General features: G+C 45.4%; 5 protein-coding genes and 4 long non-coding RNA genes across 12 annotated transcripts in view; 4 read left to right on the forward strand and 5 right to left on the reverse strand.

The window, feature by feature from the left end:
• Positions 1-254: 254 nt before the first annotated feature.
• Positions 255-7202, reverse strand: LOC135281871 (uncharacterized). Its single transcript, XR_010348320.1, has 4 exons — positions 4723-7202; positions 3081-4487; positions 2731-2875; positions 255-1430 (listed from the first exon to the last, which is right to left on the reverse strand). It is a non-coding gene; the product is annotated as an uncharacterized LOC135281871 (long non-coding RNA).
• Positions 7203-7307: 105 nt separating this feature from the next.
• Positions 7308-65816, forward strand: ITCH (itchy E3 ubiquitin protein ligase). 2 transcript variants are annotated; one of them, XM_064391156.1, is made up of 25 exons: positions 7308-7443; positions 32620-32710; positions 35134-35272; positions 37136-37260; positions 38440-38577; positions 40655-40697; positions 42725-42894; positions 44011-44245; positions 45420-45515; positions 47444-47618; positions 48469-48535; positions 50013-50097; positions 51604-51732; positions 52382-52454; positions 53835-53906; positions 54552-54640; positions 55257-55416; positions 55699-55832; positions 57979-58119; positions 59828-59948; positions 60912-61016; positions 61242-61338; positions 61695-61767; positions 62424-62562; positions 63401-65816. In XM_064391156.1, exons 2-24 carry the CDS (start codon positions 32641-32643, stop codon positions 62521-62523), a joined length of 2637 nt encoding a protein of 878 aa, XP_064247226.1. In that variant the 5' UTR covers positions 7308-7443; positions 32620-32640; the 3' UTR covers positions 62524-62562; positions 63401-65816. The 2 variants fall into 2 exon arrangements, with proteins under 2 accessions (XP_064247226.1, XP_064247225.1); XM_064391155.1 differs by having other exon boundaries at positions 62424-65816.
• On the reverse strand, positions 8039-10913 carry LOC135282333 (uncharacterized). The gene is made up of 3 exons (XR_010348558.1): positions 10664-10913; positions 9110-9174; positions 8039-8172 (listed from the first exon to the last, which is right to left on the reverse strand). It is a non-coding gene; the product is annotated as an uncharacterized LOC135282333 (long non-coding RNA).
• A 2689-nt stretch (positions 65817-68505) lies between the features above and the next one.
• On the forward strand, positions 68506-74433 carry DYNLRB1 (dynein light chain roadblock-type 1). The gene is made up of 4 exons (XM_064391953.1): positions 68506-68706; positions 71117-71192; positions 72697-72864; positions 73930-74433. The coding sequence occupies exons 1-4, from the start codon at positions 68536-68538 to the stop codon at positions 73971-73973; spliced, it is 459 nt and encodes a 152-aa protein (XP_064248023.1). The 5' UTR covers positions 68506-68535; the 3' UTR covers positions 73974-74433.
• A 5136-nt stretch (positions 74434-79569) lies between these two features.
• Positions 79570-97183, forward strand: MAP1LC3A (microtubule associated protein 1 light chain 3 alpha). Its single transcript, XM_064391954.1, has 4 exons — positions 79570-79716; positions 89419-89474; positions 95338-95444; positions 95976-97183. Exons 1-4 carry the CDS (start codon positions 79599-79601, stop codon positions 96136-96138), a joined length of 444 nt encoding a protein of 147 aa, XP_064248024.1. The 5' UTR covers positions 79570-79598; the 3' UTR covers positions 96139-97183.
• Positions 97184-106302: 9119 nt separating this feature from the next.
• On the reverse strand, positions 106303-111121 carry LOC135282321 (uncharacterized). Its single transcript, XR_010348553.1, has 2 exons — positions 110605-111121; positions 106303-106543 (listed from the first exon to the last, which is right to left on the reverse strand). It is a non-coding gene; the product is annotated as an uncharacterized LOC135282321 (long non-coding RNA).
• On the forward strand, positions 110613-112884 carry LOC135282320 (uncharacterized). Its single transcript, XR_010348552.1, has 2 exons — positions 110613-110950; positions 112393-112884. It is a non-coding gene; the product is annotated as an uncharacterized LOC135282320 (long non-coding RNA).
• On the reverse strand, positions 111580-115540 carry LOC135282317 (uncharacterized). 2 transcript variants are annotated; one of them, XM_064391951.1, is made up of 5 exons: positions 115323-115540; positions 115067-115198; positions 114059-114220; positions 113629-113715; positions 111580-113335 (listed from the first exon to the last, which is right to left on the reverse strand). In XM_064391951.1, the coding sequence occupies exons 2-5, from the start codon at positions 115151-115153 to the stop codon at positions 112064-112066; spliced, it is 1608 nt and encodes a 535-aa protein (XP_064248021.1). In that variant the 5' UTR covers positions 115154-115198; positions 115323-115540; the 3' UTR covers positions 111580-112063. The 2 variants fall into 2 exon arrangements, with proteins under 2 accessions (XP_064248021.1, XP_064248022.1); XM_064391952.1 differs by having other exon boundaries at positions 115304-115540.
• Positions 115541-121669: 6129 nt separating this feature from the next.
• LOC135281964 (centrosome-associated protein CEP250-like) overlaps positions 121670-139745 on the reverse strand; it is a 28055-nt gene continuing 9979 nt past the window's right edge. Inside the window, exons 15-31 of one of the 2 annotated variants that reach the window (XM_064391349.1) lie at positions 139222-139415; positions 138731-138858; positions 138387-138556; positions 137468-137647; positions 136724-136858; positions 136305-136448; positions 135562-135842; positions 132466-132625; positions 131590-131902; positions 131129-131256; positions 130745-130865; positions 129978-130132; positions 126518-129028; positions 124717-124872; positions 124212-124325; positions 123997-124047; positions 121670-122994 (exon numbers count right to left, since the gene is read on the reverse strand). In XM_064391349.1, coding sequence (XP_064247419.1) covers positions 122704-122994; positions 123997-124047; positions 124212-124325; positions 124717-124872; positions 126518-129028; positions 129978-130132; positions 130745-130865; positions 131129-131256; positions 131590-131902; positions 132466-132625; positions 135562-135842; positions 136305-136448; positions 136724-136858; positions 137468-137647; positions 138387-138556; positions 138731-138858; positions 139222-139415 — 5232 coding nt within the window. In that variant the 3' untranslated portion in view covers positions 121670-122703. The remainder of the gene's footprint in view (positions 122995-123996; positions 124048-124211; positions 124326-124716; positions 124873-126517; positions 129029-129977; positions 130133-130744; positions 130866-131128; positions 131257-131589; positions 131903-132465; positions 132626-135561; positions 135843-136304; positions 136449-136723; positions 136859-137467; positions 137648-138386; positions 138557-138730; positions 138859-139221; positions 139416-139745) is intronic. The other variant, XM_064391350.1, reaches the window with a different exon arrangement.

A 139745-nucleotide genomic window follows, 5' to 3' on the forward strand; every position in this document is an offset into this window, starting at 1 on the left:
ATGAGCAACATTCAAAATTGGGTATGATTGAGCTGATGCCTTTTGGGAGGAGCATAGTTAGTCCAAGGGTTAAAAGGTGGCTGTGTTTTTGTTTCAAGAACACTAACATGCTGTGTGTACACCACTGCAGGCAGAAACTGAAGCAAGACCCAGAAGACAACAAATGAACTGATGCGAAGGGAAGCTTTGACTAATTTTATTACCTCTTGCCTCTTATTTTCCTTCAACACCGGAACAATTTTCCTTCAATACCGTCAACAAGAGGAAAACCAGAACATTTTGTTCCTTATGAGAATCCTGGAGCCAGCCTGTTACACAAGAGGCTGGTTCAGTCCCTGAGAGCCCCAGGCTCTAGGCTGGTGGTAAGTCAAGTACATCATCTTCTCCTCCCTCTCCAGTCGTGACAAGCATGCGCAGAACATCGGCTGAGGACCAAACCCTGGGCCTTGCAGAGCAAGTTCAACCAAGTAAATTCTCCCCTGATCCAGTCTGGGAAATCATGAGCACTGCACCTGGTATGTTAATAGCATGTGATGGGACTGGTACAGCAACCTTCCTGCCCCTGCTGTTACTCACCCTCAGATTGCAATCCAGTGCCCAGTTACTCACTGCACACTGAGCATAAGAAAGGCTGGATGAAAGAAATCGAGTGAATGAGAATGATTTCTGCTCAGCCAGGGATCTCCCAAACCTGGACTGTCAGTCCAAGACCAGAGGCTTTGTTCAGAGTTCACAAGTGTAATGCTGCAGCTCCAAGGGACAGAGGGATGTAGTGAAATAACTCCACCTCACACTCATCAGAATTGATAGCTTGTGTGGGGTTTTAATTTTTAGCAAAGAACATTCCGGCATCATGTTACAAGGTGCTACATAAGGTAAAGTACAGACCCCTAAAGTTGATAAGGACTATTAAAGAGTTATTAATGGAAACCAGTTCATTAGCTTTATTTGGCTTTGGATCAAGCTCCAGGTAGTTAAATCATACCTCCTCCCTTTGTATTAGTTTTGATGTTACATGGCTTTTTTTCAGTAACTGTTCTGCTCTGAAACACGAGCTGATTTATACCAGAGCAATTTGCAAGGAGGCAAACCACTCAGGAGATGAGTCAGCCTTTCAGATGTAGATAATTCACAACTGTATAAATGAGGGAGGTGATCTGGGTGGGACTAAATAAACCTGGGTCTAAACAAAATGTTCTGTCTCTACAAACATCTGTATGTCAAAAACTCTTCTCAAAGAGCTGCCAGAAGCAGGCATCCAATTCACACTGACACTGAGCACCTGCTCCCATGGTGGGTCTTCAGTGCATCATCCAGAGGGCAAAGCTGTAACTGGGATCCACGTGGTGCCTGTGGACACTGCAGAGCTGCTGTGGTGCCTCCCACGGGCCCAGCCGACCCTGCTTGCAAGGCCCCTGTGGAGACAAGAGCTGGACACAGCCACCAGTTAAGCACTGCCTGGTGTGTTTTACCTTTCCCAGCACCAGCATCTCATGTTTGCTTCTGAAAACCCCACAGCACATTTACAGTGTCATGTTCTTCACTCCCAGGGAAAAATAATCTTCAGTCTTTTGCGTGGGTAAGAGAGGTTCAATTTTCCCAGTAGCTTCTCCTTCCTTTAAAACATCTGCATATCTTGGTTGTGTCATTTCCGTTCTCAAGACACCTAATCACTCCCTCCCACTTCTCTGATTATGCACTGTAGAGCAATTGAGTAATAAAACAATTAAATAGCCGCATGTCTTTTTTTATACCCTTTAATTAGATTACTTGGAAATAATAATAGTTTCTCGCCAACCTGAAGGGTTCATTAATTCCTTCTGCAGATAACAGGAAGTAATCTATATTTTCCTACTGGTATTTTTTTAAATTCTAAATCAAATTAATCAATTCTGATTTTAAAGTAAATTAGAAATAGATACACTCTGACACTACACCATTATCTTCATGAATGAAATGAATTCAGACTCTCCTTACAAGGCAGCTCAACAAAGTTCCTCCTTCTAGGGATGACAATTTCAAGACAAGAAGTCAGATTTTAAAAGATAAAGCACTTCCTGGGATAATTACCCAACTAACAAAATGCTCTAGAAAAATAAGATTGACATCATAGTACTTACAAAGTGCTTTAACACCAGTACAGAAAAATTATGTGAAAACAAAGTACTCCTGCATTTATAAATCACCAACTTTACACAACCTTAAGTCAGACAGCAGCGTTAAGCCATAGTTAAAGACTGACAATTGCTTAGGCGCTAATTTGTGCTGATGACACCTGATGACTGTTCCACAGTCATTGTTGGATACTTGCTTGGGGCTGTGTCTATCCCAAAACAGGTAAACATCCACACTACCAAAACTGCCTCCATGGAGACATGGTCACTGTGGTGTCCCCAGTACAAGCAGCAGCTTCATGTTTTCAAGTTAATCAGAAATAGGGACTGAGATCCTACAGTACAGGAAGGTGGAAAAAACCCTCAGGAAACTCAGCGAAGACAAATGCCGGTGGTCAAAGATAGTTCTGGGTCTGGGAGGGAGTAACTCAAATTCAGCAGGACATGGGGGTGCTGCCTTGAAAGCAATTTGGTGGAAGAGGTGCTGTGGTCCCAATAGGCTGAGTAGGACCCCAGCTGAGCGCCCTGTGACAAAGGACATTCAGGACTGTGTCACCAAGAGTGCAGCCAGCAGGGTGAGGAACTCACCTTTTACTCTGCAGTGATAAGAACTCACCTGTGAGTGCTGGGACCAGCCCAAGCTCCCTGGTGCCTTTCCTATCTAGGCACGTGGGAACCAGAGTCTAGAGGAGGCCACCAAGCTATCAGGGACGGAGCACAGGACACATGAGCAGCTGCTGAGAGAGCTGAATCTGTTCAGCCTGGAGAAGAGAAGGCGAAGGGGCACCTTACTGCTGCCTAAAACTGCTTGCTGGGGAGGTGTAAGGAGGACAAGCTATACTCCTTGCAGAGTTGTGAAATCACAAAAAAATATAAGGAAGTAAAGTGGACTAAGGGGCATCAAACACTGGACTAGGGCACAAAGGGGCTGTGCAGTCTCCAGCAGTGAGGGTATTTATCTCTTACCTATGCTGCATTATCTAAGTTGGTTCTGGTTCAAGCATGGGGTGGACCTAGAGGTCTCCAGAGGTTCCTTCCTACCTGAATTATTTTGTATTTAAGTGATTCTGTCAGGATTTTTGTGTGCCTCACACAAAAACCAAACCAAATGCCAAAACAACAACAACAAAAACCCCCACACCACTAAACTAAAAAATCATTAAACACTTGTCAAGGAGCTAAGAAACCCAGCCCTATTTCCAGGTTTGACAAGAGACTTGCTGTGCAATCTTTAGGAAATTATGTAATGTTGGAAAGAAGAGGTTTGTCTTGTGTGAGGTCTTTGGAGTTGGTTGAGAATGGAAAAACCGAGGGAATGAAGACGGGGTCTATTTCAGGAGAGGGAATCCCATGCTCTAGGGATAGGAGGATAATAAGTGTTCAGTTCTTCTGCCACACAGTCTTGTCCCAGCCCTTTAGCTGAGGGAACCCAGGGCCCAGAGGTATCAGAGAGCAATGTCCATTTGCAGACTTATGCTCAAAAATCAAACAGAATCCCAACAGTTTAATGAACTTTCAGAATTATTTTTATTACCACAAGAAAGGTTCAAACATGGAAATCATTTACATCACTCTGCCACACAGACCCTTATGCTCAGTGGCTTCCCAGTCAACTCTCAGCACCAACAGCACTCACTGATTGTGGCAGTTGTTACAACAGGATAAGCTTCCATTAGGGATGTGAATATTATTACTTACAATAGCCCAAGCGAGAATAAATGCTACACATATTTTGCCACAAGCACAAATCCCACTGACCAGTCTGGATTGGACTGAGAAATAAAACAAAAATATTATGAAAATTATTAAATATTATTTCTCAGAAATTATCTCCCAGAAGCACAGCATCACCATATCAAACCCAGAAAATGTGGAAAGCTACCAAAGCATTCAGTTTTCCTGAAAAGTTTTTGACAAGGTCAGCCTGCACTGTTGTGGGAAGGTTTCCTATCTGTTGGGGTTTGTACTCATCAAAACAAAGCTATGACAGGGAATAGCAAGAAAATTCCATCCTGCCTGAGTATCTTGTAGTTATAAAAAGCATAGGGGAAAAAAAGACAATAATTAAGCATTCCACTCCTCTCCCCAAAGGTAAAATCTTGGATACATAGTTCTTCTGCCACTCAATTATATTCATCTTCACTCATCATGTATTCTGTGTTAATTATTTATTTGTTCTTCCAATTCACTGACAGGCCGTGATTTTTACCAGGGGAAATGATATCTGAAAGTGTGAATGTGAGGATTGTTCTGCGTTCCTCCTGGCCTGGCAAGCACAAACTGATAAGCAGTCTGCACCTGGAATACATTCTTTTTATCGTGAATTTTACAGAGCAGATGGAACAAATGGAACTTGACTGGAGGCATCAGAAGCTGGAAAACAAAGAGATTAGGGCTGTTGATTTTGAAAAAAAAAGCACTTTGCCAGAAATGCCAGTTGGAAAAAGGAGGGGGAAGACTAACTCAGAGGACAACTGATGTGATGTTCTCAAAAAGAGACACTGAGTGTTATTCACATCTGCTTTAGCAACCTTTACCTACCAAAACCCAGTACGATAAAAAGAGACTGCAAATGGCCACACTGCCCTAGGGATGGACGTAGGCTCACCTGGGGATTCCACAGGGGCTACAGGGATGTGTCCTTGGGGCAGCATCCGGCTTCTTCCTGCAAACACTCAGCTCTGCTAAAGGTGAGATTCACCCAGGCGGCGGTAGAGAAGGGTACAGTGCAGTGTTCCCACCGCTGGGAGTCCAGCCACAGGCAATCTGCAGAAGCAAACAGTGTTATGTGCCAGCTGGGAGGTGAAATCAATGGGCAGGAGATCTTTCTCCTTTTTAATGCCTTTATTAAGAAGAATCAGCTCAGGTGGGGAGAAATCGACGGGTCGCGCCCACGCCGCCATTGCTCCCAGGAGTGGCACGGAGGAGGAGGGTGATGCGGCTTTGTCCGCAGATCTGCAGGCAGAGCTGGGGATTCCGTCCTCACGGGAGATTAGGAGATTCTGTCTTTTTGGTCCAACACCTCGGGTCGTCTCTCTAGTCAACATTTTTTCAGGTTAGGGTGAGAATCAAAAAGGATCCAAGCAGTCACTGGACTACGCTCCCATCCTTAGACATCACTTAGGTCACTTGTTGGCTCGTAATTTTAGGGGTTTTCCTGGGAAAAACTGTAAAAATTCGGGGCGCAATGCATTTCTCATCTGCATACTAGCTCTGATGTCACTGCTATTCTCTTCACCTGGAGGGTCTGTCCTGGTGTCCCTCCCTGGCAAGCGGCCAGCATCAGGGGGACAATGGTTAATTGTCCATTAACAGGTAATTGAAGAACTCTTCTTTGGCAGGGAAACTAACTTACAGCAACTGGTCTGACTTGTTTTTAACTCTGCAACCAAAAAAATAGCTTTCTGTTCATAAGAGGAGACAACAAACCCAGCGCAAAGGATGCCCAGCTGGGCAGATGTGCAGCTCCTGCTGCAGTCAGCCAGAGCCTCACTGGGCAGGGCAGGAACTGGACGAGACACCGCTGTTTATGTAGGTGATGCATGAGACAGAAATCTCTGTTAAGCAAGGCTTGTAGGACTCATTTTTATCATTACTGGTTTGAATAGAATATTAACTATGGAACTTCATGTGTACATGGTCAAATATCTCTAAAGGAACATAAAGACTTAAAGGGGCATAGAAAAGTTTTAGAGAAAATAAAAAACCCTCCAGACCTTATTTTAGCTGATCAATTTGCTTGTCCTTACACTGGGCTGTAACCTTGGCTCCAAACTTGCTTCCCATGAATTCCCACCTCTCTGACAAAGCTGCATGCTCCTGATTTTTCCATACTCAGCCTCTAGCTGAGCAGCACACATTGTTCTGTGCTGGAATTAAAGTGATTTCTGTGCCTGAAGTGATGTGCACATGTACCTTGGTCAGTCAGAACCACAGATGGCTGATTGGCATCGAAACGTGTGTGTTGGTCTGTCAGGGAAACAGCTGGAGCTGCTTTCTTGCTTAGGCCTTATCAACAGAAACAGTCACTTAATTGTGGCTGTGAGATCTTATTGGAGTTTATGCATGGAAGACAGGAAGGATTTCCACATCCCTACCAGTTGTAAGAAAATGCTAAACTTTGCACTTGCAAAGTGTATCATTTTTCTGATATATATATATATATATATGCTGTGGATATTCTCCTACTCTCTCAATATTGGGTATTCTTTCCTCTGATTTCAGAGCGTAGACTCTCTCATTCCTCACTCTCAAAAGAGGAAGTGTATTGTAATTTCTGTGCATTCACTTATGCAACAGTGCGTTCAGGTTAAGAAAAAATACACTTGAAACAAGAAAGATTTTATGTAAAAGTTAAATAATATCACTGGCTTGAGCACCTGCAACAGATTCTTTAAAATCACAGAAGTTATTTTATTTTCAAAGGGTTTTATTTTGTGTCCCAAAGCGCACAGTGACAGCAGCGATGTCCTAGCTGCTTGACTGGTACAGACTCACGTTAGCCAGAAGTTCCTTTGTGCTCTCAGAGATTTGCTGTTCCTGGTGTCACTGCAGTAACCTGGGGCCAGGGATGGCCGCGGCTTCCTCAGGTGATCTTCTGCCAGCTGAGCCCTCGGGGGTGCTTTGATTATCCAAGATTTCTACTGTAGTGTGTGTATACACACACTTACGTATATACTCTGTTTACAGAATCACAGATTCATGGAATGATTTGGGCTGGAAGGAACCTTAAAGATCTCATTCCACCCCCTGCCATGGCAGGGACACATCCCATTGTCCCAGGCTGTTCCAAGCCCTGTCCAACCTTGCCTTGGACACTTCCAGGGATCCAGGGGCAGCCCCAGCTGCTCTGGGCACCCTGTGCCAGGGCCTCAGCTCCCTCACAGGGAAGCATTTCTTGTCAATATTCCATCTAACCCTGCCCTCTGGCAGTGGGAAGCCATTGCCCCTTGTCCTGTCATTCCAGGCCCTTGTTCAAAGTCCCTCTCCAGCTCCCTCGGAGCCTCTTTAGGCACTGGAAGGCGCTCCAAGTTGTACTTGGAGCCTCCTCTTCCCCGTATGAAGGCCCCCAGCGCTGCAAGCCCGGCTCCAGAGCACACGGCACTCTGCCGCTCACCGCGGCCCTCACGGCCCCCCCGTCCGCGACCCCTCGGCCCGCGCCGAGCATGCGCAGTGCCTGGCGCGGGGCACGGTGGGAGCTGTAGTCCTTGTTCGGCAGCCGTGGGACTCGGCGCCTGCGCACGTCGCGCCCGACTTTGCTAAGTCGCTGCCGGAGGCCGGGCGGGCCGCGCTGCCATCTTGGACCTGAGGGACGGGGGAGCCGCGGCCGGTGAGCGGAGCGGGGGCACGGCGGTAGCGCCGGGGATGGGACCCCGAGGGCGGCGGGGAGACACGGGAGGCGCGGGAATCCCGCGGTCGGGCCCGGGTCCGGAGGGACTGGCTGAGGGCGGACCCGCCGCTCTGTAGCCCCGGGCCCCGCGGGGCAGCTCCCGGAGCGGGGCAGCGCCGCTCCCTCCCCGGGGCGCGGGCGGCGGTCCCGAGACCCCCGCGCTGTCCGGCCCCGCCGCCCCTCCGCGGCTGCCGGGGCCACCTGCCCGCAGCCCGGTGCCTCCAGCTCCGAGTCCTTTCCTCAGCCGTCCCCGGCAGTGTTGCGCCCCTGCCCGGCCCGACCCCGCCAGCCTCTCCCTGTTCGTGCTCGCCAGGATCTGCCCCTAAACCTTCGCCCTCCCGGAGGCACGCTCCCCTCAGGGCTGTGCTTTCCGCAGCCCTTCCAGCGCTGCCTCCTTCTCCCGTGGGTGTCCCCCCTGTCCCGGGGCTCCTTCCAGGTGTGCGGGGTTCTGTGTCTTTATCTGGGCCGGGTGCAGCCGGACACTGAAGGAATGTGTCCTAGCGATACAGCGTGACTACAGCCAGAGGTTTATCCCGAACTGTGTTCCCTCTTGTAAACACGGCAGAATGGCAACGTTGGTGCCACCGCTCTATTTTGGAAACACGGACAAGTTCTGGCTGTTAACTCTTCCTCTCCCACGCCGGTTGTCTTTGACCTTGTGTGCCAATGCTGTCGAGATAAAAGCAGACAAAGGTGTTCGAGGATGGGTGTCTCTAATTTGCTCTAATATTCGAGAATTCAGCTTGTTTTAACTGCTGTAGTTTGTGATGTTAAATTGTCAGAAGACCTGATCTGTGCGTGATGCAGAGAAAGGGGCAGGTATGGTGTTTGGGGTACGGGTGTACCTGTGTTGTGGCAGCCTTACCCTTGATGCTTCAGGAAATATCCCCAGCAAAACTTACCTTTTTAGCTTAGTTAGAATTGAAGAAGTCAGAAACCAGGGTATTTTATACTGTCTTTTCTCAATATATTGCTGCTTATTGTCATGAGTTTCTCATTGTTTTGCTTGGTCTCTCCTACCCTGCCTGTCAACCTTTTCAAAGAGAAGTGAGGAGAAATCTGGACTGGTATTTGAGAGAAGGCATTCTGTGGTGAGGGAGTGACAACAATTGCTTGTATTTACCTGCAAAAAGGCACAGACATTTAAGAGTGAAACATGAATCACAGGCCATCTTTGATTCTGAGGATTTTAGTGCTTAAAAATGTATTGTTTCAGAAAGCAGTAAATTCTTTTCTGTTTTCTTGAAGTGAAAGTCCAAAGCAGTTGTAATTTAATTACAATTACCTTGCTATTCACTACAACTGTTTAAATGTGGACTGTGTCTAGTGTGCATTCTTAGTTGTGATTTAGCTGACATTTAATCACTGCACTGAATGCATTCACCTCCAAATGATCTTTGGAATAATATGTATCATTCAGACCCGAAGTGAGTTTTCTTGTCTTTAAAGCAACAACAGTAGATATGAGAGGTAATTTTGGAGTGGAAAATAACTGAGACTTCTGAGTGCTAACTTTGAAAGCTTCTTACAGATTAAAGTTATTTTGGAGCTTAAGAGAGATTGAGAGAAGATTATTTATATGAATTTATTAGTTAAGCAGCATTACCTCTTTTTCTTCCCTCTATTTTCTGTCTCTTCTTAAAGTTCTGTTTCTTCTGTTGTGAAACAGACCTGAAACATGAGTTATCTTATTTCTTTAAGTTTTGAAATTGTTTGGGGGAAACTACAGCATAAGGTAACAGGAAGAAAGGCAGTAAAGTATCAGGGTTTTTGTCTTGAGGAGATTAAATTTATAATTTTTTTAAGAGAGCTTGTTGTAGACTGCTTGAAAAATGTTTCATTTTACAAAGTGATTTTATTCTATTTTACAACATGTGAAAGAGTTAAGATGCTTGTCAGCAGCATTATCAGTATCAGTTAATGATAGCATCTAAATAAACATCTTTTGTAAGTTTAAGCTGTTTAAACAAAGTGATAAATATATTCAGCCATAGTGAAGTACTTTTCATGCAATAAAACCAATTTGATTTCTTCTTAAAAGCAAGGAAAAGAGTCTGCAGGGTGAGAGTAGAAGGAAAACCCTTTGCACATGGTAACGATGAAGCTTCTGGGAGTTTATTTTTAAGCTTTTCTGTTTGGGTGTCCAGTTATGTCAATGTAATGCTCTAGTTTTTGTCATTCTGCTACACTTAGGTGTAATTGCAGGAACTTCTTTGTGCCCTCACAGCGGGGGAAAGTGAAGGTGTGAGCATAACCCAGGAGAGCGCTGGCCACAGCTCCTTACTACTGCAACTGCACTTTGCCCAGCTGCAGAAGCGTTTTGAAGTGAGTGCTTGCCTCAGAAGAGGAAGTAGACAAGCCATGATTATAGTCTAGCTTGGGAGTATTCTAGATATTTAGTTTTACTGTCTCATAACTTGAGTCCTTTTAAAGGCTGTAGGCAGTCCTTCTTGGTCTTGGTTGGACTGTTAGCTGAGCTAATTCTGTGTGCACATTTTGGTGAGACAAAAGGTTCTTCATCCTTCTCTCAGAAGACTAAAGCAATAGAGGCTTGGTCAGTTTCTCTAAATGACTGACGCTCAGGTTTTACTGTAGTGCAGAGTTGCTGGAACTGAAGGATTGATATTTTTCTTAATAAGAATTGCAAATTGCACATAATAGAAATGAAAGTATTGCAACAAACTGGGAAAGAGTGTTTTGAAGAAGCCAAGGCCCTGTTTCATATGACCAGCTCTCAAGTTATGCCTGGAATTTCTGCTTTTACTATACCAAAGCACAGCAGGTTTTTTTCTCCTCTCTGAGGAAACACGATACCACATCTTGTTGCACTAGTTATTCAAATAGTTTTTCAAACTTGGCAGTATGGTTTTTGGTGGTTTTTTTGAGTTTTCTTTTAGTCCTCTTGTTTAATAACCAATAATTCCTGCCTTCCACCCACCTGCCCAAGCTATTCTCAACTCTGCTGCTGGGAGAGGCCTGTTGTTTCAGTCAGGCACAGAACTCCTGTCACGTTTGCATTTCCATCATTGGTTCTGAAGCTGGAGCTCAGACTCAAATGGTGTTGTTGCTCAGCAAGAAAAGGCCAGTTCTCTTCAGGGGGACTGTTCCAATTCGATTGTGTGGAACCTTGTTTCTGATCAGGAAGTGAAAGGTGACTTACCTTTCTTTACCTGAAACGTGCAGCTCTCAGGTTCTGGATTTGTTAGCCCATGATACGGATGCTGCAGCTTTTTGGAGGATTGTGTTGCTATCAGCCAGTATAAAATCTTCATGTTCTCTGTTTTCTATTCTTTATAGGTCTGTTTTTCTTTCAATGGTAGCCTTTACACACATTTTTTCTTTCTAAGTATTAACTGGGTACCTAGTAATCTTTTTGAAGTTTATTACTAAGGAAAAGAAAGATCAGGTGAAAGATTAAGATGATCTTGAAACAGAAAAAGACATGGTAAGACAGGTCTGCAATATGCTTCTGATTTATTTATTAATTCATCAAATAAATAGCCATTTGCAATGAAATATCTATTAGGAATATCAAATTTGTGACTGGAAGCATGTTAATTTTCAGGAAAATAAAATAGGCTCTTTGATCCCTTCAGTTTCGTGTGATTGGGATGGAACTTTTGCCTGGGCAAGTTATGCATAACTTACTACCCTTTTTAGCTTTGCCTCATTCAGTGGAAAAAGTGAAGGAAAGCTCAATGCTGAGCAAGCTGAAGAGATGGACTGAGACACAGAAGAGTGGATTGTGTTAATTTTTAACATGCTTTTGATCAGTATCCATGCTTAGTGCCTCCCCAGTCCCCAGTGCTAGCTAACTTTTAATTATGTATTAGTAATCACTAGTCTTGCTTAACAGTTAGAATGCTCAGATATCCAGATTTTTATTTTATTCACTGCTGGCTTCATAAACACTTCAGTGCATTAAGACTTGTTGCTCTGAATACTCTTCTACTTTTGTGACACCCCGAGGTTTTTGCTCTGTCAGTGCTGCTCTTTTCATCTATTTGCAGAGCAGATAGATGGAGCAAGTTTGTTCCGTGTAAGGATTCCTCATCTTTAAAGTATCTTTAAAGTAGTTTTTTTGTTTTTTGGTTTTTTGTTTTTTTTTTACTTTGGCTTGTCAGAGCCTGAATTAAGTGATCTGTGGATCACTCTGATTAATTCCTCTTAATAAGGCTTGTCTCTACAAGTGTATGTGCCTTGTATATATACATGTGTATTTCCTACTGCTGTAAGTATATAATTTCAGCGACTGGATAAGAAATGTATTGACCAATATATAAAAATGTTCATAAAATGGTAATGTATTTGGCCTAATCTTGAACCAGGCTTGCTAACTTCTGTGAAAGTGGTGAGCTGCATATTTTCACCAGATTTTACCTCAACACCCTTTCCTGTCTATTCAGATTAAAACTTCCTGGGTGATCCTGCATGTGAAAGGCACTTTTTAAAGGAAATGAGAGAAAAGATAATTTGTGGGCTTAGAAGATAAAAAGTGAGACTTGTGACGACGCTGACTTGCTTTTTGTATCAGGATCACAGCATGGTTTGGGTTGGAAGGAACATTAAGGACACCAGTTCAAAGATCATAAAGCTGCTTTGGTTCTTAAATGTCTGTGATTGACCCAGTGCATGGCACGTCTCCAATGATGAAGCCTTCAGAGCAGTTTCTTGTTCCAGCTGTTTGAAGGGGAATAATGTGCATAATGGTAATGGGAAAGGGGAGGGCAATGCTGAAGGAAGACACTTTGATCACCTCGCTCTACCTGGAAGAATTTTCCATAGCTGCCCAAACGAAACAGCTCTCACCTGTGTTTTCAGGTGGATACTCACCACGTGTAACATTTCTAATTCCGTTTCAGTGCTCATCACCTAAAGGTACAGAGGAAAACTTAGGATCCACGGGCAGTAATCCTGCCTGTAATTGGCAAGTTCCGCTTTGTGCATGTTAAATTGAGTTTACCAGTAAGATTTTAGAATATCTTTTTTTGGCCTTATACCAATGAGGCATTTGTGAATATTAAAAAGACCAATTTCCAGAGCAACGCTGCATTTATTAAACATTTGTCTGAACCAAATTGAGTTCAGGTCAATCAAAAAGCTATCGTGAGCCAGCAGTGTTCTCATTGTTCTTCTGTGTACCCATTGAATCAGGCTGTTTAACTCCTGTTCTGAAATCTGGTCTGGGCAGGTGGATTTGGTCTGTGTGGAGACCTGTTGACATTGCTGGTGGTTTATTTGATATTCTCCATGGTTTAAAGGTCTTAAACTTTAAACAGCCTGTGAGGCGTGGCGTATCATGGCTTTTTTCTGCTTTCCTTTCTTTTCCACTCATGAGGCTCTCAGAACTACAAGACTTAAGGCACTAGTGAGAGCTTGAGTTATTAAAGAAAAAAAATAACATTTAAGCAACATCTTGCTTTCACATCTGTGATGTGAACAAAGTAATAGTGTCCTGAGGGGGATATTAGAGGTGAAAATATTTTCAGACTAATGCCTGTTCATTTCAAGGCTGGAAGCTGCCCAGTGCACTCCCTGAGTGGAGAAGACACCAATGAAGTGAAGTTCATAGTTATGGGTGGCTGATGTGGGAGGTGAGAGAGGAGGGGACTTACAGACAGTAATGATAGGGATGAGATTTATTCTAAGAGAGTCTGTGTCACAGCTGGGATTTCTTTGCTTTTTGGAATTACACTTCCTGTTTTAAAAATAGTAAACTCTATACTTCATATTCTGTGTTTCTGCCTTCATGACTTCTGATCTCACGCACAGTAATGCAAACTAGGTAGTGTCTGAACAGAATTTAGAAGAAAATTGTCCAAACTCCTCACATGTTCAGACTCAAGGTTTGTATCTGTAAGGATGTTTTGTTGATCGAGGTGGTCATTGCACAGTGTTATGTGGGCCTGTTCTTCTGCTCCAGTTTGTGGGCTTCATTTTGATGTTCCACATAATGTGTTGCCAGGGAAGCCATGAAGGGGTGGGTATATGGTATAGAGTGTTCATAAATTACTCTCCTTGCATAGAATATTTTGCCAGGGCATGCAAAGTGTGCCTGTTTTGTTTTTAAAAAAGGCACAGTTTCACAGTTATCAGGGGCCCTGGGCTTTTTTTTTTTCCTGAAGATTTCCTGGATTAAACAGGTCCTTGAATGTCAGTTTATGACTAGAATTGGCCTGAAGGTAGGGAAGGACTGTGAGACAGGGGAGTGTCAAGGGGAAGGGGGCCCATTCCTTGGGCAGTATCCAGCTGCACGAGGATAATTGCCCATCTGCACTGCTCTGTAGCTGCATTACTGATGCTTGTGGTGGTGCAGTTACCTCTGGTTCACTTGCAAGTTTTGGTTTAGGAGCCAGTCCTGCGCTTCTTCACCAACCTGTGGGCTTCCAGTTGTATCCCAGCAGTAAGGCAAGTCCCTTGAAATGGAAGGATACAGTCAGTGTTTGTGTTAGAAGATGATCTTGTTCTTTTGGTTTTATTTAATGTGCAGTTGTCAGTTTTTCACACAAAAGATCTAGGATGTAAAGACTGAAACTTTTGTTGAAGGAATTTACTTATTACCTTAGTTGGAAGAATTAAGATTTCTGACATCTGTTTTATCTTTTTATAAAGGTCAAAGGAGTCTTAGGGCAGCCTCAGAAAACCCAAGTTTAATGGAAGTGTTGAGAATATTGGAATAGTGGTACAATTCTAGGCCACCTTTCTCCTGTAGTTTGTTTTATTTTACAGAGAGGCATAAGCTGGAATGTAGCCAGAAGTCAGATTTTGCAGGGTTGGGATGGCTTTGTTGTCCACCCATGGCTGTACTTTGGTGTTGCCGTCTGGTCACTTGTAAAAAATTCCTAGGAAGCAGGTAATGGACTTGTGTTGAAATTAGAAAACATGAAGACAACTCCTCTGGAACTGAAGGTTTTGCTTGCGGCAGTTTTCAGTTTTGGAAAAGACAGTGACCTGTAGCAGACTTTTAGATACCTCAGGGTTGACTTAAATCATCTCAATACTTTATCCCCTCCCTGAAATTGTAATTTCGATTTCATTTTTTGGATTTACTTTAGTAATAAATAATTTAGCTTGGAAAAAAAAATGCAACATTTATTTTCAGCTGACACTGAATTTTCCACACAGCAATATTATTTTTTGTTCCACATACTGTCTTTCCACTTCTAATTTCTTTGATTCTACTGTTTAAGAATACTCAGAGAAGCAGCTTATTTTTCTTAGGGGGCAGTGTATGTGTAGTCTAACCTTACCTGTCAGAATTTCAGTGAGTTGTCTATAGCAGTTCTTGTTCCCACAGTGAGTCAATCAACAGGAACTGTGTTACATCATCTACTTTGCTGAAGCAGGTACAAGCAGCAAGCGACAAAGAGCTTTCTTTTTCAAGAGATTTGAAGTCATCAGCACATTTCAGATATGTGGTTGTTGCTGGTAGTAGGGAATGATTCATCATTTCTTTGATGAGCCTTGCCAGGCTGAATTGCAGAGCTGTGCAGTCTGTTTCGATTTCGTTTATTGCTCAGGTACGTACAGTGATGATCTGTTTAGCAAGTTTTTATAGGCAATGGCTCCTGAAAGCTCCACAGGCCTTTTCATCTATGTTCTTGGGAGCAAAGGAGTGGAGTTGTGTCTGTGGCTCTCTTCATTGCCATACCCACAGAGGGAGGTACTTTTGTGCTCATTGAACCTTTGCTGGTGCTGTCGGACACTTAAAACAAGGTGCATTGTGTATTGGACAGTCCTGCACAGAACATCTTGAGGTTCATGTAGACACCAGCATTGCACTTTTGGAATTGTATCTGCTCCATTTGAGGCTTCCAGGTGAGATGATCAGGGTTGACATTTTGCTGGTAGACAACAGTCATTCCAGAAGCTACTTTAAAAAACATTACAGCTGTACAATTTAAAAACCGTATAAACATGTACAACAGCTCTAATGGCTGCTGAAGTTGTCATTCTTAGTAAAGACCACAGGTAACTGAATGGTCAAGCTTTCTGGTGTTTTTCATTCCCCAGAGTTAAAAGCTTTTTGCAGGTTTGTTTAGGTGTGTGTCCGAACCATTGATAATGAAATGTAGCTCTGAGAAAGGAATGGGGAAATAACGTGAAGCAAGCACTGAGCTGTAAATAAGAAGTAAAACTAATGGCCGGAGATTATGAAATCCTCTGTAGGTGCTGCCCTCTGTTAATAACTGAATGTGTAACTGCTTCTGAAAGGACTTGTTCCGAAGCTGCAAGGTGGGTGGTGAAACAGAAGGTGGTGGCCTCATATTTTGTTTTACTTTGCTATTTTACAGCAGAGAAAATGTTTCTTATTGACACTTTGATGTGCTTAGGGCTGAGCAGCATGTCTTAGCCAGAGTTGACTTAAAAGATGAACCCTGGGCATTATGTGACTAACACCATCAGTATTATTTAGCTAAAAATAAATGACACAGATGCTTATGCTAGCTCTGTATAACCTTGTGTAGTTATTTGCAAGAAATGTATCATTTTAAGAAATTTTCCCAACTGACATGAATAGGGGTTTGTTTGTAGGGTGTTTTAGGGGAAAACCCTCCCAGCCAAGGCCTAGGCTCTGGCCAGGCTCTGGCCCCTGCTGGTTTAGAAGTGTGCCATCAGATGGAGGAGTTTCTGTGCTAAAAATATTATTAGGTCACTTTGACTTGCTCATTTGGACCTATAAAAGCTGGACCCATTTTCAGGGAATTTGGAGACTTTATCTGTGGGTAGATGCATCATATGGGATCTTCCCAATTGCCAGGAAGGTTTCTCCAGGTCCTCCCTGCAAAACAGGGCTCCCCAGTGACTGTGGGCTCTGGTTGATGGTGGAGTATTTAGGCAGTTGGTGATATATCTTTCTCAGTCATTATCCTGTCTCTCATATAGCAATTATTGGGTGCATTACCTTGTTTGCTAAAGCCAAGCATGTAGTTTTATTGAAAGTATTATGTTACTTTTGTGTTGCCTTAATATTCATAGTCAAATAAGACCATTCTTTCCATTGGTGTCCATCCTTTAAATTGCCCCCATCAATTTGAACACACTTCAAAAGTAATGCCCTTGAAGTACTTTTAAAAATAGCTGAAATACACACACCATGGATTTTTGTCTGATGACAAGTCACGAAATAATGTGTCGAATTAGTTAAAGTTCAAGTGGTTCTCTTAACATATCCAGTGATACCAGTCTTTTATCTCTTCCCATAAGTATCAAATTAAGTTCTGCAGTTTCTGAGATTTGCTCGTGAAGATTGACTCTTTCCACCTTTTTAGTTGAAAAATGACTTAAAGCAGTAGTGTGAGCTGTGATGCTGTGTGGGTATGTCTGTACTAATGAGATGGGGATGAAAAATGTAGACACTGGGAAATGAAAGTCAGTGGGTATGTGAAAATCATCAGGCTAAAGTAGTAGAAGAACACGTGGATGAGAAAGGCAGCTGTGTTATGCTGTGCAGCTATATTCTACCTCCAAAATCCAGTTACCTGTGTAGACATTGTGGGGATTTTTGACAGCATCATGTTTGTCTAGCTTTGGTATCATAAGTGAAACTTCAGTGCCAATCTTTCCCACTGAGGTTTGGACTAATTTATATAGACTCTTAGGAGAAGCTTTTAGAAACTGTTAGAGGATCCTTTAAGCAAATCTCTAGCCTAATTTTGTCACAGATGGGATATTTTTTAGGTAAAAGAGAGTAATTAGTTTGATTGAAAGTACCAGGACAGTGGCTTTAAAGAAGCATGAGAGAGATGGAACAACATACAGGTAACTGTCCAGATTTGCTTGTGTAAATAATAACCATGTAAGTTAATACAAAGGAAATATGTGAAAACATCAACAAATTTTGATATCTTTTTGAATAAACAGAGTGTCCCCCATGATATTTAACGACTTTCTCATCTCTTATGTTGTTTTTATAACAATGGGATACCACAGGTTCCAAGGCAGTGATATGTGAATTTTTTGTGAGGTTTCTTATTAGGGCAAAAGAAAATGAAAATAAACCAGGAAACCAGTGGGCATTGGAAGTGTCCAGTAACAGCTTTATGTTGGGACAGTTGAAGCAGTAGACTTTTGTATGTTTTTCAGTTTCATGTAACCTGATTGTCATTAATTGGAGCTAGCCAACACGTGGGTCTGTGTAGTGCTGGGCTTGTAGGAAATTCACTCAAGCTGTATTGCTCTGTGCATTATAATACACAGCAGCAATAAGGGAAATGGAAGTAGTTGTTAAAAGTGAGAAGAAATACCTGGTGCAGACTTGTGCACTGAATTTTAGTGTAGGACATAGGAAAAACTGTAGAAATGAAAATCTTGATGTTCAAGATGAACATTACTGAACCTGAAGAAAGTGCAATACTGATTTATGCAATCTTTGCCTTTCTATTCAAACTAGTAAAACTTAAGCTATATTAATAACTGAACACTGAAAGGGATCCTTGGTTTGAAAAAAAAATAGCCTCTATAACCAGCTTGATAGATGTCTTTTCAGAGGAGGAATCTGCTACAGGACAGAGACTCAAAAAGAGAAACAGGACAGGTACAACAGGAATTACTGAGGTTGTTTTAGGAAACTCAAAGAATCCCAGAATACACAGAATACCTGAAATTGGAGGAGACTTTTGGACATGGCCTGATCCAAATTCATCTTTTTAGAGCAAGACTAGTTACAGTGGTCAGTAATGTGTTCACTCGGGTTTGGAATGGTTCTGAGAATGGTGATTTAACCTCTCTTGACAAGTTCTCTGCTCTTCAACCACCGCACAGAAAAATAAATGCCTCCATCCCCTGTTTTTAAGTTGAATTTCCACTATTTTAATTTGTGCCTGCTGGCTATTGTCCCATCCCTCAGTACTGCTAGGGAGAGTCTGCCTTAAGCCTTTTAACCTTTGAGTATATATACACACTGGTAATATCCTCCTGATCATTCCCCTTTCCAGGCTTAACAATCTCAGCCTTCTCAGCCACTTCCCAATCACTTTATTGTCTCTATAGCCCTTTGCTGGTGTCACATCAGTCCATCTGTGTCACTCTTGAGTTGGGGAGCCAAATTCTAATTCTAGAATTAGAATGAAAGAGAAGGATCACCTTTCTCATGCTGCAAGTGATGCTTTTTCCTAATCCAGGATGCTGCCAACCCTTTTATTTGTTGTTACTGTGAGGAAGCATTGCTAGTTCATGTACAACAGCACCAGTGTCTTCTGCAGAGCTGTTTTCTGTCCAGCTGCCCCCCAGCCTTTACTGGTGCATGGGTTTAACTTTGCACTTCCACTTGTGGAATTTTTGTTCCATCAGCATATTTGCTGAGGATGAGCTGAGTCCAGGTCATAAATGGGGAACTTAAACAGTGCTGGTCAAGTCTGTACCCCTGGGCTATACAGCACTGCTGCCTGGGTTCTAATTGGGCAGTGCACCTCTGATCGCAGCCCCAGGAACCTCGCCCTTCATCCAGGCTTGCAGTCTGCCCCCTAGTTGTGCCTGGCCCCTGCTTCATCCCCTTGTGTGAGGGTGTTGTAGGTCATAGTGTTGTCCCAGCTACTAAGTCATCTTCTCAAAGAATGCTGTCAGGTCTGTCACACATCATTATTTCCTCTTTATATACCCATGCTGACTAATACAAATCACTTTTTTGTCCATATTATGTTTGGAAATGGTTCCTACGAGAATCTGCTCCCTGACCTCCCTGAGGTTGAGATGACAGTGCACAGTCTGTAGCTTCTTGGATTATCCTTCTTGCTTTTTCAAAGAAAGGAGTGTCATTTTCTTTTCAGTACCAGGAATGTGGAGAGTCACAGGAGTTGGACTTTTCACTTCAGTGTGGCATGGAGTGGGCTTCACTGATTTTCTCTAATGTGTAAAATGAACAGGAAAATAAACTTCAGTTTTTCACCATGTTTGTAGATGCCTAATATTCTGGAAATTTATACTCTTTGTGATAAAAAACATTTTTGCTTACACAGATAGTGGTACTCAGTGGCTGCTCCTCCTTCCATATGAAGCAAGCAGTTCTGTGGTCTGGCTCATCACTTAGGCCTCAGGGAGACCATCTGTTACCTTGTTTGATGATACAAAGATGTTGTGCTTTATGACAGACTTTTTTTTTTACCTACATCATTCAATTAAATAGACATATAGTCTAAATGTAATCTTAATCTATTTGACTAAAAATACTGGTTTTTTCTTAAACCAGGGCAGTTAAAACTTCCTAGTAGTTTTGTAGAAGCCATTTTCTAGCCTTGATTTTGCACAGAAGAAGAGAAAAGGCATACCTGTCCCACTGATGGAGAGTGAGAAACTTTGGGATTCCATTTTTATAATTTTATAAAGGAAAATATTCTGAAAAAAAAGTCTTCTCTGAAACTGTCAGAATGGAACGAAATGTGGCATCAGAAACAAAGTGGCCCAGCAAGGTCACACATGAAAATACGCTTGTCCGTGTGCAGGGAATTAGAGGAGAACAGAAGTAATGCAAAAAGAGTGAACTTGAGTCAGTGAATGTGAGAGACCTGTGGAGGTTTTCCTCATGGCCAGAATGCATAGCAGAGAGAACAGGAAAAGAAACAGTCTTCATTAGTGGTTTAATTGTTTTAATTTGGACAAGGAGTGCACTTTGGAAATTAATCCACTGAATGTTCTCATAGTCTGTTCTTTATTTGACTTGTGAAATCAGCTTGGATCAAGGAAGCTGAGTTGCTTTTGGATGAAACTAAACTGGAAGCTGTGGTCCTGCTCGTGTTGGACTGTGGGATCCCAGTGGAGCTATTCCAAACTAAAACTCCAAGGACATATTCCATGTGGGTTTCAGGTCTGCAGACCTTCCTGCCTGGTCCCATTGCTGCTTGTGGGTGTGGGCACAGCAAATCCTCATGGGGCAGTTCAGAGACCATCACTGGAGAAGGCTGTGCCATTGTGGAAGGGGCTGCAGCAGAAAAGATACACGTTGACTACAGTAATTCTGAAAGGTGTGGGCACAGAGTTTTTAGGAAGATTACAGTACAGGAGGTGAAAATAGGTCTGTAAGAAAATAGGGATCTGTTTTGGCAAGTAATTCCCACAGTGAAGCTTAGAAGCCATATAGAAGACAATGCAATTAGCTGGACTAAGCTGAAGTAGTCTAAGTCTTAAATACAGGTTTTATTATTCTTTTAATTTTCTCTGAATGTGTACTATATGAACAAGTTTTGAAAATGAAGCAGCAGTGAAAGTCTTCAAGAAGAAACAAACAAAAAAACACCTAAATTGAGAACAAGTGAAGCATTTATATAGACTGTTATTGATAAAAGGTGCAGGTAAATACACATCCTAAGGTGTTAAAGAAGTAGCTGAAAAACTGAGCAGGAGAATCCTTCCAAAGGAGTTAGCTTGGAAACTTCTCAGTCTTTCAGTTGAAAGCCACCTGAAATGAACGTACAAGCGTACACTGAAAAAATTATTGCACTTTTAAGAATTAACAAAATAAATCTTGTCATCTACAATGTTTGGGTTTTTTGTTTTAACTGTTAGATTTTTCCTGTGGTTTTTAGTGAAGCTGTTTGATTTGTGGTATGAAGTTCTGACAGAAATGAGCAATCTTGACTGTGAGTAATCTCTTGCCATATTATTGCCAATATCAAGAGGAATAAAATTTCCAAGGAATGCATCTTTTTGTAATTTTATTTTTACTGTGTTTTAGTTTCCTTGGTAGGTTTCAGCAGCAGTGTGGCAGGGAGATGTGAAAGGCTGGCATGTTAAGGATTATGGCAAGGCATTATGCACATTTATGCACTCCATGCTCAAGTAAAATGGCATGTGTTTGTCTAAAGCCTCAGAGCCACTCACTCTGTTCTCATTGTATCTGCAAGCATGAGTATCTGTTAAGATGCCTTTATTGTAACTTGTATTTTGGTCGTAGTTGAGTGTAGGGAACATTTCTACAAGTCGATTGAATAGCTTGAGTTAACACTGATGTTCCTTGTTTTGGAGGGTTGACCTCTCCTGTTGGAGAGGATGACCCCCAGAAACCATTTCCAGCCCAAATTATTGTTTGTTTCTGTTAAAAAAAAAAGGAAGAAATTGAAAGCAATTTCTAGAAATGTGTTCTTAAGATATCCTCGTATGCTCTTTTAGTAATGCATTTTCATTTATGTTATTTTCAGATCATTCTTAGATTGTGTTTTGCTTAAGTGCAAAACATAGGGAAGAGCAGAAATACATGAAAGGGTCTGAGAGGTAAAGATATAAATGTAGTTTGGCACTTGCTAAGACTGTTTTCAGAAATCTCCAAGAGTTAAACCTAGCATGCTTTTCTCTTAGTGAAAATTTTCACAAGATTAGGTACCCTGACTTCAAAGTCAGTGACTATTCTGTGTATTTTGTCTCCTTGTCCTTAATTTTCTGGGTGCTTCATAACAGGCAATTTTTTTTTTCTGGTGTCTTTTCATCTTTTCAGGTTTTGTTCATGTGTTACATGTTTCATGGTTTTAATCCATGAATGCCTTTGTTTTAAATACATAAGTGTTAATTCATGTTTTTCTGTACTGCTTCTACTAACTTATTAGATTGCAGGGAAACTGTTGAGGCAGTCATTATTTAATAGATTATAAGTAAGAAAATTGCCTAAAGGAGGGGAAATAATGTAAAATTTTGACTTAATGTTTTTCCTCTGAGTGATCACATTAAGATTATTTCATTGCCCTAATCAAAAATTAATTAAGTAACATTAATAAGTAGCTTATAGCTTGTGGATTTATGTGACTATCTCTTCTCACTGCTGTGTCATGCAGCTGAAGCAGTAATAAGCAGGGGCCTCCAGATAAATTCTTTCCTTCTCCTTCCCATAGCAACAGGCAGGAGGGGAGTTTGGGTAAAGTTCTTCAGAAGATTCCTTTGCATGCTGTCATGGTAAGGTCTGAAATAACCTGTTGGGAACAGCACCATGAATATTTGTCTCAGATGCTCAAGATTGGGATTTTTGCTTTGTGGGAGCCTCTCTGCCTCTGAGCCAACCGAAGCTAAACATGGCTATGGGGCTAAATAAGCTTTGACAGGGCAGATGAAACAAAACATTATTTGGGTAACTATTTTGTTAACTACCTCGTGGTACTTCTCTTCAGTGCTTCTTTGGGCTCCAAGTCATCCTTTCTGATAAAATGTGAATTGGGAAACCTGATCTCTGAATTACAAAACAGAAAGATGTATTCCTACAGACAGGGTGGGATGTTACTTTGGTGAGCCATGACTGAGGCTGTGTGCTGTTGGGTATTGTGTTTATCAAGCAGCTGCAGTTTATAGAAAGCACTAAATGTTCTCCAATACCTGGTCAGGTTAATGTCAGAGCAGTTTAACACTGACTACTTGGAAGTGTCTGGCCACACTGTGTGCTTTTCCCTGGGGAAAATTCTCTTCCAAGGTTACCACTGAAAAAATACTGTTTATACTTTCTAGGTACTTTCTTTATATTCTTTTTTTCCTATTTTTTAAACTCTCAAAATGTAACAGTTGGGGGTTTTTTTAAAAGTGAACTATAAATTTCTTTATTGCCTGTTAGGGAAGTACATGCTGTTGATTACGTTGCTTCAGTCTGACAGGAAGATTTAAGGTCAGAGGGATTTTGGAGATGCTAAAAGGGTATTTCCGTATGGAAGAGGAGTATTGCTCATTCTGAGAAGTTGGTTCACTGTATAGTCAAATCATTCCCAATTTTTAGGGACATAAACTCCCTGCTCACAATACTGTCACCTGGTCAGTTTCAGCTTGTGGGTTTAATTTGTTTTGCAAGCTGAATTTCATTTAAACCATTCTCTAAGAAATGTGATGGTCACAGCAGAGCAGTGGAATAGGTTAATCATGGCTGGTTGCTAGGTGTTCACTCTGCCTCCTCAACCAAATATGATTAGGTGTGTTTGATAAGTAAAACTGTTGTGTGCTCACACCTTTAGGGGCGTCCATTGAGAAAAGGCAGCCAGCAGTGAGTTAAAACTCTTGACCTTCCAGAAAAGGGGGCCTAGGAAAGAGTTTTGCCCATCATAAACTAGATAAAACAGTACATAACCCTATAAATGAGCTTTTACTTTGTGTGTTGCCAGCCCATGATAACACCTGGGAACTCTCATCTGTAAAGGAACAGGCTTGAATATCTGGTTTCTTGAATGAAAAGCAATTTGTCTTGTTGTGCAGGTAGCATGGTAACTACTTACCTTTCCACTGCAGAGATTGTAACTTTGTTCTGGTCATGAACTCCCACTGGGAAATTTTCCTGAAACCTCATGACAGAAGCATTAGAATGAAACAGTTCTGAGTCAGTGCAGTATTGTATTGAAATGTTGTGATTCCCAAAGATTTTTTTCAAAGAATTTTAAAGGCCAAAATTAATTTCTAAAAGCAGTGGTTTATAAAACACTGGAATTAATCCAGTTAATGTCCAGTTAATACGGGTAAATCCAGTAATTCAAAAATCTTTTTGAGTTTGTGGTTGTGACTTAAAACTATTCCAGTTTCACTGCCTTCTCCTCTGTCATCCTGATACTAGTTTAGCTCTCTGTACTGGGGGTGACCATGCATGCCAAGTTTCATGGATGTTTTCCAGTGGCAGCATTTAAGAACCAGCCATTTTAAGTATTGCTGTATTTTGAAGATTACAGCAGTGAACCAGTTTTAGCTTAGTGGTTTGAATATATGAATTGTTGTCCTCTTTGAAATGGATTGTACCATGAGAAGGAAATGGCTGAAACAAAAATAGACCATCTCTTTGTTTTTACAAATGGTTTTAATTACCCTGTGCAGCTCTCTGCAGTGCCTGCTCTTGCCAGGCTTTTGGAAATGAAGCAAAAGGCATATGCTGTTCATGTACATTCTTTGAGCATTTCTTAAAAGTTAGTAAAAGCTAACATCCTCCTAATGAGGAAGGAAATCCATTGGGAAGTTGTCTGAGTTGGTGGCAATGCCAGTTTTATTCCTTTTGTCCTGCCTGCCACAGTTTTAGTCTAAAAACAGCTTGTGCTTGGGGAATTTCTGATATACTACTGAACGTGTGAAAAACTGTCAAATTATGCTTGTCTTTCTTGGACTTTTTTATATAGCAGTTCTGTTTCTTTAGACATCTTTTTCCCATTCTTTTATTCAGAATCACAAGTGCTGCATGTGTGTAGGAAAAAGTCACATGAGCTATTTCTGCTGAGATGCAGGTTTTACAAGCAGGCTTCTTGTTGCAGAGCAATGCCAATGACTGAATTCACTATAATTTTGCTGTAAGTCTCCAGTTTGGGAGGCCTGAAGGCAGTTTAATTTCAACTGCAAGCAGTGTTGGAAGTGTTTTTCTCCTCAGGCTGAAGCTGATAGACCAGTTTTTCTAACCTGTGCCATTTGCACAAGGAGCACTACCTGGTGATCCCAGGTATTCAGGGAAAAGTTAAAGTGAATATCACTGGGTGTCTGCCTACAATGTTTCCAGAGCTATTCTGCCTTTCATTGGGCAATGTCTTTGCTTTGGTAGGCAGTATGAATGTTTTTCAGCATTTCCAACTTAAAAACTTCAGGTTCAGAAGAGTTTCCCATTCTCAGTTCTCTCTTGAAGTGGTGGGTATTTAGGAACAAGGAATCAGCGCTGAGAATTACTGTTGCATAAATAATTGTTTCTAGAAAAGGTCTTCAAGATTGATAGTATGTCATTGCTTAGTGCTTGCTGCTGTAATTTAAGATCTGTTTGTGACAGTAATTTTTTGATGCCACTGTTGTATATCAGTATAGTGTCACACTCATCATTCATGTTGCATTGAGGTCACAGGAAGTTAGTTAAACAAAATTCAGGATGAGTTTACAGGGTAAAGAGTCTCACTCTCTTTACCACAGAGAATGTGATATTTCTCTCTAAAATCTCGCATTACTTGTACTCTCTCACACATTTCATTGTCACCCTCTCACTTGTGTGCTCTGAGACACCAGAACATTTCTGTGTGTTGAGGTGGGATAGCCAGTGTCTCTTCTGTGCTTTGCGGAGGATGGAACTAATGGTGTCTGTCACTGTTTATTGTGCTTCAGGTTCCTGTTGGTGATAACAAACTACTTCACATATGGATGTTTTATATCCTCTGGGAGTCAAGAGTTGTTTTTTGCTAGTCCTTTGCTTCAGAATCTGGCTTACTTCAGCTTCCATAAATCTTCAGTGGGAGCTAATGCTGCTTGTTTTTTTCCTTATTTGGAATATCCATCTCTTTAAAGCTACAGTCTGTTTTCCTGTTGGGCTGACAGGAAATGGAATGACATATGTGATGTGACATAACCCTGTTGGCACTCTCCTCTTTGAAGCACAGGCTGTTTTGCTGGTCAGGCATCTGTGCTGGAGTCTTATCAGAGCGAAGGCATCCTGGCCTTGACACAAACACTCCTGTTTTATTCTTGCAAGAAGTGCCCTTTGTTATCAATCAAAGCCATTTTAACTCTTGTTTAGCTGATTTATGCATGTTTTCATCCCTACTTTGTTCATCTCAATTTAGCATCTTCATTACATTCTCTATAAGGTGTGTTTCCTCATAGCAGTAAAGGATTCAATAGAAAAGTTCAGAATGGTGGCTCTAGAGAAGAGATTGAGATGATCTCACATGTAGAATTAGATCTGTTGATTTAGAGAAGATGTAACTTCTGACTCTTGGTGTACCACTATCCTTGGAAAGGGTGCGGGAATGATCATCTGTAAGGAGCTGTAAAAAGAAAATTATTCCTGTGTTGAGCCAGGAGTACAGTAGGTCATATATATCGTATATATGGTTTAGGTATGAAAAAAAATATACAATTTTTAGACAGGGTAGTAGATGAAGCTTCTACTTCAGCATTAAGAATTTCTCGTTAGTAAGTCTACTGTAGGGCCAGGAAGGAGTTGGGCACCTTTTTCATTTGTTTTTATATGTTTTGCTTGTTGCTCCTTGCAGCCTCTGAAGGTCATGTCACTTGGTTTGCTTCCCAAACCGATTAAACTGTATTCCCCACAAGCATATTTTTAGCTTCTGTATTGAATTGGCTCCAGTCTTATCTTTCAGTCAGGATGACTCTTGTTTCTCTCAGAGCAGCTGTGTGGACGTTGGCTTGTACCTGGATAACCTGAGCATGGAGGCTGCAGGGAGCTGTGCCTGTGCTGGCTCTGATGGCAGGGGAGACAGGAGCACACAGCTCAGTAATCCAGCCCACGGCCTGTTTTCAGACCCATCATGTATCTGACATTGGTGCAAAAACCAATTCAGGCATTTGAAATTCCAGCAGTTGTATTCTGGCACAGACTGCTTGGATTTTCCGGACTTCTTGGTGAACGGATGGACTACTGCTCAAAAAGTCATGGCCAGAGGGAGCCAAGCTGCACTCTGTGTTAAACCTCTCTGATCCCTTCCTTATATAAATATCCCGTGATGCAAACCTCATAATTGTTTTCCTTTCCAACGTGTACTCAACACTCTTATAATCTGTGTCTATTCTTTTCTCCCTGGTTGATTACTCAGCAGTTTCTTTCTGTCTTTTGACTTGTTTGAGCAAACTTGACCACGTCCTTAAAACTTATTTTAGGGGAAAAAAAAAAAGTGTAAACCACTAAAACCAGCTTTGTCTAACCACATTTCACTTTAAGATGAAACTTGAACAGTTAAAGTAACTGCAAATTTGCTAAGCAAGTAAGTTGCCAAACTCCCTGTATGTGTCTGGGCTCACTGTGTAGTTATAGCTAACATTAAAGAGAAAAACCTTTTCCACAGTATGCATGCCTTCAGTTAAATAGAGGGTTCAGTGTTTGGGGGGAAGGAGAAAAAGTATTTCTAAATTTCTCACACACAAAAAAGTGCATGCATTTATTTTGTACCTGTTGATAAAAGAGACATATTACATTTTACATGCAGTTTTTTGAACAAAATTCTGTATATTTTATGGGCTTTTCCCCAAAATTTTGTATTCTTGTTACATTTTTGAACCTGAGTGAGGTTCTCAAAACCATTTTTAAAATTACTGGGTATGTTAAAAGAATTTTTTTCATTATGCAGGTTTTTTTTCTCCAATGTTGAAATTGCAAAAGCACTCTGAATGGGAACACCTGCAAAGACCAGCTTAGCCTATTCTTAAAATTAATTACTAAACATAAGACTTAAAGCAGCCAACAATGTGCAATTATTTCAGTATTTTTTTAAATTATAAAGAGCATGTGCCAATGTATTTCCAAAGCTATGCGTGTGTAATACAGTCACAGGGTTTCATTCTCACCTCGGTGCCTCCTTTCAAATAAAGAGAAAACAAAATTACCTTCTTCAGTAAGCTGGTTCCTTACCAGATAAATTTCAGTGCTGAATGAAGTCATCCAAGGTAAATTGGTGTTACATTGAAGGTCTCCCAATCCACTGATAGCATTCTTTTTTTGTCGATACTCCCTGATTTTTGTGGGTTGAGCAGCTCCTGCCCAGCTCTTCCTTTTCTTTGGTTTAACCACAAAGCTCTGAAAAGGGTGGGGATAAAAGCAGCTTTCTTGTGATTTCTTAGAAAAATAACAGATCCTCCTTTGCTGCCTTCCTTTTTCCCAGTGCAGCATTTGGGTTGCACTCTCCTCCTCCTTTTACCCCTTGCACAGTAAACTGTGGTAGAGATTTGTTGTCTTGGGTGGAAACACCCCACAGCACTGGGGCAGGCCAAGGGGGCAGCTGCTGGCAAAGCACTGCAGGTGGGATTCAGAGAGCAGGACCAAAAGAATGCTGGTCTGAATTTCCTGCTGTGAAGCAGAGTTATTTTAAGCAGTGTTTGTCCAAACCTGCCTGAGTGCCAGCAATGGTGCGTGCAATTATGAAGCTGAGTATAATTTGTATAATAATTTACATATTATGGTAGGATGTTATAGAACCAAACCTCCCTTGGAGCAGGTATGCAGCCACTGAGGAAGTTCATACAACTATTTCAATAGTTTATTTTTAGTTGCAAGAAGATACTCTGTCTCTATTCTATCTTTTTATATGCCGAACAATTTGTCTTGGTCATTTATGAGAAAATCATACTTACCTGATCATGGTCTGAACATCCATTACACTGCCCAGTCATTCTGTCACAGCTCTCAAACCTTTCAGCTGATGTTCCTAAATTTCAGATTCTGACAGTTTCTTGGAAGCGAGTTGCAGCATCTGAGAGAAAAATGGCAATAGGAGTTTGCTATAATTTAAAACAAAACAAAACCAGAACAACAAAACACCAACCAACAAAAAAACCCCTCAAAACCCAGCCCAAACCACACAAAATCCCTAAATATCCATGAAGATGTGTTTGATTTTCTACTACTGAAAAAAACCTGAACATGCATTCTAACCTTTGGAATGACAGTTTCAACTTGAGAAAGTGCTTGTAGCATGACATTGAATTTATAAAGAGATTTGCTTTTCACATTCCTAAGTACCATTTCTATTATAATAAAACTAGATGGAATCTAGTTTTATTATAATAGAATCATTTAATCATTTAATAATGATTGAGGAGTGGTTTTTAAATTTTCTGATTAGGCTTACAAGTAGCCCTAGGCCGATTCTGAGTTGAAATCATCTGCAGCTTTTAATAGAATAGTTTTTTTACACATAAACAAAATATGTTTGGTGTATTTGTTACATAAATAAAGAGGAGTAAAATGTTTAAAATTAAGTGTAAATAGACAGTAGCTGAATATGTGTGACTGATGGTGTTACTGCCTTTTGCACTCTCTTTTGCTTCCTTCTAAGTCTACTTCATTAATTACCACAGATTCTTCTTTGGCTAATCAGTATATTTTAGCTTAGTTTCCTAACAGAATTAGGTGTACATAATTCCACCTGCTCTCTTCCCATTTTCCTGTGTGTTGCACTACAGACTTTCTAAATTACTAATCCATTTGAGCTAAAAACTGATGGAGATGGAGGTGGAGAAGTTGATGAAATTTCTATGAGTTGTGAAAAATCCAGATCAAGTATATACATGCATGGTAGGGAAGGGACTTAAATTAGTGCCCAGCTGAGAGAAAAGCTGCAGTGTGTTTTCTGTGATTATTCTTTGCTGGAAGCTTGGCATGGAACCAGTGTTCTGCTTGTGGAGTCTTTCCCAGCGGACAATTAGCAAGAGTGGAAGAGGCACTGGAGTCAAGGTATTGAAAAACATGGAAAGAGAGGTAGGGATGTTGAAGTGCAGGGCAGAGGTAAATTGTTGCTTCCTTTTTCTTCTTCCTCTGGAACTCTGCTTTTCCTGGTTAATTAATGGAGCTTACCTGTACAGCCTCTAGATTTGAGCAAGAGTACAATAAAATGAGTCTCTTGAGTTTTATTGTTCAAAAATAATTAGAAACTTTCTAGCAGCTGAGAGAACTAAACAATATGTAGTACAGTTTATTTTTTTAGAAGTTTTGGCAGGCAGTGTATTCCTGGAATTTTCCTTAAGCTGGTTGTTGGTGAAGGTCGTGTGTCTCATCATTTATACTTCCACAAGAGTTAACTCAGCAGGTGTTTGCAGGACACTCCTTTCAGATGTGGTTAAGCTGCTAGATTGTCTTTGTATCTTCTCAATGGAAATTATCAAATGTTACTAAAATAATTTTAATGAGTGTATTTGCTGGATTAGAAATCAAAGTTGGCTTTAACACATGCTTCTGAATGACTGTTGTATGGTGTAAATGCTTAGTGTGGGAGTTGAGTGTAGAGAGTGATCCCCTTCAGGGATCCCAGGTGGATTCTGTGCAGTGTTATTTCTCCAGGTGGGAACTGGCAGCTCTTTTGTAAATCCAAACTCCTTCAGATATTCAGTGTGTCTGTGCTGGTCTAGGTGTAATCTGGTTGCTCTCATACAGCATAAAGGATACCCAGGGAGGTTGGTAGAATCAGTCACAGGAGCAGAATTAAGAATTGCCCTCTAAATCATTTAAATTTAGGCTACTTTTTAAAAACTTAGGTTAAAATCTTTTTCACCCTAACACAATTAAAATTTGTGTGATTCACATCTGAAATTTAGTAACAGCATTGAACTATACTAATAACACCAAATACTATTTGAGCAAGGCATTAGTACCTTTTTTGGTGGTGTCACATTTTGCAGTAGGAAACACTGGCATCAGCAAGCTGCAGGATACGAGAATTACCCATTTCACAACTTTCAAACACCTGTGGGATTACAATTTCCACAGTCACTGTCACAGACATTTGCTTCAAATCGCAGCCTCCATAAAGAAAATTGCCATATCAAGACCTGATCTCCTTGTACAAATTCTGGTTTCCTTGGTGTGAAAAATGCATATTATATGATTGGCTCTTTGCAAATATGAAAATTAATACTATATGTGTTATGTTGGAAAGTTATGCTGTATTAGTCTCTTTTAAGTAGTGCTGTATTGATGTCTTTTAAAGTAGTTAAATAGTTTTTTTGCTGTAGCATAATATTAAAATAGAAACTATGTGATGTAAGATACTTTTTGTAACTAGCTCAGGGAATGGGTAAGATAAGCAAGAAATTCTTTACATAGAGATAACAGCAACAAGACCCCAAAATCCCAAGAGAAGACCACCTTATCAGGAAAACCCAGACTTCGAGGAACCTTGGCAATTGATTTACAGGATGGGAGGGTGGGAGTTGAAGTTAAGCAGAAATACCTGTAGTTTGAAAGGAATGTTTGAATCGTGTATGAGATATATGAATGTGTAACAGGCTTTTAAGGGTTAATCCTTTGTTAGCAAGATGTGCTTTTGTGGCAGAATGCAAAAGCTCCAGGACGTCCGTAATTCTTTGCTTTTTTGTAGTCTTTTATTTTCCTAACTTTGATTGTCCAAATTCTTATTGTCCTAATTTTTATTACTACTTTATTACTATTAAACTTCTAAAATTGTATCACAAGTGAATGGTGTTTTTCACACTTGGTGTGGCTGAACATGTTTGGGGTTAGATAAACTGCTTGTGGTGTTATCAACTGTGGGTTTGTAAATGGAGTCTTTTGACTCATGATACAGATAGCAGCCGTCTAAGCTAACACTTTCCTTTCCTTGCTGGAAGTAATATGTGCAGAAAAGTGCTTGAGAGCTGGCACGGGATGTTTGCTCTGCGTTGGGATCCCGTCTGGTGGCTGCCCAGAGCAGAGCATCAGTGGGGGCTCGGGGCTGAAGAGGAGCTCCCTGGGCACAGCAGCTGAGGCCCATGAGAGGGGTCACCCAGAGAGGTGCACACATGGTTTGCAGGAGGCTCTGAGCAGGGACACCGTGGAAGGAGGGAACAGGACATGACAGGGATGCAGCAAGGGCTCTGGAAGTTGTATCCAGCAGGTTGTTCATTTTGCGATAGAGTTCAGTTGGTAAGAAATGCTGAGGTGAAATGTGTTTTAAAAATGAATAGGTGACAAGGGTATCTGGGTATTTCCAGAGTGATGACTGCGTTTAATTTAATAGTACACTATTTAATTTCTTTGGAAGCTCTATGATGCAGATTGTCCACTTTGTCTGCTCCCCCCACAAAAACCAAATACTGCAAGGAGGAACCTGTGCTGCCTTGGGCTGGGAGGATCAGACCAGCCTTGGTGTGAGGGATGGGGTGTGTCAAGAAGAAAAGTTGAGCAGTAATTGAAAATTGTTGTTTTCTTTCAAAAGTGATGTATTTCCTTTTTTATTTAAATGCTTTGTAGTGTTACAGCCCATCTGTAGACTTGCTCTGACCAAGTAAAACCAAAAAATATACACAAGCGGGTTTCTCTAAATTTGAACTTCCCTTTTTAATTTAATAATTTATTTTCAGTCTTTTTGCTGTGCCTGTGGATTGTGGTGTTTATTTTTAAAACCAAGTAGTACTTGACACAAAGATAAACCTACCCAGGATTTATGACACCAAGACAAGCAGATGTTTTGGACATGAGAGGTATAGCAAACTTTTGAATTAGAACATTATTTACTCATTAATTCACAGATTGAAGTGACAAAATCAAAAGACCTCTTTTGCCTAGGACCCAAATAGTTACAGGTCATGTAATAGAGACTGAGCCCTTTGTAAAGGATTTTCTGTGCTTTGGGAAATGGAAAGGAACTAGACAAAAACCAAGTATGGTGGGTTTGTTTGTACTGTAATGTATCCGCGTGTCAAAAGCCAGATGAATTTTTGAGCTTCTGCGTATTGAAATGTTTGCATTCTCTCTTCATGCAGATTCAAGATCCAGCCCATATTATGGCTGGCAGTGGGTCCAGATCAGGACCAGCCAGTGGGTTGTCCATGAAATCACAGCTTCAGATCACTGGTGAGCCTTTGGAAATTATCTGTCTTTTCTGCTTAGAAATGTGACACTCTTTTTCCACAATTAAGCAGAGTTTACTATGTTGCATTTCAGGAAGTTTTACATTGTGAAACACCCAAGAGAAGTCAGGATTGGTGTTAGGCCATCATTACTTAGCAACTACTTTATTCTGGGTTTAATCTAGAATGCATTTTGAAATGATACATATTGGTATAAAAGAAAAAAGAAAGGAGTGATTCTTTTTTTGTTGCTGTTAATTGTACAGGCAGTCCTGGAAATGTAATAGTGCATTATGATAGTGCTTGCACTTACTGAAACTTGGCATAATATCAAATCTAACACTTTTTCTTGATACTGCTGTTCATTGAAGTTGACTTATGGCTTCTCCCTTGTTACATGTCTTTATGGCTACCACTGAAGTGGATTAAAAAGGGGATAAATTTAATGAAAGCGTTGGGGAGAATATCACTGTAATTGAACACCTCTGGATTGTCTGGAGATGGATTTACATTACAGCCTTTATTTTTTGTAGTGCCTTACCAACAGAGCAGCAATTGAAACTTAATTATCAAGGTTTCCTCAAAGCCTTTTGCTTTCAGGAAATTTAACTTGAGGCCTCAAAACTGAATGGGAGATCTGCGGGTGTGTGCAGGTCTCAGTTTAGAAGCATCAAGAGAAAATTTTGTACCCTCAGTGTGAAGACCTGTGGGCATATGCAGTAGTTTCAGAAAAGGGATATTGTGGGGATGAAAAGAATGGTCAAAAACAGATAGAAAGCTTTACACTGGGCAGGAGGTTGGATCTCACTATTACACAGGCTGTAGCTGTCCCTCTGAGGTCACAAACTTGTGTTTCCTCAGTAGGCTGTGAGGCTGTAGAGAAATCTTGTCCCTACAAGTTGATATTGGGGAGAAATTGGAAGAGGTTCTTTACAGAGGTACCTCCTCCACACACAGATGGAGAGCAGAACCAAGGATTGAAGTGGTGACTGCTGTCCGAGGCTTTCCCCACTAAAGGCCTGAGACTCACACAAAGACAGTGAATAAATGCCTCAGTGTTTAAAATTGAAATTACTGAGGTATTTGAATTTCAGGTCGGAATTTCTGTAGATGTTCAGCCATGAGCTTCAGCAAACTGTTGCTGGTGTTACCTCCCACCTGCCCTACCCTCAGAACTCCATTCTGCTGCCCTCAATTAGTTTTAAATGAAGTTTCAGGGTGTCTAGGTAAGAACAAACTTAGAAAGTAGGTACAAATCTGCTGATTTCTGCTGCTCCCAGGCAGGTCTTTGAGATAATTAAGAGATGTTCAGGTATGAGGTGCTACAGCATAGAAGTACTGGGGACAGGAGGGAAAGGATGGGGAGCTCTTTGTGAAAATTAATGAGTTGAATTCTGTGAGATCTCTGTAATACACAGAGAAAGAGTTTTCCTTGGGAGCAGTTCAGAGCAGTTTATACTAAGCTACTTCTCTAAATCTCTAAAGGAGCATAGGCTATAAAGGGAATCTGGGGAGATTAGCCAGATGGGCCTGAATTAGTCATTTCTTTTTAAGGATGTAATGAGGCTGTGGTGGGTGACAAACACACAGAAGAGCAAGTTGTTTTTTGCAGAACAGTGAATTCAGGGGCCAACTGGAAATGATATCTTTGTCTTCAGTACTGTTTAGTGAATTCAGTGTTGCCAGTGAATCCAAGAACATCCGGGACTCAAATATCAGGGTAGACACACATCGTAAAGGAGGCAGCATAGCAGTTTTGTTTGGAAAGATGGGAATGCTGCAGTCAGTAATACTGAATGCTCAAAAAAAAAATCCAAACACCAAAAAAACCCCTCCCCACCAAAATTAAAGCTCTAGAGCTGCAACTCTTGTCCAGATTTGTTGTTGCTAGAGCAGGAGGTAGCTACTGGAACCCAGGGTTTGGATTCAGCTTTTCAGTATGTTTGTTTACCTACAGAAAACTTCATACAAAATTCATTTTCTCAGTGATGTTCTGTCCATGAGAAGTTGTGGCAATTTTCCACAGTGCCTTGATGAGAGGCAGATCATGTTTTGAGCTTTTTAACAAGCAGTGTAATAAACTCCAGGAATTCTGTTGGCTGGTGATAGACAGGAGACGCTTGTAGAGGATATTTTCTGCTTTCAACACCTAAGCACTTCTGTGGATCTTGTACTAGTTATGATTAATAAGAGTGCCTGATGTTGCAAAAGTATTGTTGCATGTTTTAGGCATTTGTGTGAGCTGTGGCATTGTATAAATGAGCTGGAATGAAGAGGGTTTTTATCCATCTAATGTGTTTTTTTACTTGAGTGTTACTGTCAAGCATCAGTGATCTGACACTTGAATACTGAAGCTCCCAACTGAAAAATACTATTTGTAATTGAAATCTTCCTGAGTAAATTACTGTTTTTTCTCTTTCTTAACAGTTATTTCAGCAAAACTAAAAGAAAAGAATAAATGGTTTGGACCTAGCCCTTATGTGGAAGTCTCAGTAGATGGACAGTCAAAGAAGACAGAAAAATGCAACAATACAAATAGTCCAAAGTGGAAACAGCATCTTACAGTGTAGGTTTGGTTTTATTTTCCAATTTATTTGAGCTAAATTAAAGCAATTGACAGTGGGCTTGAAGATTGTGTTTTTATTTTAAGCAAGGGGTCAAATGTGGCATGAGATGGTGACATGTATAATTTTTAGAGTAAATATAGTACAGTCTGAAACAGAGATTTATGAGCTGTTACACTCCTTGTATTTTGTATTGCTATGTGTGGCATATTAATGGAGCTCTAATTCTGTGAGTAATAAGGACAGTAATTTGATATTAAAATCGATGGTCCCATGCACATTTTTGTGGTCATATTTAAAGTTACAGCTTTCAGAAGTACTTCTTTCAGAAGAACAGTGTAGCTGTTCTTTGTGTCTCACTGTGGTGTACCATGCCATAACACAGGTAGTTGGCTCTCTCTTGTACACCTCTGGATTCAAGCACAAATCTAACATTCCCAATTAATTTATGCAAATTGTTAATACAAAACTAACATCAGAATCAAGATGAATACAGCTGTTGATGTTTGCTTGGCCCAGTATTTGTGTTGTGAATAAAGAAGATACATGAGTTCTATAAAATTTAGTTTTCTCTTAATGTCACATGGAACTCTGGGATAAACATCAGTCTGTGCTTGCACTCTGGACAGGCACTTTTCACAAGGGCATGCTGGATGGGATATTAGAAAGAAATTCTGCTGAGGCCCTGGCACAGGTTGCCCAGAGAAGCTGTGGCTACCCCATCCCTGGGAGTGTTCAAGGCCAGGCTGGATGGGGCTTGGAGCAACTTGGGATAGCAGGAAGTGGGGTGGAATGAGATGGGCTGTAATGTCCCTTCAATGCAAACCATTCAGTGATTCTGTGATTTGCTTGTGCCTAAATTGTAGATTATTCTTCTTGAAGCATCTGGAACATTGCCTGAGGAAAACTGTTTTTGTATCTGTACTTTTATTGTACTTTAGATTATTGTGAAGTTGCAGTTACTACTATTTACTACCTTACTTGCCGAGATGTATTAAGAAAAAGAAAATCTGGCATTTTATATGCATATAAGTGTACATGAGCAGAATTTTCTTTTACCTTCTAAAGCTTTCCGTTTTCATTTTTTAATGGGAATGTTTGTGCTGTGGTTTAATTTGTGCTGTGCAAATCCACACAATAATACACAGTAATGTGTCATTTTACTCTTGTTGAGTAAGAGCTGAGCACAGACACCCCCTGTGTATCAACTTCATTGGAAATTGCACTAAAGCTGCATGGAGCTTAGTGAAGTAAATTCGTTTTTAGGAAATATATTGGCACAGCTGCCTATATTCAGATTCAGGATAAAAAGGAAAAGTGTAGTGGCTTTTGCAAATGAGGGTAGGCCCCACTGGGGTTCTTCTCCATGGAGTTTGTTAGGTGGATCTCCTGAAGGGATTGGCTGACTGTGAAAGTCTGGACTTATCAATCACATACAGCTGAAATTATGCACTGAGAAAATAAGCAGTCATTTGTACTCATTTCTTACAATGAAAATAATTTAAAACTATATAAATGTTAGAATATTCCTTATAGAAAAAGAATATCAGCATTAAAAATTACTTTGAAGTTGTTGTCACGGAACATGCTGTGTATTACTATGTTGTATATGCTCTAGTTTTTCTATATTTCCCTTAAAATAGTAGTAATAAAATATGTATTTGGTCGATGAACAGTCTTGCAACAGTTTTGATTGACATGACGTATCCAGGTGACATAGAATGTGATAATTGGAAATTGTTTCATGTTACCACCATTATTTCTTTGTTTTTGAATTACTTCTAGTAACAGTGGAAGTAAATGGCTCAGTTCACGCCCTTCCCTACCAACAAATGCCCTTACAGTGCTCAACTTTTTCTTTTCAGAATTGTCACTCCTGTAAGTAAGTTAAACTTTCGAGTCTGGAGCCATCAAACATTAAAGTCTGACGTCCTTCTGGGAAGTGCTGCTCTGGATATTCACGAGACGTTGAAATCCAACAGTATGAAATGTAAGTCTGAGCCTCTGAATTGTCTGTTAGTGAACATGAATGCTGTGTGCACCTCTGGAAATGGCCCTTAAAGGTTCCTTTTAGTGCAACTAGTTGCTTTTATGAGCTTCCTACTACTTTTTCACTTAGTTTTGTCTTTTTTGGTTGTACACAACCTGCCATGGTGTCCCTGGAAACAAGATGTTTTTTGCCTTGCTAGTGTGTGCAAGACTGAGTGAAAGAAAAATTTCTTTTATAAGCTTAAAAATTCAAACTATGGTTTGAATTCTAGTGCTAGACTGGAAATGTGTAAAGTTATTTTTGTTCTAAATAGTGCTATGGGGTATGTTGTATTATTTCATTAATCTAGGATCTAGTTAGGCTTTGGGCAGTATGTGCATCCTGAGCAACTTGAAGGAGAAATACAGAATTGTACAGACCCATGCCAGCACTCGGGGCTGCAGCACAGAGCTCTGTGCTGTCCTGCTTTTGTTCTGTCCTTTGAGGAAGTGTTGGCATCCCAACTGTCACGTGGGTGTTGCAGATGGAGAATGCTGACAGCAGTGAGAGCTGCTCTCCTGGCAGTGTCAGTCCTGCTGAATCTGGGTGAAAATCCCCATGGATCAGTGTTCCTGCTGTCTGACACCAGGCACCTGTTGGAGCTCACTTGGGTTTGTTTCAAACCCTTTAGGCAAGAATGTTTATTTACAGTTCTGTTTCACTGAAAACTCTGATTATACCATTGGTCTGGGGATATGATGGAAAATGGTCACATACTGAATGTGAATCTGGATGTCATTAGGTAAATGTGAAGCTTTTTAGTCAGAAGACAGAAATTGTATCTGCTCTTAATCAAGGATAAAGTGAATTACACTTCCTAACTCTATATTGAGGGCAGATGCATTAATTGCTGTAGAAATGTGAGAGTCAATCTCTGCTGTCATGATAATCTTTTCTAGGCAGCAACAAGATTATGCTCCAGTTTTGCTCTTTTTGTAGAAACAATAACTTTCTAATGATGTATGAAAATGTTCAGTTTTACCACACAAAAAAAAATGGAGAGCTACAGCTGTAGGTTTGGGGGGTGTTTGGGCTTTTTTCCCCCTTTGATCACTGAGGTTTGCAATTGGCTTCTTGAATAAAAGGCCCTTTTTCCTCGTGCAGTAAGATAAGCTCCCTTTGTTCTTTGTTCTTTTCCAGTGGAGCAGGTAGTGGTGACGTTGCATCTCGTTGGTGACAGGGAGCCAGCAGAAGTGGTGGGAGATCTGTCAGTCTGTCTGGATGGGATGCAGGTTGACCCTGAGCTCCTGACCAATGGGGAAGCCTCAAGTACAAGAAGTGAGTAATTTTAAGTCCAAATCTACATATATCTGCTATGCAAAGCCATTTTTGGAGAAGCTTTAACACAGTCTCTAAGCACAATAACAGCAATTTCTGTAACTTTCTGTTCATAGAGATCAGAAATCTCATGCATTTTGAGGTGAAGTCATAGTTCACAGGGCAGACCTTCAGCCTTATTGCAACAAAAAACAGATCAGCATCTTTATTTTCTGGACTTTGCAAACTTTTATCTAGAGATCCCAAATGTTAATGAAAGCCTCTAGCTTCCCTGAATTTTAATAGCATTATAAACTGAAGAAATGCAAAGTTGGTTTGATCTCATCACATCCTAGTAATAAGTATTCTGCTTACTAGGAGACGTGGGTTTATATTAATTTTTTTTAAAATAGCTCATTTAAATGTATTCATAGATTTATTTCCCTGTGGAGAGCTGCAGAGGGGGATCTACTTTCTGTTTAGTTGGTGTGTACGGTTTTTTAAACTGAAAACTTGAGTGCATGTAAAATATCTAATTACAGTAAAATAAAAAGGTAATTTTAATTCCTTTGGAGCAGGACAGTGGAGCATTTCTGAAATACTGTACAGTGAGAAGTAGAACTAGGTAAGAGTTATTTTCCTAGAAAGCAACAAGAGACACTGTCTGTGGTGGTGACCAGCTAGACATTTGATTGGCAAGTTCTAGGTGGCTGGGGGGGGGTTTGTTCAAGTCCTAGAGGAAGTTGCTTTGAAATTTCATCTAAGTATTGTACAAAAATGGAATTAATACACAAATTCTGTAATCATTATTTCTTAGAGCTTTTAGACCATTTTCTTTGCATTTTGTTAAAAGGATCAATCGCACAGACTGATTGTGTGGAAATTTGTTTGTAAGTAAAAGCCAAATGCTGGGATTTTGTGGGACGACACGGCTGAGGTGCAGGGATAGAAATATCTAGTACAAGTGCCAAATTTTCCTTTTATACAGTACTCTGTTTTCATCTGTGCTCTCTTGAATTTCCCAAAGTTCACCTACTGAGAAAAAGGTGGGAAAAGTCATGCAGGTGGTGGAATTGAGTTCTGTTTACAGGGTTGGGCTCGACACAGCAAGCCCCAAGCTCAGCAGAAGGTTCCTGGATAAGCAGGGGACTGGAGCACATAAGGAAGGAGTTAAATGTTAAAGTAGTCTAGCACATTGTACAGGCTAAAGGCACTTCAGGCAAATACATTGTTTATGGAGATGCTTTTAAGTTAAGATTTCTCTTGCTGGGATTTAATTCCTTCCATGCACCAGTCCACCAACAGCTCATTATCCTAAGCCTTTCTGTGACTACATCCTTGTCTTTGGCCTAGATCTGTCCACAGTTCCCATCAGAACTGAAAACTGATTTCTTTATTAATGACATTTGTTTAACTCTATGGAAATAAAGTATTGGTGCTACCTACATGAATGAGCAGTTCTGTGCTGCATATTCAAGGTTTGCAAATGCTGGCACAAAAGGCAGATATTTCCAAGCTGGCTGAATAAGCAGTTGCAAAACATTTGCAAATCTGGGCTGAACTGCTGTAATGCTTTTGGAGTGCAGCCATATTTTGTACCTGCTTCAATGCCTTTATGTTAAATAATTTACTGAGAAGGGGAAGGGTCTGGGCTAGAGAGCCCCAGAAAATGAAGCCCCCAGCCAAACAGAGAGGAGATTTCATTCAACTTTTTGCCCTTTTGCTCTGCCTGCCATCGCTGAGAGAGTATGAAAAGCCAGCTCCACTTAAAAGAGTGAACACGGCTTTATACTGCTAGAAAAACAGTGTGTGTGTTTGAGACTATTCACACAATGAAATGATGTCCTGTTGCATCTTCCATAACGTGGAAGTATTACAGTGGCAGTGGTTTAAAAAAAATTGTATTCACACACACAAATAGAGACATGCAAAATATGTACAGCTTTGAAACCCTGTAGAAAAGCAGCACATAGTGTCTCACTTCTACACTTGAAAGAAGTGTGAGCATTAATGGCTGCTGCTTTCCTTGGAAATTATTCAGAGTATTGCTTATGCTTCTGTTGTATTTTTTTTTTTTTTTTTTTTTTTTGTATTTAAGGTCCTACACAGAGTGAAAACTCCAGAGTAAGGAGTGATACACGGTAAGACCTTTTTCCTCTCTCTTTTTTTTTTAAATTTTGTCTTCTAGTATTCGCAGTTTTGAAAGAGAGGAATTGTGTGTTTTGTAAAGAAGACAATTAAAAATTTATGAATATGCCCTGCAGCAGTATCTGTTAAGATCTGAGCATGCCCTAAACAAAAATACTGAACTGTTGCTCAGCTCCATTGTCTGGCCACAGTTTTGCCTCCATACCTGACTGATCTTTTTGTGTTTTCCCTTTGTGTTCCTCATCCTTCTCCCAGTGATTATCCAAAGTAAAATATATATTTAAAGACACCCCCCGCCAAAAAAAAATTACACTGGTTGTTTTTACACTGGTTTGTTTTATAGCATGGAGGTATCAGAATTATATTTAGCTTTGTTAAGATCCCAAAATCTGTCTGGCACTTACAGTGCGCTGATACCGGATTATGAATCTTACTGCTGGTAGGATAAGAGTGTGCCCAGCACCATGTTACTTTAATTAGTTCCCAGTACTACAAGTATTTTAAGGATCTGTACAAGGCACAGCACTCTGGGTGACATCTGGAGTAACCAAGCTAAAGTTCACTTTTTTCAGTAGTTTGTATTCTTGGCTATGTTGTCTGAAGGCTTCCCTTGAAAGTTTGGGGTTTTTCTGTTTTCTTTTTGTATTTGAATGAATTTTTAGATGCCTTGATATTCAGAATATCTGAATATTCTAGAATAATAACAATAATAATTACAATGATTCAGATTTGGTATCAACCAGGGGCTTCTGGTGGTCATTGTGAGAATCATGTAAATTGTCAGGAAAGTGACTTTCTATAAGGGCATGATGTGAAAGAACAAGGGGAGGGAGAATGGCTGAAAAACTGGGGCTAAACCTCCTACAGATTTGAGGTCACTAATGATTTGGACCCATTTATTTTGCGGTTGGTCTTAATATGAATTAAGATTAAATATGGTCTTAATATGCACCACACCTGGTATAGAGCAAAAGTGTGTTTGACCATGCTATGAGGTTAAATCAACATGATTTTACTTGGTCCTTTATGACTTAGGATTTACTTAGCCTTACCTACTGGGTTTTAGTTTGTGTACATTTGAAGAAATGTAATTTTCAGTGTACTGGGTTGAAACTGTAACCTCTTCCTTCATTTGTGATGGCTCATGTGCTTGTCCTGTAAATCCACTAGAATTTTTGTTAACAACCTTTTTGTTTTGCCCATCATATTCTGAAAATGAAATGCTTTAGACTAAAGATGTAGATACCTCTAACTCTGCTTAAGGAGCTACAAATATATCAGAATAATACTCTGCTAGATGTAAGTGAACAGCACAGCATGGGTCAGTACTGCTATGTAGCTTCTTAATTCTTGTATGGTTGTGCAATTTATATTGATAGCTGCTGGTCAAAACTTTAATGCTAAATTCTCCAGCCTGTTCCAGAATTGAGTTTAGAGGAAAAAATATGTATGCATAAGTAAGATTTCTAAAAATTTGTAGCATTTTGTGTGTTCTAAGCATATGCCAGCCCTGTGGAGTAAAGGTGCACAGGCTGTTCCCAGGTGTTAGCTTCTCATCTCATTAGGGACTCGTGGGCAGAAATAGCTGAGCAGCAAAATCCAGAGCCTGGACCTAAGGGCAACTGTATCAAATTGGGAAATGAGAGGAGATTTTGATGACAGATGTTATATACATCCATTTTGCCACCTTTCTATCAACTGAGGTTTCAGGTACCTCAGGAGAGAAACTCTGAGTGTTTATACAGATGTATAGATAGTTGGAATTATTATGAGTGTTATAAATCTCACCTAGTTGTAATTATTGCATTCTAGTGTCTTTCATGTGTCTTTTCAACCCCCCTGCAAGTCCCAGGCCAGGCTGGATGGGGCTTGGAACAACCTGGTCTAGTAGAAGGGGGCTGGAATGAGATGATCTTTAAGGCCTGTCCCAACCCAAACTCTTCCATGATTCTGTGATTTGCAAAGTTTCATCTCACCTGTGCACCACTAGAACAGTTATCTGTGTTTTTTCCTGCAAAAGGACTAACTCAAATGGCCTTGAAAACTGTGAGGATGCTGCTTCCAGTGAAAACAAGACTGTTAATGGCAGTGACTCTCCGTTGCTCACGAATGGAAACTGCAAACCTGCCAGACCTCCCAGGCCTGCCAGGCCCCCGCCCCCCACTCCCCGCAGACCCCCGTCAGTCGCCGGTACGTCCGTGGGGCTGGGCACTCCTTGGGTGAACACAACTCTTTCTGCTCCTGATGTTTAACTGCACTTTGGATGGTAAAATCTTTGGCAGGTCATTTCTGCAGGACTATTTTTTAGCTTGCATTCGGTAGAAGTTGTTTAGTCATTGTTCCTGTTACTGGAAATTTCTTGTTTCCACATCTGCTCAGGGGTGGCAGTCAGTGATGGTGCTACAGGGAGTGGAGCTGGGACCAGAACACAAGTGAGTGCTGCTGCTGCTGCACTAAGGCATCCACTGAGGGTGACATGAAATCCACTGAAGGCTCACAGAATTGCCTCAAGTTGATAATACTGTGTTCTGAGATATGAGTTATTGGTTTCTACAACTGCAGTTAGATTCTGTGAAGCTGCAGCACTTAAAACATTCACTATTCTTCTCTGCTGAAATTGATAGATTTTTTTAATTCTAGTTATTTGAAAACTAGCTGAAGGCCACTAATTCTGAAAAGTTACTTGATGTTTTTGGGGTAATTACTTTACTCCCATACAATGCAGTGTTTCTGTAGTCTCATTATTACAATTGATAAATGCTGAGTCTGGATGGGCCCTGCAATACAGTAATTACTTTAAAAGATTAATGCAGTGCAGTTAGTTAATGAGACTTGACCTGTGTTCAACTTCTAACCCCACCCACCAAATGGCATTAAGATAAAACTGAAAACATTTAAAGAATGTCTGTGTTCCCCTCCCATTGTGATTGTTACTTGCCATGCAATATCAAATCTCCTCTTGAAAATTTTATGCTTATCATCACTTATATTATTATTCCAAATGATAAATGGAAAATAATTAATTCATTAGTACAAAGAAGTAGTTTTTTATCATAATTTAATGCTTACAGAATGTGGACAAGGTAAATATTTATCAGAAATACCAAAATGCTGTTGATGGCAGTTCTTGGATTAAAGCATTTTTACAGTGAGGCAGAATTGCTGTTCAGTTTTTGTTTAAGCTACAAAATGTGGCTGTGGAAACAGCAGTTCTGTTAGGTTTGCTTTTGTAATGTGTAACTTCTACAATGGATTGGTGATAAATGTCAGTTAAAGGCTTTTTCTCTTCTCTCTCTGACATCACAGCAAGTGCAAATGGTCCTTCATCCACATCCACAGAAAGTGATGGGGCCAGTGCAGGATCACTGGCAGGTACAGCCTCAAATACACCTTCAGAGCAGAGCCCCGAGGGGGCAACAGCCGCAACCACAGCTCCTGCCACTCCTGCACTCACCACTCCTCCAGTGTCAAGACAAGTCCAGCCAGTAAATCCTTCACCTCAGGCTCTTACTACAGTCAGCCAAGGGCCTCTTCCACCTGGGTATGGGTTTTAATAACTTCTTTCTCCCTGTGTGTGCTGACTTTTCTGGTTTTACTTTATTTTACTTACAGGAGGTATAAGAAACCATAGATAACAGCCTTCTGCTGCCTGACAAAAATCCCCCAATATGAATTTGGAGGGTTTTTAACTGTTTTGTATGGTAGGTCTTCAAGCATTCAGGGAAGGAATTATTTCTGATACTTACCATACGTTCCCATGTCAGTGAAACGTAGGTTTAAAATAGTGTGGCAGCTTGTTGTCTTCAAATAAAAATAAAGTCAGGAAAATACTGGTACAGATAAGTAGAAGAAAAGCTGCTATTGCAGTCCTGAAGGTTTGGATTTCATACTGCAGCTCCTGAGAGTAGTGTGGACATGCTGCTTTACTTCGGGTACACGTGGAATTTGTCAGATGGTCAGACCACTTGCCTCAAAGCTCTCAACTTTAAAAAAAAACAGCAGCAAAAACATTTCTGGACTCTCTGTGTGAGGGAAATCAAAAGCTTCCCAATATGAATGGTGAAACTGGTGAATTACCTTCCTTGATTTGCAGGTAGTGGAAGCAAAATGTAGGAGTGGTCTGAATTACCTGACAGAATAACGGAAATAAAGAAGTGGTCTTGAAAACAGCATTTGTTGCTTTATCATTTTGATTTCAACAGAAATGCCAAATAGCTTTTTTTTTTCCCCTGTGATGTTACATCAGATGCAATACAGGGGTAAGTCATTATCCAAAATACTGCATATGCAGAAAATGTGACCAATGCCCTTATGGTGATCTCTGCATATGCTTGATGACTGAAAAATGTGCCTATGTTGGATTAATGCTACTCTAAAAAAGGGGATTATGATCTGTAGTTGGTTCTGTTCAACAGGTTATTGATACACTTGATACTGAATACAAAATTTTGCTAAAATTTTACACCTAGGCATGAATTTGAGCTTCTGTTTCCTAGAAAGGTAATCATGTACAATGTTTTTTTAATTTTAGTTGGCACAGAATCACTGTTAATATGAATGGTACCACTGTGTGCTGCACACTGTTATGGTGCATCTCATGAGCCAAGGGTTAGTTTTAAGCATTTTATGAAAACAGATATTTCTCATCTTTATGCTGTAGATGAATGGTTGGAATAGTTTGATGTGGAGGAAGATTAAACTTTATCTATTTTCAGTTGGGAGCAAAGAGTAGACCAGCATGGTCGAGTGTACTACGTGGATCATGTTGAAAAAAGAACAACATGGGATCGGCCAGAGCCTCTTCCTCCAAGGTGAGCCAGGATCAGCCTTACAATCATCTCAGGTGTCTGGGTTTTTCAGGAATCAATTGCCTGACAGTTTGCTAAAGCTGGAACAAATATTTGAAAACGGAAATGTGAGCCCAGTTTCTCCGGATTGTCTCCAAGGAATGCATATAGAAAAGAGTTGAATGTCAAAAAGAGCCAAATCTGAATTTCCTGTCAAAGACTAGGCAAGTGCATCTTTACTGATTGAGAAGCAGATTTCAGTTAAAGACAGTAGACACCCCCAAGAGTGAAAGAGAACAAAAACCAAAGAAAAGTATTTTAGCATTGAGGTAACTATCAGCTTGAGCAGGAATGCTCTTGGTTACCTCTTATCTTGAGGTTACTGTTTGCTGGCCTTTGATCTTGTCTTAGGGCTCCCAGCTGCCAGTTTATTATGCACATAGAAACCAATTTTTGCTATTAAACTTCTCCAGCTCTTGGCATCAGAACAGCTGGTGATGTTAGTTCACAGTTGCTGTTTCTTATTTTGTAACAATATAAGAAAAGCACAAGAGTTGTGTTGCACTTTTTCATCCTCAAATGGTTCACACACTATAAAGAATTACAAAGTGAAAACATGGGATGGTAAAGAGAGCTTGTTATTAAAGAACAAAAACTGGCAGTCTCATAAATGGAACCCACCTGTCATATTTCTAGTTATTTTGAACTTTTTGAGCAGATGAACTTGTATGTTGCTTAAGCTTACTTAGAATAGGAATGTTTTCTTTCAAGTTTTATAAGTAGTACTGATCTCATATGAATTGATGTGGGAACATCACTCCAGATGTCCAGAGCTACAGAGACAACCCTTGGGGGGCTCGGAAGTCCTGGAATGTTGCCAAAAGTGCCTGGTGGCTTGACTTTGACCCTCTTAAGGAAGTGTCACCTGGGTATGAGGAGATGAGAGAATTTCAAGTTTGAATGGTGAGGGGATGATATTCACTGGGTGAAACATGGATTTTAGTGCACTGTACAGGGGGGTTTTGTGTGTTGTACTGGGGGGTTTGGAATCCTGTACGTGGGGGTCAGGAGTCCCAAGATGGAGGGATTTGGACGTGCCCTGTCCTTCTTCTTTCTTCTCCTTGGCATCCATGTTCAGGATGATGTTGGCATGTGTGGATTGGTTCATGGTGAAGGTGCACTTGTTAACAAGGGTGAAAAGTATTGGAAATAGAAGGTAAATATCTTATATGTGGTTTTCACTATAAAAGAGACAACCGCCCCGTGGGCGGGAGAGAGTGCCCTTGGCTGTCTTGCTGATCAGACCTGGGCTGGGCTGACAGAAAAACTTTGTAGATAAGAAATAATAAACACAACCAAAGACCGAAAACTCAAGAGTCCTGACTCCTTCGTCAAAGCACGGCCTGCCCAGAACCACCTTTTCCCGTGTTGGGGCAGAGACAAGTAACAGCCAACCCCGACAAACTGAAAATTAGGAAAAAAAAAAACCAAAACAAAATCAAAATAAAACACTAATCCTCATGCCCAAACCTTTCTTTTCTGCCAGATCAGAGTGCGAAGAAGTCTTGTGTTGAATAGCTTAAAATGTCAATGGGTTTGCTGTGTTTTAGGCGAAACCAGCAGGCTCGTGTTACGGGCTAGGTGGGATAACTTGCAGGGATGCCAGCACATTCTGGGCAGTGGTCTAGACAGCTCTTGACAACTATTTCAAAAAACCCTGAAAATACAATAAATTGAATGGGTCTGACTTTGTATAGTATACAACAAATAAAAGTGATTATCATAAAAAAAGTCTGGCTCTTGCATAATTTTAGCAGAGGGTGCAAGGAGAAAAAAGCTGCTGATGAGCCCATGCTTTCTGTTCCCTTCCACCACATTGGCCTGCAAGTGCCTCTGAGCCCTTAAATTGCCCTTCAGTTGTTGACAGCTGTGGCTTGTCTCTTTCCCCAAAGCTGGGAGCGCCGGGTTGACAACATGGGGAGGATTTATTACGTCGACCACTTCACCAGAACGACGACGTGGCAGAGGCCGACGCTGGAGTCGGTCCGGAATTACGAGCAGTGGCAGCTCCAGCGCAGCCAGCTCCAGGGAGCCATGCAGCAGTTCAACCAGAGGTTCATATATGGGGTAAGGAGTACCTGGGTGACTGAGGCTCAGGGTGGTTTTGGGGTTTGGGCATGCCTGTGGGTGACCTTTCCCCATAAAGGCAGCAGACTCTCTTGTGGTTTATGATAATGTATCTCTGTGTGTAGCGTGGTAGGGAGCACTCATTGTAATGTTATTTCATCTCCTTCCAGTCAGCACATGGGGTTTAGTTGTCACCTCAATGTAGGGCTTCTTGGATAAAATTTCTGTGCAATATTGATAAAGCCTTTGGCTCAAAACAATCTGCAGCTTAGTAATAAGCTGGGTTATTTGTATTGTATCTTGTGTTACCCTGGCCAAACACATGGGAGGTAAGCAATGCATTTCTGCTGTGGGTAAAATGAATTCTGCACAATGAATGTTAGGAGAGCAGGGAAATTGAAAATAATCCTTCCAGCACTTTTACTCCATTGTTTGATAAATAGCAGACATTAGATTGCTCCAACTCACGCTACTCAGGCTCTTCAAGAATTATGTAGGTTCTGATTTGCTATATGTGTGAGAATAAAATGGAGCCTGTGGTGGTAGGGAGAACTGTACTGAGTGCAGGAATGAAGTTTCTGATTGCTTTGGGTGCTACTGTACTAATTTCCTCCTATGTAGGCAGGGGTACTAAACAAAGAATAATTATTTCTTGGCACTGTAGTTAATTAGGCATGCAAAGGTCAGTAAAATGGGCCTTCTTTGTGAAGGAAAAGAAATAGTGACATCTTTGCTTATGTGTAACATTAATAAAAATGCATTTATTTCAGTAATTCAGAATGGCTATGGTAGAACATCTGGAAAGCAAGTGACTAGTCATTAATGCCTCATTTGTTCATGTGACTTGCAGAACCAGGATTTTTCATCCACACAGAACAAAGAGTTTGATCCTCTTGGCCCTCTGCCACATGGATGGGGTAAGACTAACTTGAATGTGTTTTGTAATGCAATGTAATTAAACATTAAAGCATACTTCTGCCAAATTATTTGTCAGCTGTTCTAAGCTAATTTTTAAAAATTAAAATCTAAATTGAAAATGTTTAAAAATCAGATCTAATCAAATGTGCTACTAAAACAGAATCCTGACTAGGCTGTGCTATTTCAAAGTGGATAGAAACTATAAAGTGTTCTGGTTTACTCCACTGGTAACAAGTGCAATAGCTGCTTTAACGCTGTCATACTCTTGAGACTTTTTTATTCCCCCCACCATCCTGTTCCTGCTAAATCAGGCCCCAAATCCTCTCTAAATCAATCAAACTGCTAAATTCTCTCTCCAAGACAACTCTTGAAGAGTTTTGTGGGCCTGAAAATGTTTTTTTATAGTGACAACTAACTGCTTTTTGATTGGACCCTCTCCATGGAATAAATTTGTTCTTGTACGTTACAGGGTTGAGAATTTACAATTAATACAAATTTTGGCAGGGTGTAATAAAAAATAGAAGTATAAAACTGCTTTCTGGTGTGACTATCAAGCAGATATAAAAATTCAGGTTTTATGATACGCAGGCAAAGCTCTCAGAATGCTGTTGTGGCATTTGGAGCAAGTAATTACTTGGCAGTTAGACCTGAGTTTTTGGGTTCATCTGCTTTTCAGACAAAACTATTTGGATTTTTAGTCCTGGTATTGCTGCAACTTCATGCCATGAAATTGTTGTTCCCCACACTTGTGCTTAGGTACATTACATACAACATTTCACAGAAAGGTCTTTAGGCTGGCAATGTCCAGGAAATGGCAGACTGAATCTCCAGGATTTCTGCTGTCAGGCTTATAGGCAAATGCCTAATTACAGACTTCTTTTGGAAACGGAAGCTTTTGAGCTGTGGTAGTCAGATTTTGATCCATTTTTGTAATTTGTTTCTCTTGCAACACTAAGTAAAAATGGTATGAAGAGCTGCAGAATGGTACAGAGGAGCAAGTCAGGCCATTTCTCATAGGCAGTGTTAAGTCAGTGCATGCCCATGGTTCATCTAAGAGAAAATATAAATGGGTTTTCTTGGAAATTGCATTGACTGTGTTTTATTCCCTGCTATAATTTGAACTTGAAGCCCCCTTGTACCTTCTTTGTACTTCTGTATACATCTGTTCCCTCCTCTGTGTTTGCTTTCTGTGTTGCTTGTCAGGCACATCACAGTATTTGACACAGCTGAAGTTTCCTGTGGACAAAACAGCTCACACTTTTCCCCGTTTCCAAATAATTCCTCCTATAATATAAAAATAAATTACATAGTAACAAGTAACGTTAATGAAAGTGAAAATATGTTGGGTCAGAGGAGGTACAGAGAAACCTGAGAGCAGGAGAGGCTGGATCTGGTGGTTGATATTATATATGTGATGTAGTCTCAGCAATATATTAAAGAGTGAATTTAATTTCTTCTCCTTTTAAATCTTTTCAGAAAAGAGAACTGACAGCAATGGCAGAGTGTATTTTGTCAATCACAACACACGAATCACTCAGTGGGAAGACCCCAGGAGTCAGGGGTAAGAAATCAGTTGAAGCTGCTTGTATGATGAAAATGTAAATGAAATTAAAATGTAACCAAGTAAGTGAGAGTAGAGTGAGCTAGGAATTGCTGCCCACAGGTGAGGCATGGATTGTGCTATACAAACATCAGAAAGCTTGATAAAAAGTTGAGATATTGGCCAAAATGGAAACTGTTGCAGTATTACTGTATCATCCTACAATTACCAGGAAAGCCTAGGTCAACAGTAAGCAATAAACTCATTCCCCAGGACAGCTTCTACTTTTCCTAAGTAATCAGTTATATTTGTCTAAACATTTGTGTCATTGGAGGAAGAAGAGTTTTCCTTTGTATGATGATGGGATGGTGCAGAGTGTTGAGTAAGACTTTGGTTGTTTCTCACATAGAGTGAGAAATGTCATAGAATGACAGAATGGTTTGAGTTGGAAGGGACTTTAAAGCCATCTCGTTCCACCCTCCTGCCATGGGCAGGGATAACTTCCCCTATCCCGGGTTGCTCCAAGCCCTGTCCAACCTGGCCTTGGACACATCCAGGCATGGATAGGAGACAGAAAAAGGACAGGCCTAAAAAACTGTAGCACCTTTCCTTACACTTCTTTAAAAAAGGAGGAATAAAGGAGACAGAGAACTCGAGGCACTACTAGAAACACTACAGTTCTGTTTATTTTGGGCTCTGTAAATGCAAAGTCTTTGAGGTAAGGAATGGAGGCAGGAAGTTGAGGGTGAAGTGTGTTCAGTCCCAACTGCTGTTTGAGCTGAAAATGTCTGTTTGAAGCAGCTTCACCTGTCCTCTGTGGAGGAGGGGAAGTGTTACAGCCAAGGCTGTGTGAGGGGTCACAGCTGCAGCCACTCACCTCTGCAGCAGCCAGCTGTGGAGAGCAGTTACTCTTGGAGCAGCCCAGCAACAGAATGTTTGGGCTGCACAGTCAGGACATTGTATTTATGGAGAGAAGCCACTGGGGAGCACTTCACAGTGATACTACTCAGGTCTTTCAGATATATTGAGATTTACTTTTGTGTATAATGAAACTGAGTTGGAAATTGGCAAAAAATTCCACATGATCAGTATTTGCATTTTCTTTTATTTTTTGTCATTCTGAAACATTTTTGGCTGCTGGGATTATGCATGAGGTACCAAAAGCTGCTTATTAAAATTATATCAGTTTTTGAGTAAAAGCCTCATAGAAGATAAAATTCTGTTATTTATGAAGTAAACAATAAACCTTGCTTACACTTTTCCCTTAAGGTTTTTCCTTGCCTTTATTTAAGGTATTGCAAGCAAATGAGCTAATGTTTACTTCACCAGTCATTTTGGGCTAATTGGGAAGTGACTGCAAATTTAGAAGGGCAGGGGTGGGGGGGGAAAGCTAAAATAAATCCAAGTGGAAACTTTCTCAATCTCTAGACTTTCTAGATTTTCCAAGATGTTTACTGTCTCGGGTGTTACTCAATTGACATAATGGATTCAGTTGATCAATTACCATGTATTTTCTTGTATCCACAGTCAGTTAAATGAGAAGCCCTTGCCAGAGGGCTGGGAAATGCGGTTTACAGTGGATGGAATTCCCTATTTTGTGGATCACAATAGAAGAACCACTACATACATAGATCCCCGCACGGGCAAGTCTGCTCTGTAAGTGTTCTTAACATTTTACTAAGGTTTCAAAAGTGAAGTTTAGCACACATCATTTTTTAAATATTTATTTTTTTCCTCTTACTACGTTATTAGGCAGGAAGGTTTACATGGAGCAATGCTTCTTAATTACCTGGAATTTTTCATTTACTGCAAGTTCCTGAAGAAGGCAGAGTTCTGAATAGTGCAGAATCCTTCTTGCCACGTAGTGTATGAGATTTGAGAGAATGGAGGAGCTGCATCTGTCTTGTTGGTGACCATATCCCTTCCTTAGAGTTACTAGTCTCTCTCTTTGAAAGAGACCCAACCCTTTCTTTTTCTGATTTTTTTTTTTAAGAACCAGAATGAGGTTGAAACCAGAATTTGCCTCCCAAGTTAATTGAATGTCATCCCTTCTTTATTGTTTATGTCATCCCTTCTTTTTTTACAGTTAATCTTTAGGAAGTGTTTTAAATGTACTGTTAAGCATTCCACAGTTTACAAAGGAAGATTTTTCTTAGCTTAAAAACAAGAAATTACACCCCAAAATCAAAAAATGTTACTAAATAGCCAGCTAAACCATACAGCTGCATAACTAATACATTTGCAGGCTTTTACTTCAGTTACAAAAACACTTGGAAATTCATTCCTTTCCTGCTTTTGGTTGCAGAGACAATGGACCCCAGATAGCTTATGTGCGTGATTTCAAGGCCAAGGTCCATTATTTCAGATTCTGGTGTCAGGTATGGAATAATTTTTTGGCAATATTTGCTTGCATTTTTGGTTTTGCTTACATGCTTTGAACGCCTTCTTCAGTGCCTTCCAATAAAGGGAGTCAAACTACTCTAAGGTTAAAGGTGAGTTAAATTAGGAGGGAGTAAATGCAGGAAATTTATAATCTCATGTACGCTTTAAAGTGATGTAACTTTTGGCTTTAAAATGTTTTAGAATAAAGGAAAACATCAGTTTCCCTACTTTTTTTTGAAGTGGTGGGTTTCTGAATAGTGTTTTCTTGCTGCTGTTAATACAGAAATATATGGCGGCACAGTTTTCTTAGAGTTAATACAAGATTTACTTTCTATATGTATACCCACTTCTGGCAGAAAATGCAGGGCATTTGCGACGCAACAGACATGTCTAGGCACTCAGGGGTATACTGTGGTGCACACAGGGTGCTCTAACATAATATCAAATTCCAATATGTCAGTCTGGGTTGTGTAAGCTCCTTATATCAAGAGATGAAGTAACTTGATGTTTAGGAAAAAGTCTTTGGTTTAAATGTTCTGGTTTTCAAGAGTCACTGAATTATCCTTTGAAGATAGTGGAGAGACTAGCCTTGTTTTTCACTTGGAATTTTGTGAAATATAGCCTATTTCAAAATTTTTATTAAATTAGTAGAATCACAGAATGGTTTGAGTTGTAAAGGACCTTAAAGATCATCTCATTCCAGCCCTCTGCCATGGGCAGGACACCTTCCACTAGCCCAGGTTGCTCCAAGCCCTGTCCATCCTGGCCTTGGACACTGCCAGGGATCCAGGGCAGCCACAGCTTCTCTGGGCAACCTGTGCCAGGGCCTGCCCACCCTCACAGGTGCTGGGAATTCTTTCCCAATATCCCTCCAAACCCTGCTTCTGGCAGTGGGAAGCTGTTCCCTGTGTCCTGTCCAGGCCTTTGTCAATAGTCTCTCCCCACTTGTCCCTTCCAGGTACTGGAAGGCCACAGTTAGGTCACCCTGAAGTTTCTCCAGGCTGAATGATCCCAATTCTTTCAGCCTTTTCTCACAGGAGAGGTTCTTCATGTGTCTCATCAATTCTGGGCTAGAAAGCCTTCCTCAGCTGAAAGATGTTATCGATCTTCATGTTTTCCAATATCTTGTAGGAGTGCAATATTTAATCTGTTCTGAGCAGCATCTGGAGGTGTGTTCATGTCACTGTAGATAGCAGTATTGGAACCAGTTTGATCTTGGGTTAAATTACAATTCAGATACCTTGATTGCTGGGTTTGTTTTATATCTATTGGTGAAATTCAGCTGTAGCCTTTAACATACAAGAAATAGCAGTCCAAACTGAGTAGTGGAAACTTTAAGTGATTGTACCCTTCACATCTAAAAAATTTCCTTTCAGCAACTGGCAATGCCGCAGCACATAAAGATCACAGTGAGCAGGAAAACATTATTTGAAGACTCATTTCAGCAGGTATTGTGTTAAAACATATGGGCATGAAAATGGGCATAAAAAGTAGTGTTACTAAATTTATTCGCACGTGTCTTTTTTGAACCTTTGATCTCTTGCTAATGTTACTTTAATTCAGACTAACAAAAAATACTAATTTAATAGTTAGGCTGCATTCACACTTACAAGATCATGCTAAAATATGTAGTTCTGATTTATCTGAAAAAGGTGATTTTTTTTTTTCCTCAAAATGATTTAAAATATGAGTTGATTTTGAGGAGACTGCTGGGGCAGAGCAGCACTCCATTCTCAGGATGTTTTTGTGTTGTGCTTATGTTTGTGCATGTTTCCTCACAATGTGTTGTACTAGCATGGGCTACGTACAAAAACATATAATAAGTTGATCTTAGTCTGGTTGTCTTAAAATGAGTAATTTTTTTTAAAAAAACCAAAAATTAGTAATTCTATTTGCATTATTAGGAGTGAAATTTCTTATTAATCTCTGTACACCTGAGGTTAAAACATTAAGGTTTTCTTAAGGTCTGTAGACCCTGTTTAAAATTTTTCCAAATTATTAAATGCTCTAGTGCTTGTTAGAAAATAGTAATAATTCTAAACAGTGCTTATAGGTGTTTTTTAAAAATAATTGATTGTTTTTCTTTCACTAAGATAATGAGCTTCAGCCCTCAGGATCTCCGGAGACGTTTATGGGTTATTTTCCCTGGTGAAGAAGGTTTAGATTATGGAGGTGTGGCAAGGTAAACTACACTGAAATGGCAGATAATAACTTGTTCTGGTAGTGGTGATGTAAAGGCTTTCCCAAAGTGCTTTCCCAAGAGGAGTGAAGTTTATTCGTTAGCTTGGATCATGTGTGGAAGGCAGTTCTGTGAGATGTTTGCATGTCTTAAAACTGTGTAAAATGATTTTCAGTTTGCGTTAGGAGTTACTTTAATCATCTCCATGATTAAAGAGATGCAGTTTACTGAACTAAAGTGAGCCTTTGAACTAACTGTTAATGTCAAAGTAGAGTTTATTGAAAAACTGAACAGAAATCTACATTTAAATTCAAAGTCTTGACTGGAATGTAACTGAGAAGTGCATATTTTAATGGGCATTGCCCAGCCCTGGATGTTTAGATCAATGGTAGACTCATAATGTGCTCATTTAGATAAGAGTGGGCTTTATCCAAGCTACTGACAGTTGTGTGTCATTGCAACTTTGCATTTTAGTTTGTAATTTGCTGTAGTTTCCCTTTGGCGTCGGTGTGGGCCAGCTGCTCTCTGGGGAAGGAGGCCTGAATCAACATGAGTTAGCTACAGTAATTTCTGCTGTGATTTATTTTGAAATGTGTTTTTATTGTTTGTGTGATTTCAGGGAGTGGTTCTTTCTGTTGTCACACGAAGTCTTGAACCCCATGTATTGCCTGTTTGAATATGCAGGGAAAGATAACTACTGCTTGCAGATAAATCCAGCCTCTTACATCAACCCAGACCACCTGAAATACTTCAGATTCATCGGGAGATTCATTGCCATGGTAAGTCCTAAAGCAGGAAGCAAGTCTGTCCTGTAATTTTCCTGTAAGTAATTACTGTGCCCTCAGATGGATAATGAAAAAATCAATTTTTGAGCTGACAATATCAGGTGTTTTGTCTATAACTCCTGTTGGTATGAGCTACTTCAGCATATTGGCAGTGATGGTACTCAGGATATTTTAATTCTTTGGCTGTCAGATTTCATGGGCACAGAGAACAGAATGTTGTCATATTAAATACTGAAGCATCCTTTGCATTATTTTGTCTGTTTTTGTGTTCCTCAGGCTTTGTTCCATGGGAAGTTCATTGACACTGGTTTCTCTCTGCCATTCTATAAACGTATCCTAAACAAGGCAGTAGGACTCAAGGATTTAGAATCTGTTGACCCAGAGTTTTACAACTCTCTCATCTGGGTAAAGTGAGTTTGACTTCATTTGTTCTTGAAATAGCAATATAATGTTTTTGATTTTCACTTCTGCCAGGAAGTAGGTGTAAATCTATTACTAACAACCCCACAGAAGAATATAATCTAACATTGCAGAGCAGTGTGGAATTTTTACTGTGACTTTAGATACACAAAGAACGATTTGCTCATGCAGAGCCTTTCTGCTTCATTGAATATTCCGTGCAGCATCTTGTGTTGTGTTTTTATTGGCTGTTATTAATTCTAGTTAGGCATACAGATGTGGCAGTGTTGAACATGGTTACAAATAAAATGGCTTGAGTAAATTCGACTGAGAATTTTCAGATAACTGATTAAAAGAAATCAGCAAAAACCCGTTTAATGTTTCTCTAGTACTAGTTTAGTTAGAAAACAAAATGTTTGGTGCTACAAGAACATGAAGTTAACAAATGTAGTTTATTATTTACTACTACACAATTCTTCTCTTAGTCACACTTGCAATTTGACTTCAAGGTTGGTATTGAAGATTTAATGCTTTAAAGAAGTTCTGGCTGTCCTGGTATTTTTGCCCCTATTTCAGACCATTCCTGCCTGCAGCCTGCCATGGCTGCATGGTCAGGCACCTCTCTGTCCATGCTCTTGTGGAGTCCTCCTCTTCCGCTCTTTTGCAAATTCCTCTCCAGAGACTAGCAAGTAAAAAAGATGTGGAGTTTCTAGACCACAATTATTTTGGAATTATGTATTACAGATATTTTAAGAAATAATTTTTAAAACCCCTTCAATCTAAAGCATTGTAATTTTGTACTGATTTTGTCATAGGAGGATGCCATATGTTTTAATCTGTGGTTGATGTGCACCATTTATTTCAGTAACACTGATATTTTTTTCTTTCAGTTAAAAATGTTAACAAATATATTAGAAGAAAAAGACAAACTGAGGAAATTTCTTTTCTTTGGCTATAGTAAAAACAATTTTGCAGAAAAATTAGTCTTTCTTCTGACTCGAGACAAAACATTTCACTTACAAATTCACTTACACTAAGAATAGTTTTAAACATGGTTTGAAAAATTCATAGAAGGTATGAGAATAGATTGGGTTTTGAAATGCAAAGCTAAATATGAAAGCCAAGATTTTCATCTGTAGTAGTGATTTTTGGAAGGTTCATATTAAATACTGACAAACAGAGAAAGTAGCATGAGATGTTTTAAGAATTGAGATAGGAATTTTGTTTGGTTTTCACAGTAGTATGTTCTGCACTCCATGGATGTGCTGCTAATGTGCCTTTATTTTAATTCAAAGCAATTTCTGTAGTGATAGAAATCTTCTAGGCTGGAGTGCAGAAAAGGCTTTGCCCCTTTGAAAAATCACTTAAGGATGTGAAAATTGGAGAAAAAGCTTCAGACCTCCAAGGGCTGCAGAGTCCTCTCAGTCCAGACCCAAACTTCAGTGTAGCTGGGCCTGCTTTCTGTAGTGCTGCTGGAGGCACCCCTGAGGAAAGGACTGCACATTTACAGGGGAGAAGAGCCACGTCTGTCAGGACAGACATAATTTTGTTCCTCACAAAAAAGCAAATTTTATAACTTTGCAGGAAGCATTCATTGCCACTTGTATCAGGGGGCTGTTTTTCTCGTTCCCGCAAGTTTGAGGATTTCACAGATTGACTGAGTTTGGAAGGGGACTTGCAGAGGTCATCTGCCAAACCTCGGTGCCCAAACTGAGCTGGAGCATGTAGCTTTCATTTTAAAAGGGGTGGATGATGAAATAAAACCAGCCTTTCATCTGAAGCCTTCCCTCCTCACCCAAAATTTCATGCAGTACCATGTATTTTGGAAAGATGAAGTTCAGAAGTGCAATTGCATCAATAAACCACAGCCATGTTTTCAAGACTGGCATTGCTGTGTTATGGGTCAGGATAAATATCTGGATTTTGCAGGAAAAACCATCATCAAAACCTCTGTATATACAGGGAGTTCTTCACTTTCCAAAAGCATAAATCAACATATAAACTCCAGGACTTCTGGCAAGGCCATAATTACTGTGTAAGGAACATTTCTTTATCTTGACTATTTAACTCCAAACCTTAAGGTTCTTCATACTCATCTCCTTTGCTGTGTGCAGGTTCTCAACAGTTTTTTAAAACTGTATTTTTTTTTCCTTCCAGAGAGAATGATATTGAAGAATGTGGCTTGGAAATGTTTTTTTCTGTTGATAAAGAAATACTAGGTGAAATCAAAAGCCATGATTTGAAGCCAAATGGTAGCAACATTCTGGTCACAGAGGAAAATAAAGAAGACTACATCAGGTAAGAATAAGGGAAGACTTTAAAATACTCTGTCATTTTCTTTCTTTGAGTTCTAGCAACAAAAGACTGTCTGTGTCATCTAAAGCATTGCTGAGCAATTGCTGATGATGGCAACAAGTGGCAAGTGTTTGGATCTCATATTTGAAAGAGGAATACTGGTAGAAATAAGTTTCTAAAATCCACTTTTCCTAAAGATCATGTGGCTGGAAGAAAGTCCACATTTTTCCTAGAGTTATCTCAGTTTAGCAGAATACCATGAAAATAATTGTAATTGTCTTATATTTAATGAAATGTTACATCTGTTTATTACTGTAATTATATTGCTTTATAGCCTGCTGATGTTCTAGCCAGCCATTTCTGGTTTATGTGGGGTTTGGAGAGATTGTTTTTTGTTGGGGTTTTTTTGAGAACATTTTTTCATGTTTTTGTGAAGATTCTTATTTTTCAAAAATACTTGGAATTGCTATTAGTTTTATCTGAACTGGTCTTGTAGTTGTAATAGTGTTTTGAATGATGTCATAGGTTGTATTGTCATAAAGTTTGGATCATATTTGCAGCACCCAAATGTTTTAAAGCAATAGATTAAGACTGAAGGGGCCTAAGAGTGATTAGGAATAAACATGTGAACAGTGACCTGCTTTGTCCTGAAGTATCCCCTCCTTCCTCAGTGTGCAGCAGTACAGCAGCTCTGATTTAAGGTGTGAACTTCAACATAAAAGCTTGGAGGACATGCTTGCTAAAAAAGTTATTACACATTGCAGGCACAAACTAAACTGAGTCACAGAGAATTTTTATCTTTGTTACAAAGTGTTCTGTGAAGGCTTTTTCCATGGGCAGAGGGGAGGGAGTTGGAAGTGGGCTCTGTTTTCATCACTTGAGAAATCTGCAGACATTTCAGTGATTCACAAAAGAGGTGGTGTTTGCACCAAACATACTGGCATTTGGCAGGAGGGAGGATCTGCAGAAAACCATTCTTCCCTAGTTCTAGGAACCCAGGGAGAGCTTGGATTACAGTTTCATTCAGATTTTTTTGCCTTACTCCAAGTCCTGCTTTAAGTCCCCCAAGTTTCTAGGACTGAAATGTGAGATAGCCATCTCTCCTTTAGACTCCAGTGCTCCTGACAGGTTAGGCTTGAATTCAGCATAATATTTGCTTCTCCCTGGGTTCAGGTTCTCCGGGTGTCCTGCCTGCTTTTCACCCTTTTATTAATGGAGAGTGGAGTTTCTGCCACAGAGCAAAGTTTCTTGATTAACAGAAACAAATATGGAACTTTCCAAATGGACATAGTCACTGCTTGGTAAGCTGGCAGTCCTGCTGCTCTTCACCAGTACAACTTGACTTGTTTTTTACCTTGTCATGGATAACAACTGAGATTTCTGGGGAGAATATCAGACAAAATCTTCAAACACCTCAGGACTGCTGTGCTCTCATTAATGTAATCAGTGAAGAGATGCTGCCTCCTCTTTGAGTCCAAAATACTTCTGTAGCAGAATGGTTGAACACTTAGGGTAATTTAGATAAAAAATGCAATAATCTGCACAGAGTAAAGGCTGCTGATAAAATTATATGGTACTCTATCCCCAGAACTTTCGAGACTTTCCATGCTTTTTTTTTAACTTAGTTTACAGTTCATCTCAAAATAGGTAAAGATGTGGACTTGGGTTAGCATGAGCCATTTAAATGATCTTGATATGTCTTCTTTTCCAGGCTAGTGGCAGAATGGAGACTGTCCCGAGGTGTTGAGGAGCAGACACAGGCTTTCTTTGAAGGCTTCAATGAAATACTGCCACAACAGTATTTGCAGTATTTTGATGCAAAGGAACTGGAGGTAAAGGATTGCTTGGCTATTCCTGGATCCAGGTCATACACATAAAATAAACTTCAGTCAGTACATCTGAAGAGCAGAACTCACTGAGGCTGACAGCTCTGTTTTATGGGAAATATGGGGGAAACTTCATGGAATAGTATTAGATTAATGTGTTTTCCTTAACTTTCTTCTTTGCAGCCAACTTAGATGTTTCTAAATGCCAAGATTCTGTCAGCAGAAATTTCTTGCTTTATTTTTGTGATTCTTTAGTTTGCCAGTGTTCAAAGAATGAGTAACGTGACAGAATGAGAGATAAAGCCAGATATGCAATGGGATGGTTGCATATAGATTGGGCCAAGTTCTTGGTTTGGGTTTGGTCTCTCTAAATTACGCTTTCTGAATCATCTCTTCAATTTGAAGAGTAAAACCATCAAAACAAAACATCCCATCCCTAGTGAAGAATTGTGTGGCTGTGCGAAGATAAACTGGCTTGAATGTCTACATAGAATCCCAGAATGGTTTGGGTTGGGATCTTAAATAATCTTGTTCCAACCCCCTTCCATAGACAGAGACACCTTCCACTAGCCCAGGCTGTTCCAAGCCCTGTCCATCCTGACCTTGGACACTTCCAGGGATCCAGGGGCAGCCACAGCTTCTCTGGGCACCCTGTGCCAAGGCCTGCCCACCCTCACAGTGGAGAATCTATTCCTAAAATTGCAAGTGATTACTCCATTTTTCACAACAGAGATGCTCTCTAATTTGCGGCCTCTCCAAATACGCTTCATGAACCAGTCTTTGAACCACTTCATAATCAGTCTTTGTTTATAGAAGTTCTGGATGAAGTTTAAAATTAAAACCAAGTGCACTACCATTGCACGTGCTGCTAAGTGGGGGTCCAGTTGTTCTCTTTTGCTGTGTGTGAGGTCACAGAAGGAAAGTGGAAATTTGTACTCCTCTGCTTATTTCCCTTTTTCTGCCCCAAAGGTGCTTCTCTGTGGAATGCAAGAAATTGACCTGAATGACTGGCAGAGACACACCATCTACAGGCACTACACCAGGACCAGCAGGCAGATTGTGTGGTTCTGGCAGGTTTGCAGATTTTGCTTTATTCTCAGACCAGCAGAAGTTACAGAGCACAGCTCATTGAACAGTGGTCAGAACACTGAGCACATGTGCAGAGTGCAGATAGAAACTATTACTGCTAACCCAGCTGTTCCCAGCAGCCACATTACTGTTCATCTGTGGATAATGATGACATAAAAATCTGAAGATTGAATCTATCCCTAAATGTTTATTTCAATTACTGTTTTTCAGTTTGTGAAAGAAATAGATAATGAGAAGAGGATGAGACTCTTGCAGTTTGTGACTGGAACATGCAGATTGCCAGTGGGAGGATTTGCTGACCTGATGGGTATGTATTAATAACCCTTCTAATGCAGGAGAAAAAGAACCTAATTATATATTTATGGCATTTTTAATGAGTTCTATATTAAATGCTGTTTTATAAGCCATGCATATACTTGAGCTATGATGGAAAAAGATGGAAGGAATGTTTACACCTATTTATTGAGCTCTAAAATCACTTCAAATTGATGCATTTCTCCACATGCATACTTTGATCCAGGCAGAGCTGTAGAGTAAGACAAATGTCCCTTCTCTGTGCAAATAATGGTAATCCTGTCTTTATTTAAGCCTTGCATGATTCAGATGTGTTACAGTGATAGAAAGGTAGCTGGACTATGCCTTGTCTATTGGAATTTGTTACAGGGAGCAATGGACCCCAAAAATTCTGTATCGAAAAAGTTGGAAAGGAAAACTGGTTACCCAGAAGTCATACCTGGTGAGTATCATACCTGATAACAAATCAGAATATTGCTATTGCTCTGGTTTTGGTAACCACAGTCTGCTGTGGTATTTTAGTAAATGGGTAATATGCTGAAATGGTTGAGACTCTGTGAAAGCAAACACAAATTACACCAATGAACTATGTAGCTGAACTTCTGAAAAGCTCTTGTGACATGGAATAGATTCCACTGGGAATTCCATGGATTTGTGTAACATATTACTGAACAAATAAAGTCATTACCAGTAGTGTCTAACCAGGTTGGGACTATCTTTTGTTATCATTGTACTCCTTAGTAAAATAGCCACATTCACACACTTCCAGAGAAAAGGTCGCTTCTACTCTTTTCTTCAGGTAGGCAAAACCACACAAATTGAAAATTTTTGTATCTGAATGATGACTCTAATTAACCACCTAGAGATTGGTTTTCCTCCAGCTAGGAAAAGTTAATGAAAGCTATCACTATATGAGCACTTGAATACTAACCTTTGCCCTCAGAAATACATACATTTATATCAGTAGTCAGCTTTTCTCACAGTATAAATCCCAGTATCCATCTCCACAGCAAAAATTCCAAACACCCATATTCATAATGGATTTTTTTTGTTCCTATTGAATTCTTCATCAGTACTTAATTTTTTTTTATTTTGCAGTTTCAATCGCTTAGACCTTCCACCATATAAAAATTATGAGCAGTTGAAGGAAAAGCTGTTATTTGCAATTGAAGAAACAGAAGGATTTGGGCAAGAGTAGCTGAAATTTGCACCTTGAAGAATGTGAACCCAACACAATGTATGTGCTTCACTTCTTCTGCTTGTTGCACACTTCATTGTAAAGTAGACATGACTTGGATTTATTTAACAGTACTAATGTGTAAATAAATGGATGTTATCCTGAGGTTACCCACCTTAACTCTGGATTTCTACTGAGCACTTTCAGAAATCAGATGCGCAATCCTATATGGCTACAAGCAACTAATGACTGAAGTAGAGGTTTAATACAGCTTTCTGCTCTGCTTTGTTTTACCATTTATTAATTAGAATGTGTCCTTAATGACTGAGAGATTTTTAACAATAGTTTTGTCTTTCCTTTTTAGTAGCATTTTTGCTACTGATGCACTGGAAAGTTCATTGGTAGCTGCAATGCTGCAGCAGCATCCTAAGCCTCCTAACAGCAGTGTCAGAGCCAGCCTGGATCCACCTCCATGCCATGAGCAGCTCCAATCCTTAAGCTCCTTTTTCTAACTCAAGTGTGGCCAGACTGTTTTTCCTTGCCTGGAGTCTGCTCACATGCCAGCTGGACTGAAGTTGCTGTTAAGGGGATGTCAAACTGTGGCACAAATTCAGGGCATAGATTCGCTTTGGTTTATCCCAATCCTGTTCCTGTCAGCAAAAGAGACATCTGCCCAAAGTTGTTGGAGCACTGCTCTGTGCCCTCTGAAGGGTTCTGAGCTTTTGCTGTGTAACACGTTTTAACTTTGAAATCAATATTAACACTGTGGTACTTCACTTGTTTTGCAAAAGACAAGCCCAGCTGGGATTGCACTGATTCCATTGAGGTTCCTGTTTGCAGGCTGTTTGTCAGCAGTGTTAATGGACATTACCCTCAGTGTTTTTCCTACATGTTGCAGTCAGTTTGCTCCGAAGAGTTCGTTTGGCTCTCAGGAAGAAGCACAAAACAACTGGATTCAAAAAATGATCCTACTCATCATTTCTGTGGATGAACTGATGTGTGAGACTGGCTGAGGCCAAGAGGATTAGAAAGTTCAGACACGGATTGCAGGTTTTTGGGAAACTGGAGCATCAGTAAATAGTTCTATAAAGTTTGAAACTAAAGGTTTTGGGGAGGTTTCTAAGCTAATTCACCCTAAGCTGCTTACAGCTAGTAACTTTTGTAGCGAGTTCCTGTTGAATTAACATCTGCTATTTCCTGTTAGAATCTGTTAATTCTTTTCTGGTTTACAATAACATTTTGCATTTTACTGCTCCTTTAGACTGAATGCACTTTTTGGGTCTGGTCAGCCCTTTCCCTTCCCCCGAAGGGAAGAAGTCAGACACCAGTGAAATGAGCTGTAGCCACAGTGAGAGACGTGACACTTGAAATAACATGTAGCACATACTAAAGCAAACCTGCAGCTCAGAGCACTGGGCCAGGAGTTGCCTTTAAGACTCTCTCAGATGACAGAGCTGAAACAGGACAGTGGGAAAGTATAAAACTGAACATTCAGTCTGGAAAAGAGTATTTCTTTCCTGCTGTTGTATCCATCTAAACTGCAAGAGGGAAAAACTGATTCAGGTCTAAGAAGAACCAAGACACTACAGGTTTTAACTGACTTCACAAGTGTGTCAGGGCTCAGTGAGAAATGCTTCAGGACGGCAGGAGGGTGGTGGGACTTGTCAGGCTTAATTGAAGGAAAGCCTGGGGAGAGGTGCTGATGATACAGAAATGCCCCTCATTTCAAGTTTCATTGATGATGAGAATTCACCTTCACGTGTGACTGGGAGAATTGCCAACTTCCACAATATTTGGATCTATGAGAGTATACAGCTCATGAGAAAAAAAAAGCCTTATATATATTTTCTGTTTATATTAATTCTTACAGTGAAATGTAGTTATCTAACATATTTACAAGAGAGATTAAATTAAGCAAGATAATGCAAGGTTAAGCTATGAAAAATAGTCTATGTTCTGCATATTGCTTTACGATTCGTGTAGGGAACCTAGAACTATTGTTCATGTATAAATATCACCCAAAAGGCTGTCAGCCCTATATTTTTAAAATAAAGAGTAGTTATAATTGAAATAGCCTTAGCCCTAGTTCTATAGGGTTTGGCTGTTGAATATTTTTATGGTTGAAATGTTTAGTTCAGGAAAAACATACCTGCTTGTATATATTTTTGATGTCCAGGATTCCACTTATTCCATTGTTTCTTTAATTTAAATGGCATGTTTATATGTCTTTTCTGCTGTACCAGGATGGGAGAAAGGGGGCTGGATATTCCAAGCACCAGATATTATTTAAAAATATTGTGAATAAAGAATTCATTGAGGGGGAAAATAATCAGTGAAACATCAAATTTTGCCAAATAGAAAAAGTTTAAAGCAACTACACAGCATTACATTGAAAATATTTCTGAAGGCACAAGTTCAGATTCCTTAGGCATTTGACTTGTGAATACTAACAAATCTGTTAAATTTTTACAGCATGTTGTGTATAAGTTCAAAGGAATTATACAAGCCACTGGTGCACTTTTCAGTTCTTTCTGGGGATCTGGTGAAGCAATACAGGGATGAGCCCAGAGCAGCTGCTATCCCAGATAACAGGTTTTTGTGGATTGGAATTACAAGTGAGATTTTCAGCAGAGATTAATTAATTAATTTGTCTCCCACTGCTTCAACTGTTTTAGCAACCTGAGCTGCATAAATTCATAGTATGTCACAAATGTACATTCATATGCAACTGTCAGTTGATCCTAATTACCAAGTATTAAAATAAATTTTATTTAGAATTTTCCTTCATGAGAATGACATGAGAAAATTAAATACTGAGAATTAACAAAGCCTTATTGTTACAAGTAGCTCAGGAACTGTTCATTTACTAATGACATGCACAGTAAATACATTCTTTATCTGATCTAGTATGGAAGTTTGGGGGTTTTTAAATCCAGTTGCTTGTGTTTAAAAAAACCCCACTTTTTTATTATTTTGAAAGAAATAAAAATTGTTTGGGGGGTTAGGGGATTTTTTTTTTGAGGTTTTAAAAAATTTTATTTTACTACATGCTGCACTGGATTTGTAATCTCAACTCTGTCATATTGGTATCTCCAGCCCCCTTTTTTGTGGTGTCTTTTAATTTTCTCCAAGAATCACTGTTTGTGTATATGTACTCTAGTGAACTCGTGTAGAAACTGGGATCAGCAGCACTGGATTGTAAAATACTGTACTGAAATTCATTGTTGATATTTCCTTGCATTGTAATTTCAAATACTCAGGTAACTGTAACTGTATCTCAGTAAGTCAAATACTTTTATAAAACTACTTAAAGAGCTGGTGGTCTGGTCCTTATTCCTTATGTGTGACAGAATATCCAGATGGAAATGAATTGTCTGTGTGCTCCTGGGGTGAGGGTCAGGCTGCCTGGACTTGTTCTTCCACCGGGATTCTTCAGGAACAGTTCTTTCCCAAGACCTCGTCCACCCTTGTTGATTGCATTGGATATTGAAGAGGAGATTTTGCACACAATTTGTGGATTTTTAGTGCTTGTGGATGCTGCCCTGAGGAGCCAGTGAGGGCTTGTGAGGCTGCTGAGGCCTGAGGGAGATGGGGTGAGGGAGGTTCTGCAGGAGCCGCAGCTGTGACATCCCATTGCAGCACTGGTGCAGGGATACCAGCAGTGAGGAATGACCCTGCAAGTGGTTTGGATTGGCAAAATGCCACAAAGGAGCGGGGAAAAGCTCCAGTGAGACCAACCAGTCTTGTAGTGTCCCTGATCCTCCTTGAAGGGGGAGGTGGCATTTAAATTCTTCCTGTCATGAGAACCTCTCCTGATGGCCACAAGCATTCCCAAATAATGGAGATGGGCTTTGCAGTGACATTCCAGTTCCCTCAGTGCTCACAGGGATGTCCCGTCAGGTCTTAGGGTCATGGAATACTGGTGATCTCAAAGGTCTCTTCTAACCAAAATTTACCTATCTCAGGGACTTAATTCTGTCCAGTTTGGCCAAATGGTCCCTAAAGTGCTCATCCTTCCCTGAGAGTGATATTCCCTGCTGCAGACCTTCCCACTGGGTTCACTCTCTGCTGACTTTCCCAGGTGCTCCCACAGGATGAGTTAACTCAGTTTTGTCAGGGGCAGCAAATCCCAAGGATGATTTTCTGTGCCAGGCAATTACATACAATAACAACTGCCTTTTTCTGCAGCAAGGAGGTTGGTGTGGAGACACTTCCTCCAAGCTTTGAATGGAACCACTCAAAAGCATCCTAGTAAGTTGTGTAAACCCAAAATTTGACACTGCTTTGAGCAGCTTTATATGAGTACAGCTACAAGGGTATTTCACGTACATCTGAAGTTTATTTTTAAAAGGTAAAAATTAGTCACAATGCAGTGTATTGATAAATGTACATCTCAGTTGCGCTGATTTTTTTTCTGTTTGCCTTAATGATGAGGGTGCTAATGTCAGCAGCAGCCCTGGGTGGGAGTGTTGGAGGCTTTGTTCATGGCAGCATGGGAATGATTGTTTAAAGAAACCCATGTTTGTTTGGGTGTCTGTGGCAGCTGTGCGCTGCTTATTATTGCCCAAATTATCCACCACAACCTTACTATTGCCCAAATCTTACCATCGCACAAACCAAAATTTAAATCAATCCACGGCAAAATGACTTCTTGTAGCCAAGCTGTAAAATGCTGCTGGACTGGTAAGAGAAATTAGAATTTAACTGAATTAGGCTGCAAAGTTGTAAAGAGCCCCTAGAAGAGGAAACTGTCATATCTCTTGGATCCTAAAGAAGGATTTTTTCCTGACCTCTGGCAGTGCCTGATCCAATTTCAATTCTCAGCCTGTCAGCCCAGCAGTGCACAAATGACAGGGCTCATTGGAGAAATCTCATTTTCTCCAAGGAAAATGCAGATGGACAGATTGGAGAGCCAGTGAGCTTACCTGCTGTGTCAAATCCTGGCTTTCAGAGGGGAACAAAAATCTAAAAACTATGAGGACAAGTTTTACATTTCACCCAATACCAGCTCTCTGTGACTGCTGTGGGAGCTCAGTGTGAGCTCAGTGTGTGTTTGCTGATTCAATGGTTGTGGTCCCAAAAGAAGGAGCATTCAAACTGGTAGGGAGTAGGTTTAGATTGGCTATTAGGAAGAAATTCTTCCCTGTAAGGGTCATGAGGCTCTGGCACAAATTGCCCACCTATGGCTGTCCCTGGATCCCTGGAAGTGTCTAAGGCCAGCTTGGATAGGGCTTGGAGCAACCTGGAATAGTAGAAGGTGTCCCTGCCCCTGGCAGGGGGCGGCATGAGATGGCCTTTAAAGGTCCTAAACCATTCTGGGACTCTGTTTCACTTTTAGCAGAGCCTGAGGTCAGAGGGAAAGTCCCAAGTGCTGCTCTTGTGTGTGTGTAGAACAGAGCTGGGGTTATGGGGATGCAGTTCTTGGATGTGTTTGTTTTGCCATCGGACTGTGGGTCATTCCCAGTCCTTCCCCCAAGGGAGCTGAGCTCTCCTTTCTCACTGGCAGGGGCAGCACACACCTGTACCCTCCGGACACGGCTCCCCGGGCTCTGGCAGGGGGGTCCCAGGGCTTTAGGGTGCACCAGGGCTTGGAGGGGCTCTGCCCCTGTCCCGGGGGGCTCCGGCAGCACCTGAGGGGTTGTGGCCATTGGGGGGGAAAGGAATCCCCACGCCCTTTATCCTGGAATCACAGAACGGTTCGGGTGAGAAGGGACCTTTGAAGGCCATCTCATTTCAGCCCTGCCATGGCAGGGACACCTCCCACTAGCCCAGGCCGCTCCAAGCCCCATCCAGCCCGGCCTGGGCACTGCCAGAGAAGCTTCCAAAGCTCCTCTGGGCACCCTGTGCCAGGGCCTCCCCACCCTCACAGGGAAGGATTTCTTCTTCACCTCGAATCTAAACCTCCTCTCTTTCAACGTGAACCAATCCCGATTTGTCCGGTCACTCCAGGCTCTTGTAAATAGACCCGTCCCACCTTTCCTGTAAGTCCCTGTACTGGAAGGATGGGATCTCACGATGATGCCCTAAAGCGGGATGAGGGACCCCCTGCCGCCCCGGGAGCCGCCCCGGGAGCCTGGGGGGGTTTGTGCGGGTCCCGAGGGGCTCCGAGGGCTCGGGGCGGTGTCTCCGCAGCGGCGCCGCCCCGCGCTCCAAGCGCTTCCGGGGCAGCGCGGGCCGAGACGGGGCGGCGGCGGCTCGATCATGGTGGGTGAGGCCGGTCCGGGTGCGGGCGGGGCCCCTGCGCCGCCCTCGGGGGTCTCTGTGCGTCCCCGGCCCGCGGGGCTGCAGCGGCGGCGCTCCCGGGGCCGCTCCCGGCTCCCCTCAGGCACTGCGAGACCCGGGGGCTGCGGGGGCTGGGCGCGCCCGGCCCGGTTCGTGTTGTTCGTGTGTCCAGTTCTGTGTCAGGGCCCCGGGCGGGCCCAGCCGTGTCCCCCAGCACCGGCCGGGAGCGCTGCGGGTCCCGGCGCTGCCTCCGAGCGGCTTCCCTGGCTCTGCCCGGCCCCGAGTCACTGCGGGCAGAGGCCCAGCCTTCACCGACCCGGCCCGGCCCCGTGCTGGGGCAGCCAAATCTGCATTTCCTACGGCTGCCAGGGCACATCCGTAAAGCTGGAGGCAGTCAGGAAAAAGAGACTGGTTTTGGATGTTTAATAACCGGGGCTGTATTTGTTCTGTTGTGATTGTATTGGAGGCTTTTCCCTGCTCAGATGTGGTGCTGGCTATTGCATGTCGATGAAACTGGGGATCAGATGTATGTGAGATTTGTAAAGAAATAAATGCTGACCAAAGTTGCAGAGGGAAAATTGAAATTCTCTAATAAGATGTATTTTTTAGGCAAACCTAGGAGTTCAGTTATTCCAGACGAAAACAGGAAGATAAAGGCTGGTGTTGTACATACAGCAGAGGGTATTTAGCAGCAAAATGGTGTTGAGGGAGTGTTTGTTCTCCTTTTCTAGAGTGCATCTCTCCTCCTCCATGTGCTATCTCTTGTAGTTATTCAGCCCTTCATTAAAATGGGGACTGTGTGTTTAATGAATTAAACATGTAATTTTGTTCTCAGTACTATTTTCGTTGGTCTGGTGAGCTGCACTGGCTCGGGGAGGTGCTGGACAAGCCCCAGTGTAGGAATTGGAGGAGCAGGACCTTCCCACAGCAGCAGCTGTGTCAGAGCAGTCACCTGTGAGTTAGATCAGCTGAAGGTGTTAAGACTAAATTAAGAGCTGCTATCCTTCTTTATGGATGCTGCCTTGCACCTGAAAAGGTTTGTTAAGGTCCTGTGAAGGAAAGTATTTAACCAGGACTTAAACAGTGCTAGTAAGAAGGTGGGAAATCAGATCTTAATTTCCTAATAGATTTAACCTTTTGCCACTATATTTTCCCAGCGTTTGTACACCCTTTCATTTGTTCTTTGTTTAATTTCCCTTGTCTTCCATTTGAGAACAGTCCAGCATTCAGAAATAACCAAGAGTTTTGTTGAAAATACTTGAATTTTGCTGTGCTGGATCACACAGAAAATCTTCTGCTTCATAAAGAGCAGCTTGGGGGCTCCCATCTCTTATGAGCCACGGGCTGTGTTACCAGCAGCACTCTGAGGAGAGTGCTGGTGGTGCTGGGGCTGAGCTGGTGCTGTGCTGTGCTGTGTTTGTTGTTGGACAAGGTCTCTCCCCAGGGAGCAGGGCGTGTCACATCTTTGTGCCCGCTTGCTGTGGAAGTGGAGAGGGTTGCTCAGGGTGCCCAGGGAACACAGCCTTGGACAAATGCCCCTTGAAGATCTCACCTGTTCTGGTTCAGGTGATTCTGGTCTCCCCTCCTAAACCATTTCTGGGGGACTCTGCCTTGCAGGATCTGAAAGATGCTACTTGGTTTTGATTCCTTTAATGGGAATAAAAAATGCCAAATACTCATCCAGCTGTGGAAATCAGCTCAGGTGCAAGGGTTTCTCACCTTAGTGCAGATGCCATAGTTATATTAAGATGGGTGTCTTGTAGCAGGAAAGTTGTGCAGAAGATACTGTAACCTCCTTTAATGGTTTTTATAGAGCAGACAAAGGACTATTGCCTTGGCCTGTGTTTACATTTGTCCCTTTTTAAGCTGTAAATTATTGGCAGTGGTTACAGCCTTGCAGCCATCCTAGCACAAATCAGAATTACAAACAGGGAGTGTTCATTCATAGTTTTTCCCCCTCACTTCTCTTGTTTGTAATTGCTTTTGGCATTCATTTGCTAAAAAGGAAGGTCATCTTGCACCCACCTTGTATCTTTTTCCTACTTTTTTCATAAATTCCATGTCCATTTTCAAAGATGATACCTAAATTGTAGCAGTCTGACTGCAGCTTGCAGCTGCAAGCCTTTAGCAGGAGGCTTGGGGAGGAGGAGAGAGAGGAGTTCCAGGATGATAATCACAAATGAGTGAAGAAAACAGGCAGATGGAAAATAACTGGAAAGGTCATGCAGAAAAGGTGGCACCAAAGTACAGACACTGGGCTGTATAAACCAGTACAGGCAGTGGCTTTTTAATCATTCCTGTGCAGCTTCGTGTTCAGCCCTGCTATCCAAAAGCTTTGGTGAGAGGCAAGGAGCAGCTGTAACCCTGTATTGCTTTGTGCTTTGTCTTGCAGGCTGAGGTGGAGGAAACACTGAAGCGAATCCAGAGCCAGAAGGGAGTGCAGGGAATCATCGTGGTTAATTCGGAAGGTGCTGTGTCAGCCTCAATTTTCTGACCCATCACTTACTCCAGCCACCCACTTTGAGGGCTGCTGCTTGTACCACTTGCACTTAGCTTACACTTCGGCTTTGGGAGAGGTTTTCCTGCAGCCCAAGGAGACAGGCAGTAGTCAGGCTAGAAAAGAAATTGATTTCCATTTTTTGGAAGCTCACATTATTATTATTTTAGGAAATAAATTAAAATAATTTGCAAAAGCGTTGAAATATTTGAGTTATGGCAGTGTTTGAAACTGGGTGTGTGAAAACTTTCTTCAGTAGCACTGAGGCTCTCACAAGATGGAAATTTCGCTGTTGGGCCTGTCCAGAGCACTGCTGGCCTGGCAGACTCCAGTTCTTTAGCACTGTCTAGTGCTTGTGGTGTCATGGAACTCATCAGCAAGTTGTGTCTTTGTGGAGTCTGGAGTTCAACAGGCCAACTTCTTCAGCACACTCTCAGTACACTGTGAGCAGCCCAAAAATTGAATATTTCCTAGAAGTAATCCTTAGAAAAGATGATGGCAACTACATGTGAATATACAGAGGATCAGATCATGCAGCTTGGCTCCTGCTCGCTGCTTTTCTATGATGGTTGAGTGGTTTGTGCTCTCTGTGCTGCAGCTGCAGTTACTGGAACAGACACCTGGCTCTGCCCTGCAGAATTTGGTACCTGGGTGCTGTGTTCTGACCCAGGAGCTGGGGTTTGACTGGCTTTTGGTGGGAAGACCCATCTAATGGGTGGCTAGAGTGTAAGGGAGCTCTGTAAAGCTCTGGCTGAACAGTGTGTCTGCCCTCCAGGCTGGTTATCACTGAACCAGGGATCTCCCAGGACTGCACCTCCTCTTAGGGCTGAACGTTGGAGCTTCAGCCTTGGAGCCGTGTGATGCAGCAGCTGATGTCCTCCATAATCACTGATCCCAGCCTGCTGTAGCTCAATATCATTTAACTGGTGTTGGGGATCCTTTCTGTAGTAAAAAAAAATTTCCCCAGTCAGGAGAAAAAACTGCCAACATTGGTATTTCTTCTCTTCTTTACAGATGATTATTTTTGTTTAATTTATTTCTATTTCTAGCTCTCAAAAAGTAAAGCACTGGTGCTACTAGAGGTAAACAGTTGTCATGTACACCTGTGGTCCCACATCTCAGCTTTTTCATATCTTGTTTTTCATCATGTTTTCCTCTTGCCTTCTAGTTACTATGGAAGAAAGTAACTAAACTAAATAATAACTAAATTAATAAACTAAACTAAAGGTTTTTTGGATCAGGAGCATTAGAGGGTCACAGAGCTGGCAGCAATTTCCATGTATGAAAGGGGAGGGTTTCACTTTCCTACTTTATCATAAACAGGGTCAAAAAAAAGAATGGATGGAGCTCAGTTTCTGGAACACTCCTGACCCCTGGTGCAGTGGCAGTGCCTTGCATTGGTTGGACCTGGCGATGCCCAGTGCAGGGTGGGTTCTGGAGGTTTGGCACTGAGCCTTGCTGTCCCTCTCCTGCAGGTATTCCCATCAAGAGCACCATAGACAACTCCACCACCATTCAGTACGCCGGCCTCATGCACAGCTTCATCATGAAGGCCAGGAGCACCGTGCGGGACATCGATCCCCAGAACGACCTCACGTTCCTGCGGATCCGCTCCAAGAAAAACGAAATCATGGTGGCTCCAGGTAGGAGAGAGCAGGGCGAAAGCAGGACTCTGGGAATCCAGTAGGATGGTTTTGACTTGAGACTGACACTGTCAGCCTGGAAGGAGTCTGCCTGCTGCTTGTGTTCACATTGGATTCTTCCTTCTCTCCAAGAAGCTGTTCTACTTTCTGGAGAGTTGAAAGCTTTTATCATTGACCTAAGTTTCCTTTGTCGTGTTTGAATGTGGCAAATCCCTTCCCTCATTTTGTGTAGATCAAAGTACCAAGTATTAGATAATGCTTGAGAGGGTGCTGCACCCTCACATGCTTCATTTTTCAGTATAAAACCCTAGGATTTGGAAAGAAATACATTCTGGGAGCAATTTGCACTCAGAAGTGTGGACTGAGTGATAAAACAAGACAGTCCTGACTTTCCAGTTCTGGTAAATGTATTAGAGCACACTAATGTAGCTGTAATCATGAATCATGGTATACAGCAGCAGCAACTTTCTTTTCAGAAAACATTCTCAGTATTTTGTTAAATTCCAAACTGGCAAGATGAGTGCAGGTCTCTCATGTGGCAGGAATTCAGCCTTGTCCCTGCGTGCTCCCTGCTGGGATGGGCTGGTGGAGAGGCCAGGCAGAGGATGGCAGTTCCCCATGGCAGGCATGGTTAGGGCAGATCTTAACACAGGCTCTGGTTCATGCTGAGGCAGCCTCAGATTTCCACAGGAAGGATGGAAAGAGGAATAAACATTGCTCCAGAAAAAAATAGCTGCAGCCCCCCGTGTGCCTGTGAGAGAAGGGCAGGGGCCACCTTGCACCACTGTGGCACATGCCACTTACTGTAGTTTCCTGGCACAAACTGGGTTAAATTCAGTTACCTTGGGAATGTGCAGTTTCTAAAGCGGAAAGTTTTTTTCAGTAAAACCCATAAAATAAATGACCTGACACTTGGGAGCATGTTTTGCTCATTGAGAATGAATGGCAGGCTCTGGAGTTCCCACAGCACACCAGAGAGATGTGAAAAGTGTTGGAACTTACTATTTCTGTTAACAAATACCAGCAGTGAAAGAATAATTTTCTTTTTTTTTTTTTCCTCTCCAGATAAAGACTATTTCCTGATTGTCATCCAGAATCCAACTGAATGATTACACTGACTCAGTCTGGTTTTTTCCCTTTGCCTGTTTTATTTTCCCTGTTTTATTTTTTATTTAATGGTAAAGGATAGAGCATTAGTGTTAACTGTGCTGTGACTCTTCAGTAAGGTTTGGGAAAATTAAAGCAGGTGGTTTTGTTGTCTACAAACAGAAAAAATGTCGCTTTTTGTATCACAAGTCGTTTTGAGTGGGAGCTGGTGAGTTGGAATTGGGCAGTATAAAATGCAACAGATTCTTTTAATGGCTAAGATAATATAATAAAATTCTAATAATAACGCAAAAATACAATTCTTTGTATGCTTCTGTGCTTCTTTCACCACTGAGCTCTGCCTTTACACACTCAGTTTTGAATGGCTGTAAATATGACTGCCTGTCCTCTAGTTCTGTCTTACTCTGTTGGTTTTACTTCAAAAAAGTCTGACCAGAAGAAATTAAAAAGTGTCACCAGTAACTGGTTTTGTGTTATGTGTTTTTCTTCTGAGGATTTTAAGTTTTCTCATGATTGATTTTCTTCAAAAAACAGAACCTTCCTAGGACTGTTTGTGTTTGTCTGTTGCTTTCTCTCAACAAGGATTTGGCCCAAGGGCACGTGGAGTGCACTCACAATTGGCTCTTGTGTTGTAGTGTTTTCCTGCCACTTTCTCTCTCCTCCAGACAGAATTTTCATGGCCAAGGAAGGCCATTGAGCCCACCCATGGGAGGTCTCACACTGTCACAGCTCAGCAGCCAGTTTGATCTGCTGTTTTCCTTTAGTACTTTTTAATTGATGCCAATAAAGACAAAAAAAAACCCAAAAACCTACATGATTACTCCAAAATGCTCAAGGGGTTATTTTGGTGGACTTTTTCTTCAGGAAAAAAAGAAAAAGGGGGAAAAAAAAAAAAAAAGAAAAGCAGGGCTGGGGAGTGCTGCTGTAAGTGCAGCTGTGGAGATTTTTGTAAAAATGTTGGTGTTGACTTGGGCACTTGTGGCTTTCAGAGGATGTGTGAGGACTCAGGCAGGGTAACCTGCATGTTCAGGGTTTTCTCTGTGCATTTTCAGACCCATTCATGCATTTTCGGAGCGTGTCTAATCTTCTAGGTGGTGGCCATGATCCTGAAGGTCAGAAATGCCTGATGGGGTCTGTAGCCCTGGATCATCAGTGCTTTGGGTGTCCCAGCTGCCCCTGTGACTCAGTGTTGGTTGTTGCTGTTCATGAGCTGCTTCTCCCTTTATGCTAGGTCTGGTTTAAGCCATTCCATCAAAACAGGGAATAGGGCCTAGAATCCTGCCTGGCCTTGGGAGCAGCTCCTGATACACAGCAGTTTACATAAAGCTTGTGATCTGCAATAGCTGAATGCTGCCTCCCAAAAAAATTACCTCCAGCAAGCTGGAGTCTGGGCAATAACTGAACAGTGAGGCAAGGAAGAAAAAAAACCTGATTTCAGTGATCTTTCTCTATTGTTTGTAACCCAGAGAAATATTTCCTTGGAGATGGTGACCTGCTTATGGATTTTGGCTTTCCCAAGTAGGTGGCAGTGCTACTTCTCTGAACATTTGGAAAATCTGCAGTGTCCTGCATTCTTTTGGACACTTCCTTAAGGATAGCTGTCCTACCAGTAGCTTTGTGTCACAGTACCTTGGGACAGAGAGTGCTGAGTGTTAGTTTTACTCAAAACAAGCTGTAATAAATAACCTATTGCAAAACAAAAGATCATGGCCATTTTCTGTTGTTTTGAGATCATAAACTTGCAGTGAAATGACAGCTCCTGCTGTGTGCTGGTTGGTTGGGGGTTGGTTTGGGGTGTTTTTTTCTCAAGGATTGAGAGCAGCCTGCATTAAATATACTTGGGAATTTGAATGAAACCCAGCTCTTAAGCTGGGTTTGGAGTCTAGAAATTTGTCAGATCTATCTTGGCAAGGCCTTACTTAGGCCATGTACTGCCACCTTTAAACCAGCACCCAATATTAATTCAGATTTATTTTTAAAACTGGCAAGAGGTGAAGGAAGCTGAAGAACAACTTCCATTTAGTTACTATGGAACAAAGTAACTAAACTAAATAGTAACTAAACTACTAAACTAAACTAAAGTTTTTTTGGATCAGGAGCATTAGAGGGTCACAGAGCTGGTAGCAATTTCCATGTATGGAAGGGGAGGGTTTCACTTTCCTACTTTATCATAAACAGGGTCAAAAAAAAGAATGGATGGAGCTCAGTTTCTGGTCCTGTGCTTCGGGAGTCTGAGCCTGGTTATTTGTATGGTGAAGCTACTGCCAAACTGAGGAAGAGTAGAAAAATTAGCATTATGGTTCCAGTCCTTTTTTGTAGCCAGGATCACAGGAGGCCTGAGCAGCCTGTGCCACCTGCACCTTGGAGCTGCTCTGTGCTGGAGCTGGAGACTGGCCTGGTTTGCTGTCTTGGAAAAGTCAGTTTTGTTTTTGGTGGATCCCTGTCAAAGGCTGAGGAAACATCTGCTGCTGGGAAAACAAACCCTGATGGATTAACAAGGTAATGAAAGGGAGTTTGGGGCATGGCTCTGGGCTGGGAAGGGCAGCACTTGAGACCCAAGGATGTGCTGCCTCTGCTGAGACAAGGCTCTGACAGAGCAGTGGAGGTAACACTGTACAAGCTGAGCTCGTAGACACCTCCTGTGGATTTGTGTTGGCTCCAGAGCCCTCCCAGGTAATTCCTCCCCTGCCTAAGGTGGCTGATGACAGCGTCCTTCACATACCGGACGCGGAGAAGCTGTGGCTGCCCCATCCCTGGAAGTGTCCAAGGCCAGGTTGGACAGGACTTGGAGCAACCTGGGATGGTGGAAAGTGTGGACAGGGGTGGGACTGGATGAGATTTACAGACTTCACAGAATGACTAGGTTGGAAGAGACCTTCAAGATCATCGAGTCCAACTCATGCCCTAACACCTCAACTAAACCCTGGCACCCAGTGCCATATCCAGTCTTTTTTTAAACACATCCAGGGATGGTGACTGCACCACCTCCCAGGGCAGCCATTCCAGAACTTCATGACTCTTTCTGTAAAAAACTTTTTCCTAATATCCAAGTTGTATTTCCCTTGGCACAGCTGGAGGCTGTGTGCTCTGGCTGTGTCAGTGCTGCTGCAGACAGAGCCCAGCCCCAGCTGAGCACAGGCACCTTTCAGGAGCTGTGCACAGTGAGGAGGGCACCCCTGGGTCTCCTTTTCTCCAGGTGAGCACCCCCAGCTCCCTCAGGGGTTCCTCACAGGGTTTGTGTTCCCAGCCCCTCTCCAGCCTCGTTGCCTCCTCTGGATGCACTCAAGTGTCTCAACATCCTTCCCAAACTGATTTAACGTCCCTTCCAAGCCAAACCAGTCTGTGATTTATGTTTGATCTTGTTTTAGCTACTTCTCTAGGGGACAAAGACAAAGATCTCACACCAAGAGAGGCTAGGCTGAAGTGAGCAGAGCAGATCCTGGGACCCACCAGCAGCAGGAGAAGCAGAAGCAGCTGGGACTGCAGGGGCAGGAGCTCGGACACTGCCCTGGTCAGCAGGAGCCTGAGCATCACCGCAGTTCTGTTGGCAGAAATACACTTCTTTACCAGGATTACAGAATTCCTTCCAGGAGATTTCCCTCACTGCCGTGGTTTCACAAGATCCAGGAGTGCTCATTGTCAGTGGTGCTACACTGTGGAGAGCTGATGTGGGAAGCTCCTTGCTGATTCCAGGTCATGTTAGGACACCTCGCTGGTGCCTTAAACCTTTGACTGATCAGGGGAGAGGGGGGTTGGATCTGAAATGCACCTCCTTAAATGAGGAGTTAGTTTTGCCAGTGACATCAGTAAGACCAGGCAAGAGAGGCATTTATGTCTGCAGAATTGTTAGGGAAGCTGAGGGCTGAAAAAAGAATAAATTAAATCAAACTTATTTGATCCACATCCCATTTCTGGAAGTACACTAACATGCTGAGAAGCTCCAGAGCTCCTATGAAATGGAGTTTTTTCTCCCTTTCCAGGTGTCTGAATAATATTCTGTGGAATTATGGCCCCAGTCCTGCAAGGAGGTCTGCATGGATAAAACCAGGGGCCACATCGCTAAATTGGAAAGACTTTCACATTCCTCTCATTGAAAAGAGGTTCACACTTTATAGCAATAGTAACAAGTCCCATTGCTGAGGATGAAGTCTGTAAAGGTCATCACTTGCCATGTCTGATTCAACAATACTGCTTTCCCTTCAGTATTCTCTGATAAACAGGACCTATATCAGAGATTAATATTTCTACTTGTGTCTTAATTATGAAAGTGAATCTGAAGAGTTTATACTTCCTTACCAGTATGTGCTTGTTTAACTACTGCTTGGTCAAGAAAAATATATATTTTATATATTATATTGGCCATGAAAGTTTTTTCTCTCTTGGGTAAACTCAATAACGAAACAAGAATTCCTTCAATTCTCATTAAATATATATTTGTTTAAATTGGTGACACAATAATCAGAGCAGTTCTTTCAAAACTGCATCTCTAATGTATTTTTTTTACCAAGGTTGTACTTGATCCTTTAACATTTTGTGTTCATTCCTGTTTTGTGCCAGTTCACTGTAACAATGAGACACTGCTCTGCACGATACAGCTCCTGTTGTGGCGTGCAGTGAGGAGGGAGATTAGACCTGGTGAAACACTGACGCTCTGTTTGCAGTTGTTTTTGATTCATTTACCAGCTCCAGAAATAGCTGCCCTATTTGTAGTCATGCTGCAGGCTTTAATATATTCACATAGCCATGGCTGTGAATGCAGCAGGGAAAACAACGGGCTCATTAGTGGGGAGATGACCGGGGTAGATGTGGGATGGCAAATGTCAGAGCATCTGTGAGAGAGTAGTTCATGTCCAGGTTTGTTGGCTGGAATCTGTGTCTGAGCTGTTGTGGCTTCATCCCCACACAATCCTTCCTTCTCCTCCGCCCTGCTCACAACAGCCAGGTTTGCTGCCCAGAGCTGGCGGTGACCCTTGGAAGATGTTTGAGCCAAGATGTGCAGAGGCTGCCAGGGCAGGCCAGAGTCACGGACACCTCTGTGCTTTGAGCACCTCCAGAAATCCCAGCCCGGGTGTACTTCTCCTGCCTTAAGCACGGCCCTCAGGTACTCTGCTCCATCAGAACTGGAAAAAACGCTCGTGTTTGGGGTCACCTCTGGATAAACCGTTGTGTCCCATCGGAAATGGGGATGCTCTGCCACGGTGTTCCTGTGGCACAGCCGGCCTCGTGGCACCAGCTGTTGGGGCTTATAAAAAAGAGAGGGGCAGATAGCAACAGGACAAGAGGGAATTAGACTAAAAGAGGTGAGATTTCGATTGGATGTTGGGAAGGAATTCTTCCCTGCGAGGGTGGTGAGGCTTGGCACAGGGTGCCAAGCAAAGCTGCGGCTGTCCCATCCTTTAAGTGTCCAAGGCCGGGCGGGACACGGCTGGGAGCACTCTGGGACAGCGGAAGGTGTCCCTGCCCTGGCAGGGGGTGGCACGGGCTGGCCGCAGTGCCCCTTCCAGCCCCAGCCCGGCTGTGTCTCGGAGCGGCCCCCGGGCCACGGCGGCCCCTCAGGGCCGAGCCCCGGGGTCGCGGCGGTGGGCGGGGCCCTGCCGGCAGAGCCCCGCCCCCATGGGCGGGGCCCGATGACGTCAGCGCCGCTCCGCCGCAGCCCCAGCGCAGACGGAGCCGCCCGGTCCCGGTGCCGCCCCGGTCCCGCCGCGATGCCCTCGGACCGGCCCTTCAAGCAGCGCCGCACCTTCGGTGAGCCGGGACCGGCCGGGAGCGCCCGCGCGGGAGGGAGGGAGGGACGTGCGGATCTGCCCCGCGCCGCCCCCGCCGTGCTGCCCTGCGGGGCGGCCCCGCCCGGGCCGGGGCTCGGCCGCCGCGGGTCCCCGCGGGGCGCGGCCGCGGGAGCAGCGGGGCCGGGGGCGCGGTGCCGCAGCCGCCGCGCGGTGATGTCATCCCGGCCGGGGGGGCCGCGCCGCGCCCGGCCCGAGCGCGGCTCTGTCCCCGGGCCGTGCCCGCTCTGTCGCCGCCTCTCCCGGGCACCGGCGTCGCCGGGGCGCGGCGGCGGCCGCAAGGGGCCGTGGGTTGCCCGGGACGAGGGCGGCGGCCGGGTGTCCCTTTTGGCTGTCAGAACACAAAGGCCTCCCCAGAAATCGCCCTCCGCGCTCCCCGTCTCGGCGGCGTTGTTGTCCCGGGGTGTCGCAAGCCCTCGGTGATGGCTGTGGACACAGAGCAGTCAGTGCTCACATCCCCCCACCCCTTTGCCAGAGGTGCTTGGTGGGGACGCTCAAAGGGTGAGGAGGTGACTGTAGAAAGTCCCAGATTTTTATCTCCAGACCCGGCAGCGGAATCCGAGGAAACACCAAGTGCTGTTTCCCTTGACCTTTGCCAGCTGGCGCAGCGGGGTGTGTGCTTCTCGCAGGTTAAATTCCTGGGGAGGGGGTAGCATTTGAGCTTTACTCGCTGTATAATGCTGAAAGGAGTGTTTTCATGCCATAAAAAACCCCTCATATTGTGCCAGAGACTGTCCAAATGCAGGTGAGGGCGTTTCCTACATGAGTTTTAAAATTTGAGCTTTTGCCTGCTGAAAACTGCTGATCCAGCCCCTTGCTGCTCTCTTGGAAACTGTAAATATTTGGTATTTTATTGGCACAACCCTTCTGGCCTTGAATGCTTACCCAGCCCTCGCCTGCCACAGGACCGAGCCAGGGGAACACGCACAAACAAGAACCAGATGAAGCCTGGGAGCTTGGGATCCTTGCTGGGACCCTGCTGTGTTCTCCTAAGCTGTGTCTTAAAACCAGTGAAGTCCTAAATCGGCCCCTTAGTAACTACCTACTGTTCAACTGGTGAGAATCAGCTTATTATGGTTAAGACGAGACTGGTTTGCCTTTGTGGATTGCTCAGATTTTCTTTGTGCCAGAAGGAAAACAAAATCTGAGGCTCAGAGCAGTTGAAAGAAAGCAGGATTAAAATAGCCCAGGAGGGACAGAGGGGGTGAGGGAGTTTGGTGCCGGCAACTGCAAGTGCTCCTTGTTTCTCTGTACTTTCCTCTGCCCTTTTGCTCTCTCAGCTGACTGGGCTGCAGAGCTGAGCCAGGAGGAGGAGGAGGAGGCCTGGCAGCCCCCGCAGTTGCTTTGGGTCAGGGCTGGAATTACTCTGTTGGAGAAAGTAAATACGGCTTGTTTTTGTCTTTGAATCATTGCACAACAGGAGCAGGAAGCGATTGTTTACAATGCAGTTGGAGAGGGCTGGTGGAAAACATCTCCAGTGCTTCTGTACCCTCAGAATGGTTTAATTTTTAAGGCTTCGAAACTTTACAGAAATGGAACGGTTCCAAAAAAGCAGTGAAAAGGCAGAGTCAGGGCTATGGCTGTTTACAAAAGGCACCCAGGCTCCAGTTTCATGGCAAGTGGCTGCCTTAGGTCTTGGGCTGCTGCTCCTCAGTGAAGATTCTGCTTTCCTCAATGCTTGTGTTCCCCCTTCTTGTATTTTTGGAATTTTTCTGTGAATTCCTTATGTTTGTTCATCTGCTTGGTCTTGTGTCTCTCCTGAGTAAAATTTCCTGATTTCTCTTCATCATTGTTGAGGACTTGAGAAGGGGACTGGCTGGGAAACACCAGGGGTTTGATGCGAGGTATGTGGAGGGCATGGAGCAGTGACTCCTGCCGTGATCTCAGGTGCTGACCCTGGTGGGAGCTGAGCTCTGAGAGCTTGGCAGCAGAATGTCCTTGCTGTGGGTGCAGGGGGTGAAATGTGGCACCTCCCTCTGCATCCATCTGCTGAACCCAGAGGCTGAGGCACGTTCAGATCTGTTGCAGGAGTCCAAAACAATTCCCAGAACAAAGCTGTGGTCTGTGTCAGAGGAACAGGCTGTCCTGGCAGTAGTGAGAGCGTGCAGCAGCCTGACGACACCGCTGCACTTCCCGAAAGGAACACGAGTCCTTGGGAGCATTGTCCCACTGCTCCTGACGCGGGGTTTGCTCTGGGCTGGCAGCAGCTGCCAGCTGTGTTTTCAGTGCAGCACAAAACCAGGGTGGTGATGGACACGGGCCTGGATCCTGGAGCAGCCGGGTGACCCAGAGCACCTCGTTCCCGTGTCCGGCAGGAACAGAGGCAGGAACACACCTGCATGTGGCTCAGCTGGAGCCCCTGGCTTGGTGACAAACACAGAGGTTTGACCTCAGCCTCTGTGAACAGAGTGTTCCCATCCCAGGTTCCATCCTCTGGGAGATCTGCCTTTGGTTGTGGGAAGCCACTCCTGTTCAGAGGAAAGGCAGTGCTGGGTGTGGAGCAAATCCCCGCTGGCTCTGGGGAACGGCGTCCCTGGGGACTCATCCAGTGCAAGCCAGCCTGCCTGTACCCACTGAGACACCAGCAGTGGCTGAATTGTCTGCCTCACACACCTTCCTGTGCTCATCACAACAGTTCTGCTCATTGGTAGCTTGGAAAAACATCTGGATATTGATGTGAGGTCAGTCTGTGAGCCCTTGCTGGCCCTTGGCTGGTCCTTGGGTGTCTGTTCCGGCAGTTGTGCTTTGAGAGCTGGGATTCCTTGAGAGGAGGATGCTGCTCCAAGCTGCTGCCTAGCTGCCTTGTGTCTTGGATTAATTACTGAGGACATTCTGTGACTTGACTGGATGCAGGGGTAATTATCAGCATTGAAGAACTGAACAGGCTTCCAGAACAAAAGCCAGACTGACATGTAGACCACAAATTTTGATTTTTTTATTATTGTTCTTGTATATAACACAAGGTCCTGACTGGCAGCCAGGAATAATAAAACTTGTGTGTTTTGTTCATGACTTAATTTTTTCTTTTTCCACTATGAAAACTTCAGATCTTCCTTTGAGCCAGAAGGGTGGAAACTGGTGAATCCAGGGGCTGTCATTGTGCTAGGCCCTTGCCACCTCTGTCATTGAGTAGCCGTGAGCCATGGATAAGTCATGTCCCTTGGCTTTGGTGTTCCTTCTGTGGTCAGTCCCAGCAGGGATCACAGCCAGGAGAGTCACTTGGGAGGTCTCACAGTGTGTCACCTGCTCGGGTGACATTCTGTGGCTGATTGGCAGTGTGTAAACACTACCAGCTCTGTCATGCTTTTGTTTGCTGCCTTTTGTCCTCAGAAGGTGGTTTAAGGCTGTGAGAGAAAATGCAGGAATGAATTCAAGACTCTGGTGTCTGGCATGTGTCCCCAGAGCACCTGTGCATGTCCAGGCCTGTTGGTGCACAAATAGCAGTGAACTGTGCTGGGCAAAGGCTCTTGGTGCATGCAGGTGCACAGTGGGCTGCCCCAAAATACACTCCTGCCAGCAGTGCCAGGTCTTTCTTTGAGCAGGTTGAAGTGTCCTGAGTAGTTCTGAGAAATGTGCTGTCTTGGGGATGGATGGAGATGGATGGGAAGGTGTCCAGGTGGAAGGTCACACAGCAGGCAGAGGGAAACCCTGGCATGGCAGCCTCCCAAGGATACAGAGGGAACTTGCTGTTCCTTTACCAAGGATAGTGAAACTGTGATTAAATGTTGAGCAAAAAATCAGTTCCTTATCTGAAACTGTGATGTAAATACTCCCTGTGCCATCCTTTGACATGACACAGAAGGTGCTGCCCGTTTCCCCCTCATGCCCAGAGGGTGCAGTGAGTTTTAAGTTGTTTGGATGATTGGAGGTCCAGTGCTCATCCTACACGGCCCATGGCAGGGGTGGATCACAGAATCCCAGAATGGTTTTGTTTGGGAGGGGTCTTAAAGTCCATCCCATCCCATCCCATCCCATCCCATCCCATCCCATCCCATCCCATCCCATCCCATCCCATCCCATCCCACCCCCTGCCATGCCATCCCATCCCACCCCCTGCCATGGCAGGGACACCTTCCACTATCCCAGGGTACTCCAAGCCCCATCCAGCCTGGCCTTGAACACTTCCAGGGATCCAGGGGCAGCCACAGCTGCTCTGGGCACCCTGTGCCAGGGCCTGCCCACCCTCAAAGGGAAGAATTCCTTCCCAGTATCCCATCCGTCCCTGCCCTCGGGCAGTTTAATGCCATTCTGCCTTGTCCTGTCAATCCAGTGATACTGTACAACCAGAGGACAAGTGTCTTGACGTGTATTTAGAGTTCACAGTTGTGGTGTGGCTCTGCTTGATCATGAGCTGAGCCCTTTTCATGATTTGCCAGATGCAAATGCTCATTCCTGGAGCCAGGCTCAAAATCATGCTCCTGCTATGTTTTTAAACTGCTAAGAAAAATGAAGGTATTTCCTGTTTGTGTTTTAAAATCCATTTTCAAGATCTGCTCTGGAGCCAGGAAGATTGGGAATTTTTGCAGATGAATAAGGCTGCTGAGATCCTTCTGCAGTGACACGACTCCAAGAACCTGGGATTCCAAACTCCTCCCAGACACTGCACATCTGGTATTGCAGCTGTAGTGATGGGATGGAGAGTCAGGAAGACAGAGCATCCACTGCTCCATATTTATGCTGGCAATAACTTCCAGGGACAGTGGAGCTTCAGGCTCCACCCATTCCGTGATGCAGAGATATGTTTTTATCAGTTTAAAGTTTTTAGGTTCAGGGCAGTGTGGGTTTGGTCCTGAGTCATTTGTCCCGTCCGGAGCACCCAGCTTCACAGACAGTCAAATAAAATAAACCTAAAATAAATCAGAAGCACTGTCAGGTCTCTGCAGTGCTGCTGTCCTGTGTAGCCTGAGACAAGCATGCTCTGGGGTGCTGAGGACACCTGGCCTGGGCACAGCCTCCTTCCTTCCTGGATGTGGGAGTCTCTCACTCCTCCTGCAGTACCACTGGCCTGAGAAGGAGCACTGGGCAAGGACAGGTCAGGTCATGTGCTGGGTGAGCCATGACACACTCACAAATTTGGGTGTTTCCTGGTGGTTAGAGGTGTCTGGCCTTAGGGTGGTGTGATATTACAGAAATAGTCATTGATGTTCATGTGGAATGACCTGCATAACTGGCCTGTGTCTCCAGCGCTTGCCAGCTCATCCCACACACATCCTGGTTTCAAACCATCCAATTCCTCCTCTCCTGGCAGAAAATCTCTTGGAGAGAAGTCCATGCTCTGACAGCACTCTGCCCTGGGACTGACTACAGCAGCTTCTTGAAGAAACACGTTCATTTTTGTATCTGCTTCAAATCTGAGGTAGATCCCTCTCTGGGGTGCTGGCAGGGTGTTGTGTGGATGGCAGGAGAAGCCACAGGGCCAGCAGCCTGCTGGAGGTGCCAGGGATGTCTGCACCCTCCGGAGCTGTGGGACACAGGAGGGGCAGTAGCTCACAGCTGCATTTCTGGTCTCTGCTCTCTGCACACAGCCCTTGCCCAGCTCGGGAGCTGTTGATCTGGTAGCTGATGAGGTTTCCAGGTGGTATTTGTTCTTACTGGTGTTTTCCTAGCAGCATTCTTGCTGGTCACAGGCAGCAGGGCCTCTCCCTGTCGCCCATCTGCTGCCTTGGGGCAGCACCAGTGCCTGAGCAGTGCTTGTCTAGGATCTCCTGAAAAATGGTGCCCCTTATGCAACAGCGCTGTTGGAGGACTTGCCATGTGTTTTCCTTCTGTCCCACCATCTGTATCTTTTGTCTGCTGAGGCTCTTTTGCATCCAGGACTGTCCTTTCATCCTGTGTCTGCACAGCGCCCAGCACAGCAGGGACCTGGCTCCCGTGGCCAGAGCTCCTGGGCACAGCTGATAAAAAAGGTTAATGTTTGCAAAGCATTTGGCCTTAAAATTTTCCACTGTTCTCCTCAGCTGCCATAATGATCTCATCCTGCATTGCCATGGGATACACTGTGTGCTCGCATCTTTTGGAGCACAGCTTGGGAAGGACCTCAGTCAAGAAAACAGCCAAGATTCTGGTGTTTTGGGCAATTTGCAAGCTTTGCTGTTGGTGCTTAACAGTTGAAACAGCAGTTGGAGGAGAAATAGACAATTTCCTGGCATATGCAATGTTACAAAAATACTCCTATTTTTCAATAGGCCCTAGCAGAGAAGTTTCCCTGGGAATAACCAATAAAATGGTGTGTTTTTTGTCTTGCTGCCATCTTGAGACCTGACATCCTGGCACCAGGGAGAAGTCTGGCTTCCCTCAAGGCAGAGATGTGGTGCCCACAGCTGGAGCGTGGGTGGGGCTCTTCCCTCTCATGCAGGTCATCACTCTTGGCTCAGCTCCTGGGAGCAGCAGAGGCTGGAGCCCCTGAGCTGCTGCAGTCAGGTGTGGTGTTCTGCTGCCCTGGCAGCGAGGAGGAGCAGAGGAGGAGAACATGGATGGGACAGGGCTGTGTTTACAGCTCTGGTTTGCTCTGCACGTTGGCAAAGCATTAACTGTGGCCAGGTGCTGCAGGGATGGGGGAAGTCTCAACTTCAGCACAGTTTGGGAGAGCTGCAGGAGGAGAACAAAGCTTGTAAGATCAGGCCTGTTGTGTATGAATGTGAGTGTGCAAACGCTGCTGGGGTGGGGGGATCCTGCCTGTCCTCAGCACCGTGGGGGCTCGGGTGCTGGGCTGGCACCTCCAGCCAGGTTTCTCTGAAGTGCCCTTTAACCCCTTTCTCTGTATTCTGTGACTTAGATTAGACTGTATAGACACTGAATTAAGGCTGGTATTTATAACTGTTCCTGCTGTGTGATGTTGATGCATTCATGAGTCACAGGCTCAACCTCTGGCTCCCACCCCAGGCTGAGGAGGGTGTGGGTGACCATCACTGTGTCTTGCTGGAGATCTCTTGTGCTGAACTCCTGTGTGCACAGAAATCGCCCAGGGATTGATGCAGCTTTTCCTGATTGCCGAGCCTGCTTCCTTGGCTCTCCAAGGCTAGGATGGGACAGAGTGTGCTCTTTAGCAGTGCTTCAGGTGTCCTGGAGACTTCTGCCTGTAGGTTCAGGAGCCTGGGCACCTTAGGTGGGATTGCTCCCAACTGCCTTCCTGAATGGAGTTTCTGAAGTGAGTGATTCCAGGCTAGAGGAAGAAGTGCAGTGCTTGAGGTGTTTGTAGTTGCAATCCCTGGACGTTCTGGAGGGATCCAGCAGCCCCTGGAGTAAAGCAGCACCTGCTGCCATTCCCCTGTGGTCATTGCAGATCAGCCTCCTGCCACAGGGTCCCCCTGAGGGTCAGGAAGGACAGAGGACTGTGGTCCCAGGGGTCCTGAGGCACTGATGTGCAGCTGGAGTCATGATGGACCCTCTTCCTCTCTGTGTGGCACCTTTTTCAGTGTAATGGGCAGGAGGCACCTCTGTTCCCACTGTGAAGATGGAGGTGGTGATGGCTGTGTCATCTTGTGCTGTAGCTGGTGATGCTTCCAGGGAGCAGGAAGGGATGTCTGGCATGTGGCTGCCCTTTGGCACACGCAGCCTGGCCTAGTTGGATGCTCCAAGATTATCTTCATTTACTAGCCTTCATAACATGCCTTCAGCAAATTCCTTCTCTGACCCTTCTCACAATTACCTGCATTGTTGGGGCTTCCTGTGCAAAGAGTCCTGTGACCTTGCAGGGCAGCACATGGTGTTGAGGAAGCTCATCCACATGGCCATCCGATAGTATGGAGAGAGAAGCAGGCTAGGGTGGACACTGCAGCCAGGATGACTGGCCAAACTTGAGGACACAGCTCTGCAGGCTCTGTTAACACCCAGAAGTCTGAGCAAGCTGCTGGAACTTCCATGGTGATCAGTGTTGTCCAGTTGAGCTCTGGATCTCCAGCCTTTTGGATGCTCCATCCTGGACACAAGTGAACATTGGGAATGGGGCTCTGTGGGAGGGGGCAGCTGCTTCTGCTTCTGCTCCAGCTGGGTGATGTGGGCTGGGTGCTGCTGGCACCGTGTCCTGCAGCATGCCCAGGGAGGTGTCTCTGTACCAGTGTCACGTGTGCTGCTGATGTCTGTGTGACTCCCTGGCTGACTGGTACCTCAGGGGAAAATTGTTTGTATCACAAGAATGACTCTGGATCCCTGGAGCACTGGATTGGATAAAAAGGAAACATGAGAAGCTGCATCTTCCATCATAAAACCCAAAACAAATATGCCTGAATTTTTCATGAAAACCAAATAATCTTGCTCTGTGTTGCTTGCATATGGAGTCCTACAGAATAAAAGATCCAACAGTTCGTAGCAGAGCGATATTTTCCTCTCAGAGGAGGCAGAAAAGGTGCTCAAAACTTTCTATGATCTGGTGATTTTGTAGTCTTGTGGCTTTTAAAGAAACTCCAGTTTTCTCCCAAAGTCATATCTAGCCAAATTAAACATATAAGCAGTAAGGTTTTATTGAGTGCTCAGAGGAGACATTATCAGTGTTTGTGAGGAGAAAACACTCAGCCACATGCATTTATCCTGCCCCCCATTATCCCAGTGGGCCATGGGGAGCTGGGGCTGTGTAAGCTGGTGAGGGGTCAGGCTGGAGCTGGTGCTGCGATGATCCCGTGAAGATCCTGCAATACCCAGATCTCTTTTCTAGGCAGTGCTTAGTCACTCACCTTCACCCCCCAGGGTAGTTTTTGGGCATTTCAGATGTAGGCTGTGAAGCACTTCCCAGAGTAGTGGCAGTTCCAGGAGGAGGCACGTCTGTAGTGTCCCAGGAAGAGCATACACAGAGCCCTCCCTGGCCCTGGTACTGCTTCTTCCTCTGCTTTCTACTGCTTTGGGTGGTGGAAGGAGAGCCCTCTGGTAGAGCAGTGAGGGGTATGGGAATTCTCCTGTAAACTGGAAGAATGCACGAGCTTTGTGCTGCCTGTTGTGTGTGTCAATAAACTCTGGAGGAAAATTGAATAGAAAGTGTGAGAACAACTGCAGGAGAAGTCCTTCTGTATGTGGGTCATCTCCTTGCTTAAGGTTTTCTTCCTGCCTCCAGGCCTGGCAATACTTTCTGCCAGGCCAAGAGCTGTTGTAGCTGCTCCATAGCTCTGTGCTAGGGACAGAGTCCTCCTTGGCGAGGTGCAGCTCTTGTGGAACCAGGCACTGTGCCAGAGAGTGCTTGGAAGTGCGCAACAGGCAGGAGGCAATGGCTAAAACCCACCCCAGCTGGAGAATTGTCTCCCTGGGGGAAGCATCCAGGAGACACATGGAGCCTGAACGTGCAGAGCACAGCCCCCAAAGCTGTGCTGCTGCCCTGCACACTTTGCCAGGAGCTGCGTGTGCTTAGGGTTATTTTAGGGAATAAAGTTAATTTTGTCAGCTTTGTGGTCTCCTTTCACTGTCCTGATTGCCAGGCGTGCTGCCCAGTTTCAGCAGGCAGAGTGGCGTGTCCCAGCCTGGGGGTGGCTGGGGCAGCAGGAGGCCATGAAGGGCTGGTCACTGGAGCTGACATCTGACACACCATGCTCAGAAAAGGCCTGGTGAGAACAATGTGCATTCCTTGGGAAATGTCCCTCTCTCTGGGTCAGGCTGTGGCTTGAAGGGTGGGTGCCTCAGTCCTGCCTGCCCTACCACACACAGGTCTTTCTAATTTGATTTCTTTACTTCTTTCTTGCAGCGGATCGTTGTAAAGAAGTGCAGCAGATCCGAGAGCAGCATCCAAACAAAATCCCAGTAAGTGAATTGTTCTCACTCTTCTGTGTCAGGCTTTGTTCTCAGGACCCCTCTCTGCTCCTGGGTGGCCGTCATAGAGCTTGCAAACTTTGCTCCCTGGAATCAACACAGGATGGTCCCCATGATCCTCCAGTGCCTTGTGTGTGCCTGCTGCTCAATAACAGACATGTTCTCTGCAGTGCAAAGGACAGTCTGGCTCTAAAGCTCCATGCTGCCCTGGAGGAAGGGGGCTGATTTCATCTCAGATCTATTTCCAAGTGAGTGCAGTAGGAGAAAACTCTGAAATGTCTTTTGTTTTGGCTGTAGCAGCTACCTTATTTTTCCTGGCTAGCCTGGTAAGGATTTCTCTGCCCAGAGAAAGATGTGTGGGCTGATCTTCGCTGCACTGAAAGCACAGAGTCTCTTTCAGGATCATTCATACCCATTCTGTGCTGTCCCAGCATCTGCAGTTGATGGGCACAGGTGAGACACCATGAACTTGCAGTTCTTCCTGCCCAGTCACACCTAATATGCTTAGCTGCTCTTTGGCTGTGAGTGTGCTTTTGAGTTCCTACCTTAGTATTTGCTGCTCTTCCTGAGCAGATGGAGAACTTGGAGGAACATCCCATCTCTGGAAGTGTTCAAGACCAGACTGGACAGGGCTTGGAGCAGCCTTGTCTAGTGGAAGGTGTCCCTGCTCACCTTTAAGGTCCCTTCCAACCCAAACCATTCCATAATTCTATGAAATTATGTACTTGGGGCTTGCTTATCTTACTATTTGCTGTATCACAGAAAGACAGGATTCCTAGTTCAGCTCCCTCTCAGTGTTGAATGAACATCAACCTTGTCTTAAAATTGTAGACTATCAGCATTTGGCCTTCAAGACTGAATGTCTCAAACTGCTCTTGGCCCATCTTAGTCCACCTCACTTTTGTTTAGTTTTTAGCACAGTGTCTTCTAGCCAGAAAAATTCCTTCTTCTCCTCTCCTCCCACCACCACTGTGGTGTTCACGTGATGTTCACGTGTTTCCAGCTCAGCAGAGCAGGGCCTGCCCCTCACAGCACCCTGGTACCAGTACTCCAGGCTGTCAACACATTGACAGACCTCTGCTTTTAATGTGGTATTCATGGCTTAGACTGGCCCTGCATTTCTCCAGAGCTGTGGCAGAGCTAACTGCAGTGCATTCAGGCTCTGGCAGTAAGGCCAGGCTCGAAATAAGTTGTACATTAAATGCACACATGTGCCTGCATACAAATGTGTGCTGCTTGGGGAATGGACAGAAGGAGCCAGAGCTGTGCATCCACAGGCAGAGTTCCATGGCATTACTGAGACATGGTGGGAGAGCTCCCATGGCTGGAGTGCTCTTTGTGTTGGAGTCAACACCACAAGTTTTGCAAGTTTTGCTGGAGGGGTAAAAAGAATCAGGAGGTGAGAAGGGTCATGAAGGCTTGTGGGGTCCAGCTGTGTTGGTGTCACTGCTGTCTCTAAAGGCCTGGCTCCCATTAGACCCCAAGAGCAGCTTGGTGCTGTCTCTCTTCTCTCCCAGGGCAGGTTGCAGGGCTGGGCAGTGATCAGAGCCTCGTGCAGGAGTGTGGTGTGGGCACTGTCATGGGTCCAAGCACTGCAGGCTCATGGGCTGCAGGAAGCTCTTGGTCATCTGTGAAAGACAGGAGCTGTGTTTTCCAAGTGATTGGCTTCCCTGGAGAGGCACCAGGAATCAGAAGAGGGGTTTGAGTGCCGAGCCCAGGGGAGTTAGGGAGATCCAAGGTCACACCCTTACTGCTGACGGAAACCACAGCAAAGCTGTGCAGCACCTGCTGCCCTCCTGCATCTCCAGTTTCCAGCCAGAGTCCTTGGGCAAGTCCCTTTTGCTTTGAGAGGGGGCCAGGAAGATTTGCAGAGGGCATGGCCTGGCTGTGTGCCCAGGGAAGAGCACGTCTCTCCTGTTTCCATGCGTGTGCTTGCAGGGAAAGCTGAGGAAGGGACTGATAGGGAGTTCTTGGCTTCTGTTTCACGGGATGTCACATCCCAGGATGCCCCCCTGGCACATGTAATAAGGACATAGGCAGGAGCCAGGTCCCCTGTCCACCTCATGCCAGGGGCTCCTTTGCTGTCTCTGCATTTCCCTGAGCTGCCTGCTCTGGCAGAAGGTGCTGGCCACAGGCACACCTGCTGAGAAGGTGAGATGGTTGTGCTGGTAGCAGGGGCTGCTTGTGCTCAGCTGTGTAGGGAAGAAATCTCCAGCTGCTCCTCACAGGGCTCTTCCTCTTTGGGCAGTCAGAGCAAGCAGAGAACCTCCAGCCTTTTCACTGGGACCCCCATCCACAACCTCAATACATGTTTTCAAAATCATCTTCTGTCCTGTTAGAGGACAGGGAGCTGTCCCTGCCTGCTCTCAGCCCCAGGGACCTTCCTGGAGATGACTGAACCCTCAGAGTCTGAAATTGCTGGGGAGCAGCTTGTGCTGGGCAGCAATGGGAGCAAACCACTTCCCAAAGCCCTGCAGTGCTAAATTCTGGCAGGCTGGTGAGTTGTGGGCTGTAGAGAGGGGTGAAGGCAGGGCCACCCCCGGTGCTGGCAGGGAGGGCTGAGGGGTATTTGGGCTGTGCAGGGAGGGCTCATCTGAGCACCCACAGAGGAGCATGGAGAGACAGTGGCAGGTGGGACATCCCACATAATGCCCTGCCCTGGCTCAGGCGTGGATGGAAACCCAGATTATGAACTCAGAGGAAGGGACAACCTTCTCTGGGCTCCTGGGAGGGCTCTGCTGGGGAGTTGCAGATCCAGTGTCCTGCACTGACATGACTCTGGATGGATCAACACCAGAGCACCTTTTTGACTGAGGGCTCCTGTGTCTGCTGCCACCAAAGCACCTGCAGCCTGCTCTGCCAGAGGGGGACGGGGTGAGGCTGGTGCAGTCTGTGCTCGTGTGAGCTCTGTGTGTGCCTGTGTCAGTTTGCCTGGCCGTGGATGTCAGGGAGGTGTTACATACACACATTTGAGCCTCTGTGCCTGCTAGGAATACATTCCCAGCCTCACTCCTGGTTGGACCTTGCCTCTGGTGACCACCACATCTGGCCATATTCCCTACCAGACTCCCTTTCCATCTCTCCAGACTGGCCCCAGAACAAAGGCTGTATTCATAAGCACTGTCCAAGGCCCTTTGCAGCAGGACTAGGACTTCAGGCTTAGCCCTGAGTATTTCCCCTCCCCACCTGTGCCCACTCATGATTTCTGCAGAGATCTGTGGTGGTTCCCTCTGCAAGAGCAGGGAGCAGGTGTCCCATGCTGAGGAGCCCCTGGCTCACGGCAGCAGCTTGGAAGAGGATATGGAATGGGAGGTGGCTGTGTACACCCTCCCTGTGGCCACAGGGATGTAACTTTAGCATTTGATCATGCTTTTCCCTCCAGAGCTACACAAGAACGTTTTGTCCACTGGCCACCTGTTCTCATAGCTGGGTTACCCAAATAGCAGCTCATGTTCTGGGAACAGAAACTCTTGGAGCTGTTCTACATGAGAGGCTCTGTGCCTGCTCCGGGCACAAGGCAGCTGCTGCTCCAAGAGATTCATTCTTGGATTAATCTAAAGGTGCTTCTTCTTGGGATGGACCTGGCTGGTAATGAGAGACGCCGGCCTCTGGTCCTGCTCTTGTGAAACTGAGGCATCATCCAGGTGTGTAGGGCCCTCTCTCCAGGTAAAGGTGGGTGCACAAACAGCTGCTGTGTAGCTGCTTCTCCGTGCAAAACAAAAAGCTGAAGGGCCAATGTTGCCTTTGTTTCCCAGCGGCATCCTTTTATGTGGCTGCTGTGAGTGCTCAGCCCCTCAAGAATACTCCTCTCCCCACAGCCTAAATACCTCTCTTTGTAAGATTCAAGTTAAACACAGTAGGATGGTTCTGCTCATCTTGTCCTCCCTGTGCCCTCCTTGGAGGGATGAAGGGCCATTAACAGGTTGGTGGGGGATGTCCCAATGCATTATTTAGTCTGTTGCAGAAAGTGGTTCCTTAATCAGATTCTCCTTTGCCAAAGAGAGCTACCTGGTGTTCACATGCTGGTTGCCCAGGTGCTGGGCTCCCCTTTGGCTGTGATTTTTCCGGGAGGGCTCTGCAGAGACCGTTTTGGGGCAGAGCCCCCAGCAAGGCAGCTCACCCCTGCTCCTCCAGGCAGTGCCTGCAGCCCAGCCCTGTCAGCCCAGCCCCATGGGCTCCTCAGACATTCCCAGCTCACTGGTGACTCCGCACTGTTCAGCTGCTGCGTCTGATCCACTCTGGGGGAGGCTGGCAGGAGTTCCACTGCTGCTGCCAGAGGCTGATGTGTCAACAAAGGATCAAAGGGAAGGGAAATCCGTGTTCCCGGAGGTTCCCTGGTCCTTCTGGCTCCACAGAGCCATCTCCTGGGGATCCTCCTCTCTGCATGCTGCTCCGTCCCTCTGCTGCCAAAAGTCACTTGCAGTCTCTTTTTGGAAAGGACCTGGGAAAATAAATTATGGCAATTCCTTGCCTTACGGTGAAAAATAGTGTTCAGTCTCAGGTGGGAGAGGATAATGGGCTGATGAGTATCCAGGAGTCTCTCTGTGGGGAAATCAACGGGTTGCTGGAGAGATGTGAGAGAGCATCACTGCAATGGGAACATACTAAGCTGTATATTTTTAACTTATTTTCATTTTTCTTAAAAGTACATTCCATATTTTAACTTCCTGCCACTTTGTTTCTCAGAATACAAAAGGTACATTTCCAGGCTGGTTTAGAACTGCAATTTTAGCTGTCAGCAAACAGCTTCACAGAAGAAAATCATTAACTGTAATAGCAGGAAAATGGATCAGAAATCATCATTCAGCCATTTCAGAATGTAGGGATGGTAAGAACTTTTCCAAGCAAGATGTCTGGCAGAGGAGGACAGGCTGGGTTGTCCCTGTGGTGACACCATGCAGGAGTGCCCTGCAAAGGGAAGCTCAGTGCACAGCTGGGGTGGCCCTGGGTTTCTGATCCTTCTCGGCATCAGTGTGTCTGCCTGTTAACATAAGGAGTGGGACTGGTGAAATCCAAACACCCCCTTTCTGAAGGAATGCCTGGCTGGCCTCACTGGGACTTCTGAAAACTGCTTGCTTGGGAATATCCACAGCTGTTCCTGAGCAGGCAGAGGGATGCTGAATGGCAGCAGGAAGGAAACTCCATCATGAGCTGTCTGTAGCTCAAACCAGCAAAACCTGTGGGTTTGGTCAGTCAGAAAGTGTTGTTAAAATACTTCACTCCTCTGCAGATGCCCTGCATGTGGGAATGTTGCCATCTTGTTACAAATGTTTCATACCTTCTCAGTGATATCTCAGGGGCAGCTCCTCACAGCACTGACTCCTTCTCCCCTGCACAGGCAACAAACTCCATCTCACATCTCGACCAGCCAACCTGCTCTTTTATAATACCCCTCTTAATTGGATCCAGCTGTGGCCTATTAGGCCTATTAAGGGCAGGCTTGTTCTTAATGCTTGATAATTGGCACAGCTGTAACTCCTTAGGGGTCAGATTACCTTCACCACTATCTCTATTCTCCTACATTTTATCTATCCACACGAGAGGACAAGAATCTGTATCAGTCCAGTGGTGCCCGTTGTTTCTCTGCCAGCCAGAGCACTTGGTGCTTTAGTTCATTGTTTTGGACACTGTTCATTGCCTGGCCCAAGCACAGGTGACTGATGAAGAGCCACCTGCAGCCAGCCTGGTGGTCACTGCTCATGTCCTTTTTTTGTTTTGTTTCCTGTGAGGGTGAAGCAAAGTGAGGCTGTACCTCAGCTTTTCTACCCATGCTAGTTGGATTTGTATCTGACCTTGGGACCAGTGCATGGGGCACTATGACCCTGACTAATCTTACCCTTGACTTTCCTTCCAGGTCATCATTGAACGCTACAAAGGGGAGAAACAGCTGCCAGTGCTGGATAAGACCAAGTTCCTTGTCCCAGACCATGTCAACATGAGTGAATTGGTCAAAATAATCCGGTCAGTGGGGTGGTCTCAGCTGGCATGTTGAGAGCCTGTGCTGACCCACAGGCCACTCACGGCAGGGTGGTGGGGTGAGGGTGAGGCAGAGGAGCTGCTGAGGGCAGGGATGGGGATGTGGCAGCGGCAGCATCCTTGTGTGTGGTACAGACTGGTGTGGGGGGCAGGTTCTTAGCACCTTGTGAAGGTCTGGGGTCTCTCCCTCAAGGGGACACTCATAAGCAATGAAGGGGTCCCATCCCCTCTTTTTATTCTTGTGCTCAGAGGGAAGAGGCCCCTCTGCTTTGCCCTTGCCAGTAGCACTTGGAAAAAGGGGGAGTGAAAGGGAGAGAATCCTGGCTCAGGAGGCCTTGGAGGCGCTCAGTTGGACTCCTGGATACCACGTCCTGAGTGGTGGGTGGAGGGCCTGAGGTGGCCCTGGCTGTGCAGGCCTGGCCCCAAGGGAACAGCATTGCTGGGGAGGAGGAGCTGGCTGTCAGGGCAGCCCCCCCAGCTGGGCTGACCCTGCCTCTCCTGCCCTTTCCCCCACAGGCGCCGCTTGCAGCTGAATCCCACCCAGGCGTTCTTCCTGCTGGTGAACCAGCACAGCATGGTCAGCGTGTCCACCCCCATCTCGGAGATCTACGAGCAGGAGAAGGACGAGGATGGCTTCCTCTACATGGTCTATGCTTCCCAGGAGACCTTTGGCTTCTGAGGGCTGCTGAGAGTTGGCATGTGGAGGCAGATGAACTGTGGCACAGAGGCCCCTGGCCTCGGAAGACAACACAGCCAGAGGCTCACAAGAGGGGGGCTGTGCTGACCCCCTTCCCCTCCCTCCCTCCCTCCCTCCCTGCCCATCACCCTGTCACCAAAGAGGCTCGTGGCGCGTGTTGGACTCGCACAACCCTTCCCCTCTGTGTAGGTCAGTCCCGCTCCCCCAGGCGCCAGCCCAGGTGTGTGACACCCCCAGCCAGCCCTGCAGACCCCACGTGGGGCCTGGCCCCCTGTCCCCTGTCCCCCTGTCCCCGCGCTGCTCTCGCTGTGCTGTGTGTGCTCTGCTGCTGCCAGACCCGCTGGGCCACTGTCACCCAGCACAGGGAGAGCCACCTCTCCCCAGGCACTCATAAAGGGCAGGAGGTCTGCAGAAGCAGCTAACAGATGTTACCATTGCTCCCGAGTTTTAATTGATTTTAATTACACCCATATCAGATTCTTGGTGCTACTGAGTAGATGTAGGCGTCTCTGTAGGACTGTGGATAATGTATATCCTTTAGATTTGTTTTATTGGTTTGTTTGTTTGGGTTTGTTTTGGTTGTGTTTTTTTTAGGGATAGATTGGAATGGGGAGAGGGGGAAACTTTCCTGTATTCTGTAGGTAAATAAATCAGGCTTCATTGCACTTTAAAGCATAGTAGATGTCAGAGTGGAATTTTCTTTTAATTTATACAGATTTGCCACCTATAGTGCTGCTCCTCTGTTGACGGTTGTACCTAGATTATCTTGTTTGTTTTTTTTTCTAATAAAATTGATTTCCCTTCTCTCTGTCTCCCCATTGCATGCAATTTTTCAGTCTCAGTGTGTCAAGGAGTTCACTGAAGGAATGTACTGATATTTGCTATGTTCCTGTCCCTGTTTCTCATGTATTATACCAAAAAAATGTATATGATAAAATCTCCCCCAGTTTAATCTATACAAAGGTATATATATATATATATATAAATATATATATAAAATAAACATAAATTCAAGTTGTGTCTTGTAGGAATGTTCTGTTCCCATCTCATTTGTCTGTGTTAATGTCTCTGGTATATCAAATGTGATGTGTGTTCCCCATGTTCACTGGTGTGTTTGTACCTGCCCAGGCTTCTGAGCTGGTTAATCCAAGCTGTGGAAGAGCAGCTGGTTGGGACTGAGGGGCTGGGACCATGGAGGAAGATTAGTTTAGAGAACAGAGCACTGGATAGTGACACAGGAAACATGTTTGTCTTTGCCCTACCTGTGTAGAGTCTCTTGTTCTTTGATTAAACTTCCTCATCTGTAAAGAAAAACCTTGAGGTGGAGTCGAGGCATTTGTAAAGTTTGTTTTTAAGGGAAGCTTTGAGCAGTGCAGGAAATGATGCCTTATCCTGAGCATTCCATCAGACTGTTCTCCAGGCAAAGGCAGGAGCTGATGGTCCTGTGGCTGGTCAGTGTCTTCCTGCTCCTCAGCTCACTTTACTTCCTTTGCACTGCACAGCAGAAAAAGGTTAAGGCACTGAAAAAACTTAGGGCTTGCCTGAGTTGCAGCTCACTGTGTTGTTCTTGTCCTACACCTGCAGGGAATCCTCCATCCAGGAAAGGAGCTGGTGTGAGTGTCAGATCCAACAGAGCGCTGCAGGAAGATGTTGGAAGCCAGCTGGAGCACAGCTCCCAGCAGAGTGTAGGTGAGAACAGCTGCCCTGCTGGTCCTGGCAGCTGGAGCAGCTGTGGATGTTGCTCCTTGCACCAGCCTGATGATATCTAAACTCCAGTCCCTGAGGGAGGGTCCTTTCCCATCCACCTCCCTGCGGGATGGGTGCTGCAGCTGATGGGGCTGAGCACCAGCGGCCCCAGGTCAGCCCGTGGAAGGTGCTGAAGGAGATGCAGATGGGCTCCAACAGCCCCACATCTGTCCTGTGCTGGGCCCCGGGGCTGGAGGCTGCTCTGCAGGTGGGGTCTGCCCTGAGTGGGGCAGAGTCCCCCCACTCCTGCTGCCCACACTGGGGGATCAGCCCAGGACACGGAGAGGACTCTGGGTGCCAGCACACATGGCCAGGACATGTCCACCTTCTCATCCCCCAGCATCCCCAAGTCCTTCACAGCTGCACCGGGCTGCTTCCCATGTGATATTGTCTTTGGGGTCTGACCACTTCCAGGATCTCTCCTCTTACTCTTTTCCAGGCAGTTCTTTGCTGTTCTCCATTTGTCCACTCTGCCCTTAGCTCCCAGTGAGTTGTAAATAAAGGTGAGTGAGACCTGGAGTTTCTCCCCAGGGGCACCCAACAGCCCTGCTCATTCTTACACAGCTGTGTTTATCCATTCAGCTGGGATCTGCATGGCCTGGCTTCTCATACCTGCAGGTTCTCAAAGCTCTCTGAAGGGGGATGCTGCTGTCTTGTCTCCTCCCCTCCATGTGGGAGATGAAAGTGGGCCCTTTCATTGTGCCCCCCACTCTGCTGTCCTCTCATGTGCAACCTTCAGGAAGTGCTGTGTGTTCTAACACAACCAACTGCTTGGGCTTTCTGTAGGCTAATTCCTCTGGGCATTGCTCTAGGCATTGCTTGACTAGTGGATGTTACACGAGCCAGACTGGCTCCAAGGACTGACCAAAGCTGATGCAGCCAGCCTGATCCAGAGCTGAGCCATGCAGCTTTTGTGGGACAGGTGAATGACTGATGCCAAACGATGGAACCACCAGGGTAGGAGGATGCTGAGCTTCCTCTGGGAACAGTGATGCCACATCCTGGGCCCTGGAGGGCCACAGATGTAAGCTCCAGGTATTTATCATAGGTTTTCAGTCCAGAGCAGGGACAGTCAGTTCCAAGAAAAAGAAAAGCCACAGTCTGGGGAACTTCTCTGCCTCAGCTAAGAAAAAATAAATAAAATAAATAAATAAACCTAATAACTAAAACATCTAAGAAAATCTAACTAAATAGCAAAGAAGAGCTCTCTCCTGCTGTCTGTGCTGCAGACAACAGTCTGTGAGAAGAAAAGCTGAAGCTCTTGTCTCTATGTTTTTGAATACAGCCACCTCAAACATTCTCCACTGCTTCTCCTTCTCCCCCCTCACTCTCAGATCTAATTTTAAAGGTGCAAAACTTATTTCTGGGCTAAACAGACAAAAGAGGATACAATTCAGCATCACCAAGTCACCCCAGGACATTATGTTACATGTTGCTGTACAGAGCACAACTCATACCAAAGAAGGCTTCAAGACTCAGCCCTTTTTTGTTCCTCAGTACAACCTTTTATACCCTTCATCTTACATGCATTGCACCTGTGTGCTCTCTCTGCCCTTTTGTGACTGGTCAGTACACCTCAGCACTCCATGTCTCAGTACCTTCAATACTGCTCACCTGTCCTGCACAGCTGCAGTCCATGAGGGATGAAGCTCAGCAGCAGCCCCACTCCCAATTACCACAAACTGTGTGCCTGCAATTCCCCCTTTTCCTTTCTTGTAAATAAATGCCATGTCTACCATTCCTCTAAAGGACCCCTGCAGAAGAAATAGCAAACATGGTACAAGTATCCCTTGTGTAGATTCCACTAACTCTGGAATGTGTCCCTGTACTGACCGTGATTCATTCCCCAAACTTACATTACATATCACCAAAAATCCTTATACCTACACTTAGAGAATATTGACAATATCAATATTCTATATTTATATTCTATGTTTATAAGGCAACACACAAGAATAAGCTAAAGGCTATATATTAAGACATTAAGAAAATCAATAGCTATAATAAATAGCTTTACAACTTTAACAACATCAATAACTATACAACTTCATATTAACATACAAGGATAAGAGTCTATATGTTCCCATCACCAATACATTTTTATTATTCCTGGAAGTGAAGCAAGGTTCATTGCTTTGAGGGGTGTTATCCAACACAAGACAAATGCAATGAGCAGACACCCACTGAACTCCAGTATCTGTCGAGTGCACTTATGCCTATGGAATATAAACTATTATACCTATGCCTAATCAAAGATTAATAGCTGCAATTCACAAACAAAATACACATTTCACCAGCAAAAAACCACACCATACTGTACAATAGAGCTACTTTGTCCCCAGCTCCCACTGCTGCGTTAATAAATTCTCTTGTTCCTGTTACAGTTTTTGTTGCATTATTTGGTCACTGCAAGCCTCTCTTGCAATCCCTCTGCTCTCTCTTGTCCTGCTCTGGACAGTTTTCCATTCTTACAATGTTTCATAGAGCAATCTCCAGGTGGTAGCTAAACCTGCAGCTGTCTTGTTCCCTTTTGATATCATGTCCCATAGTCTTTCCCCAACTTCTTTCCATGCTCTAACACTAAAAGCAGTACTTGTATCAGTCTCAACATCTTGTGACTTTACCCATAGTAAAACACTATGAAGAGCATAGTCATTGGTCTCAATGTCTTTTCTTTTCAACAAAGCTTTCTATGTAGATAAAACAATCTGTTCTTCATGTGATAAGTTATTTCCCATGATGTCCCCAGCGGCTTGCTGGAACCCAGGACATTCCTCTGACTGCCCCGGAGGACTCGAGACCCTGGCAGGAGGCTCAGAGACCTTGGCACGGCATCAAAAACATCTGTGCCTTTGATTTTAACCCATGGAAAAAATTACCAGCTTTGTATGAAGATGTACAAGCCACGAGAGTTTAAGTAGAATGATAGTTAATTTGTCACAGGATGAAAAAAGTAGACTTTTGGGGGTTTTAGAATGAGGGTTCAAGAGGCAAGATGGAGGAATATGGGCATGTTCTTCCCTTCTTCTGCTTCTTCGTGTCCTCCATCTTTTGCTGTGATAATGACCAATTTTGGATTGGTTTAGAGTAGAGACAGACTGTCTAACATAGGCAATAGGTATTGGAAAATTATTGTAAATAAAGCACACGTAGTTTTTAGCATAAAATGTTAACACTGCCCCAAGGGTGGTCAGTGCACCATGAACTGATCTGCCAGACAGACCTCAGGAGGTCAGAAAAAGAATGTTATAGATAAGGGAAAATAAACAACCTTAAAAAGCAGAACCGACGCATCTCGGCTTCTCCAGTTGTGGGGCTGTGAAAAAGAGACTTTCTAACACCTCGGGGTCATCTCAACCTGAAAACCCAAGAGTGGCTCACTTGTACCCCAGGTGTCAAAGTCAGTCAGGTCTGGAGCAGGCAGCGTGCCTGGCTGCTCTCAGTGCTACGCTGGGCTCTGTCTCTGGCTGTGCCTCACCCTACAGCCCAATCCCCAATCACAGGGGGTCACTGTGGAGACAGCCACCATACAATTTCAAAAAGCTTCTCTTACGTGCTTTCTGTGCAGCTCTGACTCCGCCTCTCAGAGCTCCATGTTGTTTTGGTTCCAGTACTGGTGCAGCAGCACCTTGGCAAACCTCCCCGCACTCCTCAGGGGCCGTGCTGGTGCTGCAGCGCTGGCTGCTGCTGTGGCCATGGTGCTTGCTGTTTCCATCTCTGCTGTTTCTGTGTCCCACCACACACACCGCCATGCAGGGGGAACCTGGCACTGCCCCAGGTCCCTGCGGGACTGTGGCTATCCCTTGGCAGGGGGTGCAGGGCTCACGCCACTGCACCGCAGGCAGCAGCATGAGTGAAAGTGCAGCTGGTATAGTCTCCCACATGTTAATAAAAAAGGCAGTGTGTATGTTAGCTCCCAAGCCATCTCCTTCCAAATAAGTGCATAACCTCACTGTATTTCTTTTGTACCAAATAAGCACAGTGTGTAGCATCTGCTCCTCATATCCAGCACCCATGTTCTTGGGGGTGGTGTCTCATACGTTGTCCGGACTTCTAGGTCTCAGGTCCGTCTACATTTTTTCAGGCTCTCAGGTCTGCCTGGGTATAACTCATCTGGATTTTTAGGCTCTCAGGCTCTTAGTCTGCCTGGCTCAGTTCCTAGGCTCCTAGTCCACCTGGCTCTAGCATCTTACTGCTCTTAGATCCACAGTCGTCTGCCCCAATCACCTCAGGGTCACCAGATGTCGCTGTAGAACTGTCAGGGGTACAACTGATACCAATGAAGGCTTCAAGACTCAGCCCTTTTTTGTTCCTCAGTACAACCTTTTATACCCTTCGTCTTACACGCGTTGCACCTGTGTGCTCTCTCTACCCTTTTGTGATTGATCAGTACACCTCAGCACTCCATGTCTCATTACCTTCAATACGTTCACCTGTCCTGCACAGCTGTAGCCCATTAGGGATGCAGCTCAACAGCAGCCCCACTCCCAGTTACCACAAACTGTGTGCCTGCAGTTACACTGCACCCACCAGCAACCAGAGCCATGACACTGTAACAAGTGACCTAGTAAGGGCTAACACAGGCTGGGACTGATGTGACAACCACCCACACGATCCTGGTGGGACTGATGTGAAACACACCCACAGCAATCCAAGCCAGGGCCACCTGAGCCCCCTTGTCTTCGGGATGGGTAAGCCAAGCTCCCACATTCCCCACCAATGGACGTCAATGAAGACTTAACCAACGGACTTTTCAGGGGCTAGGGTTACCTGATAAAACACCAAAGCTATAAAAGTACAGCAGCCATTTTGTTAATGAGCCTACTTGGTAGGCAGCCACGAGGCAGGGCTCCAGGCCTGTTTTTCTGTATTTAGTCCTTTTGTTGTATATTTTGTTAAGGTTTAATAAATCTTTTAAAATTTTTAAAGTGAGCAGTCGTTTCTCACAGAAAAATACAGTTTTTATTTCTGTTGTTAATTAAGCTTAGACATACTATTAAATAGCAGATATAAGTATGCTTGTGTTAAAATGCCTGCTTGAATGGAATAACATCCAATGAACATATGATGAGGACACCTGCTGCAGATCTGCCAAGTATCAGCACTCACCGTCTGAAGACTGTGGTCTAAGGCCCAAAAACTGAAGGTTATGATAAGAATGGACTAAAACCTCAACCAAGGAATACACATGCTCTAAAATACCATGGGCAACAGTCTCCTGAATGGGGAAAAATTAGCATTGACTCCATGATTGCAGAAGGGTGATCAATTGCTTTAATAAGTTATACTATATTATACTATACTATTAAGAAACTTGTAACCTTACAGACTGTCTGATACAGCTTTAACCTAATTGGTCAATCAATCCAAACACCATCCAATGTCCAATTAAGAAACCACCCTTTGGTAAACAATCTCCATAACACATTCCACATGTGCACAACAACCAGTGCAGCAAATGGAGATAAGAATTGTTTCTCATTTTCTTCTCTGAACTTTCTCACAGCTTCTCACAGCTTCCCAAAAAAATCCTCGGGAGAATTATGTCTCTCTCTGTTCAGAGAATATGTGATTACCACACTAAAAAGGCAGACCTGAGGAGGAGCCATGCTAAACAGTTCTTGGAATATGTAAACTCGTTTTGGGAAAAGTTTACTATGCATAATTGTTTATGAATATGTAACAGGCTGATGCAATAGAATTTATATGTAAAGGGTGTTTCCAAAATAGGTGTACTCTTGGCTGAGTGCCAAGACACACCAGGCCATAATCTTTGCTTTATTGTCTTTGTCTCCTATTGTCCTTTATTAAACTTTTCACATTTCCACAGGAGAGTGAAACGTGTTTTTCACACTGACAGAGTCAGAATACAGCCTGACACCCCGTTGGTAGTAGTCTGATTAAATGGTGGCTGCAGCCCTCCTGCAGTGACAGGTGTGGTTCTGTTGGAACAGTGATCCTGGAGAAGGATGGAGTTTTGCTCTGAAGGTCCAGTGGTGGTGCAGATGGGCCTGGTTTCTCTGGGAATCCAATGGAAAAGAAAGTTGCTCCTCTGGGAATCCAGTGAGAAAAGGCTGCTGTGGTGTTCCAAACCTCAGATTATATCCAGGTAGGAATGCTTGGGTCCTCCCTCTGGGCAAAGCATCTCACAATGGGATGATGTAATTTTATTAGTCATGCAGTGACACTCACTGGTCCATTAACAGAATATATTTTCCAGAGGGAGGATTGTTTGTGGAAGAGATAAAGAAAACTTCCCAATTAACATGTCTAACAGATGGCAATAAAATATACACCCCCAGACGCATCTTTAATTTCCAAATAAGACACATGTAAAATTGGTTTGCAGTGTGGCTGAAGATGTAGAAGGGAAGAGCATGGGACAGGTTACAGCACAGAAGATGAGCAGATGCAGTTTGGCCTGGTTTGGAGGAAGCACAAACAAGGCCTTAGGAGTAAACACTTTATTAATAGAACAGGGATATGAGGTTTGCCGTCCGGGGAGGTCTTTAGCTCTCCTGCCACACCTTGTGCTCTTCAGACGAGCTCTGGGTGCACTGATCTGCACCATGCTCTGGCCTGGGCAGGGGGCTTCAGACCCTCCGGAGGGATGGGCTGTTGGGAAAACTGTGATTCCATGGAGGGGAGAGTGACCTCAGCAGCACAGATCTTCTCTCTGCCTTTGGATTTGGCTGGGTTTGGGATAGGCCAATGGAAATTCTCTTCAGGGGGAGATACAGGCAGACATTTACAAATCCACCCTAATACAGACTGAATGATCTGTTTTGCTGTGGTCCTTGTATCCAAAGTGTTGCTTGAGGTTGCTGGATTCCTTGCTCTTACCAAGCTGTCCTTCACCATTGCAGGATGCCCAGGCTTCATAGCTCTGGAATAGTCAGTCCCTTCTGCTTGGAGCTGTGGTCCTAAGGCAGGCAACTTTAGTCTCACACTTGCTTCCTGGATGCCCCAGGGAATCGTGGCTGCATTTGTCTGTTGGAGACCTTACCCTTGGAAAGATTCAGGATTTTGGTGTACTCAGAGCTGTAATCTCCTCCAAACTGAAAAGCTATCATTGATTTCAAGAGGCAGTGAACATTCTTAAACAACTTGGGTGGTGAGATTGTCAAGGCAAGCGTGTAAACGTGCTCTGTCTGTTTCAGCTTCCTTGGATTTGTCTGCTTGGGTAGTTTCTCCATCAACAGGCTGCTCCTTCCTCCTGGCGGCCCTCCCTGGCTCGGAAGCTTTGGACTCCAGACGGTCCCCCAAGATCTCCAACACCATCGCTAGAAGCTCCTTGGCCACCAGTTCTATCTCCTGTCGGCGGTCTAGAGGTGTCTCTGCAGGTTCTGTTCTCACAGAGCTGCCAAAAAAGCTTTCTCTGATCCCCTGAGCAGTTTTCTGTAAAAAGCTGACACGCTGGTCCTGAGGAACCTTCAGCCTCGCAAACACCTTGTACACAACAGTCTCAACCAGCTCTTGGACCCTCTGGGCTTCTGCTGTGGTCAGCTGCTCAAAGACAGCTTTAAAGAGGCTGTCAGCAGCGTTGTCCGGCTTCCTCTGGGAGTCAGTGGCACTGCTGGCATCTTCCTGACCCAGCTCAGCTGTGGCGTAGGTTTGGCTCCTGTCTAAAGCTACTTTCCTTCTAAATCTCCCTAATTTCAGGGGGTTCTCTTTGCTCTTCGGTTGTGCTGGGAAAGAAGGTTTCTGAGGCAGCAGCTGCCGCTCAGCCTGTTAGGTGTCCTCCCATGGGCTCTGAGAACCCTGAGGAGGTATCAGCACATACTGAAGGGGAAGTGCTACCTCAGCTCTACCTGGCTGCCAAAAGATGCCGTTGTTAAAGCTGCTGTGTCAGGGCTCTGCAATCGGGTCTCTTTTTCACCTGTTTCAGATAATATACAAAGTGTATTGGATATATAATGGATATATGGATATAATGGATAACATGTCACCAGTGTCCTGGTATTGGTTTGGGTCAGAAATGAGTGTGTTGAGTGGGTTTTTCATTCACTATCTTGATGGAAATGTGTTGGTGGAGTGCGCAAATGGCCTGTTAAAACTGTTTCTGAAAGCTCAGAAATCTGTTTGGGATGAAAGGTTACTCCCTGTGTCAAGATAAACAGTGATAGGGACCAATAAGCAGGCCTGTATCTCTGGGTTTCCTGAGCCCCAGATCTTTCAAAACAGATCCGAAGAATAAAACTGAATCCTTTCAGGACAATCTGAAGATGGACTAGCCGGTCATGGTCAAATTACTACAAATTCTGGTTGCACCTATGACTCTTAACTGCTGTCCAAGGACTGCTCTCCCAGGCTACTGACCCTGATGGCTACCAACACAGAATTAGTTCCAGATGGATATTACCTATGTTCTAATTCCTGAAAATGAATGAGTCTCTCTGGTGCATCTGCCAAGATACCTTAGTTTATTTTACAGGTCAATGACTACTATTGGTCATCATCCTGATGGTAACACCTGAAACACTGCCATGGATAGCAGTATCCTTCAAATATCTCAGATGCCACCCTAAGGATGGGCTTGTGAACCCAGCAGGTCTTATGAGCCAATCTGTAACTGTCTACAAGGATGCCCTTGTCTGCAGGTGGTAGATGGTCCCGGATCAGGCAGAAGTCCTTTGGAAACCTATGGAAAACACAGCCAAACCAGAAATACAAAACATGGAACAGCACTGGTCTCACCCTGAACCCAAACCACTGTAAATCAAAAATTATAAAACTAGTTAAAACACCTTATGACCTTTTGAATGTGTCCTGGAGTGTGCAAGGGTGCCTAGCATACTTCTGTCTAAACTAAATATCTAAAATAAATAACTATCAAAACCACTGTAAAATTGCCTCCAAACATTTCACTGGTTGGACCCTACGTAGTCAAATTTGTTGAAAAACAACAACAAATATTGTCAAATATTGTCAAATATTGTCTCCTTGAAGAGAGTAGAAATGTGCGTGCAAACTGAGGTGACAGCTACCAGACCCAAGTGTTTGCTTTTCGTAGGTACCTCTTCTCGGGGAGGGTGTTCCTGGCGGAATGAGAGGGCACAATGTGACCTTAGAAGGGATGTAACTGGTACAGTAAGAACCTAGAAGCAGGTATTAAACACTATTGAACTTGAAACCCTGGATAATAAATTAGGCACAAAAAGGGGTTTGAGTACTATAGAGCAACCTTTAAAGTCCTCCTGATCCACTTCAGGAAACACTCACTGGCCTGCTTCCACTCTTCTGTCTCGGGAAAATATCAGGGTGCTGATCACCAATGGCTGGGTGATGCTTTGGGAATTTCTCCAAGCACTCTGTGTCCAGCACTGTCAGAACCCAGGACATCGCTCTGGATGCCCTGGATGGCTCAAAGCCCTGGCAGGGGGGTTGGAGACCCTGGCATGCAGCCAAAGACCCCTGCAGCTTTGAGTTTGACCCATGGAGCAAACTACCAACTTTATATGAAGAATTACAAGTCACAAAAGTTTAAGTAACATAACAGTAGTTGTCACAGGATGAAAGGTGAAATTTTGAAGAATTTTACTATGGGCGGGGGGGTCTAGGAGGCAAGATGGAGGAATCTGGGTGTTGTCCTGTCCTTCTTCCTTCTTCTTCTTGGCCTCCATCTTCTTGGTGATGGTGGCACTCTGGGATTGGTGTAAAGTAGAAAGTCACTGTCTAACAGAGGTGATAGGTATTGGAACATAACTGTAAATATAGAATATGTAGTTTATAGTATAAAAGACAACGCTGGCCCTTGGGAGGGCAGTGTGCCTCGGACTGACCTGCTGAACAGACCTTGGCAGGCCAGACAGAAAATGTTTTAGATAATAAATAATTAACAACCTTGAGAACACAAGCCGAAGACTTCCTTGACAGCTGGGTTGGGGAAAAGAGACTTTTAATACATCTCGGGGTCATCCTGACCAGAGGAGATCCCGAGATTAACATACAGAGAGATGTACCTGGCCAGCAGAAGTTTCCCATAGTAAGACCTAACTGGGACCAAAATATGGTTGAAGGGAGAAATAGAATATTTTTTTACAGAAGGCTAGTAATCAGAGGAATAAAGGAAGCAGTGCCAAAGGGGCAGAATTTTGAGAAGGTGTTTGAAAATAAGCAGCAAAAAGATGAATCACCTACTGTGTGGCTACAGAGGCTTAATAATAACTCACAGAAATATTCAGGAGTTGATCCTTAGAGTAATACTCTCAGGATGAGGAATTGTTAAAAATTAATTTTTTCACTAAGGCCTGGCCTGATACAAAGAAGTTAGAGGAGGTGGAGGATTAGCATGATAGAGGATTGAACAAGTTGCTACAGGAGGCCCAGAGGGTATATGTTAGGAGAGATTATGAAAAGCAGAAAAGTAAAGCTAGGCTCATGGTGGCAATGATAGACAAAGTGGTCAAACGACAGCTTGAGGATGAGGCTGGGAGAGGAAGATTAGAGGACAGGGGAAGGAGAGTTGTGCAGGGGAGTGGATGTAACAATTTTACGACACCCCAAAAAAGAGGGTGAGAGTTAGTTGCATGGCAGACTGGTCCCAGGAAGTGTTTCCATTGTGGGAAGGTGGGACACTTTAAAAAGTAGTGTCCTGTGTTGCACAAAAAAGTTAACGTTTTTCAAATGGTGGAGTCAGAAAATTACTCCTAGGATTAGGGATGTCAAGGGCTCTACTTCCTGGGGTCCAAATACCATTAAGAGCCCTTGATAAATTTAAAATTAGGACTCCAGGAAGAAGAATATATATTTATGGTAGATTTGGGGGCTGAGAGATTGAGTATAATTAAAATCCCACAAGGATGTGAAGCAGGAACGGACCAGACCAAAATAACTGAAGTTAAAGGGGAAGGATTCCTTTTCCCTGTGGTGAACTAAATACAAATTTTGGGAATTTCTGGAAAGAACATGAATTAATTTTCTCTAGAGGGAAGGAATTATTACATGAGCAGGTTGTCTTAGAAGTTATGAAAGCTCTTAATTTGCCAGAGGAGATTGTTGTAGTTCATGTAAAGGGACATCAGAAAGAAGGGACTCTGGAAATAAGGGGAAATCAGTTGGCTGATAGACTAGCTAAGGAAGCCACCATGGAAAAAAACCAAAATGCCTGCTTTAATACCGAGCAGCAAAGTAAAAAAAAAAAGATCTAAAATTTCCATTGTTTACTAAGGTAGAAGAGGAGTTCTTACAGAAGATGGGAGGTGTAAAGACTCAGGAAGGAACATGACTATTACCAGATGGGAGGCAAATATTGAATAAAGCCACTACTAGAGAAATTAATTAAGCTATACCAACGAACACACTGGAAAACTCAAGCACTACGTGATCAATTTTTAAGAATTTACTGCTGTGTGGGAGTTTACACAAATTGCCAAACACATGACTGAACAATGCTTGATTTGTTAAAAGATAAATAAGAAAGTGATGAGAAAAACCCATAGTGGGGGAAGGACCTTGGCTTTTAGACCTTTCAGAATATACAGGTAAATTGTACTGAACTCCCCAAGGAACAGCAGTGGAGATATCTACTGCTAATAGTCAATCATCTTACCCACTGGGTAGAGGTGTTTCCCATTGCAACTGCTACCACCTATAAGGTGGCTAAAATCTGTTAGAACTGATCATTCCTGGATATGGAGTAATCAAGAGGATATACTCCAATAAGGGGACTTACTTCACCTCAGAAATCTCACAGACTCTGTGTGTGGCTTTAGATATAAATTGAAACTTCCACACTTCTTGGCATCCCCAAAATTTGGGATGTTTTGAAAGGATGAATGCTACAATTAAAACCCATGTAAGTAAATTAATGATAGAAACTAAACTACCATGGACCAAATGTTTACCTTTAGCATTACTAAGAATTAGAACCACTCCCAGGAAAGATATGGGAGTATCTCCTTAGGAAATACTATTTGGATTAATTTATCTGGGAAGGGAGGAAGGGTTGCCAGTTCCTGAAACAAATGGTACTAGTCAAAGAATAGAAATCCAAAATATTATGGTTCTAAGGAGGCAAGATCAAAAAAAGAGAGAAACAAGAGGACCTACAGCTTATTCTACACACAGAACAAAGTACGGGCCTCAGCATGAAATGCAAATTTAAAACTTTTGAATAAGTGTAGCTCAGCACAAACAAAAGTTTGCAAAATATTAAGACTGGAGTGTAACTGTTACGACTTTAATATAACTTCTTTGCAAACAGGGACTGGCCTGAAGCTGCCAGACAGATAACCAAACCAAGGACTTCAGCAAAAAAGTGCTAAATAAAAAGGGAGATTGTGAGAGATAAAATAATGTTTTGCTTCAGCCATAAGAATGTACACTTATGTCACATAAGCAAAGATGTAGCTTATCACTAGGGAGAGAAAGGAGACAGCAAAGGAGGTGGTTTGAGCACAGTAAGTGGTTGGAAAGAATGTGAGTTATTGAGAACCCAGCCAGTGGGAAAGGGGACAGGCACCCTCACTGGCTGGGGAAGGGCATAAAAGTGTGCGCATTTTAGGGGGAGGTGTGCCTCCTCAGGGAGACACACCCAGCTCAGCTCACCCATTTATATTAATAAATAGTTTTACTTTGAAGTCCTTGTTCAGTTTTATTGGTGACTGTATATTTTTTCACAGAACAAAACACATTAAATTGTCTGAAAGCCGCAAAGTTGCAACAAAACTGTGCAAACTTAGCAAGTGAGTATTTCTTTACCTAATTTCGCTTGCTTGGCAACATCTTTCCTGTAAGCTATCTTCAGGGCAGGGCAAGCAGCCACACACTGGCCCGAGTGTCCCACAGCTCCCTGGGCTGGGATGACAGGCTGATGATACCACCAGGCTCCTGCTCCCCAGAATCCCAGGATGGGTCAGGCTGGAAAGGACCACGCTGGCTCAGCTGGTCCAAATTCCCTGCTCAACAGGGTCATCCAGAGCAGGTGGTACAGGATTATGTCCAGACAGTTCTGGAATATCTCCGGTGAGGAAGACTCCACACTGTCTGGGCAATCTGTTCATGTGCTCGGTCTCCAAACAGGAAAGAATTTCTTTCTCATGTTCAGGTAGAACTTCCTGGTTAAGAGTTTCTGCCCCTTGCCTCTTGTCCCATTGCTGAGCACTGCCGAGCAGGGCCTGGTTCCAGCCTCTTGCCACCCCCTCTTTAGATATTCACACGCATTGGTGAGGTAAATGCGGGACACCGTGCCTTGAGGGACCCCAGGCAGCCTGGGCAGGAGCGGGGCCTGTGCGCGGCCCTGCCCGCCGCGAGGGGAGCAGCGCCCGCAGAGGCTCCTCCAGAGGCTCCTGGGCCTCTGCGCTCCGCAGGGCCGGGGCTGCTGCTGCTCCCGCGGGGCCCTTGCCCGCAGCCTGAGGCGGGAGACCGAACGAGCCCTGCCCGGCCAGACCGGGGCTGCTGGGCGGCCTCCAAGCCCTTCCTTCGGGGCAGGCCGAGGCCCAGTGGCGGGGGAAGCCGCGGGAGCCGCTGGCCTCCCTAGGTTCCCAGATGTTTCTTATCTCATCACATGGGGAAAGGACAGGCCCCTGATGGCAGCTGTGCTCTGGCATCCCAGGTTCCAGCCCGTTTAATGCCCCTGCAGTGGCACCGTGCCACCAGCCGTTCCATCCAGGACAGGAGGTGAAAAAAGGAGAAAACTCAGAACTAACTTCGGGCCACCACTTTTTCCCTGCCTCCCTCCTTGGGGCAGGTGAGGCCCAAAGGTGGCAGAGCAGTGTCCAGATGCAGATGCTGCTGTTGATCCCCAACAGCAAGTGCTCGTGCAGAGCTTCCGGGGCAGCTTGGTGTGAGGAGAAAAGGCCCCACAAAAAGGATCGCAAAGCAAAGACATCATTGTCCTTCACAAAAGGTGAAAGCCAGGCTACCTCCAGTGGGACACATCCCTCCACGCACCTGATAGCAAAGCTTGCTGTACAAGACAAAAATGCTGCTTACTCCTCACCTCCCTAGCTCAGTGAAATTGGCTTGCAGTGGGGCTGAAGCTTTAAGTAGGGAAGAGGATGGGACAGGTTACAGCAGGGAAAATGAGCAGATGTACTTTGGCCTGGTTGGGAGGAAGCACAAGCAAGGCCTTGGGAGTAAACATTTTATTGACACAACAAGGGTGTGAGATTTGCTGTCTAGAGGCCCTTCAGCTCTCCTGCCACACACCTTTCTTGCTTCATATGAATTTTATGTGTGCTGATCTGCGCCGTGGTCTGGCCTGGGCAGGGGGCTTTGGACCCTCTGGAGGGGTGGGCTGTCGAGAAAACTGTGGGTCCAAGGAGGGGAGAGTGTCCCCAGAAGCACAGCTCTCCTCTCCGCCTTTGGATGTGTCTGGGTTTAGGACAGGTCCTTGAATATTCTGTCTAGGGGATGGTGAAGGTCCTTGCTGAACAATCTGGTCCAACAAGGACTGAACAATCTGATTTGCAATGGTCCCTATGTCCAGAGTGTTGCCTGAAGTTGCTGGATTTGCTTCTCTCACCAAGCTCTCCTTCACCATTGCAGGATTCTCAGGCTCCATGGTTTTGGCATAGCCAGTCCCATCTGCATGAAGCTGTGGTTCTAAGGCAGGCAGCTTTACTCCTGTGCTTGATTCCTGGCTCTGTTCTTCAGATGCTTCAGAGACTGCTGTTTGCATCTGTCTGTTGGAGACCTTACCCTTGGAAAGCTTCAGGATTTCGGTGTACTCACAGCTGGAGTCTCCTCCAAACTGAGAAGCTACCATGGATTTTAAGAGGCAGTGAACATTCTTAACAACTTGCGTGGTGAGATTGTCAAGGCAAGTGTGTAAACGTGCTCTGTCTGTTTCAGCTTCCTTGGATTTGTCCTCTCGGGTGGCTCTTCTGTCAACAGGTTGCTCCTTCTTCCTGGCAGCCCTCTCTGGCTCGGAAGCTTTGGACTCCAGACGATCCCCCAAGATCTCCAACACCATCGCTAGAAGCTCCTTGGCCACCAGTTCTATTTCTTGACGGTGGTCTAGAGGTGTCTCTGTTCTCACATGGTCATCAAAAGCTATTCCTCTGATCCTCCGGACAGCCCTCCTTAAAAAGTCGACATAGTGATCCTGAGGGATCCTGAGCCTGCCAAAGACTTTGTGCACAACAGTCTCAACCAGCTCTTGGACCTTGTGGGCTTCTGCTGTGGTCAGCTGCTCAAAGACAGCTTTAAAGAGGCTGTCAGCAGCGTTGTCCGGCTTCCTCTGGGAGTCAGTGGCACTGCTGGCATCTTCCTGACCCAGCTCAGCTGTGGCGTAGGTTTGGCTCTTGTCTAAAGCTACTTTCCCTCTTCTAAATCTCCCTGATTTCAGGGGGGTCTCTTTGCTCTTCTGTTGTGGTGGGCAAGAAGGTTTCTGAGGCTGTGGCTGCCGCTCTGCCCGGCAGGAAGTGTCAGTGGCTCTCAGCAGTTTGGGACCAGCCTTTAATTTGGCCAAAAATTGCAGAAGCCCTTCCTGAAAGGTGACACCAGGTTGTGGGTCATGGTGCCTGGACAAGCACTCAGCCCCTGCATGCTGAGGGTTCCTGTGGGCCCAGGCCAGCACTCTGCTTCAGCCAGGCCACGAGGGCAGGAGAGAAGGGCTTCCCTCAGCACGGTGTGTGCTGCACATGCCCTGCTGCCCGTGCCCAGCTCAGTGCCCTGCGCTGGCTCAGCTCCCAGCCGTGGAGTCCTTTCCCTGCCACAGTGCCTGGCCCAGCAGCACAGCCCTGCACAGTCCCATGCCTCTGAACACAACGCTTTGCCTACCTCTTGCCTCAACATCTGCTCTAACTCCAGCTTGATCCTGGTCAGGTACTGCCTGTACTCGTTGAACTCCTTCACAGAGCAAATCACCTATGGAGGGACAAGGGCAGAATCCCCCAAAAACTGTCAAGCCATGCAGTCGGCCTTCCCTAAAACAGCCTGACCCCAGTGGGAGAGGAGCTGCCCCCAAGCCCTCCCCCATACCCTGGTGTTGGGGCCAGTGCTGTCCCCCCAGCCAGGGCTGAACAGGCAGCGTGGGGCAGGCTGAGAAGGGCAGGACTGGGGCTTGTCAGGGGGATGGTGGCACTGCTTCTGCTCCCAGGGACACCAGCGCACGGCCCTGTCCTCTGGCAGCAGCAGGCGGCTGCAGCCAGGGCTGAGGGAGCCCCGCTTGAAGAGGGCTGTTCTTGATCAGCCTGATGTCCAAACCTACCTTGTTTTCACTGGTGATGCAGCCCTGTCTCTTCAGCATCCGCAGGATGTCCTTGCGCTTGTGGTAGTCCCGAAGGTGGGGGTCATGCAGGCAGTTGTATGGCAGGTTCAGTTGGTGCATGTAGGGATCGTTCAGATTAAAAGATGGACATGGTCCAAGAAGCTGTAAGAGACATTTCTCAGAGTATGAAGGAGGCAGGAGAGCAGCAAAGAGATGCCATGCGGTACTTGTGAGAAGAGCAAGATACTTTGAAAACCAACACTCTTCTCCATCCTTCTGAAGACACAGAGACCCTCACAGAAAGACTGTGGGGCCGTGCTGGGCCAGGCTGGGCTGTGATGGGATGGGCTGAGGGAGAGAAGACAAACCCCAGCAGCAAATAGACACCTTAGGCCATCAGGAAGAACTGCTGACCCACCCACAAGTGAACCTTCCAACTGAAAAGGTCAGGCCCAGTGCTTCAAATGCAGCCAGTGGAGAGTGGATGAAATCAGTCTCCTTGGGCTAGGCAGGCTCGTGGGCTGTGTCAGCTGCCTCTGCCTTGGCCTCTGGCGAGTCTCTGCCTTGGGAAGGTACAGTGCAAGCTGGAGGAGGAGGAGGAGGAGGCAGTGTGTGCATTCCCCAATCAGAGAAACCCAAGCTCTTCCAAATATGCCAACAGAATCAGCAGGAGAAGGTGGAAGTTTCCCTCAAAGGTGCACCAGAGCCTGGCTCCACATGGCAGGATGAGCTGGAGGGGCTCATTGCCCTGGCACCAGGACAAACACAGCTGCCTGCTGTAGGCAGGGACGTGGCCACACACATGCACAGGGCCTGAAATCCGTGAGGAGACTGACAAGCGCTTCTGCTCTGTGTTCCAGGGGGTCTGGAGCTTCCCTCTGCTGCCCAGTCCTGCCTGACTGTAGGGCTGCAGCTCCTGCTGTAGAGGAGGTGGCCACAAGAACTTCTGTGCATGATGGGGACCCTATGAAGGAGGAGAGCTTTTCTGCACTCTTTTACTTCCTTTACCTTTTCCCCCAGCTTTCCCCTGCAGAAGACAGACTTGGGCTTCACATAGATCTTGACTCCAAGTGGGAGGTCCAGCAGGTAATCCATCAGCCTGGTCGCTCAGTGTCCCAGGTGCAGAGTTCTGGGGCTGAGCTGGGAAGACACAGACACTTGGGCAGTAGCTCAATAAGCCCCCTGCACAGCAGGTGCAAGAGAAGGAGCTGAGGGTCTTGAGGGTCCTGAGGCACTGGAGCAGACCTCCAAGCCCCAGGCTCACCAACTAAGCTCTATCAGCCCACTGCTCTCCTCCCTGTAATTCCCAGTGAACTCAGCAGTGCCTCTGCTTTTTGGCGGGACACTGGCAGTGAGATGGAGTTCCACAGCTCCTTCCAAGAGCTCTCGTGGTGCTGTGATGCTGAGCAGTGCTCTACAGCTCCTTCCAAGAGCTCTCGTGGTGCTGCGATCCCACGCTGACTCCTCGTGCTCCAGAGGTTTCCCAGCGATGGGGCATTGTTACATCATGGTGATGTCACATCACTGCATTGTCACATCACCACGCTGACATTGTGTCACACAGAAACTGCCCACCACACCTGGGGGGAGGGGGCCCCACCTGAAGGCCTCTTGGGACAGCCCTGTGGGCCACCCCGTCCGTGTGACCCACCTGTCAGAGTGTTATGAGATTCAGTTTGTAATGAGTTAAGGTTGAGTTGATTATTGTAACCTTGGGAAGGGGAGTTATTGTTTTAAGTCAATGTTCTTTCCAAGTTCTAAAGGGTCCAGGACCTACCAGGGGCATGGTCCAAAGGGGCAGAGTAACATCCAGAAACAGAGTCAGCGCAATAAAACCAGCGCTGCAGAAGGAGATTGGATGAAAGACCTAACCAATCATTCCACACTCCGAGGAAATGATTGGTCAGGAATGAATGACAATAAAGACCAATAGGAACACCAGAAACAAGCCAATCACCATGTGGATCCAAAAACCACCAATCCTGGACCCGAAGGGGGGTTATAAAAATGGAAGTTCAGATGCGTTCGAGGCTCTTTTGAGGAACGCGCTTCCTGGAAAACCCATTGTGTTTGAGGGATAGACACACACTGTTATTTTTTTGACTTGTTGTGTGGGGGTTGAGCCTATCTCAGGCCTTCTGTCTCCTGTAGCTCTTTTTAAATAAATGAGATCCTTTTTCTCTGAAGAAAATCTGGCTTTGTTTGTCTATAACAAGAGCTCCTGTCCACAGGCCCCTTCCCCCTTCCCTGTCATGTCATTCTGTCAGGTAAACCTTCCTCACCAACAGGAAGGAATGGGAGGAATTCCCATTCCAAAGATGCCCAGTTTGGGGGCTGCTTTTACCCCTTTCCCTTTTTAGACCTTCTTCCCTGTCATGGCCAAGCAGCCACAACTGGGGAAATTGCAGTGAACTGGATATTTGGCCCATCCCTGGCAACATGAGATTCCTTGGTTGTGTTTTGAGAAACAGAAGAAAAGCACGGGCTGAGGGAAAGCCCTCTCCTCCCCTTTCCTCAGGATCCCCTTCAGCCCAGACATCCCTCTGCCGCCTTCCCAATCTCCCCTGCCCTGGCTTCTGCTGCTCCTGTCTGATTTTGTTATGAATGTTTTGATCAAATAGTCAGATAATATAAAAGGGTTAGCTATGATTATAAGTAGACCATTGTAAAATATAAGTTTAGAAATATCAAGAGTGCTGTGTTTGGAATGTAACTGTAGAAACCTCCCAGGAAGTTACCGGCCCCTTCTGTTGCAGTCATGCTTACCAGTAACACTGCTTGGAAACCCACTATCCCTCCCGTCTTGATTTTAATATTAAGAACTCCAGTCAGTAGACCTCAGGAGAGATGACCAATGATTGCTTTAGAATAAGAATATTGATGAAGTCATTAACTATTAGAACCAATCAATGTAAAGGTTAAATTTAAGAGTGGACATAGTACGCACAGTATGTAAAAGAACGCACGTAATGATGATTCAGCAGAAAAAGTATTTAAAATGGATGGGTTTTGTTTGTTAAGTGGAACACATTTCCAGAGGAGTTGTCCCTGTGTTCTTAGCGGCTGAATAAAGAAGTGTCTGCTTAGTCACATCAAATTGGTATTGGATAAGTTTTTTCCTGTTTGGTGACACTCTCACTTCCTGCCCCTTCTTGGCTGGATTTGGTGAGGTCTCTGGTGCCCGTTCCTCCAGCCTGTCGGGTTCCTTGGGGCAGCTTTTGCACTGCAGAGCCCTGGCAGCCTCGCTTTTTGCACAAAGGCAGGAGACAGGCAGAGCAATCTGTTGCAGGTGCAGTGACTGATCACCATGGGGCTCTTGGGCAACAGCGAGGGGCGCAGCCCAGGGTCGGCGTTCCTCTGCTCCCAAAGCCGTTTCTGGCACACGCTCCAGCTGCAGCTCTTCTCCATCTCGGCCAGGGGAGGAGCAGCATCGGCTGTGCCCCAGCTTCCCTGTGCCACAGGTGCTGCTCAGCCACGAGGGCCGTGAGCCCCGCAGCGCGTTCACGCACACCCAGCCTGGGCAGTGCTCGGGCAGCTCCAGCTCCCGGAGGCCGAGCAGCAGACCCTGTGTGCAGCTCCTCGGCTGCTGCGAAGCACAGGAGCTGAGGAATGCACCTGGTGCAGGCAGCTCAGGCTGCAGCTGCACTGCCAGCTCCAGGCTGAGCCCTGGCTGGTGGAGCCCCAGGCAAGAGCCCATGAGCTGCTGACTCTGGGCAGGACAAAGAGCCCGAGGACCTGTGGCACAGCCAGGTCAGTGGCCACTCAGAGACAGGGCAGATGCCAAGCCTTGGCAGGGAGAGCTGAGACTTTGCTGTGCTCGGACTGTGAAGGTGTAACAGCCCAGGGGTTCAAGGTCCCTCCCTGGAGGCACCGGCTCGAGCTGTGTCTGTGTTCCTGCACCGCAAATAAATTGTTTTGTGGAACCAGACACGTGAGACTGCTGTGGGAAACCTGGTCTGATGGTGTGAGAGTGGGGGGAGTGCAGGGAGTCAATGGGGGCACCCTTTGGCTCACCTGAGCCACCCACTGCAAAGGGGATTTGGTCCCATCAGGAACAGTGTGGTGGTGGGAGTGTGACTGCCAGAGTGCCTCGGGGATGCTCAGACAGGGAAGTTTTCTTGACAACAGGGCTGCCTGAGAGCTGGAGCAGAGCCCAGGCCGTGCACCTGCTGGGCTCTGCCCGTAAGAAACTGGGCAAGATGCAGCAGGGTGCCCTGGGCTGGGGAAGGTCGCTGGGCAGAAAAGGAAGCAGAAGTTAAACCTCACCCCCAGTTCTGTCAGACCGCGCTGTCTGCGTGCTCATCCTCTTGGACTTGACCTCAGCGTTTGAGTAGGCACAGAGCGTTGGGACAGGGAAGGCAAGGCAAGGCAAAGGCAAGACCACACTGGAAGGTTTGTCTCATGGCTTGGCTCTCGCAGGAGAAAAGCCTAAAGGTGCAATTATTGACAGTTCCCACTGGATGGCTCCCAAAGCCCAGCGGGGACGGCAATGCTGAGCACCACCGGCAGCTTCGATTCAGCTCCAGCCGCCCTCTCGTACCACAGCCCCGTGTTCCCAACCACAACAGAATGATAACCTTAGCCCAGAGCCAGGGAGGATGAGCATTCCCACGGGACCACACGCACCAGGAAGGGTTTTATAAAATGCACATCTGGGCGCACGGGCAGGAACTCCGAGAGCAAACTGTGACCCACAGCTATTAAATAAATACGAGAGATGCTCACAACAACTTTGTTTTAACACACACTCCTCAGATCTGTTGTTATCTCAACTCTTTGTGCCCCAGTTGAGCACCAATAAGGACTGTCGTGGTTTAACCCCAGGCAGGAACGCAGTCCCACACAGCTGCTCGCTGCTCTGGAGAGATGGGGGAGAGAATCCAGAAAAGGTAAAACCCATGAGTGGAGATAAGAATAATTAAATTACTGAAACAAGGCTAAGTATATTGACATCACTGCTGCTACTATTATTAAGAATAGCAATGGGAAGGAGAGAGAACAGAATAAAACCTGAGAGAAATCAGCAGTGCCCAGCAGTCGCTCATCACCCACTGACCAATGCTCAGCCTGTTCCCCAGTAGCAGTCAGTGGCTCCTGGCCAGCCCCCTCCCAGTTTCTGGACTGGGCAAGAGGTTCTGTGGTCCATTTGGGGGTCGGGTCTCCTGGCCATGCTCCCCCTTGCTGGCAGAGCATGAGACACTGAAAAGTCCTTGACTTGGAGTGAGCTCAACGGGGCTCCAATTCAGTGTATTACCAATGCTGTTCTCACTTTGAATACCAAAAAGAGCACTGAAGCAGCTTCTGGGGAGAAAATGCTCTCTCTCCCAGTCAAAACAAAGACATCCTGCAGCCCCTGAAAACCCCTCCTGTGAGCCCTGACTGCTGCAGTCTCACCTCCCTCAGTCACCCTTCAGTTCTCCCAGCACCCCTTGAGCCCCCTGCCCCACCAACAGCCCCCCTGGGCCTCCAGGACACTCCAGCCATGCCCTGTGTCCCCCCCAAACCCGCAGTGACACTCGCAGCCCCACTCACGCCTCTGGCTGCCTGAGGGCCATGGTGGGCACTGCGGGGAGCCTGCCCACTCCCGGAGCTGCCGCTGCTGCCCGGTGCCCAGCGCTCTGCTCTGCCCCCTGCACTGAAGCCTTGGCACCTCCTCTTGGCCCAGCAGTTTTGATTCCCTGCTGCACACACAAGAATGTGGTTTTTTGTCTCAGAAATAGCAGATGTAGAGGAGTAGGAACACATTCATGGGTGGTGAGGGGACCATGGCTATGGGACAGGGACATGGGGATACAGTTATACAGGCCCAGGGGCATCAGGCCATAGCCACGGGGATGCCGCTGTGGGGGCTGCCTGGCAATAGGAGTATGACCACAGTGATGCAGGTGATGCTGCTTCCCCTCTGACGGGGTCACACACCCCAGGGGCACACCAGGATGCCCGTGGCCATTTCCATGATGGACAGGGTTTTTCTCTTCTTCTCTGGCTTGGAGGGGTGGGGACCATCTTCACCTCTGCCTGAGCCAGCTGGTGGCTTCACAGAGATCCCGGTGCTCCTGGCACCACATCAAAGCCCTCTGCAACTTCTCATTCCCTCTCCTGTCCCCGCAGAGCTCCGTCTGCCCAGCCCCGAGCTCTCTGTCCTGCCTGGGCACGAGGTGACGGCGGGAGCTGAGGTGATGTTCCGCTGCACCCCCACACACCCCATCACCGGCTGCTTCCTCTACCTGGAGGGCCAGATCCGAGCCCAGCTGCTCCCCAGGGAACGAGGTGACTACAACCTCTCCCTGGTGCAGAAAGGCGACAGCGGCCGCTACAGCTGCCAGTGCTACACCTTCAGTGCTTCCAGAGAATGGTCTGCTGTCAGCAACAGCCTGGACTTGGTGGTGAGAGGTGAGACATGCCCCCAGCCACATCCTGCTCCACTCTTCCTCCCAGCAATCTGTCACACCCTGGGGGAGCTAGAAAAATTATTTAGGGCAGGAAAGCAGCTGTATGAGGGGACCAAGTGAGGAGTTCCAGCTTCCTTCACCTGTGTTTGAGCCTGGCCAGCTCCTCAGAGAACCTATAGAATACCTAGAGACCCTACAGATACAGGGTTGCTGGGCTGACAAGTAAGCAAAGAGGATAAGATAAGACTCTGACAGGATAAGAATCAGAGGACACCTCTCCCTGCACTGGCCCAGAAAGTACCCATGTCCTGGGCTGCATTCCCAGCAGTGTGGGCAGCACAGGATGGAGGGGACTCAGCCACTGGTGGAGAGCAGCTCCCCCTGCCCAGTGAATCATGATTTTAAAAGGGTTAAGATTTTACCTGAGGGTTAGAACCAATTCATATTGAATTTAGATACACCAACAACAAGTTAATGATTATTAGATGCTTAAGCTAAAGCTAATTGTTATATTATGAGCTATCGTAGAAAGGCGACCCCCTGGCAGGGAGTAACATGCTCTGACTCCATGATTCAGAATGCTGAACAATTGCTTTATTAAGCTATACTACATTACACTAATACTATATTAAATTACATACTAAAAAGATACTATACTATACTATGCTATACTATTCTATTCTATACTATTCTATACTATTCTATGCTATACTACTAAAGAAAAACCCATGACTGTCTGAGACAGCCAGGACACAGCTTTGAGTGACTGGCTAATCACTCAAAATAACTTTCACCTGTGTCCAATTAACCAAATCACTTTTGGTAAACAATCTCCGTAACACATTCCACATGTGCAAAAACAGCAGGAGCAGTGAATAGAGGTAAGAATTATTTTCTCTTCTTCTCTGAGGTTTTCACTGCCTTCCCCAGGAAAAATCCATGGGAATTTGTGCCTGCTGCTCTCTGTGAAGAGAGCAGCGGCCACAATGAGCTAATTTATAGAAGGAAGCGGAGCAAGCAAGCTATTATAGGAACCTATTGAAACCAGTAGAACAATGCACAGCACCTGGACTCTATGTTAATCCATCATGAGGCAGGGGGGCTTGGATTGTGCCAGAGGGTCACAGAGACCTGACAAAGACATTCCTGACTTCATCCCCGGAACCACTGACCCCATTTGAGACCACTGACCCAATCTGAGAGAAGAACTGCGCACATGTAAAAGACCAATAAACTCATTTTAATACCAAGTGGGGATGGGAGGTGCTGGGGTTATGCATAGGTATTATTTTGGGAAATAAATGGAAGGCAAAAATCCTTATTCAGGATAGCAGCACGGTCACACATTTCAGGCACAATCCCCATGGTGCCACCCGCCGGCGTAATAAACATACCACTTTCTAACTTTGACAAGTTAGAGAGTCTTTGTGATTTTCAGCTTTAACAATTCACCAGGACACCCTGCCCATGTGTCTGTGGCTTCAGGCTGTGGCAGGGCTGGAGCTGGGCACTGACAGCCTGTGGAGAGCAGCTGAGCTGTCCCTCAGGCTGGATGTTGGAGCAAAGCCACCAGTGCTTTGGAGGGAAAAAGGGAAGAAAAGGGAGAAGGAAGGGCAGCCCCATTTCACGCTGAGCTTTGATCCCTACTTTCACTCTTCACCCCTTTGTTTGATAACACCTCACATTCCCATTACTTGTTGCAGGGAACACCTCTGCCCTCAAGAAGGGAAATTGTGTAAGAGCTTGCAGTAGCCTCACTGTGCCAGTAAAAATGAGTATAATTTTCTTCTGAAAAACATTTTATTAAAATTTAAATGCCTGTCCCTAGGAGATGCTTGCAAATGCAAACAACACAAACTGTTATGTTCCTTTAATTGTTTGTAGCACACTCTTTGTGTCCTTTCATTTTAAGTAGCTGTCCTCGGACAGATGTCACCCACAAGTCTTACTGTTCAAGGATTATTCATTTTTTGTTCGGGCTTCATTCTCCATACGTCATTCTCTCTCCTTACCTATGTTGTTTTTCTCACATATTCACATTTTGGTTCCAAAAACCATCTACTTCATTGAAATAATGTTTCATAGATCCTAATCCTCAACATAAGGTGAGGTTTGACACCAGATGAATGTGAGACCAACAGATGTTTAAGGCAGGGAGTAGCCCTTCCCTGAGGAGCTGATCCCATTTCTCACATCCATGAGCTCTTTGTCTTAGGAGAAATCGTTCCATTCAAATGGAGACCAGAGGTGCTGTTACCTGAGGTCATCATTGCTTCTGGCAGGTCTGGCTCTTGGATGCTCGGGCTGTCTCTCCAGAGACTGATGGCTCAGGGATGTCAGTGCTGAGTTAAGGTTCAGAGACCGATCCAGCTTCCGAGTCTCTTCTTCCAGAACAGCAGCTTTGGGCTCCTTGAGCACAGCTGCAAAGGAGCAGGACAGCTCCTGGTGAAGGTTTGACAGCTCCTGGCTGGTCCTTGCACAGCTCTCAATGTAATTCTGCCGGTGCTGTCGGTCTTGGGCCAGCTGTGACTGCAGCAGGGACACCTGAAAGAGGCACAAGGCCCGGCTCAGACAAGCCCACGCTGCCAGGAGCACCTGCAGCCCCACGGTACCGGCTCTTGGGGCACACACAGCCTCCAACTCCAGCCCTCAGCAACACTCTGCCCTTGGGCAAGGGGAAAGGAACAGGCTCCCAGACACAACAGAGCTCAGAAGATCAACAAGTCCAGTTCAAGGCTGGCAAACCCTTTCCATGACCATCCCTCAGCCACCATGAGTCTATTAGAGAGACTTCCAATGGGATTTAGAACCCAACTCTGCTTTCCAAAGCACACATTTGGGCCACCAACCCCTTTCTCCACAGGCTGTGCATCAGCACAAGGGCTGCTGCTCCCCTGAGCTCCTGGAGGACTCTTCTACTTGAGCTGCTGGACAGGCAGCTGAGGGACAGAGAGCAAACTCTCCCAAACTTCAGAGCATTCTACACAGGAGCAGAGCACAATGTGGACAACTAAGCCCAGTGGAATAATGAGCCTCTGGTATTGCCTCAGGTCCCTGGATTTCTGCTATAATGCAAGCTCCACTGTTACAGAGTCAAGGGAAAATGGAAACAGGCATCAAAAGAGAACATCCTCGTACAGACTGCCCAGGGAAGTAGTGGAATCACTGTCCCTGGAAGTGTTCAGAAAACATGTGGCTGTGGTTTAGTGCTGGGATTGACAATGCTGCTTTAATAGTTGGATTAGATTATCTGAGAGGGCTTTTCCAACCTTAAGCATTTTATGATTCTATGATTCTAATATTTTCAGGTGACTTCCAATGTTCTGAATTTCATCCCATCTCTCTCCCCCACTGCCTGATCTTAGACAGGTCACAGATAAGACCAAGGTAAAGGACGTTTGGTTGTTGCCAACAGGGGCTCAACTGACAACACCTGCAGTACTCACTTCCTGAGAGCCAAACACAACTCAGGCTGTAACAGCATGCATAGCTGTGCACATGAATAAGCCACAGCAGCCTTTGGATGAAAGTTTTCCTACTCCTCACCTGGTTCTGTAACTCAGCTAAGCGCTGACTGCAGTGAGCATGAGACTCCTCCTGTGAAGAAAATGAAAGGATGTTATTTCATTCTGTTTGGTCACAGCCACAGGCAATATTCAACTTCTATTAGGTCTCTGCTGAAGGGCTGCTGCCACTGGGATTTCCCATCATTCCTCTGTATGACCAAAACCTCCTCGTACCATGGAAAATGTTGCTCTCACCTGTCTGGAAGCAGGCAACTTGCACTGGTCAGACTCAGAGAGAGAAATTCCAGAGGCATCTGGGAGTAACCGACCCCTAAAACATTTCTTCAGTCTCCTCCGTTCATGTTCCACCTGCAGATTGGATGGGAGAGAGGGTCACAGAAACCTGTCAGCAAACACGGAGCAAAAGGACCTCTGGACATCAAGGCAAGGAGATCCCTACTCTGAGACCCTGAACTGCACCAGACAACCCTGGGGGCAAAAAGCTCTCGCTGGGGGCTGTGCAAGAGAGGCCAGTGTGTGTGTGCAGGGACACGGGGCCAGGGAGGGAGGCAGTGGAGTGAAGGTGCCCTTGTGAAAGCCATGGGCTGCCACAAGAGAGAGAAGAAACAAAGGGGTGTGCCACAGCAGGGACAGGGAGAGGCAAGGGAACAAGCAGAGGTCTCCAAAGCGCTGCCTGGGCTAACGTGCCATGTTCCAGAGGAGCCTGAGGCTCTGCAGAGGCAGCAAAAGCCCAATTTACCTGCTCGAGAGTCCTCCTGAGTTCAGTGTTTTGTTGCCTGAGCTCCACCTTTTCATCTTCCAGCTTTGCAACTGCTCGCTGCAGACATTCCAGGCTCTGCAACATGAGTCTCTTCTCTGACAGCCATGACAGCTGCTCCCCTTCAGCAACAGCCTGCTGGGCATTCAGAGAGGAGATTCCATGAGCTGGTGCCACATAAGGGTTAGAAGAGTGTCAGAATCAATACACTGGGGAGAGTGACCACAGCAGGAATGGACAGTGCTAAGGCCCTTCTTCTCCTTGTCCACTGGCCAAAACAACACACCCTCTCTCTAGGCACCCTCCTCCAAATCCCCCTGGAGAATTGAGTACTTTGTTCTGTATCTGCTTCCTGCTAGTTTTTTCAGTGTTTCCCCATTCTGGATTTCAGAGACTGGAAGCATTAATTTCCTATCCAGGCACTTCATGGTTTTACAAAGCTCTGTAGTGTCTCCACCTCTCTCTCTCTCAGCAATTTCTTGTCAGTTGTAAATACTTAAATGTTTACTCCCCTTGGGGAAGTTAATTAACAATTCGGGTCATCCTCTTTGATCATCACTGTAAATTCTCTTACCCACAGTTCTATTCTCTGTCCTTAGACAACCAAATGTGCAAGATGTGGGTGAAGCATGCATTTCTGCAATGATAAAACACTACAGTTTTTTTCCTCTATTCTCTTTACCTGTTACATCTGCATACAGAACTGCTCTTTGAAAATACCATGTTATCAATCAGTCCATAAGCATTGCTTGGAACTTAGTCAGGAGCCACCTCCTCCTCCTCCTTTGTGCCTTTCTCCATGAACTGCTCCTTGGAGCACCTATAAATGCAGTCTTGGTATCAGCAGTAAACCAATCTGTGTGGATGCCACTGCATTACCTGACTGAATGTTCTTGCATACCTGACCTACATGGATGTAACTGAAATCTCATGTTCTTTTCACATTTCTTGCCCTTGTCACATCTTTACTTCCCATCAACAGATGTCAATACTTGTCAGCATCCCAGATCAGGCTTCAAGTAATATTTCTCAAGTCATAAGTAAATGTATAATGCATAAATACAGTGTTTTCTTAGTAGCACTTTTTACATGCCAATATACTAATGAACACTAGAATATAGGCAAATTCTTGGCACAGTTGTATCACAGGCTATTGCAACTGTTCCACTAGCAGGACCTGAATAAGTTCACTTTGGAAAAATACACACAAATTTGCCTTCGTGATTTTTGGATTTTTTGCAGTACAAACATGTCTAAATGCATAATTAAGCATTTAATCTGACCAGGCAATAAAAGAAATCCCATTCTTTTAACACACTGAAAAAGCTGTCCCTCAGAAATTTCCATCTCAGGAAGCATCCTCAAAGCACCAGCAGTGCAGCTGCTGTTCAGCCTCTCGATACAAAACTCAACTGACTTTAGTCCATCACTCCAATCACCTGCTCCATTCCTTCCCACACCCAATCCAAACCCCCATGGGTTGCCTCCCCTAGCACTGGCACAGGGGAAGCAGCTGCCCATGCCACAGCTTTTGGCCTGGAGCTGATTTGAACAGCAAGCTCCAGAGCTGGATTGGTCATTCCAGGCGTGCCAGGAAACAATCAGGCAGTCAATGGTCTCTGGCTGGAGGCAGGCAGACAGACAAGGCTGCCTGCTGCAGCCCGGGCTACTTTACCCAAGCAGGCCTGCACTGACAGGGACAGAGACCCACCTCTTCATGGGAAACACCACTGGAATAATTCAGGCATGTTGCAGTGAACTGAAGATCAATGCCAGTGCCTACCTGTTGATGAAATCTGTCTGTGTCTCTTTCTGAAATCATTCTCTGCAGGATGGTTATTTCTTTCTTCAGATTCCCATTGGCCATTTCACTCTTGCTCAGTGCAGCACTCAGGACTTGAGCATTCTCTCTCCATTCATGTTCTCTGCTTTCTCTCTGCTTCAAAGCAGCAGCCACACACTCCAACTCTTCACCATTAGCTTCCCTCTGAGCTTCTAACTGTTGGGTAATTTTCTTCTGCCTTTGCAAGAGATGGTCTCTCTCCTGGAGAATTTTCTCTACTTCCTCTTCCTCCCATTTTTGAAGTTTTTGGATTTGTATCTTTAGGGTTTCCCCTTCATCTTTCCATCGCAAAGCCAATGTTAATTCTTTCAGGAGTTCACTCTGCCTCCTAAGCTCTTGTTCTCTCTCTATCAGAGTCTTCTTTAAATACTTGACTCTGTCTGTCTGGTACTTGATCTCTTTATCCTTCTTTGTCAGAGTCTGCTGAACATGCTGGAGATGTTCCTGAAGAGCTCTTATTTCCACTTCTAACTGCTTTCGCTCACTTTGAGCCTTGATCTCTCCTTCTCTCTCAGGGAAGGCTTCTCTCAGGAACTCTTGCTCTCCATCATGTCTAACCTCTTCATTCTTCTCAGTTAGCCTAAGCTGGAGATTCTGCAAAGTCTTCAGTTCTTCTTCTGCATGCTGGAGTTTTTGCCTAAGAGCGTCATTGTCCTCATCTTTCTTCCTCACCACTTCCTCAAGTAGAGTCACTTGCTTCTGGCATGATGTTAGTGCTACTTTCATGCTTTCTTCACGAAGCTGGAACATGTTCATTTGCTCTGTCTGCTTGAGGAACTCCAAATGGTTCTTATTCAACATCTGGTTTGCTTTGTCTAGATCCTGCTCTAGACTTCTGACCTGCTTGCCTGCCACCTCCTTCTGCTCTCGAAGGTCCTGGACATGCTCTTGCAAAGACACTATCTCTTGATCTCTAGCTTCAAGAGAAGATTCAGCATATTCTAGTTTCTCCAGTATGGCTTTAGTCTGTACTACTGTTTCTTCCTTTTGCTGTTGAAGCTTTGTGATGGCATCCTCCAGAACACAAATCTTGTCTTCTTTTTCTTTCAGAGTCAGTGTTGTTGCTTGGAAATTTCTTTGCTCAGCTTCATGCTTTTCCTCCTTTTCCTTGCACGCCTCACATTGCTTTCTAAGGGAAAAAATTTCCTCCTCTTTTTCCTTTAGTTCCACTTGAAGACACTGCAGAATTTGCTTCTGCTGTTCAGAGTCTTGCTTTTGTTTTTGGAAGGTCTCAATCAGTTCCTTCTGAGATTCAATCATTAAATCCTTTTCTTTCAATACTGTCCTAGAGTATTCTAAGTCTCTGTGCAAGACATTAATCTGTTCCTCTTTTTTTTCCTCATAGCTCCTTGTTTCTTGCTTTTGGATGTCCATAAGTCTGTCTTTTTCTTTTAAGGTTGCTAAGGTTTGCTCCAGTTGGTCACGAGTAGTTTTTAACTGCATTTCCATGACTTCTTCAACTTCCTGCATTTGCTTTTGTTGTGACTCAAGCTCTTGATCTTTTTTAGATAAAGAAAGTGTCATGATTTCTACTTTACCAAGAAGCTCTTGCAGATGCCCATCTTGCTGTTCCTTGTGCTGCTGCAAGAGCCTTAACTCTTCCCTTTGAGCGTCACACTCACTCTCTCTGTCCTTAAGAACAGTTTTCAGGTGTTCAAGGCTAGCATTTAGAGATTTCACATCTTCTCTCTCCTTTTCCAGTTCTTGAATCTGCTGAGTCAGAGAAAGAAGCTCCAACCTTTTCTCCTTCAGGTTCCCTTTCATATCATCAAGATCCACAAGCAGATTTCTGACTTGTACTGCACCATGCTGTTCTAGAATCATTATTTTTTCCTCCTGGAATTTGATCTCCAGGTGTCTCTCCTCCAGCTCTTTGCTCACTCTGCTGACAGCAGAGTTCTGCAATTCCAACTGCTTCTCCAGCTCCCTTATCAGTTCTTGCTGGGATGTGATCTCTTGGTCCTTCTCTTCCAGCTCTTGGCTCATTTTGTTAAAAACAATCCTTTGCTTTTCTTGCTGCTTCTCCAGCTCCTGTATCTGTTCCTGCTGGGATTCTGTCTTCTGTTCTTTCTCTGTTATGTCCTTAATAACCTGATTAAGAGCAGTTTTATGCATTTCCTTCTGCTTTTCCAACATTCTCATCTGCTCTTGGTACAACTTCATTTCTCCCTCCCTCTCTGACAGGATGGCAGTCACACGAGTGAGCTGCTCCTGCAAACCTTTGGTCTCTGCTGCCTCTTTCTGAAGAATCTCCATTTTCTTTCCCTGGTTTTGCACTTCCTCATTTTTAATTTTTAACATGGACAGAGCAGTTTGGAGTTCTTGTTCAAGGGAATGATTCTTGTCTATTGCTGTATTTGCTCGCGTTTCAGAGACTGTGACTGATTCCTCCAGAAGTTTTATTTCATACTCTAGTTTTTCTTTATCTGCCTGCAGCTGGTCCCGTTCATGCTGCCAAAACAGGGAGAAAAAGGGTCACTCATTCCCTCTCTCAGTTTGCTTTTCATACCAGATCTGGACTCCTGCTGCAGGGGCAGGCACAGGCTGCCCCTCTCTCTCTCTCTCTGCCCCTTGGGATGCTGCAGACCTTTGCTGGGCCCCCTGGTGATGCTGCATCTTTCCCAGCTGGCTCAGCCCGTCCCAGCTTCCTTTCTGCCCTTCCCTGACTTCCTGCAGCTCCACTCCAGTGCTCCTTTGGGGAGGAGCTGCCAGAACTGCAGCCAGGATTTCAAGTGCACGCTAAGCAGGATTCAGGCAGTGCCAGGAGGATGTGCTCTCCATCAGGGAGGAAGGGAAGAGCAAACAGCCCCATCCTTTCCTTTCCTGGGGCTGGGCTGACAGGAGTGGTTTTCCACCTCTCCTGTGCAGAGTTTCCATGGCTCCATCCCCGAGAGCCCCACTGCCCTCTCTGGGAGCAGCAAGGGCCAGATCCGTCTGTCATTCTCTGCTGCCACTCAGGACGAGTTGTGCCCTTGCAGGCACACGTCCTGATGTGGATCAGCACTTGGTTTTCCTCTCTTCTCTCCCCACTGGCTGCTCTCAGATGGCCAAGGCCAAACACCTCTCTATCAACAGCAAACTTGTGACTCTCCCCTCCCCTTCCAGATATTTAGAAATCCAAACATGGGTTTGGACACCAGCAATTCCCCAAACCATGCAATGTCAACAGAGACAGTGAGGACATTGAGAACTAAAGCTTCTTGGGCACAGAAGCCCAGCATGGAGGAAATGTAGCACCCTCAGCATTAACTGCCTTTGACATGACTACGAAATCTTTCCCTTCTTATTTAGAAGAATGCAATTAGAAAAGTTAAACTGGAAAAAGGTGCCCCATAGAACTATTAATGCAAGGTCCAAACATAGATGGGAAATGGCCCTTTGTGGCATCTGCCAATCTCACCAGCACATCCTTCCTTTCCTTCTCCAGGTTTTCCAATTTCCTCTGTAGAGATGCCACCTCCTGATGAAGAGTCACAACCTCTTCCTTTTGGGCAATGGCCTCTTCCTTCAAGGCAGTTTCCAGAGAGGTTTTCTGGTGTTCTGCCCTCAACATTGCTGCAGGAGGGAAGGGAAAGGAGGAGGGAAAAAGAAAAGTAAACTGATGTGCATCCTGCAGAGACAACAGCACTGTCTTCTCTACCTGCCTGTGCTTGCCAGGCCCTAAGCCCACAAAGGCTCCAAAGCTGACAGAAATGAAGGAAACTTCCCACCAGAGAAAAAAAGCAGGAATGAAAGGGGCAAGGTTGAGAGGGATAGGAATGTGTGTTTGCTCTTGGCCTTGTGCAGAGTGAGCAATCCAAGGGAGACAAAGGATAAGTTATGCCTGTGCAGCCCTGCTCCAGAGAGGCCAATAGCCTGGAGGCTCTGGCAGGGCCTGGAGATTGGGGCAATGGAGCTGAGGCATCCAGCTACAGCTCCTCAGCACAGACACGGCACCTGAAAGGCACCAGCTGTGCACGGGATCAGCCCCAGCACAGCCAGATGGCACTGCCAGCCACAGCATCTTCCTCAAGAGAAAGCTTTCACTGGCACTTGGATGGATAAATCTCCTGCTGGTTGTTTTTCCCCTCTGCCATCTCTGGGCACTGCCTTTTTTCTCTGTGTGGCATCAAAGAACCCCACTGGAGAGACAGGACGGGTCAGTGGGTGGGAGAGGAGAACCTGTACCTGCCTGACTTTCTTCCAGCTGTATCTGCAGCTCCTGATTGCTGGCTCTGAGATTTTCCATCTGATCCTGCGCTGTGCCCATTTCCAGCTCCAAGGTCTGTATCTTCTTCCTTGCATCATTCTGAAAGACATAAGTGGAGCACAATCACCTGTCATTGTCACTGCTGGCAGGAGACAAAGGGCTACAAACACTAAAGCAGAAACAGCCCATGTGGGAGAGGGCAGCTGGACCCTACTGGTAGATGTGATTGTGATCCTCCTTCCTCCCCATGCCACTGAGCCACCCCCTCTACAAGGACTGACACCCATCCTGGCCTTGGCACAGTGCTTGTCCAGCAGCCCAACAGCAAGACAGGATTTCTGAGTGCCCTGGGCACACATTACCAGATCTTTCTGGGAATGCTCCAAGTGCTGCTGCAGGTCTTGCAGTGCTGCTGCCACTCTGTCCACTGTAAGCTCTGTGGGGACATCCCCAGCCTGAGAAGCAATTAGGCCCATGACATGACCCTCTTCTGGAAAGAGAAGACATTCTGTTTCAAGATTTAATCCAGTAGTTTCCAACAAACAAGGCCTCTTTACCTAGGAGGAAGTGCCTTTGTCATTGTTTTAGAGCTTGCCTTGCAGCAGGATGTGTGTCACAGGCTGTCATTATTCTGATGACCACTAATGTCAACACTGCCCCAGATACAACTGCATGGGCCCTGGGCTTGACATGTCAAGCTGTCAAGACTTCCCAAGGCCTGAGTCAGCCTAAACTGACAGGGTGAATGTGTGATACCAGGGTGACACCTGACACACCCCCTCACCCCCTCCCTCCACCTGCTCATCCAGCCTCCCACACCTGCCTGAGCTAGAAGTGACCAGCTCTCTGCTGTCCCTGATCATGTGGTGGAGAACCAAGAGCAGTTTGTCCAGCTGGGACTGAGTTTCCTGATGGGCACCACTGGCCTGCTGACACTGTGTGGCCAAGGCCTCTGCTCTGTTCTCAGAGCTCTGGAGCTTCACACGCAGCTCAGACACCTCAGCCTCCAGCACGTGCACAGAGTCCCTCAAGCAGCGTTCTCCTGCTCGAGACTCCTCCAGCTCCTTCAGCAGCTGCTTCTCTCGAGTTGCCTGGGAAGCCTCCATCTGCAGCACTGCGTCCTGCAGGGCCCGGATCTGGAAGATGGATGCACAGAGCCTCAGGGACAGGGCTGCTCCTGAGGCAGCAGAGTGGGCAAGAGGGGACGCAACAAAGGAGAAATGATTTCAGGCAAAAAGCATGCCAAAACCACAAGGCACAGAAGCAAGGATTCCAGTGGAAACAAATGTAGACAAAAAAAGTAAGGGAGGCAATGGGCATCCTTGGGCTGCAGCTCTGAACTGGCTGTGCTGGAAGTGCCCTGCCCAGCCTGCCACAGCCACGGCTGTGTCCCCACATTGCTCAGTGCCCGGCACAGGCACCAACTCTGTGTGGGACAACACTGCTAAGAGAGGACAGAGAAACTCCAGAGGAGTCTGCTGCTGCTTCTCCTGCCACATTTCCTGATGGGACCCGGGACAGGATGGAGGAAAATTTCAGCAGCAGACACCAGATCCAGCCTTGGCCTCAGGGTGCAGCAGCAGCCCCGGGCAGAACAGGACAGCTGTGGATGCTGCTGGGAGGGGAAAGGGGTTGAGGCCTCCAAGGCAAAGGTGCTGCTGTGTGTCTGTGGAGAAGAGTATGCCACTGCACAGCTTACCTGGGTGTTGAGCTCCTGCATTTCTCTTCTATGCTCTGAGTGGAGCTCCTCAGCCTGGGTAAGGGCAGAATGAAGCTGAGACACCTGATTGATGTGGGCCAGGTTGTCTTCTTCCAGGGTTCTGAGGCTCAGATCCTTTTCTTCCAGAGACAGAGTCAGCCTGTAGAACAAGGCAACAGATGGCCATGAGAGACATTCATATCCCTTGGGTGCCTCAGAGGGGGTGGTGGAGTTGACCACTATGTGAGGCAATACTTGGAATGTATCAAGCTTTCTCTGGGGTAGATGACAAGTGAGTCCAGAGCTTATGGGTCAGAATAAAAGGACAGACATGTAAGGATGACATTGGTGTGGGTGTTTGCTAGAGGCCACCTGAACAGGAGGAGAAATAGATGAGGCTTTCTATAGGCAACATAAAGCAATCTCAAAGTCACAGGCCCTGGTTCTTGTGGGGAACTTTAGCTTCCCGCCATCAGCTAGAGAAGCAACACAGGGCAGGATATTTCTGGAAAGCTCATGACAACTTGCTGTCACAGGCAGTAGAGGATCCCACAAGGAACAGCATGCTCAACCTTACCCTAACAGTCAGGGAAGGCCTTGTTGGAGATGTGAAGCCTGAGGTCAGCCTTGGCTGCTCTGCCTATGAATGAGATTGTGGAGTTCAGCTCGGGATGAGGAAAAAGCAGGGCAGCAAGCAAGATTACAACCACAGCCCTCATGAGAGCTAACTTTAGCCTCTCCAGGGACCTTCCTGAAAGCAGCATATGGGAACAGGCCCTGCAGGGTAAAGGGATCCAAGCTGATATTCAAGGATCACTTCCTCCAGACTCAACAATGCATTCTAGTGAGCAAGAAACTGGGAAAAGGGGGCAAGAGACCTGAGTGGATGAGCAAAGAACTGTAATTCCTTAAGTGCAAGTAGGAAGTACACAGGAGATGGAAGCAGGCTCGGGCCACTTGGAATTAATATAGAGACATTGTTGGAGTAAGGAGAAATGAGACAAAGACCAAGGACCACCTTGGAATTAAATCTGGGCAACGATGTCAATGGCATCAAGAAGGGCTTTTTTAAATACATCAGTAACAAAAGGAAAACCAAGGATGATGTGTCTTTGTCTGTTCCTAAATGGAGGGGAGACCCTGGTAACAGAGGATGCAGAGAAGGCAGAGTTCCTGCCCTCAGGGATCTCTGACCCAGGAGACAAGGCTAAAGGAATGTTGGAAGGAAGACTGTCCCTTAGCAAGACTTTCCTTTCAAGGAAGATTGGGTTAGTGAATGCCTGGGCAAACTCGACATCCACAAGTCCTCAGGCCCTGACAGAATGAGACTGTGAGTGCTGAGGTAGACACCAGAGCAAGGCCATTCCCCATTATCTTTGAAATGTCATGGAGAGGTGCCTGGGGGCTGGAAGAAAGCAAATGTCATTCTGGTCTTCAGAAAGGGCAAGGACGGGGAGCCAGGGAACTATGGACCTGTCAGAATCACTCCAATCCCTGGAAAGGTGATGGAGTACCTCATGCTGAAGGCCCCTTCTTCCCCACATGGAAGGACAAGAAGGTGATCAGGAATGGTTAGCATGGATAAGATAAATCATGCCTGACCAACCTCATTGCCTTCTACAATGAAACACCTACCTGGGTGGACAAAGGGAGAGCAGTGGATATTGTTCACCTTGATTTCAGTCAGGCTTTTGACATGGTCTCTCACAACACCCTTCTTGGGAAACTCAGGCAGTGGGGGCTGGAGGAGTGCACAATGGGCTGGACAGCAGAAGCCAGAGGGCTGTAATTAGTGGTACAGGGTCTCGTTAAAGGCCTGTCATTAGTGGTGTCTGCCAGGGTTCGCTCCTGGGCCCACTATTGTTGAACTTGCTCATCAATGACTTGGATGAGGCGGTCATACCTCCCCATCAGGGTCACTGTGAATGCCCTCAGAGGGCTCTCAGCAGGCTGGGGATGGGCAGAGAGGAACCTTTTGAAACCCAGCAAGGGCCAAGGCAGGCTCCTGCACCTGGGGAGGAACAGCCCCAGGCACCTGCACAGGCTGGGGCCAGCCTGCTGGGAAGCAGCTTTGTGAAGGACCTGGTGGACAAGAAACTCTCCATGAGCAGCAGTGTGTCCTTGTGGCCAAGGGGGCCACTGGGATCCTGGAAAGCACTGGGAACAGCACTGCCAGCAGGTCAGGGAGGGGATCCAGCCCCTCTGCTCAGCCCTGTGAGGCACATCTGGAGTGCTGTGTCCAGCTCTGGCTGCTCAGCACAGCAGGGACAGGAGCTCCTGGAGCTGAGGAAGGGTCTGGAGCCAGGAAAGGCTGAGGGAGCTGGGGCTGCTCAGCCTGGAGAGGAGCCCAGCTGAGAGGGGCTCAGCCCTGGTTGTCCCTGTGTGCAGGGAGGGGCAGAGCAGGACCAAGGCTCTGCTCCCTGGGGCCCAGCAACGGCACCACAGCCACGGGCAGGGACTGATGCCCAGGAAGTTCCACCTGGACAGGAGGAAGAAATCCTTTCCTTTGCAGTGACTGAGCCCTGAACAATTGTCCAGAGAGGGTGTGGAGTCTCCCTCACTGGAGACAGTCCAGAATGAACGGGATGCAATCCTGTTCCATGGGCTCTGGGTAGACCCTATGTGAGCAGGGAGGTGGGACCAGATGAGCCACTGTGGTGCCTCCAACCTGACCCTCTCTGTGATTCTCCCAGTCTGGTTTAGATAAAAAAATAATGGGTTTAACAAGTCTTATGTCAACAAAAGGCAGCAGATGCCAGGCTGATCCAGATCCCAAAGGCTTCAAGTTACAGGACACAAGGTGGAGCTGAAGGATGCATCCAACTCCTTCCAATGCAGCTCGGGCAGTGTCAACACACCCACCTATATAACACAATACCCCTAGAGGGAAAGGGCTACCCCAAAACCTTTGACTTCAGAAAAAACTCTATCTGAAGGCTTAAAAGAAAAGAAGATGAAAGACAACATCCAGGCAATGGGATGTGTCTGCACGGAGAGTTCAGAATCTGCCACTTGGGAAATGCTGCCAGTGCCCCTGGCAGGTGCAAAGAGGGAATCCATTCACCACAATGCAGAGTCCCACAGGCTTTCATTTACCTGGCTTTTTCCCTCTCCAGGGCATGGACAGAAGCCTGCAATTCTGAATTCTGCTGTGCCACTTCTTCCCATCGACTCCTTTCCCTCTCCAAGTCCTGCAGATGTGCTTGCAGCTCCTTCTTCTGATGTTCTGCATCCTCCAGCAGCTTCTGGACATGCTCAATCTCTGAGAGCTTCTGCCTGGACTCTTCCTGGGCCTCCCTCACATCTTGCTGGGCTCTCTGCACAGTCTTTTCCTGGCACTCTCGGGAGGCTGCCAGCTCAGATGTCAACTCTGCCACCTCCAGTCAAACAGAACAAAGCAGTCAGAGGCCACGGCCACAGCTTGTCACTGTCAGCCACAGCACAGGCTGTGAGCAAAGGTAAAGGACAACTCTGCATTTCTCCCTGTCCTGAGAGCCCCAGATTCACAAAGGATATGGCCAACTTGTTCCAGTCTCTAATTGGCCCACCACCAAGGGCACCTGAAAAAGCACCTGCCAAACCAAGGCTAGCAAGAAGAGGCCAGCAGGAATCCATGCTGATGGTTGCTGGCCAACAGGGCAGAGGACGAGCCCAGCTGTCCAGAGCAGCAGCTGACATTCAGCAGAGCACTGAGTGTCCTTCAGAGCAGCTGCCATGGAGCCCCCAGAGCACGAGACAGCCCCAGGGCTCCCCCCTGCAGCCGCTTCTCTGCCGTGGAAAAGCAAGAAGGCCACAGACCCCTCACTGCATGACTGCAGTGCCACTGCTCCTTCACTCACCTGCTTTTGTAGAGCCTCCCTCTGCTCAAGGAGAAGATTCATTTCCTCTTTGAGGCCGTGCAGCTCTTGCTTGTGCCTCCTCTCTGCTGCCTCGACTCCACTGTGAGCTTCCTGCAGCTCAGCTTGCAGATTTGCCTTGATGGTCTGGCAACAAAATGCAGAGCAACTTCCTGGCACCTACCCTCAGGCTCAGCTCTTTCCACTTGCTGCCTCAAAATCCCATTCTTTCAGCTGCTTCTTTTGGCTTCTCTACCCAGCTCTGCTTCCCCTGCAACCCTTCCTTCCCAGGCTGAGCTCTGGAGCCTACCAGGAGCTGTGCTCCCAGGGCCTGGGGCAGCCCTTGGCTCCTCAGTCCCAGGAGCTGCCTTTTGTGCCCTTATCACTGCCCTGCCCTCCGTTGCCTGGCTACTCACACTTACCTGCCCCTTCTCCTGCTGCTCTTGCACCTCCTGCCTGAGCTGCTGGACCTGCTGGCAGGCTCGGCTGAGCTCTCCCTGAGTTTGGAGCAGTGCCTCTGATAAAGCACTCTTCTCCTTCTGCTCTTCCAGCAGGACCTGCACAGAAGGAAAGAGCAGAGGGCTTCACACTTCTCCTGCAACACCCATGTGGCAAAGGGCAAAGGCGGATGGGCTCACGTGCCCTCAGAGCACTTGGCTGCTGCTGCCCTGGGCCACAGCCTGCCCTGGGGGAGACACAGCTTCCCAGGAAGTGACTTAACACACAGCCCAGAAGACATCTCTGGGTTACTGTTCAGATATACCCCAGGCAAGTCTTTAAAAAGATTTTGCACTTGTCACTGCTCCTGCTGCGCCCTCCCCGTGCCCACAAAAGAAAAGTCCTCCAAACTCACTTAGGCTAGGAACACCTACAAGTACACACCAAAAGGGGAGCAGAAGGAGAACACTGAAGATACCCTGAGGTGCATCTTAGAACAACAGAGCACAAGAGCAGCACAAAAATCTCAGCTGACAGCTGATGTCTCTGCCTGGCTTCCTAAGAGAGGGCTCATTCCTGGTGCCAAAGACAGCCCTGTTCAGCTTGCACCTCCCCTAATTCAATGTAAAAGACACGGAGGCCATGCTCCACACAGCCCCATATCCTGCCATCTCCCAGAGCTCCAGCCTTGCAAAAAATCATACCAGTTCTCCTCTCACAATCATTACCTCTCGCTTGGCATTTTCAAATCTACTTTGTTCCTCTTCTTGTTGGGCCAGCAGGGTGGAAACTTGCTGCCTCATCTCCAACAGCACCTCCTTGTGCTCCTGCTCTCTCTCTGCCTTCTCTTTTTCCCATTGCTCCAGCGTCTCCTGCATCTCTGCACGATGCCTTTCACGTTCACTTGTCTGAGGAGGAGAGGAAAAATTTGCAAGATGAAGTCCCAGGCAAGCTCCTTGCTGAAAAATGTGAAGCTTCATCCCTCCCACAATCCCCAGCTGGAAAAGACAACAGTGATGGCTTTCTGCACTCCAGAAACCATGTCCTGACAGGGGATTCAAAAGGAGGCTCAGCAGGTGCCAGAATCACAGACTGGTGGAATCTCTTCTGTTGGCAAGGACCTTGCCAAGCATTGAGTCCAAGCACTCAGAAAAGGATATGTCACCTTCCCCTCCCTGATGCCCCAGCCACAAGGACTGGACGAGCAGGGACAATGGGCCTGTCCATGGCTTCCAGCCCAAAGCCAATCCCTCTGCCCACCATGGAAGCACAGCAAGAAAGGAACTGAGTTCCCACGCCTGCAGCCAGCAGCACTGTTGGCATCTGCTCCACGTTGGCATCTGCTCAGTGGCAGGTGGGACTCAGGGATGATCCTGCCCTGGGCTGCCACGCTTTGGGTGGGCACTGACCAACCTGCTCTGGAACTGCTCTTACACCCTCACTGAAGCTGTGGCTGCATTTACTGTCCCAGCACCATCCCGGGGGCCTTCACGCACCTCCAAGTCCGAGCTGCTGCCTCTGCTGTCTGGACCAGCAGTGGGAGGCCTCTGCCAGAGAACTGCTGCCCTTTCACACCCTCAGCCTCTGCTTGTGCTACACCAACCCACAGGGCTGGCTTGGTCAATTCAGAAGCAAATTGGCCCCTACCAGGTCTTCCAGGAGCTTCTTTATTTCCACTTGCTGAGCAGTTCCCTGAAGCCTGAGGCTTTCGTGGTGCTGCTGCTCTGCCTGCAGGAGCTGTTGAGCTGTGTCTTCCTGTTCCTGCTTCCTGAGAGCTCTCTCTGCTTCCAGCTCACCTTGCAGGCATTTCACTTCTCCTGCAAACCAAACCAACAGCAAGAGTCAGAGTCTTTACTGACTTTGCTGACCTCAAGCCCTTTCAGTGCATCCAGCCCCACCACTCCTAAGATGCTCTGTGGACAGAGGTGGCTTTACAAGGTATTTAGCTTCTATAGGCAGGGGCAGCACCACAAAGCACATGAGATTCTCACCTTCTATCACCTCCTTGGCCTGTGTGACTATGAGCACTTGAGCTTCCAGATGGTTCCTGGTGATCTCCAGCTGAGATATCTGCTGCTGAGCAGCAAACAGCCTGGATTCCAGGCTCTCCTTTGCTGACCTGCAAGTTGCAAATATGGAGAGACATGAGTTGCTTGCTCCAGAAGCCCATAGCTGGATGTTCCAGGATGACGTGGCTCAAGATCCCCACACCTGAGTATGGAAAATGGGTCACCTGGAAACTGGTCCAGAGAAGGCACATCTGTGCCATTTCAAGAGAGAGCAGGGCCCTCTGAGGGACTGCCCAGGCCTCCCTTATGGCCTGGCACAGCACAGACTGCCCAGCCCAACTTGGCCTCTACAGCCAAATCTGTATCTGAAAAGCACAGAGGATAAAATAAACCACTGTGTAGTGTTTATCACCTTTATCATTACAGCTCTTCAGCCCTGTCCTGCCTCTGCAGGGTCTTCTCCCTGCCTTTACCTGGTCTCTGCCAGCTGCCTGGAAAGGTCTTGTTGGTGGCGCTCTGTGGCTGCCAGTCGGCCCTCAAGGGCAGCCTTCTCCCGGCCCAGCAGCTCCTTCTCTCTGCATGACTGGGCCAGTTCATGCCCTTGGTCAGAGGATTCCTGGCGCAGCTGCTCCAGAGCCCTGCTCAACGATTCTTGCTCCTGGGAAACCTGCAAGTGGGACAAGGTACAGCTGGAGCCCTTCCTCGGGAGCCCTGTGCAGAGCCAGCCAGCACCACCTCGCAGGCAGCCAGAGGACAAGGAGCACCTGTGCTCTGGGCTCCAAGTTTCACAGCATCTGCCCTATGCAGATCTGATAGCCTGGGCTGCCAGAAGCCCCTGGCACTGTTACCTTGGAAGTGCTGTGTCAGGCCCTGCTGCCTTGCCTGGGCCCAGACTGCTCCTTCCCAACAAATATCCCTACTCCAGACTCTGTGTTGTCACCCAAAACCAGTGCACGTTCCATAACTGCCACTTGGCTTACAAAATTTGTCTCTGGAT

The sequence above is a fragment of the Passer domesticus genome, chromosome 16 (assembly GCF_036417665.1).
Source record: "Passer domesticus isolate bPasDom1 chromosome 16, bPasDom1.hap1, whole genome shotgun sequence".
NCBI classification, from domain to species: domain Eukaryota; kingdom Metazoa; phylum Chordata; class Aves; order Passeriformes; family Passeridae; genus Passer; species Passer domesticus.

Coding starts and splice junctions, on each gene's coding strand:
- DYNLRB1 (XM_064391953.1), top strand. CDS start 68,536: ATGAGGGACCCCCTGCCGCCCCGGGAGCCGCCCCGGGAGCCTGGGGGG. Junction 68,707..71,116: donor GCGGCGGCGGCTCGATCATG/GTGGGTGAGGCC, acceptor TTTGTCTTGCAG/GCTGAGGTGGAGGAAACACT. Junction 71,193..72,696: donor CATCGTGGTTAATTCGGAAG/GTGCTGTGTCAG, acceptor CCTCTCCTGCAG/GTATTCCCATCAAGAGCACC.
- MAP1LC3A (XM_064391954.1), top strand. CDS start 79,599: ATGACGTCAGCGCCGCTCCGCCGCAGCCCCAGCGCAGACGGAGCCGCC. Junction 79,717..89,418: donor CAAGCAGCGCCGCACCTTCG/GTGAGCCGGGAC, acceptor TCTTTCTTGCAG/CGGATCGTTGTAAAGAAGTG. Junction 95,445..95,975: donor GAATTGGTCAAAATAATCCG/GTCAGTGGGGTG, acceptor TTTCCCCCACAG/GCGCCGCTTGCAGCTGAATC.
- ITCH (XM_064391155.1), top strand. CDS start 32,641: ATGGCTGGCAGTGGGTCCAGATCAGGACCAGCCAGTGGGTTGTCCATG. Junction 44,246..45,419: donor CAAGGGCCTCTTCCACCTGG/GTATGGGTTTTA, acceptor ATCTATTTTCAG/TTGGGAGCAAAGAGTAGACC. Junction 55,417..55,698: donor TCGGGAGATTCATTGCCATG/GTAAGTCCTAAA, acceptor TGTGTTCCTCAG/GCTTTGTTCCATGGGAAGTT.
- LOC135282317 (XM_064391951.1), bottom strand. CDS start 115,153: ATGGATTACCTGCTGGACCTCCCACTTGGAGTCAAGATCTATGTGAAG. Junction 114,221..115,066: donor GGGGAAAGCTGGGGGAAAAG/GTAAAGGAAGTA, acceptor TGTCTCTTACAG/CTTCTTGGACCATGTCCATC. Junction 113,336..113,628: donor AGCAGATGTTGAGGCAAGAG/GTAGGCAAAGCG, acceptor GTCACCTTTCAG/GAAGGGCTTCTGCAATTTTT.